Source organism: Myotis daubentonii, chromosome 1 (genome assembly GCF_963259705.1).
Source record: "Myotis daubentonii chromosome 1, mMyoDau2.1, whole genome shotgun sequence".
NCBI lineage: Eukaryota > Metazoa > Chordata > Mammalia > Chiroptera > Vespertilionidae > Myotis > Myotis daubentonii.
In genome coordinates, this window is record NC_081840.1 from 1,806,972 (window position 1) to 1,947,493 (window position 140,522).

A 140,522-nucleotide genomic window follows, 5' to 3' on the forward strand; every position below is an offset into this window, starting at 1 on the left:
GTGTGCGCACCCAGCTCGCATCTCGTTGGTTCTGCCCTGACCTCGAGGAAGGCCTGAGATCCTCCCCTTCACGCCCTCCTGCAGCCAGGCCAGCCCCTCCTACCTTTTGGTGGGGGCCCGCTGCGGGCGTCTCCCTTCTCCTCCCAGTATGAGCACGAGGGGGTGGCCTCCGGGGGCCCAGGAGGGCTGTCTGCGGGTGACTTGGCTTGTCCTCGTGAGCCGTCTCTCTGGCGTTGGAAGAATTTGAGGAAGGCTCTGGCTCAACTCCAGCGCTTTTTCCTATTAGGAGTAGAGGGTTAGGACACTGCCAACCCCCACTGCCCCTCCAGCCGGGGAAGCGGCCGTTCACTTGGGGTTCAGCACCAGGTTCCCCGCGAATCTGCATCGCCAGCACCAGGATCGTCGCATGCGGCCTCAGGGCGTGGAGCACCACTGGCAGTTCATTCGCACAGACCCAGGGACGGGAGAAGCGTTCCTGTGGCAGAAACCCGCACTAGCCTCTCGGGAAACAGAACCTCACGTGCAGCCTCCACTCTGCGTCACCGGGAGGCTCCGGGAGAGGTGCTGTGCTCCTCTAGGTGTGCTGGCCATTGTGCATCCCAGGGCCAGGTCAGGGACAGTCAGGGCCTCCTCATTACCCGCTGGAGCTCCCAATAGGTGAGACAGGCGGGCAGACTTAGCCCCTTCCGGGCACTGAGGAGTCTGGGTGAGGGGGGAACAGGGTGGGCCCAGTGGGCCATGTGGATGGAAAAGAGTGGACACTGGCTGGTGTGCCCAAGGGGTTAGAGCAGTGGCCCAAGCACTGAAGGATCAAGGGTTTGATTCTGGGTCAAGGGCTTGTACCTGGGTTGCAGTTTTATCCCTGGACCCACTGGGGGCGTGTGCTGGATGGCAACCAATCAATGTGTCTCTCATATTGATGTCTCTCTCTCTTCCCCCCAACCCTTTGTTCCCCTCTACTCTCTCCAAAAATCAATGAAAAAGAATCCTCAGGTGAGGATTAAGCAAAATTAAAATAGCCCTAGCCGGTTGGGCTCAGTGGGTAGAGCATCACTCTATGGACTGAAGGGTTCTGGGCCCCATTCTGGTCAAGGGCACAAACCCGGGTTACAGACTCAATTCCCGGTGGGGGGTGTGCAGGAAGCAGCCAATTAATGATTCTCTTTCATCACTGATGTTTCTCTCTCTCACCCTCAGCCTTCTTCTCTGAATTCAGTTAAAATATACTATATATTTATATATATAGTAAAATAAAAATTAATAAATGAAAACAGTGAACTTAAAGGGTAATACAGTGCAGTAACCGGGAATGGAGGCATTCTAATGTCACAAGAAGAACCGCAGCTGGTTCTAATCCTGGCTCTGCCACAGAGCGACACTGTGCTGACTCAACTCGAGTACTTTCCTCATCGAGGCCTCAATGTCCCGCCAACACAAGGGACAGGAGGAGGGTGGGAAAATGTGGTTTTGTGATGTCGACAGAGAGCCCTTGCAGGATTCATGGTGATTTGGCCTCAAGGCTGGGCTGGGGCAGGACAATCTGAAGGCCCAGCTCCTGGGGCTCAGGCCCGGACGCAGGGGAAGGCCTGCCTGACGGAAGCCCGCAGCCTCGGGGACCGAGCCGCCCACCACCGGAGCTGCTGCTCTGCAGAAGGGAACGTGTTGGAGAACCACCCTGGGGTCCAGAGACTCCAGAGGAATGGAGGGAAGACCAAGAGGTTCCTGTGACTGAAGACCATGGGTGCTGGCCCAGGTGTCCGGCCCACGCTTCCTTCCCAGAACAGAAACATGGCTTTCTAGGTCCTGAAACCTGGAGACACAGCCTGACAGTCCTGCTTCAGTGGCTCTAATCCAGACGCTCTGCCCCTTCAACAGGACATGGCAGCCGGCATTCGCCATCCCTCAGAGGATCACCCCGAGGAAGGCCGGAAAGAAACTCTCAATTCTTTCAGAGCTGGGAGGGAGGTGCGCACAGGGGACCTGGCATAGAGGGGAAGGTGCGGGCCCCACACACTGGTCACTGCTCCACATGGCTTTCCCCACTCGTGAAAGAGCAGCTTCCTGTTCTGTGTTGAAGTTCCTGCTGCTGAAATCAACTCACTTCCTAGGAGCAGGACCCTGAGCCTCCTTTGGGTCCCCAATTCGGTCCTCTTCCGCCTCTCCTGTAGGCATAGTCTTCCGGCCGTCGCTGTAAACAGAGGAGAAAGGAAGAACAGTCTGGTTTTATATAAAACATGTAAATGGACTCATCGGCCCCGGCTGGGACCTGGCCCAGAAGGGCCGGCATTTTCCTAGGATGCGGACATCACGGTGCTCGTGACCGTCAAGCTCGCCGAGTGGGGAAGATGGGGAGGGGAGCTTGTGGCGTGGGTCCGGGAAGCCTAACACGTGAGGAGCCCTGCTGCAGCACCAAGGAGCAGGCTGTACCTCATCGCAGGAGAGCAAGCCCCGAACCATGTGCAACTCAGGATGGCAAACCCGTGGGCCTGGACGGCAGAGACCCTGGTTTCCTTGCTTGAACGTGAGTCCCCTGGATCGAGGCAGCAGCTCAGGCTCCTTTGGCCCTGAGGCTGCCGAGGCCCCACCTAAGACTCGGGCTTTTCTGAGGGTTCACCGTGACGTGAGCAGCTGTGAAAAGCGATGACTCGCAAACCGCTGGGCCCAGGACCACCGACCCTGACCTGCTCCCAGCGGCCTTGGCTCGGCATCTGTTCTTCTCGTCTGTGTTCCTGTCTTCCCTCAGCCGTGCTGCTGGGCCTTATGCTAGAGCGTTTTCCCATCTGGCTCTGACCGACCTCCACCACTAGGCGCACAAATTCACAGAAGACAGGCGCCCAACCCGCCCCGGGCTGGGAAGACTCCACTCAGAGCAGCTCAGGAAGCCTGCCCACTCCCTGGCCTCCTGCACACACTGTTTAATGCAAAACCATCATCAGATCATCCCCCTGGGTACCAGGCCCCGATGCTTCTAGTTGGCACCTACCCAACCTCTGCTGGTCATTGGCACCCGCTGCGCTATAGAGAGCCAACTCAGGCCACGGTCATTTCCACCCCAAACGACAGTGTGGCTTTCCCTGGAAACCATCCTGGGTAGGTGGCGAGCCAGCTGTAGACGAGCAGAAGAATCCGGGAGAAAAGTGAAGCGGCACTGTGACCCCGGGGGGCTGGGTCAGTGCCCCTGTGGCCCTGTGACCATGTCCCTCTGCCCCTCATGGCCAGCCACTCCCCGTCACAAGGAAGGACAGGCCCGCAGCTCAGCACCGCGGGGTGAAGACCACCCTGGGCCCACCAGATGCATCTCGGGTCACTTGACTTCCAACCCCAAGGTTTCCAGCACCAAGCCTCTTCCTCCTGCCTCCTCTCTGGCAGCTCCCTCGGCCCTTAGACCAGCCTCCCGTAAACACTCACTCCCAGGGAATCTCACTCCTTAGCAAGGCATGGAGGCCTTCCCCATCTGAGTGCCCCCTGCTCCAGCCTTCCCTCCTGCCACTGCCTGCACCTTCCCTGCACCCCGACCACCCGTGCTCCACCTTCACGTCCCCCCAACTCCGCCCCCCCGGCTAGCCCTGTCCCCATCCGGGTCAGCTGCAGAACCCCAACTCCCACCACCACCACGCTTCCTTCTCCGCCTCCTTGGAGCTCCTCAACATCTGTCTGCTGGGCACACAGCTCTGCTCACATGCCATCACCCCTGCCGGTGCGTGGCCACCAGGTCACTGGTTCTGTGCACCTCACAGGGCCTCCGCCACAGCCAGGTCCGTGTCGTGTCAGCAGAGGGAGGACAACCGCGGCGCCCCCACAACCCTCTCTCCAGCCCCTCAAGGGGAAATCAGGCAGAGAACGGGCTCAACCCGCGACCTGGATGGCTTCCCTAGGTACCTCTCTTTACCTCTGTCATAATTTTTAAACTGAGCTTAATTCCAAAAGCAGATTAAGAAGCGGCTGGCAGTGGGCCATGTCCTTGAAGCCAGCAAAATCCAACCACCCCTCCTTGCAGAGTTCTAGAGCCATTCCGGGGAAAGGAGAGCAGGGTGCGCTGGGAAGATGGTCTGTTCCCTTGCCCGGGGGACACCAGTTCGCCGGCGGGCTCTGTGCCCAGAATGTGGAGGCCTGGGCGCGGAGCTGGAAGCCCGCAGCCCTGTGAGGACAGGTGTCGGTCACCCCTCCCCCTTACATGTTCTCAGTGCAGTGCTGGTCACTTGCGTCCGGGAGGCTCTGGTTCAGCTCTTTCAAGGTGTCTATCTCCCTCCTCAGGCGACGTTTCTCCTCTTGCCAGTCCTTCTTCGCACGGGTGAGCGACTGAAACACAGACCAACAATGTCCTCAACACCACGGGCCCCTGTGACTCCACTGCTGGGACACTGCTCCCAAAAGGAGAAAAGGGCCACGTGCATGAACATGGCCATTGCGGCATGAGCTTCACCAGTCGCAAGGGCCAACACAGCCAATGACATGGGGATGGCCGAGTGCACCGGCCAGTCACGCAGCCCTGCCCACGTGTGGCCACTGAGCACTGAAAACACAGCCAGTCTGAGCAGAGAGGCGCCATCAGTGCAAAATGTACAAGGGGCTCTGAGGACTTGACAGCCATTTTTCAAAAGAATGTAAAGTATCTCATTAGGAAGCAGCCCAAAGGGTGTGGCTCAGGGGGTGGAGCGGCCCCCCATGCACCAGGAGTTCACAAAAGAGATGCCTGGTCAAGGATGCCCCCCAGGATGAGGGGTCGATCCCCAGTAGGGGGCGTGCAGGAGGCAGCCCATCAGGGGTTCTCTCTCATCATTGAAGTTCCCATCCCTCTCTCCCTCTCCCTTCCTCTCTCTGACATCAGAGAAATAAATGCCGGGCTGGATAGGAATTCGGGGCTGAGGTTGGTCAACTCCTGACCCAGAACATCATCGGGCTGGAGTGGGGGGAAAGCCCAAGCTTTGGCTTCAAACAAACGGAGTTCAGACCCAACCTCAGAGGATGAGGATGGGCCCCAGCTCACAAAAGCACTGTGAGAATTCAGTGAGATGACACGGGGAGCACAGAGCAAAGAGCTCAGCCGCGAGGACAGAATGGAAACAGCACTTGGCTGCTTCCATGCACCGCCCCGGCCCTGCAAAAAGCAAAGGTCAGGCCCTAACCAGTTTAGCACAGTGGAGAGAGCATGCATTGAACTGCGAACTAAAGGTCCCAGGTTCGAATCCGGTCAAGGACACATGCCCAAGTTCTGGTCTGGAACCCCGCTGGGGTGGTGCAGGAGGCAGTCGAACCACGATTCTCTGTCCTCATTGATGTTTCTATCTCTCTCTCCCTCTCCCTTGTTCTCTCAAATCAAGAAAAATATATTTAAAAATTGCAAAAAGCAAAGGTTGGTGAGAGGTCTTTTCTAACACATCCCCACCAGCCAAGGTGCTTGTCCCCGTTAAATGCCTCTGGCCTCCTCTCGGCCTCTGGGTGACATTCCCACAGTCTTTGGGCACAGGTGCCAATGAGGACCCACTCGGACCTGGCTGAGCCCCAGGCTGTCAGCCCCGGGCTCAGGCCCGGTGTCCTGAGGCCCACCAGCCCCAGGCCTCACCTCGCACTGGATGCTCAGCTTGGTCAGCAAAATTTCCTTGGGCCGTTGCTCCGCCTTCAGGTCACGGTAAGCGGCCTGCCAGATCCGCATCTTCCGCTGCGCGTCCTGTAGGGAGGCCTGCAGCTCCTGGCTCTGGGTGCGCAGCTCCTCCTGCTCCCCCTGAAGCAGCTCAGTCCAGGAAGTGAGCCTGCGGGCGGAGAGCCACACGGCCCAGGGCTCAGGAGCACTCCCAGCCTCTGTCCCAGGTACACCTCAATCACACCCCCACCCTCTCTGGGCCTCAGGTTTTCCCCTGTGGAAATGAGGGCTGAGCACATTCAGAGGTTCTCAAACTGTGTCCGTTGGGGTTCTATGCGGCAACCCCGGCTGCCACACTCTGGGCTGAAACACAGGACAGACAGGCTCGGACACACTTCAACAGAGCAGCCTGTGAAAATCCTTCCCCTGTAAGGCTTTGCACGTCTGCCTCCTGGGAAAAAGGGTTCTTCGACTGCAACACTTTTGAAAAACATGGACTCAGAACATCTTTGCTCTGAAACTCTGCCTTTGCCCAGCTCTTCCCCCCAATTCCAAGTCCCTTTCTGATCCCAACTCCTGAGACAAATAAAATATGAGATTCTGGAGCATTATGTAAAGCCACTGACATCATCATCATCATCATCATTATCATCGGCATAATTACCCGACTGGCTTTCCAGGGGTAAGGGTTCTACCTGAAATCTCAACGACCAGAGGCTCATGGACTCCATGTGAACACAGATGGGCCCTGTGAGGCCCACACAGTCTCTGTGACTTAATTTAAATTAATTCGTTATTCAATATTTCTAAAAATGTTCCGTTTCACATCAACATTCAGCTATCGAGATTCTGGGAGGGTGGGGAGAAAGCATCAAGCAAAGGCCCTGGCAGGGGCGGCTCAGCAGTGACAGCATCAGCCTGTGTCCGGAAGGGTCGCGGTGGATTCCCAGTCAAGGGCATGTCCCTGGGCTGTGGGATTGCTCCCCGGTATAGAGAGGTGTGTGCTGCAGGCATCCAATAGATGTGTCTCTGGCATCACTGTTTCTCTCTCCCTCTCCCTCCCTCCGTCAGTCCCTCCCTCCCTCCCTTGCTCCCTCCCTCCCTCCCACTCTCTCAGAAGGGCAATGAAAAAAGTATCCTGGGATGAGGATTAAATAACAATAATAATAAAAAGTAGAAACAAAAGGATGGCCTGGCAGCCCGGGCCTGCCTCCCAGCTGACGGCCTTCAGAGGGTGTGTGTTCTCCAGGAGGGCCTGCCCTGCCGCCGACACTCCCTCCCCACCTGCCGGACCTGCCTGGCCCCGCAGGCACCTGGCTTTGTAGCCCCAAACACATTCAAACAAGGCTGTGCGAAGGAAGGCTTCCCATGGTCAGGCCTCTGGGCTGAGACAAGACCTGGATTTGAGTCCTGACTGGGCCACTACCCTCAGGACTGGCCCGAACAAGTTACTGACTCTCTCTGAGCCTCTTTCCTCATCTGTTTGAAAAGAAGGATAAAAACGCAGTCAATTCTCAGGATTCGCGGTATAATGTCCTGTGGAGCCCCCGCGAGCACTGAGCAGTGTGGACTGCAACTGTCCCCACCAGTTCCTGTGAGGCTCTGGCCACATTTCTGTCCACCAATCAAGACATAAGGACGCTTTGTGCCATATGCTCACTGGGACAGCACCAGACCTCGGGCCTGAACGACCCTCACGTGCCACTCGGATATTTTCCCTGAGGCCCAGCGCAGCATGCCCTTGGGGACACTAGACAGCACTGCAGCACTCCATCTGGGGGCCATTTCAAACAGCGAAATCGCCACCAAAAAGCAGGAGAAGAGGACTCCATGGCACTCAATGGACCGGGAAAGGGACGCTCGTGTGCAGTGTGAGAGCTGAAACAGGCAGGAGTCGGAGGCCTTGTTCAACCGCAGCTGCAAATGTGCACGTCAGGTGATTCCAGGATCTCGCCCTATGGACAGGCCCCTGACAGGCCATGGAGACCGATGGGGGGTGACAAGTGCATCTCAGCGAGGAGGTGAGTTCACCAACAGGGAACGCGGGAATGACGTGGAGCAAGCGTATGTCCTTCTGGAATGGCTGGTGAGAGAGGATGAAGATGCCCGTGCCCGCTCAGTCATCACCATCATCCATGTGGGAGGGGCGGTCACCCACACCTGGACGATGCTCCATCCCAGCCACCAGCTGGAGGCCTTTCCCTCCTGACCATCAGCTGTGACCGTGACAGGGCGGGTGAAAGGGCACCATGACCAGGGGACTCACCTGAGCTGAGCTCAGGGGGAGCTGAGGGCGTTGGTGTGACTGAAACGCGGTAGATGCCGCTGCAGGGGCAGGGCGGTCACCTTTGGAGCTCCTGCTGCAGCCTCTCCTTCTCTCCGCTGTTCTCTCCGGCGGCGGCGGCCAGGGCCTTGGCCTCCTGCTCCTGCGTCAGGGCCTCCTGGACTTCAGGCAGCTGCTTCTCCTGCTCCCCCAGCTCCCCCTCCTCGGCCCCCTGTTGGTTCTGGGGGCCCAGACTGGAAGGTTCCTCCTGCCCAGAGGGAAAAGGTGAGGATGCCTCATCGGGTAAAGGCCCCGGGGAGCCAACGACCCCACATCCCTGCACCCCCACACGCAGTGAGGGGCCAAGAGCAGGGCAAGTGCAGGCCCCAAAAGAGCAGGGACCCTCGGGCAGGCAGCACCAGCCGTGCTGAGTGCGGTTCTCCCAGCACCAAAGGAACTGCGCTGGCCGGGCCCACGGCATGAACGGACCAGCACATGGTGCTCCGGGAGCCCTGTGCCCTCTCCACACTCGGGACCTTTAGGGGCACAGGATGCCCGCTCTCTGCATCAGCTCCTTGGCTGCCCCCTGGGACCCATCGTAAAAGCCTGTTTTTTAAAAAGTCCATAGAGATCAACCAAAGGACTTCTATGCAAGCATATAGGCCTAACCAATGGACACGGGCAACAGGGGGCTGAGCGCATGAGTTCCCTCCCCCCACCCATAGGGGGTCATGTGGGGATAAGGACACATATGTAATAACTTAATCAATAAAAATATTTTAAAAAGAAAAGAAAAATAAAAAGTACATAGAACATCAGTCAGGATACAGAAGATCTGAACAACACTAGCAGCCAACTTCCCTGATATTTACGGAACAACCATCCCCCCGGCACAGCCAGCAGCACCGCCCTCCTCCTCCCCCAAGTCCTGTCAACCACCACCAAGATGGCCAGTGTCCCTGGGAGGCAACACCTGCCCCCGCGGCCGGCAGCGGCTGAGAACTGCTGGTCTGAGCTGCAGCTGAGCGAGGGAACTGGTCACCCAGGAGTCACTGATCCATGACCAGGACACGGCTGTGATCCCGGAGACCCCCTCGGGCAGGCGGGGGCGCCAGGGGGGCATGCGCTCTGGAGGGCCTACCTGTGTGGCCCTGGACGGCCTCACGGTGTTGGCGATGTTAGACTGGGGTTCTCCCTCCAGCTCTTCCTTTTGGCTGTTGGCCTTGTCCTGGGTGAGTTGGGCCCCCAACTCTGCCACCTGCAGAGCCAGAGACCCAGACCGTGCCACAGTCAGGTCACAGAGTGAACTTGGCTTGAAAGCAAACCCCAAACCTGTCACCCCACGGGACACCTGGCCACCGGCTTGCCCGTGTATTCCGGACACCACCCACTGTTACCTCCTTCCGGAGCTGCTGGCTCTCCTCCTGCAGCGTCTTTACTGTGCCCTGGAGGGTACGGGCATTCTCCTCCAAATCGGTGATCCGCGTGCAGGCTGAAGAGCAAAGTGAGTCAGAGCCCAGCTTCCAGGGCCTCCACTTCCCCTCTCTGACCCTGGCCCCGAGAGGACCATCCCCCCCGACGGCCACCCCCCCACCCCGAGGCCTAGGTGTGAGGGCCGGGGATGGTCAGCTGGGTGTCGTTCACAAGCGGCTGTCGCTGTTGGTTGTGGACCCTGTGCTGGCTCAGCTGGGGGCCGGTAGGGGAGCCACCCAGAGCTTAAGAAGGCAGGTGACCGTGGAGAGGCCAAAGCAGAAGTTCCAGACGGTGGAACTGCTGGAACCACCGTTTGCCAAGTTCTAACCTGACCGTCAAGTCAAGGATTTCAGAGACTCACAGAGTCGGCAAAGACATGGCATGGTCCGGGCCAGCCGTCAGAGTGCGGGGTTTGGGGGGCTCAGCTGGGGAGTGGGAGCCACGGTAATTGACCAGTACGTCTGCGGGGGGTAGAGGATCTGGGGCGCGTGTGTCGAGGACTTGCCACCCGTGGGTGAGGTCCTTTGGGAGGAGAGGTCACTGAGCAGCCCCTGCCCCGGGAGACAGAGAGCAGACGGCACCCATCTGCCCGGGGAGGACAGGAACGGAGGCAGTCAGCCCAGGCCTCTGTTATAATGCAGGTCAGTGAGCACTGGGGAAGCCCCTGCCATCCAGAGCTTTCAACCCCCCACGGACAGATCTAAGACCGCCTCTGGGGTCAGCGTGCTGTCATCTGGAAGCTCCCGGGACTGTCCGCACGGGCGCTGAGAAATCTGGCAACACTTACTTGTAGTTCATGTCCTGACTTCAAGGCTGCCAGGCCCCTCATGTTCCCCTTGGGGAGAATGGCAACGAAACGGTCCCCAATGGCCCCTGAATCACACCCTACTGACTGGGCTGAGGGTGGGCTGACCCAGGAGATTCAGAGCCAAGGCCTCAGCTCCCTGGGTGAGGGAGAAGCCACCGCCAGGCTGGCTCCCCGGCGCCAGGGGCTGCTGCCTACCTTCTATCAGCAGCTCCAGCTCCCAGCTCAGGTGGGCGGGCTGGTTCCTCCTCTGGACCTGTTCAGCCTCAAGGGCCATGATGTCCCCCAGCAGCTCCTCGAGGAACTGCTGGGGGATGTGTCCACGATCCTAGTGCAGGAAGAGGGGTGGGTGAGGATGCGCACCATGGAACCCGCTGGCCTGCCCCGCCCCAGTGCAGCTACCCTCGTTCCCCAGGATGAAGGGCCTCCATGCACCGGCTCACTTCCTAGAGCACAGCTGCACAGAAGGGGCTCCAACACAGGGTCCCGCTGGGAGACCGACAGCCACTAAAAGACGTGCTGACCCAGAGGTAGGTGATCAAGACCCATGAGGCCTCAGTGGTGTCTGAGCAAAGTGACGCCCAGCACAGGGCCGTAAAGCCGGTGACAGGAGGACGGGAGGCTCTCAGGCCCCTTCGCTGGGGTACCATGTCTTGGAAAGGCCGCAGGGACTCCCAAATCACAGCTCGGCCCACATCCTCGTTGCCAGCAGAGACCCTTATTGCCAGTCACCCACCTACATCCATCCTTACAGAAAGCAACACGGCAGTCAGGCCCTATCCGTTTGTTTGGGTTTTTTAACATCCTATAGAATAAAAGCCTAATATGCTAAGTATCCGGTCATCCATTCAACCAATGAAAGCATAATACACGAATGATATGCGAAGGCCACTCAACAGCTTGCTATGACGTGCACTGACCACTGGGGGGCAGACGCTGCAACTGGCAGGTTGGCTTGCTGCTGGGGTCTGGCTGACTGGGACTGAACTAGACAGGCCTGACATGCCCTGGGGCCCTCCCATGGTCCCTCCCCACTAGCCAACCTCCTGTGTCCCTTCCCGCCCTCATCATACACCAATGGAGTCCCACTGCCTCGCCTATGCCCTCTCGCAATCCGGGACTCCTCAGGGGCTGTCAGAGAGCCAGTTTCAGCTGAATTCCCGCAGGCCAGGCCAAGGGACCCCAATGGTGCACGAATTCATGCACTGGGCCGCTAGTATATATATATATTTATATTTCCTTTAAATATACTTTCATTGATCTCAGAGAGGAAAGGAGAGGGAGAGATAGACACATCAATGATGAGAGAGACTCATTGATCGCCTGCTTCCCACAAGCCACCCGTGGGCATGGAGCCCACGACCTGGGCATTGGCCCAGCCGGGCAGGCCCTGTCTCTTTTGAGGGCCTTCACTGCTGCCCACTTAAGCCACTGAGCTTAGCATATGACTCTTCGCCGGCAGCAGGTCACTGTGTCGGCAGCAGACCCCGCCCAGTAGCAGAAAATCAGAGAAGGGCACCACATAAACCTAAAGCGGCCTCCATCTGCTGTACACAGGATGCGAGAGTGTCTGACATGTACAGCCTCGTCTGGTTGGACGAGCGCACCTGCTGACAGGTGCGGGACTTCCCTGAGCCCGTTTCCCTAACGAGGAAGGGGTGGGGCTCAGATCTATCCCGGGTGTGAGGGCTGAGCCTCGGCCTCTCAATTCCACGGTCACTCCACTGATCTGGGAGCTGGAAATAAATGGCTGTTCCGGTGAGTTTTTGTTCAACACCCAGTTGCTATGTGAACAGGTCACACACAGCCTCTTGGAAAACCAACAGCTCTGGGCAGTTTCCCGGAAATGAGGGCTAAGGCACAGCAAACAGTACTATGGGCCCCTGGGTGTCAGGCACATGCTGGGTGTGGGACGCATGGCTGGTCCCTCGCAGGCCCCCTCAGGGGAGGAGTCCGCGGGGCCTATTCCGGTCCCAGGGCCCAGCACACACGGGGAGCCGGTCAGCTCTTTCCCCTCATCTCTGCTCCCGCCCAGGAGCCCTCCCAGAACCACAGGTGTCCTAGGGCTGAGTCTCCCCCCAGCGCCTTCACAGTTTGGGAACACGCATGCACCCGACGTGTCCTTGCTCTCGGTGGCAGTTTCCCAAGGCTGGCCCCACGCACGGTTCCAACAACTGGGAGTGGGCGGTAGCTCCTGCTTTTCCATCTCGTGTTCACTTTCCCGCACCGGCCAGAACCCAAGGGTCTTGGTAGAAGGGAAGCCGTGGACCTGCCGCCAGTGGACACGGTTCTGGTCAAAGCCTGGCAGCGGGAAGGGTTTGCTCACAGACTCGGGAGTCACCTGGGCACCGTCTCTCTGCCCATCCCCGGCCCTGCGCCAGGTGCCCTCTGTCCTTGCACATTCACTCCTCACAAGAGCCCTGAGGGGGAGGCAGGGACAGTCCCTTCTCACACAGGAAGAGGCTCTGCACTCACCGACTCTAAGTTCACCGACTCTTCTCACTCCAACTCTTCACACCGACTCTTCACACACTGACAATTCACACCGACTACACACCACCAACTCCGCACCACCAACTCCGCACCCACCAACTCCGCACCCACCAACTCCGCACCCACCAACTCCATGCCCACCGACTCTGCACCGAACATTCCACTGTCTCCATGGCCCCCCAACCAAACTGCTCAGGCCCCGCATTCTAACCGTCTCTGCCAGAGGCTCATGCCCCATGCTAACTGCTTTGGAATACACAAAAATTAGGACACCCTCCCCATGAAGCTTAAGATCTAGCTGGCACATAAAATGTAAAGAAACATAAAGGTTATATGTATTGACCCTATACCACTGTAAATGGAAATTAACCACTTCATTCTGATATGTCTATCCACGTTTCAAAAACTTATTTTTTCCCATCTGCCACATTACAGAAATTTGATCCGTTCCTTTCAGGGAACAACACATTCATTTTATTTTGTGAAGTCTTACCTAGACAGCCCAGGTTGGGAATTCTCCCCATCGACTGTCAATAGTTCATACATAAGAACCCCTGAAGTCCACCAGTCAATTGCCTAAAAAACAATTTGGCAGACCACTCACTAATGTGTAATTTATAAGAAAAATGAACAATGTAAAGCTGTATATTTGAAAAATACTTTATTTATTTTTAAAATATATCTTTATTGAGTTCAGAGGGGAAAGGAGAGGGAGGGAGAGAGAAAAACATCAACGATGAGAGAGAAGCATTCATCAACTGCCTCCAGCATGCCCCATAATGGGGATCGAGCCCCCAACCTGGGCATGTGCCCTGACTGGGTATTAAACAGTGACCTCCTGGTTCATAGTGATACACTCAATCACTGAGCCATGCCGGCCAGACTGGAAAATATTTTAACAAAAGGACTTTCTACATAGCTTTCTGTGCAAGGAATACTAAATTAGCACATGCAAGAAAGACATTTAGAGAACAAATATACAGGCACCCTCAAAACAGAATTTAAACATTTAGGCTGTCAATCAATTATTTCTAAACTAGTAATGGTTTTACTTGGGTTAATTAAAAAAACTCATTCTTAATTTAAGATAAATTTAAATTGTTTAAAGTAGATGAAATCTTTGGACTTAGATGGGGTGGGGGGGGGAGTACTGATTAGCATTTAGATGAATTATCCAGCTCCAATGTCTGTTATAAAATTACTGAAGCCCTAACCTGTTTGGTTCAGTGGACAGAGCATTGGCCTGCGGACTGAAGGGTCCCAGGTTCGATTTTGGTCAAGGGCATGTACCTTGGTTGCGGGCTCATCCCAAGTAGGGAGTGTGAAAGAGGCAGCTGATCGATGTTTCTCTCTCATTGATGTTTCTAACTCTCTATCCCTCTCCCTTCCTTTCTGTAAAAAATCAATAAAATGTATTAAAAAATAAAATTACTGAAAGTGAAACTGGACAAGCAATGGGTCCGGGCTGCTGGTCACTACTTGAGCCAATGAAGCAGAGACAGGGTTGACTCATATATGAGCGTTTATTCCATGAATGCAGCAGAAGGGGAGAGCAGCAGGTCACCCACAAACGTCTGCTCTACCCCCTGCCCCCCGGCGCACATAAGCCAGCTGCTTATCTTGGGTAGAAGGACAAAGATCCCATGGGAAAGTAGGAACTTCAGGCCCAGGAAAGTAGGAAGGTATAGTGGTCACAGGTTACAGGCAACTCGGGCTGGGGGTTGGCAGAGAGCTTTTGGCTCCTGGACCAGATTACAGGCAACGAGGTTGCTAATCTAGGTCGTTCCAGGAAAGAAGGGTGGCCTGCATTCCCTTGTTAGCTCCCATGTCCCAGGGCGGACAACATGCTTTCTCTAGTTAGAACAGAACAATCACGGTTAACAGAGCACCATTAATATTCCTTGTAATCATAGCGAGTCCCCAATAGTCTATTCCTGCCCCAAACAAAAGAACAAAAATGAAAAAAAAATTCCACCTAAAGGGGTTACTTTTTCATAACTACCTCAATCAATTCCTGGTACAGAATCTATTCCATAAATCTAACCGCCTTCATTTGTGGGATTTAAATTAATGTCCAACAAATGTGATCTAACCTGGAAACAAATTTATAGATGCAGTGACCTGAACTGAGAACACAGCAAATAACATATAATTTAAGGAGCCTTGATATATTGAAAATTATTGCGTTATCATTATGCAAATCAAGATTTCAAGAACAGTTGAATTGATGAATTTATGGCAATGAGATATGAACTGGATGATAAAATTTGAAACTCTCTGCTCCCAATTTTCAGGGCCAACATTTTAGAGAAACGATGCAAACTTTATGAGCCTAGAGCTCCTTTAAGGAAAATACATAAGAATGAGACAGAAAACAGGATGAGGCCGACTGAAACCACAAGAGTGAGCACAAGCCTGGCACAGTGATGAGCACATTGCACACATGGCATCTCATTCAATCAACTCAAAGTCATCAAGGTGTTCCATGAACTCCCATGGACTGAGCTGTATTTGGACCACGGATATGCACAAAGGTTAGGAGTCACAAAGTTTTCTTTCCTAAAAATTGGTTCCATGCTCTGACCTGTTTGGCTCAGTGGATGCAGCGTCGGCCTGTGGACTGAAGTGTCCCAGGTTCGATTCCGGTCAAGGGCATGCACCTTGGTTGTAGGCACATATCCAATAGGGGGTGTGCAGGAGGCAGCTGATCGATGTTGCTCTCTCATCGATGTTTCTAACTCTCTATCCCTCTCCCTTCCTGTCTGTAAAAAATCAATAAAAAATATATATGTATTTTAAATTGGTTCCATGACATGGCCTGTGTGGATCAGTTTGTTGGAGCATCATTCTCTACACGGAAAGGCTGTGGCTTCAATTCCCGGTCAGGGCACATACCTAGGTTGGGCGTTCAGTCTCCAGTGGGAGTGTGTATGAGAGGCAACCAATTGATGCTTTTCTCTCACATCAATGATTCTCTCTCTCAAATCAATAAGCACATCCTTGGCATCGGATTTAAAGAAAAAGTGGGTTCCATTAGGTCGTAGAAAGTCATTCTCAAATGTTCAGTTATCAATTCTTAGCAACTTCTCCAATAGTTTCAAAGAATACCTTGAAGCTAACTAAACCAGCAATACCATTCTTTTCTTTATACAAGCAGGTTTACCGGCACCCGAGCCTGGCCGGCCTGGTTCAGTGGCTGAGTGTCAACCTATGAACCAGAACCAGGCAGTTATGGTTGGCTTCCAGGTTGGGGCCCATGTCCCAGTTGTGGCCTCCATCCCCAATGCGGGGTGTCCAGGAGAGAGCCAATCAATGGTTCTCATCATTGGCGTTTCTCTTTCGCACTCCGTCTCCAGTTTTCTGTGAAATCAATAAAAGTATATATAAAATAAGAATTCTCCTCAAAAAAATGAATAAATAAATAAGGGTAGAGGACGCCCTGACTGGAGAGGGCGGTGGGTCTCTGCTGTGGCCCCACGTAACAATACCTGGGGAGGTTACATAGACAAGCCCCTCTCCTGCTGGGCTAACGCCTCCGGTCCTGGTGGGCCCTCTTCCAAAGTGGTCAGAAGGTCTATGGTGATTCTGCTGCACAGCCGCGTCCAGCACCACCGGCTAAGTGTGGGGGATGCTGATCTCACAGGGACTCACTGCACACGGGCCCCTCACAGGGTCTCACCGCAGAAACACAGCTGCCATTCGATCCCTCGCAACTCTTGCTAACCAGGCCGGGCACCCGACTCGCGGCTCCAACTACCTCCCACCCTTCCACGGTGGGTCCACGTCCACAGGGAACTCACTTCCGCTCTTAGCAATTTCCTCAGTTTCTCCACAGGCTCAGGCTCACAGCCCGGAATCCTCTGCATGTCACTGTTCTTCAGAACCAACATTGTTTCCAGCACACAGCGAACCTTAAAAACATAAAGAAAAGAAAGAGAGAGCCATCCATTTCAAATTGTCATCACTTCAACTTGGGAAGAAACAAACCAACTCTGCACGTGGCCACCACTGCTGATAAACTCAATGGTCGCAGGCAGACCATCCCCACTCCAGCCTCTGTAGCCTTTTAACATGACCCGGCCCGGCCCCCCGCCAGACCTCCACCGGGGCCTGGACCACTGCCCACAGAGCTCCCCTTCCCTCTCCTGCTCCCCTCCACCCTGCTCCTCCCACTGATTCTCCCCCCTCCCTGCAATCCTCCCTCCTGGCCCTGTGCTCTGAGCCACCCCTCCTCTCCACGGCATTGGCCATTCCTTCCCCACCCCTGGCCTGTACACTCTTTAACTTTTCAGCTGGAAAGAATGTCACACTGAGAGAAAAGTTGCAAGAACAATTCAGAGACCTCCCAGACACCCCTGTCTGAGATTTCTCCAAGTATTCACTTTTCAGTGAGAGCATTCACACAGCATCACACCCACCCATTCACAGTGTCCACCGCGTATGTTAAGGGCTGTGCGTCCTCAGAGAGCTCAGACCACAGCACCTCCCGTGAGCATTTCAGGTGTCAGGATGGTCCCGTCCTCCCTTTTCAGCCTGTGTCTCCTGCATGTACTGCTGTCCACTAAAGGCCCAGCTGAGAACATGGGCTGACCCCACCTTCCCTCCCACCCATTCCCCGCCTGGTCAGTTCCAACTCCCACACCCTCTCCCACACCCACATCCACTACCACAGAGCTAATCCTCCCACCACCGTCTCTGACCCCTGAAGGGGTCTTCCTGCCTGACCACCTCCATCTTCTACATTGTAGCCAAGGTGACCGTTAGCACGAACCCTTCCCAGGCCATTTTCCCACTCAGAACCCTCCAGGGGCCTCCAGGATCAAAGCCCAAGTCCTTGCACCGGCCTCTGCCCTGCTCCCCTGTGGGCCCCACACGCACCCTCTCCCTGCTCCTCACACATCCCTCGGGGCTCCCCCGCCCTCCCCTATCTCTGATCTGCACAAAAGGAAAAGAGGCAGGAGCTCTGCTCAGCCCTGTGTTCTACAAGGGGAAACTGAGGCTTGGAAGACTCAGGTCACATTGCTGCCCACTGCTGAGCCAGAGGTCCAGGTCGCTGACACCTGAGCCCCGAGCCAACGGCCTTCCTCAGGGAACATTTGGTGAACAGATGAGTGTGAATTAAATCGATTCTTAACTCACAAAATACCCGAGTTTTAGTAAAGGAATAAGGTTTGCTCACACACTCACGATAAAAACATCTTCATCCCAGGAGCAGACGATAACAGATGGCTAGGGCATGGCACACAGCCTTCATGCACTTATTTCACCTGCTGCTCAGCATCTGCGCACTTAGGCACTTAGGAGGCAGGTCGAGGGACCCACCATCCCTGGTCTGGTCCCGGAACGTGCTGCCTGCCCTGCTGGCTTTGCCCTGGTCTCTCTGATCATGGCCAGGGACATAGCATCGTGTTTTCTCAATGAAAATCCCCATTTCTCAGCCTGAACAGGATCAGTTCCTTATCTTTCTCTGTGAAAGTTCCAGTCCGTTTTCCAACAGGTAGGAGATGCGGAGAGACTGTACCAGGTGGCAGTCATACAAAAGGGCAAGGATGGTGAGCCGGCTGCCACCCTCTGTGCCTCTGCTTCCCTTTCTATAGACGTCATCGAACTTCCTCAGCGCGGCCTCCAGACAGGGAGCTCCGACCTGCATGAGTGAAACAGACCCAGTGTCATCGCACACACCTGACCATCGTGGCAGCGCACTCCTCTCGGGGACCCTTCTTTTCAGCCAGCTGAGGCGTTTATGCTGAAAGAGTCAGTCCTTTTAAAACCAGCGCATCGACACAGCCAGTTGGCCTGGAGGTCAAATCCCTGCCCCCAGTGGTGCCTACAACAATCAAGGCTTAACTACAACAAGACTGTGCACAAAGACAACTAGGGGGTGCACCAAAAAAGCATAAAAACTGCGGAGACAAAGACACAGGACACAAATGACAGAAATGGAGGAAAGCAAACTGCTGGATATAGAGTTCAAAACCACACTTTTAAGGTCTTTCAAGAACTGTCTAGAAGCCGCCAATAAATTAGTAAGACCCTCAAAAAGACTGCTGAGACCACCGATAAATGTAGTGAGATCCTCACCAAATCTAATGAGACCCTCGATGTTGTGATAAAGGACCAACTAGAAATTAGGCATACACTGACCGAAATAAAGAATATTATACAGACACCCAATAGCAGACCAGAGGAGCGCAAGAATCAAGTCAAAGATTTGAAATGCGAAGAAGCAAAAAACACCCAACCAGAAAAGCAAAATGAAAAAAGAATCCGAAAATACGAAGATAGTGTGAGGAGCCTCTGGGACAGCTTCAAGCGTACCAATATCCGAATTATAGGGGTGCCAGAAGATGAGAGAGAGCAAGATATTGAAAACCTATTTGAAGAAATAATGACAGAAAACTTCCCCTACCTGGTGAAAGAAATAGACTTACAGGTCCAGGAAGCACAGAGAACCCCAAACAAAAGGAATCCAAAGAAGACCACATCAAGACACATCATAATTAAAATGAGAAGAGCAAAAGACAAAGCGAGAATCCTAAAAGCAGCAAGAGAAAGAAAATCAGTTACCTACAAGGGAATACCCATACGACTGTCAGCTGATTTCTCAACAGAAACTATGCAGGCCAGAAGGGAGTGGCAAGAAACATTCAAAGTGATGAATACCAAGAACCTACAACCAAGATTACTTTATCCAGCAAAGCTATCATTCAGAATTGAAAGTCAGTTAAAGAGCTTCACAGATAAGGAGAAGCTAAAGGAGTTCATCACCACCAAACCAGTATTATATGAAATGCTGAAAGGTATCCTTTAAGAAGAGGAAGAAGAAGAAAAAGGTAAAGATACAAATTATGAACAACAAATACACATCTATAAACAAGTGAATCTAAAAATCAAGTGAATAAATAATCTGATGAACAGAATGAACTGGTGATTATATTAGAATATGGGACATAGAAAGGGAATGGACTGACTATTCTTGGGGGGGAAAGGGGTGTGGGGGATGCGGGAAGAGACTGGACAAAAATCGTGCACCTATGGATGAGGACAGTGGGTGGGGAGTGAGGGCGGAGGGTGGGGTGGGAACTGGGAGGAGGAGAGTTATGGGGGGAAAAAGAGGAACAAATGTAATAATCTGAACAATAAAGATTTAAAACAAAAACAAACAAAAAAAACAGCGCATCAACACACACCTGGTAGGATACTCACGGCCACGGGACATACCCTGTAAGACCCGGTCTGAGTGTGCAGGATTGGCACAGGGCCACGCGGACTGCTGGCTGCAGCCCAGAGCAACCCGCCACAGCACTGGAAGCTGCCTGTGAGCCACCCTCTCGCCTTCTCAGTCCAGGACGACCGCCTCGGCCAACAGCCGTCTAGCTCCTTGGAAACAGAGCACCGCACATCTGTCTGCAGCGCTGCACATCCCACAGCCCTCATTCTGCAGCGCAGCTGAGCCTGGAGGAGGGGGCAGGAGCAGCACCAGGTGGGGGCGTGGAGCCCTGTGGAAGGGGCAGTCGGGAAGGGAGGCCTGCCAGACGCAGTCCTGCGGGATCTGGGAAGGAAGACCCGGGGACCCAGCAGCTGTGACCGGCCACGCAGCCACTAGATGGAAAAGATCCAACTCTGAGGAACACGAGCTGGAAGAGGAAACCTGGGGGGGAAGAGCAGGTTATGGGGGGCGCCTTCAATTGTGGGTGCAGGTGAGCTCGGCCCGACAGGTCAGAGTGTCATAAACACGTGTCATTGCTGAAGGCAAACACTAAACGCTAGAAGCTTCCAGAGAAGGTGGATGGGCAGGAGGGAACCATGACTTCACAGAGGTCAGCGCCCATAGACAGGGGCTACTCCTAATTTAATAAATAATAAATTTAACCTGTAAACTCCCTATTGGAGCCTTTTCACTAAACATCAACCCAAAGAGCAAATCACGACCACGACATTATGTTCAAATAGAACTTAAAAAAGAGAAATTAGTCAAGTCGGCATGACTCAGGGGTGGAGCGCCGACCTAGGAAGCAGGAAGTCGCGGTTCAATTCCTGGTCAGGGCACATACCCAGTTTAATCCCCAATGTGGGGCATGAAGGAGGCAGATAGATGGTCAATGATTCTCTCTCATCATTGATGTTTCTATCTCTCCCTCTCCCTTCTCTCTTAAATCAATAGAAATAGATTCTAAAAAATAGAAATTAGAATTCTGCAGACATAAAAATTATGTATAAAATTGAATGTTTGAATGGTTAAATGTTTTCAACACACTAATGGAATTACTTAACTATGATACATTTTCTCAAAGTTTGAATTTATTTGAAGTCTTTAAAATAAAGTATAGCAATATCTTGACCCATACAGCTCCTAGGGCAATGGAAACTAAGGAGAAAAGAAACAAACGGGACTACATCAAAAGAAAAAGTATCAACCAAAAGAACAAGAAAGCCCACTGCATGGGAGAACACATTTGCCAATGTTATCTCCGATAAGGGTTGAATCTCCAAAATTTACAGAGAACTCCTACAACTTAAGAAAAGGAAGATAAAGAATCCCAATCAAAAAATGGGCAAAGGACCTAAATAGATACTTTTCGAAAGAGGACATACAGAAGGCCAAGAGACATGTGAAAACATAGTCAAAGTCACTAATCATCCAAGAGACGGCTTCACAGGGGAGTTTTACCAAACACTCAAAGAAGAACTAACACCTACTAGGATACTCCTCAGACTGTTTCAGAAAATCCACCAATGATGAACTCACACAGAGAGAAACTAATAAAACAATCCTATTTACCCCTGCACCAAAAAAATTAAGAGACCCAGGAATAAACTGAACTCACGAGGTAAAGCACCTGTACTCAGAAAACTACAGGATGTTGAAAAAAGAGATAGAAGAAGACATAAACAAATGGAAGGATATACCGTGTTCATGGATTGGTAGAATCAACATCATTAAAATGTCCACACCACCCAAAGCAATCTATAGGTTCAATGAAAACCCCATAAAGATAGGAATGGAATATTTCACAGACCTACAACAAACTCTCCAAAAATTCATATGGAAATCAAAAAAGACCCCGAATAGCCACAGCAATCCTAACACAGAACAACAAGTTGGAGGGCTCACAATACCAGATATCAAGCTATATTAAAAGCCTCAGTTCTCAAAACTGCCTGGTACTGGCACAAGAACAGACAGGTAGACTAATGAAATCAAACAGAGAGTCCACTAATCATCCCAAGCCATTAAGCTCAATTCATATTTGACAAAGGATGCAAGAGTATATAATGGAGTCAAGATAGTATCTTCAATAAATGGTGTTGGGAAAATTAGACAGATAGAGACAAAAAAAATGAAACTAGACCACCAACTTACACCAAACACAAAAATAAACTCAAAATGGATAAAGGATTTAAACATAAGACGGAAAACCATAAAAATCTTAGAAGAATCCATAGGCAGCAAAATATCAGACATATGTCATAGCAATAATCAACCGAGAGATGCAAATCAAAATGACAAGGACATACCAACTCACACCTGTCAGAATGGTTATCATCAACAAATCAACAAATACAAGTGCTGGCGAGGATGGGGAGAAAAAGGAACCCTCTTGCACTGCTGGTGGGAATGCAGACTGGTGCAACCACTGTGGAAGACAGTGTGGGGTTTCCTCAAAAAATTAAAAATGGAACTCCCATTAGACCCATTAAACCCACTTCTAGGACTATATCCCAAGAAATCAGAAACACCAATCAGAATGGACATATGCACCCCTCTGTTCATAGCAGCACAATGTACAAGAGCTAAGATTTGGAAACAGCCTATGTGCCCCACTTAGCAGATGAGTGGATTAGAAAACCATGGTACATCTATACAATGGAATACTATGCTGCCGTAAAAGAGAAGGAACTTTTACCATTTGCAACAGCATGGATGGCCCTGGGGAACATTATGCTAAGCAAAATAAGCCAGTCGGAGAAAGACATATATCACGTGAGCTCACTCATTTGTGGAATATAACGAACAATGTAAACTGATGAACAAACATAGAGCCAGAGCAAAAACTATTTTAGAATATAATAGACGTAATCCTGTTATTTGCAGATTTTTAAGATTTCCTACAACTTTTGTGATATACTATGTTAGTACAGTTTTTGTAATATTATTATATCTTATTTCTTTGAAATATTATTGTTTATTGCATGTAACATCCTATCTAATAAAAGAGAATCATGCAAATTGACCATAACCCTGACACCCTTCCCATTGGCTAATCAGCAGGATATGCAAATTAACTGCCAACCAAGATGGCAGCCGACAGCCATGCAGCTGAAGCGAACAGGAGGCTTGCTTGCTGCAGTGACGGAGGAAGCCAACCTTCCCCGCCTGCCGCTGCAAGCCTCTGAGCTGCACTCTAAGCAACTATGTTGTAATTATAGAAGCTAAACAAGCTCCAGAGACCTGCTTTCAGCCAGCTTCGGCCTCAGAGCTTAGAGCTGCTGTTATGGCAACAGAGTTTTAATTAAAGAAGCCAAACAGACCCAGAAACCTTCCTTCAGCCCTCAGAGCTGGAGCCGGCTCTCAGCTCCAGTGACAGCTATAGAAGGTAAATAAATCCTAGAATAGAAAAAAAGGAGAGGCTGGGAGCTTAGGTTGCCCTCCAGCCTGAAAACAGCTCTCAGGCCCTCTCCCAGACTGGCCAGGCACCCCAGTGGGGACCCCCACCATGAAGGGGGTGTGACCAGCTGCAAACAGCCATCAGCCTATCATCCAGGCTGGCCAGGCACCTAAGCGGGACCCCCACTCTGATCCGGGACACCCTTCCGGGCAAACCAGCCGGCCCCCACCTGTGCACCAGGCCTCTATCCAATATAGTAAAAGGGTAATATGCCTCCCAGCACCAGGATCAGCGGAGCCGCGAGGCCTCCTGAACCCAGGATCAGCAGAGCCGCAACGCCTCCTGGTACCGGGATCAGCGGAGCCGCGAGCCCTCCTGTCCCCTGGAGCAGCGTGACACGGTGCAGTGCCCAAACTCCCTGATCACCCTGCGGCTCTATCACACTCAGGGCAGGGCCGATGGGGAGGTTATGGCTCTACCCCATCACACACAGAGCAGGGCCCGTGGGGGTGGCGGGGTTGGGGCGCCGCCCTCTATCATCCACAGAGCAGGGCCAATCAAGGGGTTGGGGTCCCGCACCCTGTCACACACAGAGCCACAGGGCGATCAGGGGGTTGGGGAGCTCACCCCTATCAGGCACAGAGCAGGGCTGATCAGGGGGTTGGGGCGCATTCCCCTGTCGTGAACAGAGCAGGGTGGATAGAGAGGATGTGGCCCCACCCCCTGTCACACACAGAGCCACAGGTAGATCAGGGGGTTTGTCATGCTGATCCCGGTGCCGGGAGGCCTCGCGGATCTACTGATCCCCGTGCTGGGAGGCATATTACCCTTTTACTATATAGGATAGAGGCCTGGTGCATGGGTGGGGGCCGGCTGGTTTGCCCTGAAGGGTGTCCTGGATCAGGGTGGGGGTCCCCACTGGGGTGCCTGGCCAGCCTGGGTGAGGGGATGATGGCTGTTTGCAAGCTGGTCACACACCCTTCAGGGTGGGGGTCCCCACTGGGGTGCCTGGCCAGTCTGGGTGAGGGGCTGAGGGCTGTTTTCAGGCTGGCAGGTGACTGAAGCTCCCAACTGCTCCTTTTTTTCTTTTTTCTTTTTTTTTTTTTCTGGGCCAGCTTTAGCTCTGGCTCCAGCTCTGAGGCCTCTGCTGCTGAAATCAGGTATCTGGTTTGTTTGGGTTCTATAATTGAAACACTGTATCAACTCCAGCTCTGAGATCCAGGCTGGCTGAAAGCAGGTTTCTGTGGTTTTGTTTAGCTTCTATATTTGTAACAATGTTTCAAACTGCAAGTTCAGAGGCTGGCAAGGCAGGCGGGGAACGTCGGAGTCCTCCTTCACTGAAGCAAGCAAGCCTCATGTTAGCTTCGAGCTGTCTGGCTGCCGGCCGCCATCTTGGCTGGCAGTTAATTTGCATATCGCCCTGATTAGCCAATGGGAAGGGTAGTGGACATATGGCTAATTACCATGTTTCTCTTTTATTAGATAGGACTAGAGGCCCAGTGCACAAAAAATTGTGCACTGGCGGGGGGCAGGGGGTGTCCCTCAGCCCCACTGTGCCCTCTCACAGTCTGGGACCCCTCAGGAGATAACGGCCTGCTGGCTTAGGCCTGCTCCCGGGTGGCAGAGGGCAGGCCCAATCCCTAGGTGCAGCCCCTGGTCAGGCTCAGAGCAGGGCCGATTGGGGATTTGGGGCGCCGCCCCCTGTCATGCACAGAGCAGGGCGGATTGGGAGGTTGTGATGCCACCCCCAGTCACACTCAGGGTAGGGCCGATTGGGGGGTTGGGGTGCCACCCCCTGTCACACTCAAGGCAGGGTTGATGGGGAGGTTGTGGCGCCACCCCGTCACGCACAGAGCAGGGCCAATCAGGGGGTTGGGGTGCTACCCCTTTCGCGCACAGAGCAGGGCCAATCAGGAGGTTGGAGTGCTGCCCCCTGTCACGCACAGAGCAGGGCCCATCAGGGGGGATGGGGCTCCATACCCTGTCACACACAGAGCAGGGCCACTTAGGGGGTTGGGGAGCTACCCCTGTCACGCACAGAGCAGGGCCGATCATGGGGTTGGGGAGCTCCCCCGTGTCATGCACAGAGTAGGGCCAATAGGGGAGTTGGGGCACCGCCCCCTGTCACCCACAGAGCAGGGCCGATCAGGGGGTTGGGGCACTCCCCTGTCACACTCGGGGCAGGGCCGATGGGGAGGTTGTAGCTCCACCCTGCCACACACAGAGCAGGGCCCATGTGTGGGTTGGGGTGCCACACCCTGTCACACACAGCGCAGGGCCGATCAGGGGGTTGGGGAGCTCCCCCCTATCAGGCATAGAGCAGGGCCCATCAGGGGGTTGGGGTGCCTTCTCCTGTCACGAACAGAGCAGGGAGGATAGGGAGGTTGTGTCCCCGCCCAAACTCCCCGATCGGCCCTACTCTGTGAGTGACAGGGGGGAGCTCCTCAACTCCCTGATCAGCCCTGTTCTGTGCGTGACAGGGCACGGAGCCCCAACCCCCCTTATGGGCCCTGCTCTGTGCGTGACAGTGGGCAGTGCCCCAACCTCCTCATTGGCCCTGCTCTGTGCGTGACAGGGGGTGGCGCCGCAACCTCCCCATCGACCCTGCCTTGAGTGTGACAGGGGGCGCTGCCCCAACCCCCCAGTCGGCCCTAACCTGAGCGTCACTGAGGGTGGCATCGCAACCTCCCAATCCACCCTGCTCTGTGCATGACTGGGGGCGGCGCCCCAACTCCCCAATTGGCCCTGCTCTGAGCCTGACCAGAGGCTGCACCTAGGGAGCAGGCCTAAGCCAGCAGGTCGTTATCTCCTGAGGGGTCCTAGACTGCGAGAGGGCACAGACCGGGCTGAAGGACACCCTCCCTTCCCCCCCGAGTGCACAAATTTTTGTGCACCAGGCCTCTGGTCCTATATAATAAAAGAGAAAGATGCAAACTGACCATCACTCTGCCAAACCCACCAGCCAATCAGGAGTGAGTATGCAAATTAACCAAAGATGGTGGGTTAATTTGCATATGCAGGCTCAAAGTGGCCTGGGCTCTGGCAACATCCTCGGGACTCAGGCCACTCTGAGCCTGTAGGCCTGCGTGTAGTCCCTGAGTGGCCGGGGTTCCAGAATGCCCTGGCCAGGAGTGGCCTACAGGCACCAGCGCCAAGCGGCCCAGGTCCCAGGACAAGCAGCGGGGGCGCCAAGCACAAGCGGCCACGGGGTGGGGCGGGAACTTCTGCTGCAAGTTCCCACCCCATGGCTGCTTGAGAGTGCCTCTGCGCCAAGCGGCCCAGGTCATGGGACACAAAGCGGGCTGGGTCCCGGGACAAAAGGCCGGGGGCGCCAAGCAAAAGTGGCAGCGGGGTGGGGTGGGGCGGGAACTTCTGCCCTAAGTTCCCGCCCCACAGCCACTTGCACGTGCACCCGCGCCAAGTGGCCCGGGGCCCGGGACACCAAGTGGGCTGGGTCCCAGGATAAGCAGCTGGGGGCACCAAGCGGACTGCGTCCCAAGACAAGTGCCTGGGGGCACCAAGTGGGCTGGGTCCTGGGACAAGCGGCTGGGGTGCCAAGAGCAAGCAGTGTGCCAACAGGCCTGGGTCCAAGCCCCCCAGCCCAGTGGACACAGCGAACATGGGGCCACCGGGCTTGGGGGTGTGTCCCCAGCAGCTGCCAAGGTGCCGCGTCAGCGGGATCCACGTCCCCCAGCCCATGAACACAACGATAGGTTCCTGCCCCGTGGCCACTTGTGCATGCGGCCGCACCAAAAGGCCCGGGTCCACGCCCCCAGCCCGGTAGACAAAGCGAACGTGGGACCGCCGGGCTTGGGGTGAGCCCCGGTAGCCGCTGTGTGCTGTGTCCATGGGATCCATGTCCCCCATCCCGCAGACACAGTGAACGTGGGGCCGCCAGGGTTGGGGGGGGGGGGCAGGCACGCCCTTAGCCCAGTGGACACAATGCAAGGGATCCTCTGCAGCCCATGACACCTTTTCTTTTCTTTTTTTAAAAAAACATTTTATTGGTTTTTTACAAAGAAGAGGGGAGAGGGATAGACTGTCAGAAACATCGATGAGAGAGAAACAATGATTAGCTGCCTCCTGCACACTCCCCACTGAGGATGTGCCCCCAACCAAGGTACATGCCCTTAACAGGAATCAAACCTGGGCCGAAACCGGTTTGGCTCAGTGGATAGAGAGTCAGCCTGCGGACTGAGAGGTCCCAGGTTCGATTCCGGTCAGGGGCATGTGCCTGGGTTGCGGGCACATCCCCGGTGGGGGATGTGCAAGAGGCAGCTGATCGATGTTTCTCTCTCATCGATGTTTCGAACTCTCTCTATCTCTCTCCCTTCCTCTCTGTGAAAAATCAATAAAAAATATATTTTAAAAAAAACAACAACAAAAAAAACCTGGGACCCTTCAGTCTGCAGGCCGATGCTTTATCCACTGAGCCAAACCAGTTTGAGTGGAAACACCTTTTCTGACGGCGCACTGGCTAAGCTCCCTGTATGCCGCCACTTGCAGTGTTCTTGATAACCTGGATTATATGAATCCAAGAAGGTGATCTAGAGTGGAGGAAAAAACAAAGGTCTGCTGCTGGATTGGCTAAGAAATGTCATATCCTGCCCTAGCCGGTTTGTCTCAATTGATAGAGTCTTGGCCTGTTGACCGCAGGGTCCGGGTTCAATTCTGATCAAGGGCATGTACCTAGATTACAGGCTCCTCTCTGGCCAGGGCCCAGGTCAGGGCTTATGCAGGAGGCAACCAGTGTCCCTCTCACATTGATGTTTCTCTCTGTCTCTCCCTCTCTCTTCCACACTCTCTAAAAATCAATGGAAACACATCCTCAGGTGAGGATAAAAAAAAGAAAGAAATGTCATATCCTATGAAAGACACATCTTGAAATTGCCTAAAGAAAGTTGTCATTTTTTCATGGTGGACTGGAGTCTGTGTTGATGAAATCACCTTGGCAGCTGCAGTGGATGGCAGTGTCTGCAGCAGCGGTGTGATGGGTCTGGCACCTTCCCCTGATCAGCCGGGTCACCTCCCACAGAGGGAGGCCAGACTGTGGCTTAGGACATCAGTAGGACATCCCCTGAGGGCTCCCAGTCTGTAAGAGGTAGCAGGCTGCCCTAACCGGTTTGGCTCAGTGGATAGAGCGTCGGACTGCGGACTGAAGGGTCCCAGGTTCGATTCTGGTCAAGGGCATGTACCTTAGTTGTGGGTACATGCCCAGTGGGCAGTGTACAGGAGGCAGCTGATCGATGTTTCTAACTATCCCTCTCCCTTCCTCTCTATAAAACAATTAAAATATATATATTTAAAAAAAAAAAAAGAGGTGGCAGGCTGGGCTGAGGGAGCCCCCCCCGCCAGTGCACAAATTTTGTGCACTGGGCCCCTAGTCCAGAGGTGGGCAAACTGCCGCTAGCAAGACATATGCTGCTCTTTAGCCCCTTGTTTGTGGTCACGAAGTTTCAATCGCACTGTACGTGCACACCCGCACATGGTATTTTGTGGAAGAGCCACACTCAAGGGGCCGAAGTTTGCCGACCACTGTCCTAGTCTAAGTATATAAAAGCCTAAGCGACAGTTGGACCAGTGCTATGATGCACAGTGACCACCAGGGGGCAGATGTTCAATGCACAGGCATGGAAACATGGAACAGCCTGATGAATCTGGGGGGGGGGTGAGGGGGGTTGGGGGGGGAGGTGGAGATCGGGAAGAGATTCACCAAAGATCTTATATGCATACTAGAGGCGCCTGTGGGGTCCCTCCCCTGGACTGTGGGGCTCGGACATGCCCTGAGGGGTCCCAGATGGTGACAGGGTGCAGGCCAGGCCCAGGGACCCCACTGGTGCACAAATCCATGCACCCGGCCTCAAGTTATATTTAAAATAGTTTTTCTTGAACTATTAATGTTTTCTGCATGTAACATTATTATATTTTAAATCGTTTTTCTTGAAAAAAGAAAGATGCAAAAGAAATAAAAAATGAAAATAAATAAAATAGAGCTTAGTAGAGCCTTTAAAACGAGCAATAGCATTCACGTGGCTGGAGTTACTCTAGCACCTACAGTGACTCCGATGGGCGTGCACACAGGTCTGCAGGCCTGCTGTCTGATGGATCCAGGAGCCGAGAGCAGCTCGGGGGCGGCCCACGGGCTCGGGACACACTCCGGGCCCCACGAGGACGCCCCTGTCGCCACAGGCCTGGAGCTGAAGGGTCCCTGAGCGCGTCATGGCCGGTGTCCGTCCTGCCGCGGGGAAGGCTGCAGCGCCAAGGGCACAGTGACCTCCTGGGCAGCGGGAGGTCGGGGTCCGTGGCTCTCACTCCCCGTCGGGACTGTCTGTCTGAGCCGAACCCTGTGGCTGAGGAGGATGCGGGTCCGACACCGCAGGCCTTGGGCCCGGGAAGCCCTGGAGCGGCGCCCTGAGCGGGGCCACACAGGACAGGGCCGGCGCCGGGTCCAGCGCCCTCTGCAGGGAGGCGGGGGCCTGGCCGGTGAGGGGGCGTCTTCCTCAGACACAAACCCCGACTAGGAAGGCGCCTCCCGGAGCCGCTGGTGCGGGCAGAGCGGGGGTCCGCCGCCCGGAGGCCCCGGGGCCTGAGCGGGGCGGTCCTCAGCCCGCGCCCCAGGGCCCCGCGGCCGCCACTCGCCATCTTTCTCGCAGTTGAGTGACTCCCCGGAGTGAGCACTTATCCCCGCGGGGCTGCCCTCCGAGGCCGCCTGCGCGGGATCCTCCCCGCGGGCTCAGCCGCCCCCGTACCCACGTCCGCCTCGAGCCTCGCCCTGCCCCGCGATGCCAGCAGCCACTCAGGACAAGCAGTGCCCTGTGCCTGTAGATGCTGAGGTCTACACTCGCACCCGCTAACTTCCGGAAGGGGCGGGACTTCCTGGAGAGGCGGGACTTTCGTGCCGAGAGCACCGTGGTGCGAGCGGGGGCTGCGGCACAGAGAACTGCGCAGCCGCAATGTGTCTACTCTCCAAAGAGGTTGGAAATCGCTGTTCACCGGGATGGTCAAGGGGCGCCTCCCGCCCTCTGCAGCCGCGATCCTGGAACCCATGGGCGCCTGTCCGCGGAGAGGAAGTGGAGCCGTCCTCCTGTTTCTCTTTTCTTCACTGTCAGTCCCCAAGGAGGGACGCATTCCCGCGCTGCCCTCGCTGAGTGAGCTCTGCTGCTGAGGGACGAAGGGGCCCGGCTCCCGTGATCCCACCGGGAAAGGGGGCTGCCTGACTTAGGGCCGAGCCGCAGCAGCTGTGCCCGGCCCGGAAGGCAGGGCTGCTGGGAGCCCGAGAAAGAGGAGGCGCCAGGGGCCGGTGGGGCCATTTCTGTCTGTCTGTCTGTCATACTTGAATAAAGCGCGTATTGAAACAAAGCAGTCATGCCCAGGCCCACAGAGAAGAGGGGACACCTGTGACGTTGTGGGGCAGCGTCTGGATGCACGCGCGGACGTTTCGATCCGTCGCCTCTGCCCTCTGGGGCCCGGCCCGGTGTGGGAACATCGCCATTGAAGGGCGCCTTCCAGAGCGTGTGCTGGTGCCTCCCGTGGCAGGCACTGCTCACCCCGCCCAGCCCAGTGGGTGCTCAACCCGTTCACGTTTCCAATGCCACACTGCCCCCTGCTGGCTGCGGCCCCGTGTTTGCAGGTCGGGTGAGAGAGGGTGGCCTCCGGGGGCAATTTTTAGGAATGAATGAAAGGCGCTGGCGTGTTCTGGACCAGGCAGGGTTGTGAACCGCCTTCTAGACCGTGCGCATCAGTCTGTTCTCTGAATCCATGGCCCTCTGTGTTTTGTTTGTTCTTTTGTTGTAAGAACACTGAACATAAGGTCTACTCTCGGAGCAAATTTTTAGTATGCCATGCAGTGCTGTAATGGACACTCTATTTCTCATTATGTCACAAATATGGCATTATTTAATTATTTCTGTATTTGCCTCTTGTCTGTGTTTATCGTCGGAAGGTGGTGGATGCACTTTCTTTTGCTCACGAATATACCCCAGGCATCTGGAATCGCGCCCGGCACGCAGTCGGCGTTCGATCCGTAATTATGGGAGAGGAGTGTACCTGCACTTCAGTTTTCTTTTCTAAAAGCTGGAGACGTGGCCTCTAGCCTGGGCTGCCTGCCCGCTGGGGAGGCCTTCCTCAGGTTCCCACCGTCCACACTCACACCACATGGCCTCCAAGACAATGAGTAGGGCCCTGCCTGGCGCCCTGAGCGTCCCAGCGCCCCGCCCAGACAGGTGGTGGGAGCGGGGCAGGTGCTGCTGGGTTGATCCAGAGGATCAAAGCTGGGCTGGAAGGGCTTTGCGAGCCCAGAGCGCAGCACCCCCGCCGGTGCTGGTCGCCGTTACTGTGGTAGTTAATGTTATTTGTGTGGTTTGCAGAAAAGGCCCTGCAGCTGGGCTTCCATAAATATTAATCACCCGGCCATCTCTGCTCCTGCTCGGCCAGCTCCCTGCAGGAGCCGGAGTAGTTGGGGTCCGATGAGGCCCAATGGAAAATTCCCCTCTGGCCCGGCTCCAGATCGCTGGGGGCTGTCACTGTCCGGGAACTGCCCCTCCCCTGCTCTTCCTGAGCCCCTCCAGGCTCTGGCGGCTCCCAGAGGTGATGGGAGTGGCATTCCGCCAGGCCTGGCTGCCTGTGCCATCCCAGCTCCTCCTGCCTATAGATTCACCCACTGTGTGAAGGATGAGGCTGTGCCATGCCTGGGCTGGGCATCGTGGGCTCTGTGCCCACTTGTGGGACAGGCAGGCTTGTCCAGAAGAGGGGAGCACACCCGCCCCACCCCCTCAAGCGGCTCCTGGTCCAGAGGGAAGAGCCGGTTGTCTGACAGGTTATGTAGAAATTTACAGGCCCAGTGTTGCGTGCCGACAGTCTGCCCCGGGAAACCCACCTCACACCATTAACACACCCAGACTCACTGGCAGCGGCAGATAGAGTGACCCTCAGCCTCTGTAAAGCCACAGGTTTACTATGAATGCCAGCAGGGAGGGTGTCGGGGAGCAGGGGCTGCTTTTGGTATGGACTGGCCTCGCTGTTGCCTCTGAAAATGTAAACACAGCAGCACTGGACTGTGGCTGCCGCCTTATTCTCCGGCAGTTTTCCCTCTAGCTTTCTTCGTTCTTTCAAAACGATGTGCCTTCGTCTTGAGAAGATGGGCTGTGGGCTGTGGGTACCTCTGCTTTTCTGAGAGCTGCATGCTGGGCAGGGGGACCTGGGGCTGTGAGCTCAAGCAGGGGTGAGGAGGGATGGGTGGGGGGGGGGGGGGTGGAGAGGGAGGGGCAGGTGCCCAGCAGGTTTGAGAGGTGAAATCGGGAGTCACTGCTCAGCCTCCTGCTGCCTCCCTGCTCCAGGCACAGCGCATGGGCACATCTGATGGCAGCCCATCACACCACGGCTCCCCACAGGCCTTCGGGACCCTTCGGGCTGTTCTAATCACTGCCTTGGCCTCCAGGTGCCAGCCTGGCTTTCTGCCCCCTCCCCCCTGCCAGTCCAAGGCTGGGGGGTGGAGGGCACATCTGCAGCCCAAGGCTCCTTGGTCATAACACCTTTGACCCTTGGCCCATGAATCTTGGGACTGGCACACCCCTCCTGCCCTGCCCCAGAGGCAGCCCCCTCCTCCCATTTAGGATGTCTCTGAGCTGGGACCCAGAGCTTTGGGTCCAAGCTCCATTAGCTGCTCCTGCCTATGCCCCTGATCAGGCAACCCTTGGCCCCCTCGCTCCTGCTTCAGTGGGTCCTGGCCCCATGGCCGACCTCCTTTGGGGCCTGGTGTGGATTCTTCGGAAGGGACCCTGGGGCAGAACCCGCTACGTGCGTCCCTATCTGTTGCGCATGGAACACCTGACGATGACATTATTCGTGCCCCTCTCCACAGTGTGCTCCGGGGTAGGGGCTGCTCACTGGCCCGGTGTCCAGCTCCTGGAACGGGCCCCCGACAGTCCATGCCCCACAAATGCTGAGGGGGCATTTACAGCCACCGTAATGTGGGCACAGAGTCAATCCTGGATTCCAGTCCTGGTCTTGCCACTCACGGTCTTGGTGGGAACCCTCTCCGTGCCTCGGTTTCCTCATCTGTATGTGCGGGGTAACAGCACGCCTCCCTGACACAGCGCTGTGAGCAAGGGGGTCGCTGTGTGTGTGATGAGCGCGGGAGGGCACCGGCCACCCATGAGGGCTGCACTCACCGTCCCCTCCTGGGTGGACAGGTACTGGGCGGGTCTTACAGCTGCCATTCATTCATTCATTCATTCAGTCCTTCCCTGAATGCCCGCTAGGTGTTTGCTGTGAGCCAGGCACGGGGCTGGGCGCAGGGGCTGGCTCTCAGATGACTCAGAAGGGAGGGGGGATCAGGAGATGGGCAGGTGAGTAGCGCTCCTGGGATCTACTCCAGGCTGATGGGAAGGCTCAGGGTGCAGGGGACCGCCCGGGGGTGGGGCAGAGGAGGGCTGAGCCTGTAGAGAAGGGCAGGCGGGCGCCTCCTGGGGAAAAGCACAGGGCGCACTCAGACACGTCCCTTCCATTAATGATCACAACAGACAACCACGGGGACAGGACCAGCGCCGGCTGCCGGGGACACGGAGCCACTGCCCCAGCCTCACACCCAGGCGGCCAGACCTTGCCAACCCGAAGAGCACGTGGAAACCCTGCGCGGGAAAGAGCCTCTTCGCCGCAGTGAACGCTGGCGAGCTCCTCTGAGGCAGGGGCTGGGGAGCGAAGGGCCATGAGAATCATCGTTAAAATCCTCTCTTTATTCAGGAGGCGGCGTACATTTACAAGCTGGTTATGAAAACATTAACAACACACAGCAACATTTCTGGTTCTGGGGAGGAACTGGTGCTGGAGGGCGGCTAGTTATAAGAACACGTTTTCTGTAAAACCTCAGGGAGTAGAGACAAGGTGGTAAGCCTGTGATTGGGGAAGGAGGGCGGGGCGCGGGGAGAGGGTCAGAAACGAGAGGGAGGTGGGTTTGCCCAGAGGCGGCCAGGCACCCCCATTCCTCCCCTTCGAGGCTCTCCCACCCACCCTGCTTCGGGAGGCCTTGGTGGAGGCCAGGTCCCCCGGGTCGCTGTTAGGTGGAGGCGAGGGACGGGCTCAGCCCCACCCACCCCCTGGCGGGGCTCCCTGCACCCAGGCTGAGACCGGCTGAACTCGAGGCCGCGGTCCTGGCGGCTGCTTTACTCTGAAGAGCTCACACTCACTTAATGACTCACAAGAGGGCGAGAGGGGACCTTAGGGAAATACCAGTTTTGGGATCAGAGACAGGACGGCCTCCTGCGGGTTTCCCAGCCCTGGCACCAGGGGCGTTGGGGGCCAGAGAATTCCGTCGTGGGACTAGTCAGCTGTGTCGCCGGCGCCTGCCCACTGGATCCCAGCAGACCCGCCTCCTCGCCTGCAGGCTGGTCAAACCGGAATTCATGCAGACCTGGCCCCGGCGCCCCGGGGGACAGTGTCCCCGCCCGCCCGGCAGTTCAGAAACGTTGTGGCTGGATGCCCTGGGCTCAACACCCAGGTCTCCTGCTGGCCCGCCCGGCCGCCAACCTCCCAGTCCTCCCGGAGACCTCCCGTGTCCCCGAGAGCAGAAGGTGGGAGGCTCCGCGCCAGGTTCCCGGGCCCTGGTCAGGCCTCTGGGTCGTGGGGACAGCGCGTGACTCTCGTGTTGGGGGGAAGACGGCTAATGAGACAGACGCTGGTCCCGGGGTGCCGCTCAGGCACATGGAGGGGCTCGGTGAGGGAAGGGATGGCGGTCGGGGCAGGAGCAAGTTCAGGCTGGCGCCGGCACTCAGGGCCTCCCGGGCACCGCCACGGTGCAGCCTGCCCCAGGCTCCCTCTGCCTTTATTAGGTTTCCTGACAAAAATGCTAACGTTACAGGGACTCAGAACAAACAAGGCAACTCACAGTCCAAACGCATGTGGTGGGCTGTGTGTACCCGCGGCCACGCCACCACGCTCCTGGGAGCCAGGTTTCCTCACGCGGGGCAATCCATCCTCTCCTCGGTCTCTCAGGTCAGGAGGGGGTCCCCTGCACCCCACCCTCCCGAAGGGAAAGGGCGTGCAGAAGGTGGAACCTCAGGAGCGCCTCGCGGGGACCCCCTGGCCCTGCTTACCCTGCTCCCCGGCTCCTTTTCTGCTTGGAGATGAGCGACCCTGTCCCTAGGCTCTCAGGGCCCCGCTGACCCATCCCCTCCTCCGTCTGTCCCTCTCGCTGAACCACCGGGTCAGGGGCCCTGGAGCGGGCGGGGTGAGGGCTGGGCCCCTGGCTCTGGCTGCTCCGTCTGGCCCTGAGCGCTGCTCCTTGTCCGTCCCGTCCGGTCAGCCCAGCCCACCTGCTCTGGGGACAAAGGGCCTTTGCCAGGACTTAAGGTGGCAGAGAACAGGATGCCGGTCCCAGGGCTGGGCTGGTAACCCAGGGTCACCCCAGCATGCGAGGAGGGGGTGCCAGGGCCAGGTGTCCGCCCTGACAGCTCCCCACTAACCTACTGCGTGGCCCCAGCTGCCGTTCTGGAATTACAGGTCCCGGCAGGCGCTCGGAGACCTCCTGGCTGGGGGCTGGCGAACACGCCCACCGAGCCGCCTCCCCGGGCGGACACGAGGTGCCTCCTCCGGGGCGACGCGGCCCAGCCGGAGGCCGGCCTGGGACAGGCCATTCCGGGGCTCACTCAGGAGGGTGTGGACGCAGGGCGACGCCGGGGCCCCCAGCCTGTACCGCCCGCAGAGGGGGGCAAGCGCATCCTGAGCTGAGGGTTCCGGGCACAGAGGCCGGCCTCAGCCTCGCAGCAGGAAAGTGGACAGTCACGATGACCAGGCCTGTCTCCGCACCGCACGCCTGCCCCGGGCGAGGCTGGAGGAGTGGGTGAGCTGCACACGGGACGCAGCACAGGGAGATGCGGACAACAGCGGGGAGGGTCACTGTTAATAGCATCACCACTGCCGGTGGGGGAGGCCCTGCCGGCGGAGAACCACGGCCAGGCAGGAGCAGGAGGCGTCCGGAGGGCGGCGTGTGTCTCCAGGAGGGGAGGCTACCTACGCTGGCGGCCGGCGGGCGCCCAGGCCGTCCATTTAGAACTGGCTGCACGTGGCCTGTCGCCGCTCCCTCGGATCCCGACAGTGCTGATGCCCAAAGGGGGTGGGGAGGGTCAGGGGTCTCATTTGCCTCCTGACCGTGACCTCATGGACAGGGGGAGGGGCAGCGTGACAGAGCAGGAGCCGGCAGAGTGGTCACCGTGCCCAGGCCCCCACAGGGGTGGCATCCCCTTAGGACACGCCAGGCTAACGTGTCCTCCGGCCTCGCACAGCAGGCGCTGCTCTGCTCACCGGGGGGCCCCTCACACAAACATCGCCCCGGTGGGACACCTACAGCTCGCAAAAGGGACGCGGGGTTAAAATGTGCAGAGAACATTCCAGAAAACGCAGGGCCCTTTCTCCGAGGAGCAGCCGCTGCAGAGGCCGGCCCCTCCTTCTCAGCACTGGCTCCTCGAGTCCAGGGGGGCTCTGGGCCCCTCACCCAGAAGCCCAAAAGGGAGCCCCAGGCTGGGGTCTGGGAGAGCACCTGCCTCCTGCTCAGGGGACCCGGGAGGCAGCAGGAGGCCTGAGGCCTGGCCGGACCCAGCACGCCACCCGGACCGTCCCACACCCTTCACACGATTCTGGCTGCTTGAGTCTCACCCTTTGGGTCCCTCGGGGCTCCCCTCTGCATGCATCCTGGGAAAGTCGGACTTTGGCCACACAAAGAGGCTGTGCTCAACTCTGAAGGGGGGGCAGGCTCCCGATCTCCCCGTGCAGCCGGGCAGAGAGAGGGCCCTGGGCAGGGGCATGCGCGTGCCCCATTCCCAGGAGCCGGAAACTTCTACTTGTGGCAGCTAGAGCCGGTCCAGGCCACACCTTGGGAAACGACCTCTGCACACTCAGGGCTGGTGTAAGTGTGCCCTGGATGTGCCACCGGCCACTGAAGGTGGCACCACCTGGTCTCCCCATCCCAGGTCGGACCCCTGCCTCGGGCCCTCTAAGAAAGGCCTTCCTCATGGGCGGCCCTAGGGCTGGACAGTGGGCACACCGTGGCTGACAGCCAGCCCAGGCCCCAGGCTCAGGGCTCCAGGCCACCACCCCCCCTCCCCCGGTTCCAATCCCCAGTTCCCAGTCCCCAGCTCCAATCCCTAAGCCCCCAGGCACCAGCCCCCCCCGCCCCCCGTTCTAATCCCGTCCCCAGGCCCAGGCTCCAGGCTGGTGTTGCAGAGAGCAGGGCCCCGTCAGTGGCTCCAGACATCCCTTTCCAATATCACGCCAGCTCTCCCCACCCCTGACCTCCTCAGAGCTAAGCATTGAGGGTGGCTGTGTGGCCGCAGTGAGGGATGGGACCAATAAGGGCCGGCACCGTCTGGAGGTCGGGCTGGTCATCTCGTTGCCTCGGCAGCTCCATGCTCACCTCCCAGAGGTGAGTGGCTGTATCCCCTGCAGCACACCCGCCAGGGCGCCACTGACGTCTAAGGATGCAGGGAACCGACGTGGGCAGAGGACCCTCCCCGGCAGCAGAGCCCACGGCAGACGAACCAAACTGACAGCGCGGGTGTCTGAATGCCCTGCCCAGCTGGCGCGGCCCCCTGGACACTGTCGCCGAGGGCGGCTGAGAAGGCAGGAGCCAGCTGGAGGAGGGTCAGCGAGAGCCTGGAGCTGAGTCAGGACACGTCCCTGGGACCTGGCCCCTCCAGGACCTGCCGGGGGACCAGGCACACCGCCCCCGCGCCCGCCGCCCCCCACATGCTTGCGCGGACACAGCCCTGTTCACCCAACATCCTGCGGATTCTCGGAGGGCGACCCGCATCTTCACGTGGGGCCTGGAACCGACGGCAGGTCTCCGTCGGAAAGGCGCCGTCTCCTCTTTTCAAAAAGAGGAGGAAGCCCGCAGGCAGGCGGACACCACCGCCCGGACCCCACCTGTCCCCAGCGACCCCCCATCCTTGGGGTTCCTGCCACTTTGGGGTCTCCTAAGAGGCCGGGTGTCTGGTGACAGAGGGGTCAACTGCCAGTCACAGGAGGAATGTTCCAAGGCCCTTCACGTGGCCCCCACCCACATCCCCGGGGGCTGAGATGGGGGTGGGGACACTCGGGCTCTGAGGGGGCTCTTGCCCGGCACCCCACCCCCAGGCGTGACGCGTCGGCATGGAGACAGCTAGGCGGTTATTTGCTGCCGGGGAGCGACCGCCCGGCCATGTCTGCGTTTGGAGCCTAAGGGGCGGTCCCCTGGAGTCTCTTGTTCTTGGGAAGCAGTTACAAGCCGCCCCCCACCTGCTCCTCGGCGGCCTCGCCCCATCGTGTCCCCGGGGGCTGGGTGCTCACACTCCGGGCTTCTGGATCGGCTTGACCACAGCAGGGCTATTTGAAATGAGGGCCGCGGGCGGCAGTTCCAGACGCTCGGTCGCTGCCCCTGGAGGGGCCCTGCCCGGGGGGGACTCCTGCTTCTGGACCGTGGGCGCCCCGCCCCAGCCTCGCCCGGGTGAGCCGCGCGGGGTGCCGCTCAGAAGGTGAAGGCGTACACCACCCCCACCACCACGATGTTGCCCAGCGTCGCTATGATGGCGATCCACAGCAGGACGGCGTCGTTGGAGGAGCGCGCGGGCTCCTCGGGCGGGCCCTGGCCGCCAGAGGCCGCGTGGATGTTGGTGGAGGAGTTGAAGAGGGAGTACTCGGTGCTGAAGTCCTCGTTGGGCGAGTCCATGAAGGCTCCTCCCATCATGGGCAGCTGTGGGGAAGGAGAGAGAGTCAGTGGGGCCTCGGGGCTGGGGGGGGCACCCCGGGACACGGCCTGTCAGGCCGCCCGCGCAGTCCTCCCCCCGCACCCCCCAGCGGGGCTGTCAGCAGAAGGAGGGGCCTTTGGTCCCCATCTGTTCCTGCGGAGGAGACGAGGACACGGAGGTTACATAAACCTCCCCGAAGCTGGCGCCTCCTGAGAAAGGAACAGAAAGGCCTTTCAAAGGGAATCTTCAAAGCATGAAGCCAGGCCAGCCTTCAGAGGGCGAAGCGACAGAGAGTGGGCCCCGGAGGGCGCGGGCTCGGTGGGTGGTGGGCTTCGGGCCACACCCTGGGTCCACCTGCTCCCCGAGGAGCCACCCGCAGGCCCTGGCAGGGCGGCAGGGCGGCCACAACAGGACGGGCCCCGTGTGCTCCTGGGCTGTGGGTTATAAAGTTAAATTTGTACGGGAGTGAAAACAGGCGTCTTGTTCCTGGCCTCCTAGGAGCCAGGAGAGCAGGGCTCTGGCCCCACCGGAGCCTTGCCCGCCTCTCCGAGCCTCGCCCTCTAGGGGGTGACCCCAGGGTGAAGGCCAGTGCTCAGAAGTCCTGGCCAGGCCCTGAGACGGCAGCTGTCGGTCACAGATGGCCCAAAGCGGGGAGCCTGGAGGGCGAGGACCGTCAGATAAACCCTGAGATGAAACCTCAGAGAAAAAGCTGGACACGCAGTGAAATCTGAACTCAGATAAACAGCAAAATATTTTTTTAGCACAAATATATCCCAAATTTGGTAAAAATTGATACTTGCCCAGCCAGTGTGGCTCAGTGGTTGGGCGTCAGACCCATGAACCTGGAGGTCACTGGTTCCATTACAGAGCAGATCACACGCCTGGGCTGTGAGCTCGATCCCCATAAGGGGGTGCAGGAGGCAGCCGATCAAGGATTCTCTCTTATCATTGATGTTTCTATCTCTCCTCTCCCTTCCTCTCTGAAAGCAATAAAAAGATATTTTTAAAAATGTATACGTATCCTTAATCAATGCTCTGCCACTCAGGTGTAACGGGGTGTCCTGTGTTGTTATTTGCAACGAAAGCTGGCAGCCCCGGGTGGCCGACCTGAGAACCAGCTGCACCTTCAGAATCTGTGCAGGGACCATGCCCTCAGTTTGTCTGGTCAGAGCCCACCAGCCGGGGCCGGGCTCTCTGGTGACCTCATTCATCAGAAAACACCAGGGCTGCCTCGAGCCAGCCTACAGACGTGGTAAGGTAACTCCTGTATCGCTAAATTCTCGCGAGGTCTCCATGACCCACACATACAGGCGGAGAGACCCGAGCGCCATCCGCCCACTCAGCACTCATCCCACAGACACTAGGGATGCCAAGGGCGACCCCTCACCTCTGCCCTTGAAGGCCTCACCTTGAAAAGGAATGCAGACTTAAACACGTCATACAATGGCACCCCGTGCACTTTAAGAGATGAGGAGGAGGAAGCGGCCGCACGCACACGGCAGCGTGAGTCGGGGATAATTCCTTGGGCTGAAGAGCCAGGCAGGAGGCTGGGCTGTGCTGTCCGCTCGGGCTGTGTGACGTGGCCAAGGCACTGACCCTCTCTGGCCTCCATTTCCCTGTCTATAAAGAGGGTGATTGTGGGGACCACCCCGGAGGTGCTGCAGGGACGAAACATGCTCCCGAGTCTGAAACCTGGGCCGACGGCAATGCCCAGGGCTGAGCTGCAGCTCCAAGTACCGGCCTCACTGTCCTGGCGGGTGCCCAGGCACAGAGCCTGACTGCTGTCCAGTCGGGCCTCCTGACCTGCTGTCCACTCGGGGCTCCCGACCTGCTGTCCAGTCGGGCCTCCCGACCTGCTGTCCACTCGGGCCTCCCGACCTGCTGTCCACTCGGGCCTCCCGACCTGCTGTCCACTCGGGCCTCCCGACCTGCTGTCCAGTCGGGCCTCCCGACCTGCTGTCCACTCGGGCCTCCCGACCTGCTGTCCAGTCGGGCCTCCCGACCTGCTGTCCACTCGGGGCTCCCGACCTGCTGTCCACTCGGGCCTCCCGACCTGCTGTCCACTCGGGCCTCCCGACCGGCTGTCCACTCGGGCCTCCCGACCTGCTGTCCACTCGGGCCTCCCGACCTGCTGTCCAGTCGGGGCTCCCGACCTGCTGTCCAGTCGGGGCTCCCGACCTGCTGTCCAGTCGGGCCTCCCGACCTGCTGTCCAGTCGGGCCTCCCGACCTGCTGTCCAGTCGGGCCTCCCGACCTGCTGTCCACTCGGGCCTCCCGACCTGCTGTCCAGTCGGGCCTCCCGACCTGCTGTCCACTCGGGCCTCCCGACCTGCTGTCCAGTCGGGCCTCCCGACCTGCTGTCCACTCGGGCCTCCCGACCTGCTGTCCACTCGGGGCTCCCGACCTGCTGTCCACTCGGGCCTCCCGACCTGCTGTCCACTCGGGCCTCCCGACCTGCTGTCCACTCGGGCCTCCCGACCTGCTGTCCACTCGCCTGCTGTCCAGTCGGGGCTCCCGACCTGCTGTCCACTCGGGGCTCCCGACCTGCTGTCCACTCGGGCCTCCCGACCTGCTGTCCACTCGGGCCTCCCGACCTGCTGTCCAGACCTGCTGTCCACTCGGGGCTCCGACCTGCTGTCCACTCGGGCCTCCCGACCGGCTGTCCACTCAGGGCTCCCGACCTGCTGTCCACTCGGGGCTCCGACCTGCTGTCCACTCGGGGCTCCGACCTGCTGTCCACTCGGGCCTCCCGACCTGCTGTCCACTCGGGCCTCCTGACCTGCTGTCCAGTCGGGGCTCCCGAACTGCTGTCCACTCGGGGCCTTCCCCTTGTGGAGCTCTTTTGATTTTCTCCATTTCCCACTTTTGGACCTTGTTAATTTAATTCAATTTTTATTTTTAAAAATTTATTTTTATTGATTTCAGAGAAGAAGGGAGAGGGGGAGAGAGAGAGAAATATCAACGATGAGAGAATCATTGATCAGCTGTCTTCTGCACACACCACACTGGGGATTGAACCCACAACCTGGGCACATGCCCTGACCGGGGATTGAACCGTGACCTCCAGGTTCATAGGCTGACGCTCAACCACTGAGCCACGCAGGCCAGGCTGGATCTGGTTAATGTTAAATGAATTCCATTGGGAACAAGAGGAAAGAAGTGGACGTTCCCCAGAAGATAAAGGGCAATCCAGGGCGACCCCCTGACCGGGTCTGCAGGTGAGGGCGGAGCCTCAGGGGAGAGGCAGGCAGGGCTTCCATTGCTGCCTCACTGGTCAGCACAGGCTCCTGGAACAGGGGTGGGGGTGGGGGGGTAGGGAGGTAAGTTGGGGGGGTGTTGGACCACCCTGCAGCCTGCTGGCGCTGACATGGCCTCGGCCTGCGGATGCAGGAGGGAGGGACCACAGGGCTGGGAGGGGCAGATGCCCCCTAGGAGGACAGGCAGTCCTGGCTCCAGGCCCGGCTGTGCCTGCTGGATGGGCCACTGCTGGGTCCGCTTCCTGTCTAAACAGTGAGGATTTCAGCCCAGACCCAGGGGATCCGCAGGAAGAAGTGAAAACGCACTGAAAAGGCCTTTGGCGCCTGCCAGGGCGGGGGGAGCCCAGCAGAGAGCAGCTAGGACCCCTGCACAAGGCACCGGGGCTGGGTCTCTCCTGGGCAGCCAGCGGAGTGGGCTGGAGGGAGGAGAAACCCTGACGAGAGGCGGGCGGGCGGGCGGGCATCCTGGGCCTCCCTCCTTAACCCCCAGCTCCCACGGCCAAAGCCCTAGAGGACCCCCTCTTTCTCCACAGAGGACTGAGAGGACGGGCTCCTGGGGCCGAGAGTTTGGGGGGATTCTCCAATTTCTTTCCTTTTCTCTTTTCTCTCTGCAGCCCCTCCCCAAGGTTAGCCTCGGCTGCTGGGCTGCGCTTCTGTGGCAGCGACGGAGGCAGGTCCCGGGACCCTAAAATGCAAGAGAAAGCCTCGCGCTGGCCAGAGGAGCGGAGGAAAGGGCCCCATCACTGGAAGAGTGTGGAGTTCCCCTGCCTTTTCTCTTTTCTCTCCTGTTTGCCCCGTGGGCATGTGGCAGGACAGAGCCCTGAGACAGGCAGTGAGGGAGAATGGAGTTGACAGAAACACGGACTTTCTAGCCGGAGGGCCGGGACAAAAGGCCCCTGGGAGCAGTGCCCGGGAAGGGGGTGGGGCGGGGAAGCTGGCAAAGGGGACCCTGCTGGGTGTATGAACCTGCACAGGGTCTGGGCTCGCTCCAAGCCACGTGCGCAGGGGAGCCCCCAAAGACGGGCGTCGTGAAGGCTCTGAGAACGGAGCTAAGACACACCTGCCCAGGCCCAGACGCACCCACACACCCGAGCCAGAGCCCAGGCTGCTAGTCGGAACTGTCCCTGGGACCATGGTGGGCAGGACTGAGGCAAAAAAATCCTGAAAAAAGGAATCTCAAGTGGTTTCACTGGCAAATCCCACCAAAAATGTAAGGAAGGGTCATACCAATTCTGCACAGTCTCTTCCGGAAAGTAGAAGAGGACACTTTCCACCTCATTTTACGGAACACTTCCCACATCGCGCTGATGATGCCGGCATCGCCTGGCCCTGAAGTCCAAGACCAGCATCACCCGGCCCCCAAAGTCTAAGACCAGCATCACCCGGCCCCCGAAATCAAAGACCAGCATCACCCGGCCCCCGAAATCAAAGACCAGCATCACCCGGCCCCCGAAGTCTAAGGTATGACAGGAAACGGCAGATCACTGTCCCGATGACACACAGACGAAAAGTAGACACAGATATTGGCAAAGAGAATCCAATATTTTTAAAAATATATAAAAAGGATGCAGGCTGCCTCCACATACAACAATCAATTGCTGTGATTCACCCACCACACTAGCAGAAGTCAGAGGGAGCCATGCATGGTCACATCAATAGATGCAGAAAACGCACTTGACAGAACTAAACACACATTCCTGGTAAAAACTCTTAGCAAACTATTCCTGGAAGGGCGCTCCCCAAATCTGATGAAGAACATCTACAAAAACAACAAACAAACAAACAGCCCAGAGCTAACATCATACTTAAAATATATTAAAAATGAATGGTATTTCTATATGCAAGCAATAAACAATTGGAATTCATAAAAAGTCCTAATTACAAGAGCACCAACATATAAAACAGTAAGTATAAATCCAACAAAATATGTATGTGATCTATATCCTAAAAATAATAAAATATTGATGAAATAAACAAAAGAGCAGCTAAATAAATGCAGAGAAATACCGTGGTCATAAGCTGGAAGATTTGATGTTAAGATGTGAATGCTTCCCCCGTTGGTGTCTGGATTCAACACCACCCTAATGAAAATCCTAGCAGGAATTTTTATACATACAGACAAGATGGTTCCAACATATATATGCAAATCTAGCCAACATGGTTAGAAAAAGAACAGCCAAGTAGATGAACTCAGAGGGCTTTACTTCAAGACTTACTATAGAGCTACGTTACGCCAGCAGTAGAAGGTACACAGATCAGTGGAACGGAGGAAAGGGCCCAGAAATAGAGTCAGCTAAATATGGTCAATTGATTTTTTTTTATTTTTTATTTTTTGTTGTTGCTAATCCTCACTCAAGGATATATTTCTATTGATTTTTAGAGAGAGTGGAAGGGAGAGGGAGAGACAGAGAGAAACATCGATGTGAGAGAGACATGTCGATTGGTTGCCTTCTGCATGCACCCCAACCAGGGTCCGGGAACCTGCAACCAAGGTATGTGCCCTTGACCAGAATCGAACCAGAGGCCCTTCAGCCCATGGGCCAACGCTGTATCCATTGAGCAACACTGGCCAGGGCCAATTGATTTTTTTTAAATTGTGGTTGGAGGCCTGAGATACTGCTCTCCATCCCACAGAGCACAGGACAGCCCTGACAACACAGAATTACCCAGCCCCAAAGGTCAGTGTGAACGAGGGGAGAGGCCCTCGTCCCCACCTGCTGCTCCTGGCAGTGGGATCCAATCCGGCACCAGGCTCACTTAATTAGTGCTCCCCCTGCCATCTATCGGTCCATTGCACGAGGGGTCCACAGGTCCACATGACTATGGAGGAAACACGGGTGAATGCAAGGAAGCCACGAGCACGAGAGAGAGAAAGAGAGAAAGAGAGAGAGAGAGAGAGAGAGAGAGAGAGAGAGAGAGAGAGAGAGAGGAAGAGAGAGAGCGCTCCTTTGTTTAGGAGCTTATGCATTCCCAAATTTTCCTGAGTTTGTCATGGCCATGCCAAATCTGGCCAATGATCTTTGTTCCCAGGTGTGACTGACAGACGGTGCCTTCTTTCTGTCACCCCAACATTACTGGGCATGTGTCTGTCTCCCCTTTGTTGGATCCCAGTGTTCTGCGGGGCATAGGCTGTGGTTCTCTGGGGAGCGCAAAGTTGCAGCTTCCCAGTGAAGCTGCCCAAACGAGCCCATACTGCCTGGCTTCCCCCTCTGCTCCTTTCCCATAACCAGCTGGTTACCACGGTATCAGTGATGGTGTGCAGGCTGGGAAACCCTGATTTTTATGAGGCTCAAAAACAGGCAAAACCGGCATCAGATCAGGATACTAGTTGCCCCTGGGGGGATGGTGAAATCTGGGAAGAGGCAGGAGGGGGTTTCTGGGTGGGGGGCTGGAGGACTGGCTAGGTTCTGATCTGGGTCCTGGTTACACAGGGACTTGGAGGAACTGCACGAGCTGCACACGGTCCTGTGTTTATTATACGTCAGCAGTTTCCTTTAAGAAGATGCAGGGAGACTGGCCGGGTGAGGCTCAGTGGTTTGACCCAGGAACCAGGAGGTCACCGGTTCCATTCCCAATCAGGGCACATGCCTGGGTTGCGGGCTCGATCCCCAGTGAGGGGTGTACAGGAGGCAGCCGATCAACGATTCTCTCTCATCATTGATGTTTCTATCTCCCTTCTTCTCTGAAATCAATAATAAAAGTATATATATACTAGAGGCCTGGCGCAGAAATTCGTGCATGGGTACAGTCCCTAGGCCTGGCCTGCGATCAGGGCCATCTTCCCCAGCTGCCCACAGCTGGCCCCGTCCCCTGTCACCACCCACCCCTGGTTCCCTGTTTGCCATTGGGTGATCGGTGCCTGACGGCTGAGGGAAGGGACCAAGAGGTCGGTTGTTCCCACCTGCGCGCCAGCCCGATCCTCCCCCGCCCCCCCCGCAATGGGTGGCCATCAGGCAATTGGAGCCTGCCGGCGGAGAAAGGAACCAAGAGGTGGCAGTGCGACTCATAGTGACTGGTCTAGCAGTCGTTCTGCTGTTAGGGTCAATTTGCATATTACCCTTTTATTATATAGGATTTTTAAATCAAGTCTGCACTGTGCTCCACAGGAAGCCTGCCTGTTGGAGAGAAATCATCTCAGAAGCAAAGAGATGCGAGGGCCTGGAGGCAAACCGGCCCAGGGCACCACGGGGTCGTGCTGACAGCCCAACAGCGGAGAGGAGAGCGCACTGCAATCCTCTGTGGAAACCCTGGTCCGTTCCAGCCTGGAAAAGGGATCTGGGCCTGTCCCCGGGGGACCTGGCAAGGGGGCTCCCGCGGAGCGGGCCCTGAGAGGCCCCCAACGCTCCCCAGCGCTGGAGGGAGCCGGGAGCGGGAGTTCCTAAGAGGAGGTTGAAAGGCCTCCTCTCCCATCGGAAAGGACAGCCCATGGCGGCTGGGGTCGTGCTGCCAGCTTTTGCAGCAGCAGAGGAGAAAGAAGAGAAGACAGACAAAAGACCAAGATCCACTGGTCTTTTGGGCTGTTTTTCTTTCCTGATTCACTGGGAACAATCAGAGACTGTGATGCTCGTCACAGGGTGGGAGGGGACAGGAGGGGGCTGGGGTTCAGCCAGGTGCGAAGGCAGGGTCGGTCGGTCCCCACGGATGGATGGGCAGCCACAGACATGCTAGCTCACCCACGCCCAGGTCCTCCCCTGACCTGGGCCAGCACCCCGCCTGCCCTGCAGTGGGCAGGAGGTCAGAGATGATGTGGGCACAGTGGGCAGTGGGTGACTTGCTGGAGAGAGCGGGGAGCAGATGAAAGCTGCCTGAGAGGGCTTTTGACTTCACACCACACTGAAGGCCCAGGGCAGCTGGGTAGAGGATTCACCTCCAGGGAGCGAAGAGGGATGTGCTTCCGAGATAGAAATGAAGTATTAGAATAATTGTCCCGCGGAGGGTTAGTGAGAACGCGTGGCATTATGCTGAGGCGTTTCTTTGTACGCACCCTGCTCACCCACCATCTGTTATGTACCGGTTACATGGTGGCTAATGAGTTCTACTTCAGAGAAAACACAGTGTCTCATACACACACACACACTCATATCTATCACTGAGCCCAGATGTCTGTGACGCCCGGCCCTACCAATTTGCTATTTGTCAAAGACTTAAAGCAAACAGCTCCTCAAGTGATCTTATGGCCTGAAATATGGGGCAACCGCACACATGCTCAATGGTGACAAATAAAACCAAACCCCATGAATCCAGCAGAGAGGAAGTGCAGGGCAAGTGACTGGGCCGTCTGTGTTCCACGTGTGATCTGGCTCCCAAGGAGCTGTGTGACTGTGGACCAATCAATCCATCACCCTCTCTGAGCCTTGCTTTTCTCATCTGTAAAATGGGCTGATATCGCCCTAAACGGTTTGGCTGAGCGGATAGAGCGTCGGCCAACCGACTGAAGGGTCCCAGGTTCGATTCCGGTCAAGGGCATGCACCTGGGTTGCGGGCACATCCCCAGTAGGGGGCGTGCAAGAGGCAGCTGAATCGATGTTTCTCTCATCGATGTTTCTAACTCTGTATCCCTCTCCCTCTTCCTTCCTCTCTGTAAAAAAATCAATAAAAATATATTTTAAAAAAATGGGCTGATATCACCTCCCGCATCGGGATGCTATGAGGACTCAGGAGCCGACAGATGTAAACACCTGAGCTCAAGGCTTGCACGGGGCCCTGCACCCGGTGGATAAGAACTGAACAAGCTGCCACAGTTCCCAGTGTTGCCACGATCGGCAGAGGTAGCAGCCGCCGGTGGCGGTGTCTGTACTGTCACTCCTTCCCGACGTGCCGCTCTGGGAGAAACAGGCTCACACTGTGGGCTCATGAGCTCGCTATTCTCCTTCCAGCTCCAGTGTGGCAGCGACTGAATGAAGTAAGTGGAGCAAAGAATGAAGACGGAGTGTGGCACAAAGGCCCTTGTGGACCAGCCTGGTCATTCTGTGGTCTGGGCACCTTCGCTCCCCAGCCCTGGAGGGGTTCGTCCCCAGAGGGCCCGGCATCCATCTCACTGTCGTCAGGACAGTCCCTCCCCCAGCCCCCAGCAGGCTGCTTCCCACACCCTGACCGCCGCGCTCACTTCAACTAGCCATGACCCATCCGCTGCTGCCCAGCTCTGGCACCTGGGCCCTGGGCGCAGCCCCAGCCTGGTCTCATTGCTCCCACCTGGGGGACCTTGGGCCAGACCCTCAGTTTCCTCCTCTGTGAAACGGATGTGATAGACAGCACCGCCCTCGCAGGGTGGTGGCGGCACGGAGCCTTGCAATGTGTCAATATGTCATTATGTTGAATACCTTAAACTTATACAACACTATATGTCAACTATAGCTCCATAAACCAGGGGAGGGGGCGGGGGAGAAAGACAGGAAAACTTCCAAAGTACAGGAAGCTCCTAAACCCTAAGCACAAGAAACACGGAGAAAAGGATCGGAAGGCACATGTAGTCAGCAGGCTCCAGGTCCCTAAAGAGAATGCTGTAAGAGCAGACAAAGGAAAAAAAGACACATTGTGTCCAGAAGAATAAAATAAGAACGACAGCAGATTTCTCACGGGCAACAATGCAAGCGGGAAGATGGTGGAGTAATGTATTCAAAGTATCGAAAAACAACCCATCAACCTAGAATGTGATGCCCAGTAAAAACAAAAAACAAAAAATACCAACCCCTCCCCCGAAAAAAACTTTCAAAAATGAAAGCCAAAAAAGGTTTTCCCCCAGATATATAAAAGCCAAAAGAATCCATCACCAGCACTTCTGCATTACTAGAAATGTTAAAGTCTGTTGGGCAGGAAAAACATACTACTGTGTGGAGATATGAATCTATACAATGGAGTAAAGAACATTGGAAATAATAACCACAGGAGAAAATATATAAGATTTCTTTCTTACTATTTAAATCTCATTAAAAGATAATTGACTTCTAATAAGCGTAATAATGTAGTGTAAGGTTAATAACATATGTAGAAGTGAAACTTGTAACAATACGAGCACAAAAGCTGGGAGAGGAGAAACAGACATATCTATAATAATAAAAGCGTAATATGCTAATTAGACCGGACGTCCTTCCGGACGAAGCCAGGGCTGCAGCCATGGGATGGAGGCAGCTGCCAGGGCTGTGAGGGAGGGATCCAGGCAGCCACTGCAGCTGCGAAGGCCTACTCTTGCACGAATTTCGTGCATCGGGCCTCTAGTATAAGGTCCTTGCACTATATGTGTGAAGAGAAACAACATCATTTGTGATAGGTTATGATAAAGTAAAGACATAAACTCTGAATCCTAAAGCATCCACTAAAATAACAAAACAAAGAGCTACAGGTAGTAAGTCAAGAGGATAGAGCATGAAATAAAAATTTCTCAACCCAAAAGAAGGCAGAGAAAGAGAAAAACAGAAAACAAAGAACAAACGGGACCAATAAAGCAAACAAACAATGGGATAGTAGATTGAAACCCAATTACAGAAACACATCACATTAAATGTAAATGGGTTAAATATTCCAATCAGGAGGTGGAGATGGTCAGATTAGAGTTTAAAAATAAGCTGAAGTGGCACAGAGATCTGGGTGTGAATTTTAGTTGTATGCCCTGGGCAAGTGCCTCTGCCTCTCGAAGCCTCAGTTTCCTCATCTGTAAAACGGGTCTTAAAATGGTCGATTCCATGGAGCTCTCAAGGATTTAGTGAGATTCGGTGTCCTGTTCAACAGAGAGCCTGCCTCATCCCCCTGAGTATTTGACACACGGCAGCTATGATAAGAAGGCACACCTTGAGGGGATAGAAAGGAGCGAGAGCGAACAGGGGTGGGTTTCCATCATCTCAGAGTAGGAGGAGGGGGGTGGGTTCAGACCCCTCCCCCCGCAGAGCAGGGCTGAGCACACAGTGGGCGCTCTAAAACAGCGGTCGCCAACCTTTCAGACCTCATGGACCACCAGCGGTCCCCGGACCCCCGGTTGGCGATAGCTGCTCTAAAACACACTCAAGTTTTTAATTGGAGACTGGCAATCCGCCTCCAGACGCCCCACTTTTCGTAGCTCCGTGGGATACAATTATTGCAAGTCAGACGCAAAGCCTTGGCTCTTAAAATCCCATCTGAAAATCTGGTCCAAAAAGGCACTACAGCAGCGGTTCTCAACCTTCCTCATGCCGCGGCCCTTTAATACAGTTCCTCATGTGGTGGTGACCCCCGACCATAAAATTATTTTCGTTGCTACTTCATAACTGTAATGTTGCTACTGTTATGAATCGTAATGCAAATATCTGATATGCAGGATGTATTTTCATTGTTATAAATTGAACATAATGAAAGCATAGTGATTCATCACAAAAACAATATGTAATTATATATGTGTTTTCCGATGGTCTTAGGCGACCCCTGTGAAAGGGTCGTTCGACCCCCAAAGGGGTCGCGACCCACGGGTTGAGAACCGCTGCAGTACAGCGTTGTACTTTTTCCTTAACTGCTCATCGCAGCCCTGCAAACACGTAGCCCTCTATTCTCTCCCGAGGCCGGGCTAATTAGAACGATAAAATGTTTAAATATCTTCAACGGCTAAAAACATTTGAGAGGACAGACAATTAGTATTGTAGCGATAACGCCTGCTCTGAGAGAAAGGCGCAGTCCCGGCTGGGGAGACATTCTCTGAGCAGGGATTGCTGGGCTCCTTAGATCTGCTCTCTGGGCAGTGCCGGTCCCTCTGGGAGGAGACGCCGCCTGCTGCTTTCTCGCAGAAATCCTGGAAGGATCCCACAGCCCCGCGAGGAGGCAGGACCACTCTCAGAGACAGCACAATCCCTTCTTCAGCACAGGTAGATGTCCCCTGTGTTTTCCTTCCCTCCGTGAAGATGATTAAAATGCAAATGCGCTGTGAGCCTCCAAAGAGCCAGAGGGAGGGAGGGAGGGAGGGAGGGAGGGAGAAAGGGGGGCTGAGTGGGGAGGAGGGGTCAGCTACGCTGAGACACACATGTTGTCTTTCAGAAAGGCCCACCCAGTGTCCACATAACGCTCCCGGGCTGACCATGTCCTCCCGGGTTCTAAGAGGGGGGCCGAGGGGAGGGGTGGGGAGAGGCGGGGAGGGGTGCCCACTCTGCAAACCCAGGAGGCCTCCTCCGATGTCTCCTGCAGGTTGTGATCCCGCCACTCCCACCTGCCTCCTCCTCCCTTCCGCCCGCCTGCCCACTCCTCCACCTCCTCCGCTCCTCCACCTCCTCCACCGTGTCCCACAGCGTCCTCCTCCATAGGCAGGGAACGGCCTCACCAGGGGCGCACAGCAGGCTGTCCACATGGACCTGCCACTGTGGAGGTCAAAACGGTCAGCGAGCAGCAGCTTCCCCCGTGCGGCCTAACAAAGGTGCGGCCACCTCCTTCGCGGCCATTTCCTTCTCTCCAGACCTGGCTGTTCGCGACAGGTTCTGTCCGGCTCCGTCCACCGCTGTCCAGTGTCTAGAGATGACACTGCAGCCCCAGCCCACTCACCTGCTCGGCTGGGGCCACGGAGCAGCCAGGCCCCACAGCCGCTGCCACCATTCCACTATTCCCGCCCTCCTGGACCCACGCCGCGCCCACATCAAGGGTGAGATCTGATCTGCCCCCTCCCCTCACCCCCAACCCCCCCACCCCAAGCCTCAGCGCTCCCTTGACCAAAAGGAAGCGAAGTCAGGGACACTCGGGGGACTCCCAAGGCGGGTCCTAAGGGGTTTGGCAGCGTCCACCTGGGAATGCTTTAGGGAGGGGGCAGGGCCACAGGAGTGCAGAGACCCCGCGGCCGCCTCTGGGACACTCGCAGGACGAAACCAAGTGGCGAGCACGGTGTCCCCCCCAGTCCGGGTCCCACAAAATACAGATTATTGCTGTGAGCCGCTAAGTCACCCAACTGATACAGTAACTGAAACAGCTCACCTCACGGCTGGCTGGTTTGTTAAAGGAAATTAATTGGTTGCCAGGATGTGAAAATCCAGACTGTGCGCACAAATCCAACTTTCCGTTTTCTGGAAATCCCGGAAGAAGCCGTGGCTGGCCTGTGTGTCTGCAGGGCGGAGCGGAGCTGGGCTCAGGGCTGTGCGGCCCCTCCAGGCCAGGCCCTGCTCTGCGAGTCCCCCAGCCCCTCACCCCTTGCTCCAGCCCATGGAGTCGCCTGCCTGCGCGCCCCCATCCCCCTCTCCCGCACCCTGGTTTCATCTCCGCCCCTTCCCCACCCTTGGCCCAACCACATGGGTACCTCCAACCCCCACCCCCAACAGGAGACACTATTCCCAGCCCGGGCGCACTTCGAGCCTCTGCCCATGCGTTCCCTCCACATGGAACGCCTCCCTTTGTGTATTTAATGGCTGTGCCTCCTGTAAACTCAGTCCAGGAGCCTTCCCTGACCCGGGAGCTGGGCTGGTGCCTCCTCTGGGCACCCTGGGCACCTGGGTTGACCTCCACCTTGCCATTAATCTGGTGCACAGCAGAGCCTGTGACCCCCTGGTCCCCAGCGCTCCAAGTGGGGAGGGCCTGGCTCAGTAGGGAGACATTTTCTGAATTTTGTCCCCATTTCACAGGTGATGAAACTGAGGCTGAGACAAGTGGTCTGTCTACTGCTTCTCTAAGACCAGTGGCCAGACCCTGTTATGGGTTGAACTGTGTCTCCCAGAAAGACAGGCGACGTCCCAACTCCTGGGACCTGGGAACGCTGGAAATGGGATCGCTCAGATAGCACCCAGCTGAGATGAGTCACGAGGGCGGCTCTCACCCAGCAGGGCTGGTGCCCACACAGGAAGAGCGCAGAGTGATGATGGAGGCAGAGGGTGGGGGGATGTGTCTATGAGCAGGAAGGCTGAGGGCTGCCGGCAGCGCTATGGAGCTAGGAGAGAGGCATGGAGTGCGCGCCCTCTGCAGCCCACAGAGGCCTTGGCCGTGGTGGACCTGGATTCCGCCTTCTAGCCGGCAGAACTGGGAGAGATTAAACGTCTGTCGTTTTAAGCCACTCAGCTGTGTCCCCTGCTTCAGCAGACCTCTTTAACAACCTGTTTAAAATGCACACAAGCCCAACGCTGTGTGTACCTAGCAGGATCCGTAAGTCCTGAAGCTGACCCGTGGGGGTCCCTGGTTACCTCACTGCTCCCCGCCCCTCATCTGGACTGCTCCTCGAGGTGGTAGGTGACACGGAAGGATGGCCCAGTGGTTAGCAGATGGGGCTCCCCTCCTGGCCCCTCTGCCTTATGGCCGAGCCCCCCCTAGCTCTCCATCAGTAATGGTACCCACCCCCACACAGGTTTCCCACCTGCGGCAGGTGTGGAGGGAGGGAGGGAGAACCTTCATTCTGGAGCGAGTTCCCAGGTTCTGTTATCCTGGCCCTGAAGTAGCTGGATCGATGCTGGGGTGGCTTCCAGGCGCCATATGACTTTCATGACCTAAAGGCACCAAAGGGCCACGGATGTGCCCCATCCCGCGAGGGGAGGGGCAGGGCAGCCCTGCAGGAGGGTTTAAGCTCTGGTCTCCACCTACAGGGAACACTGGCATCACCTGGGGAGTGGGAAGGCATACTGACGCTCACTCCCAGGCCCGGCTCCCAGGGAGTGTCTGGGGTGGGCCGGGCAGCAGGACTCTTAGACGCTCCCAGGGGGTTCCAGGGGCCGCAGCAGCTGGGCACTCCTGGGCCCAGGCGAGCTTGTTCCACAGGGGGCCGCACAGGAAAATGTGAGCGGCACTCCTGGCCTGGGGTCCGTCCCCCGCGCCGGCCCAGCACACAGTAGGCTCCTTACGTGTTCATCCCCTTCCTGCAGCGTGGAGGTCGCATTCCTTGCGTGATGGTGGACTCCCTCAGAGCGAGCGTCCCCAGAGTCCCCGGAGGGAGCTGCAGGCTTCCTACCAGCTACCCCCGGGGGTCCCCCGCCACTCCCACGGCCTTCTCCTGGCCAAGGAAGCCACTGAGGCCAGCCCGGATTTAGGGGGAAAGGATGAGATCACCGCCCCCCCTGATGTGGGGGCAGCATGCACTTCCAGGAGGGAGGGAAGGGATGAAGGGGGCCGTCTGTGGAGAGGGGCTACCCCCCAATGACAGGGATTTGGGGCTCAGTCCTCAGAGTCTGTGGTTCTCTAGCCCCCTGGGGCCTGGCTAGCTGCCCTCGACCACCGCTGGCCACACAGACATAGACACTCCTGTTTATTGCCCAACCCTCCGGAGTCTCCAGGGCCCCGGGGACTGTGTGGGGTGGGTGGGTGTGTCCAGCCTGGAGGAGGTGGCTGAGCACCTCCAGGGCTCAGGGTGAGTGGGGTCCATGAGCCGAGTGTTCACAGCTCCAGTGCCACGGCTGCCTCTCAGCCGGACACAGCTGGACCTGTACCCCTAGTGCCTGCCGCACGGAGGACGCACGGCCTAAGAGGATTAGCCGGATAACGGATGTGCGCCCTGCACATCCAAGAGGGGTGTCTCTGTAATCCTGGCTTTTGAGAGGGAAATCTTTCTGAAATAGCTTATATCCCCTGGGCCTTTAAAAAACCACATGTAATTTTTACTAACTTCAGAGAGTAAGGGAGATGGAGAGAGAGATAGAAACATCAGTGATGAGAGAGAATCATTCATTGGCTGCCTCCGGCACACCCCCGACTGGGGATCGAGCCCGCAATCCAGGCATGTGCCCTGACCGGGAATCGAACCGTGACCTCCCGGTTCATAGGTCAATGCTCAACCACTGAGCCATGCCAGCCAGGCCCCTGGGCCTTTTAAAGGATACAGACAGGAATCACACTCACAACATTCTGAAGGGGAGGAGGCTTGGTTGGGGTTCACTCGGGTCTGGGTTCTTTGGCTCAATCAGTCAATCAAACTGGTGTGCGCTCCTGACTCCACCCGCCCTTCCGCTTGGTCCTCTATGGCAGCGGTCACCAACCTTTTGGACCACCGGTTGGCGACCGCTGCTCTAAGGGACTAAGGTTTTCTCCAACCGCTGCCTCAGCCTCCACCAGTCCCTGCTCCGCGACCTGCAGTGGCTCCCACTGCCCACTGATTCCAGTGGACGTCTCACCCCACCTGTCGACGCCTCGGTGACCCGGCCCTGGCCCTCTCTTCCAGCTCCTGCGCCCCTACCCTGAGTGCCTGCTGGGCCTCCCTCCTGCCGGCCTCTGCCTAGGACGCCCTCTTTCCCGGGCCCACGGGGGAACCTTACCTGCTCTCCTCCATCAGAGCCTGCACCCTCACAGTCCCAAGGAGGCAGGTGTGTGGGAGGAGAGCCTTCAGCACCTCAAGTTCACTGTCTTTTCCTGAGAATGGCTTTTCATGCTCGTGCATCTTGTCTGGCCCTCATCCAAGCATCTAACAGATACCTGTGGAGGGCCTACTATGTGCCAGCCACCCTGGTCACCCCTGCGGGGGACGGCCTGGGAGTACCCAGAATGCAACTCTGCCCCCAGCATCCCGTCCCCGTGCCTGACACAGAGCTTGGCCCAAGGCAGGTACTCAACACCTGCTGAGCACGTGGATGGAGGCACGACCACCCCTCTGCCAAACGGCTCGCTGCCGATGTGTGGGGACAGGCCTCAGTCACCCACACCTGGTGGTCACTGCGCACCCAGAGCACGCTGGCCAAGCGCTGTTAATGCCACAGGAGTGAGAGTCCCTGCCCCGTAGGACAGGGCAGCACCAGAACGCCACCCCGAAGACTGCACGGCACTGTGGTCAGACCACTTCCGGGGGGAAGACGAGACGAGCCATCCTTAAGCATGTCTGCCCTGTGCCCGACACTGTCCTCAGGGAGAAGCCACGCGGTGGAAACCTGGGTGAGCAGCAGCCCAGCTCCCAGGCCCCGGTTGGAAACCCAGCTCTTCCCTTCCCGGCGGAAAACCATCGGGTGGTGTTGAAGTTTGATCTCCTGACCTGCAAAAGGGCGGCCGCGCCTGGGCCAGACTCCTAAGGGTTCACCGTGAGGAAGCGCGCGGGCGGGCGCGGGTCTGTCACGCAGCAGCTGCTCAGCAAACCCCAGGGTCTCCCCGGGCCCCCGCTGGGGTGGCACTGCTCCTTGCCCCACACGCAGGGCTGAGCATGGAATAAATGCGCCACATGAAACCGGGAGCGTAAACAAAAAAGAACCCAACCTCTGTGCAGGCTCAGCCTGTGGGAGCTCAACAGCCCTCTGTTTATTTTGTCCCGTTACCATAGCAACTCATGATGCTCCGGCCAGCCCCAGGGTTTGCAGAGATCGATTTATTTTTTTATCAGAGAAGTGCCAGCTGTGCAGGGGGACCCAGAGGGGAACTCCTGGTCCCTCTGGAAATAAATCCACGATGCCACCTGTCACCAGGTAGCCAAAGTCACCACTGTAAGACGGTGTCCACACGACAATCTTTTAAACGTGGGTTTAGAAATAGGAGACAGAGAGTCAGCGGGAAAAGGCCAGCGTCGCTCGTGGAGCAATCAGCATCGGGGAAAACTTGTCCAGAGGCTGCCGGGAACTGGCTCTGGGTTCTCTGGAGCCAATTTGGGGGTTCTGCCTCCTTTCGTGCCTGCATCTGGGAACTCTCTGTCCCTTCAGCCTGGATTTTACTGTTACTTCTAAAAATATATACCTTTATGGATTTCAGAGGGGAGGGAGAAGGAGAGATAGAAGCATCAATGATGAGAGAGAACCACGGATCGCCTGCCTCCTGCACGCCCCACACTGGGGATCGAGCCCACAACCCAGGCACGTGCCCTGACGGGGAATCAAACCGTGACCTCCAGGTTCATAGGTGGACGCTCAACCCCTGAGCCACGCCGGCCGGGCTTTACCGTTACTTTTTAAACAGGCTTCCACCACAGCCAAGTTTGGGGGGAAAGAAAAGTGTCCCCTCAAGCTCCCTCCCTGCAAAATGAAACAGCAGCAAGTGGGGCCCGCCACACGCCCAGGGCACAGAGGGGGGCCTCGGTGGCCTCCTGCCTCTGAGCTCCCAGCCTAACCAACCTTACCACGGTGCAGGGTCTGAATTTGGTACCTCGGGACCCATTTTCCCAGGCCAAGCGAGGCCCTTCCCTGGAGCCAGACCGGCCCTGGGCTCAGAACGTCACTCAGCTAGAGAAGTGTGTGTGGGGGGAGTGTGGGGAGGGGAGGGGGTTGTTCTGGGTGGAGCCGGAAGGCACAGACAGAAGATCCCTGACCTCAGGGCTCCAGGGGTTCTCAGGGAGCAGAGAGCAAGCCATGGGAAGTCGCCTGCGTTCCCTGCCGCAACCTGTTCTGCATCAGGGGAGAGTTATGGTCTCCTGGGCTCTGCTGGCTACAGACTCGGCACAAAACCAACAGGATAAAACCATCGCTGTGCATGGCGCCTGGCGGGTCACAGAGCAGTTTCCGGGCTCGCTCTGGTCTCGGCTTAAAGAGGAGAAAAGGAGGTGGGGGTGGTGGCAACGGACAGACTGCCTGGCGCCTCCGGAAGACACACAATGGGGAAGCGCGAGGTTGCTCGCCCCCCAGAGGCACACACTGGGCTGCTCGGCCTTGAAGGGCTCCAGGGTCACTCCCCCGCCAGAGGAACAGCAGGTGGTGGCTGGGGGGGTGGACAGGGAGGGGGCCACGCGCACTGCCCGGGCCCTTCGCAGCCTGGGCACAGGGAACCCAGCGAGGTCTGGGCACCCGGCCCGCCCACCCCGGGGACCCGAGCTCGCCATCTGGGACGCGCGCACCAGGTGGGGATGCCGGGCGCTGGACAAAGGACCGGGACGTGGACCCCGCGCTGGCGACTGGCGCCACCGCCGGGCCCGGCCCCTCCCGGCGCTCAGCACCATGAGGAGGGCGAGGCCACAGCCCAGACTTGGTGGCCTGGGCGCGAGAAGGCGTTACCTGCGCCGCCATGAAGGAGAGATCCATGGTGTCGGCTGCCGGGGCCGCCCTGCCGCCCGCGCCCGAGTCTTCGCTGTTGCTGCGGGTCCGGCCGGCGCACAGCTGCCGGGAGCGGCCGAGCAGCGCACAGGGGTCCCGGGTCCGCAGCTACGGTGGGCGCGGCCCGAGCAGTGTCCCCGCGGCGGCGCGTCCCCCGCCCGATCGCCCCGGGGCTGCTCTGCGCTCTGGGCTCCGGACGGCAACTGTGCGGCGGGCGCGGGGATACAGCGCGGCGCGGGGCGGCGCGGGGCGGGGCTGGTGGTGGACCGGGTGCCCCTGCACGTGACCACGTCCAGACCCACCCCCGAGGGCGGGGCGGCGGAACCCCTGAGCATTCACAATCTTTTCTCCGCGTGGGCCCGAAGGAGAAACTGAGGCCTGAGGTTACCGAGCTGGTTGGTGCTGGAACCGGCCTTGAACCCCAGTCCAGGGCTCTTAGTGCCCCCCAACCCCGGCCCGGGCCGTTGAGCCCAGCCCATCACGGTGGCGGGAGCAGGGCTTTCCTGGGCCTGGCAGGCCTTCCCAGACTGGAAGACCACGGTCTGGGTGACCCATCTTGGGCTGCCAACTCCGCCACAGGGTCCAGCGCGCTGGCCTGGAACTGGGCAGAAGGAAGTTCGGGTCCCAGCCCCGCTCTTTTGTGCGTTCCGGCCAAGATACTGTCTTTCTGAGCCTGGGCCTCCTCGTGTGCAGAGTGAAGACAACAGAACCTGAGGATTAAAGGACAGAATGTACCTGACACGTAGTGTCTTCAAGAAATGTGAGCTCTGCCCGGCCAGCGCGGCTCAGTGGTTGAGCTTCGGCCTATGAACCAGGAGGTCACTGTTCCATTCCCAGCCAGGGCACATGCCTGGGTTGTGGGCTCGATCCCCAGTAGGAGGCGTGCAGTAGGCAGCGGATCAATGATTCCCTCATCATGTATATTGTTCTCTCTCTCTCCCTCTCCCTTCCTCTCTGAAATCAATAAAAATATATATTTTTAAAAAGTTGCCAACAAAAGCTTGAGTGGAAGTACTTTCACTGGTAAACCACTCTATTGATATATGCTTTTCATGCGTGTACCCATTTTACAGATACGGGTTAAAGAGTCCGGTACACACCTGTGGACAGCGGCTACAGCGTTTGGGCAGGTTCAAGCCTGGGACTAATGAGAGGGCACGATCCTCTTGTGGCAAAGCCACGGGCACGTCCCAGCACAATTACAGCCAAAGGCTATGGTTGTGAGCTTGACCTTATAGTCCGAACCTGTGGTTCCCACGTGGCTGAGTGATATGGGCTGTGGGAGGTGCAGCAAGGAAACAAAGCTTGACCAGGTGCATGTAATTGAGTGGATTCGAAACCCAGGAGAATGTTGTAACCACACCCTTGCTTTGCCTCTGGAATCTGGCTATAAAATAAAGACACGGCTTGCAGGCCGTGGCGCTATCTCTCCATCAGAGAGGGCAGCGTCCCACCCAGACCCAGCTTTTATTCTCTTGTCTGTCTTTTCTTAATCCTTCACCGCCCCCTCTCAGGCTCACCGATCCTGGCTGTCCTGGTGCAGCACATATGGTGCCCAATGTGGGGCTGAGAACAGGTTCACCCGTGGCCTGGGCCGGCCAGGCACGCACACGCATGTAACCAGAACTACAATCAAGTGAGGGGACCTTCCACTCACCCCCACAAGCTCCCTCTGTCCCTCTGCAGCGCCGCACCGCCCCGCCCGCCCGCTCCAGCCCCAGGTTTCTGTTCTCCAGGTGATCCGAACACTGAGCGGCAGGCGCCCCTCACTCCAGATCAGCTTTGTCGATCCGGGGTTATGGAGTCAGGGGGAACCGGCTCCTCCCTTTGTCTGGCTTCTTCCGCGCAGCCGGACGGGGTTGGGACTCACCCACGTTGGCGCATATATCGGTGGCTCCGCGTTACTCCCGAATAGCGCGCTGATGGGCGCAGGGTCCGCGTTGCCCGTTCTCCTGCCCATGGACGTGTGGACTGCGTCCAAGTTTGTGGCTGTGGTGAGTAAAGCGCCGGTGAACATCTATGTGCACGTCGTTGCATAGGCATGTTGTGCTCATTGTCTTGGATGGTAACGTAGGAGTGGAATCGCTGGGTTTTCCATTGGTAAGAAATTGCCAAACTGTTTACCAAGCGCTTGGACTCTTCATTCTCACCAACAGGGTATGAGAACCCCATTCCTCCTCCTTCTCGCCAGCACGGGGTGTGCTCATTGTTTCTAGCTTAGCTGTTCTGGGGGGTGTGACGCGGCGCTTTCCCTGATTGGGGGGTAGGGCTCGGGGGAGGGGGTGCGGAGCGTGTCTCCCACGTGCTCATTATCGGCCATTCGTGTGCTCTCTGTTGTGAGAGCCTGTTGCAATCTCTCGCCCATTTTTACTAATTGGATCACTGGTCACTGAATCATTGAGATGTAAGCGTTCTTCGTGCTTTGGATACAAAGTCTCTGTCAAGTGTACACACTGCAAATGTTTTCTCTCCGTCTGGGGCTTTGTCCATGGTCTTCATGGTGTTTTCCACAGAAAAGTTCTCACTTTTGATAAAATCCAGTGGTTCTCTTTTTTCTTTTAGGAGTGAGTTTTGTGACCTAAGAAATCTTTGCCCACCTCAGTGTCGGGAGATTTTCTCCCTCTCCCTCGCCCCCAGAAGTTCTACAGTTACAGCGTTTATGTTTGCGCCTGTGACCTATTTTTGGTTTTATATGTGATGGGAGCTAAAGCTTGAGGTGCCGTTTTTTTTTTGTTTTTTTTTTTTTTTTTTTTTTTTGGTCTTTCCCAAAAGGATGTCCAGTTGTGCCAGCACCATTTACTGTAATGACTTCTCCTTTCTCCATGGAAGTAGCCAGGACTAAGACCAGATTTAAGGAGACACAACATTTAAGGTGGCAACCCTGCACTTGTGCAACCCTGAGCGTGCCTGTTTCCTTAACATTTGATGCCTAGGCACCTTGCTGGCCCCGCCCACTGACGGGTCAGCACCAGCAGATCTGTGCATTAGAAACATCACTCTCTCCGCTATAACGGTGCCTGGGTGGCCTCATCCAGGCGGGTCATGATCCAGTGAGGGACGGGCAGGGGTGCATCTTTGCATAATACACTTGGAGGGTACGGTTCCAGGGACAGACTCCGAGCTGCTGGGAGGCCAAGTCCTGGATACATAATTCATGTGCGCAGAGAGCTCTGGGTCCTGTGAGAACATTCCATTCCTTCAAAGGTTCTCGCAGGAAGGTCACAGCAGGGGGCCTGGCCCTGTCCTTTGAGCCTCACGTGGGAGGCGGATGGGGAGGGCAGGGGGCCACGGAGACCCAGCGGGCGGAGGCCTTAGAAAGGGCTTAAGAATTCCGGAGGTCCCCCGAGGGACTGGGTGCATTACTCAGGGCCCATCGCTGGGGTGCAGACGGCCCAGGACCCCTCCTCGTTTTATCGGGCAGACAACACTGAGGGACAGCAAAAGGCACCCGAAATCCTGCTGCCCTCTGAGGCCTGGCCCCGACACCCCCTTCCCGGTCACTCTCTCGGTAAGACACGTGTTTTCCTGTCTGTTTCAGCACACGGTCTCCCCAGGGTTTTTCAAAAAGCGACCCCTCGGTCAGCATCCCTTCCCCAGGGACCCTGCTAAAGGCAGCTAGAGCCCCCCGAGTCAGGTTTTCTGGACGCAGACTGTGCACGCAGGACGGTACATGCTCCCAGGAAATTCCGAAGCAGCCCCGCTCCTCCCAGCCCACACTAACCCCCTCTCCAGGCTCCCTGGGACTCCGGTGAGATTCTGACCCATTTCCACTCCACTTAAGAGGTCGTTACTGAGCACCGGGGCGACACCACACACAGATGTAGCATCTCGCACGCGTTGCCTCCAGACCTCAGAAAACACAGGTTCCAAGAGGTTCAGAAACCCATTCAGGTCACTCAGCAAATAAGGGCCAAGCCAGGATTTCAACCCAGATCCGATGACCACAGAGTCCACATGTCTTCTACCCTAGGGTCCCTGCCCATGAGGAACCTATACGTTAGTCAAATCAATGCAAAAACAAATCATTATAAATTGAGGAAGAATTCATTCATTCTTCTTTCATTCAGCAGGCATTCCATCCATCCATTCACAACGTATTTCCAGAGCACCTACTGGTTTCTGAGCACTGTGCCTGGAAGGGTGGAGAACTGTGCGAAACTTCAACAGCGATGAGCCCTAATATATGGCCCACAGCTCCCCGCTGCGGGAGGCTGAGGAATAGCAGGTGCATGTTGGCTCTGCCACCTGCTGGCTGGGTGACATCAGGCAAGTTACTTAACCTTTCTGCGCCAGAGTGTTTTCATCTCTAGAAGTGGGGGTTGAATGAGATGATGAAAAGCATGCCTACCTCTGTACCTGGCACATAGTGGGAATACAGCCAAAGGAAGGGGAGGAGGTAGGGAAGTCCAAGTCCGTGGGGGAAGGAAGGTGTTAGTTTTACATGGCAATGGCTCATGGGCTGTGCTTATTCTGGTCTGATGGGGGGCTTATAATCTGATAGATCACCTGAATTCATCAGAAAAACAATCATATAGAGTATTATTTTAAATCTTAGAACACATGCACTTATGTGAATAGGGGGTTAAGTTTCTTATATGTGAACTAGAGGCCTGGTGCACGAATTTTTGCATGGGTGGGATCCCTCGCCTGGCCGGAGATCAGGGCCAATGGGGAGGGGGGGCAGCTGGCAGGAGGGAGGGACTGCAGGAGGTTGGCCAGCCGCTGGAGGTTGGCTGTGGGAACGCACTGACCACTAGGGGGCAGCTCCTGCATTGAGCATCTTCCCCCAGGTGGTCAGTGTGCTTCATAGCAACCGGTTGACTGGTCGTTCGAGCAACTGGTTGTAATGGTCACTTAGGCTTTTATATATATATACATAGGGGGTTATGTTTTTTTAAAGTTTTCTTTTCAAGGCTGTGCGATGCAATTGAGAAGGTGACTCAGCTGTGAATCCAGCAAGCAGAACCGATAAGCAGGGTCAGGCCGACCCACCAGGAGTCAAAACACCATCTCATCGAAGGACAATAGCTGACATCTGTGGACCTTCAGGGCTGCATGTAGCTGCATTCTGTTCCCAGCCTCACCCTAGCCCAGTGATGGTGAACCTTTTGAGCTCAGCATGTAGCATTTTGAAAAACCCTAACTTAACTCTGGTGCCGTGTCACATATAGAAATTTTTTGATGTTTGCAACCATAGTAAAACAAAGACATATTTTTGATATTTATTTTATATATTTAAATGCCATTTAACAAAGAAAAATCAACCAAAAGAATGAGTTCGCGTGTCACCTTTGACACGCATGTCATAGGTTTGCCATCACTGCCCTAGCCCCTTCCCTTTTATAATCCTGTCCCCTGCACCTGCTGGAAGGCAGGATTTGAATGCTGGTAAGTGCCCTGCCTTCTTGGTTGGCTGGCCTCCTCAATAAACGCCTGATTGGACACAGCGACAGGCAGCCTGAGCCCACCCTGGGGTTTCCTGGTAACATAGCAATGTCCTTCTAGAGCAATGGTTCTCAACCTTCCTAATGCCGTGACCCTTTAATACAGTTCCTCATGTTGTGGTGACCCCCCAACCATAAAATTATTTTCGTTGCTACTTCATAACTGTAATTTTGCTACTGTTATGAATCGTAAATATCTGATATGCAGGATGCATTTTCATTGTTACAAATTGAACATAATTAAAGCATAGTGATTAATCACAAAAACAATATGTAATTATATATGTGTTTTCCGATGGTCTTAGGCGACCCCTGTGAAAGGGTCGTTCGACTCCCAAAGGGGTTGCGACCCACAGGTTGGCGACCCACAGGTTGAGAACCGCTGTTCTAGAGTCAGTGCCCAGAGGGCTACAGAGCGGGCGCAGGATGGTTCTCATTTGCCCATGAAGTGCACCAGCACCCAGCAAAGGCCGGACTTGAATGACGTGCTCTGAGGGCGTTTCCCAGTGAACAAACCGCCGAGCTAATCAGCAGCTACGGTTGGATGCATGGGTGGATGGAATGAAGTAGGCGGATAGAGGAAGTAACACGTCTCCCTCCGTCCCCTCCATGGCCTGCCCCGCTTTCCTGTCCCGCACACACAGCAGGGCCGATGCTGCAGGTGAGTGAGCTAGAGCTCCCGTGATCCCAGCGTCCCTCCTCGTGCGGCGGGGGAGGAAGGGGCGCTTGCAGCTGGACTCCGGGGCTCTGCCCCACCCAGAGGGTTAGAGACCCACATCTCTGAGCCCCGTTTCTTCACAGGAGGGCAAAGGGCCCCTGAGAAATCACTCATTCCCTCCACAACAACCACTAAGCTCCTACCAAGAGCCAGGCATGGTGCCAGGCTCCTGGGGGGGGGGTGAGTACACCTCACTGGGCTGGGCCATGGTCCACAGGAGGGAGATGTACCAGGTGAGAGGTGGCGACGAGGCCACCACCCCACGTTCACGCGGTACAGGCCTGCGTGGTTTGCTCGGGTAGCCGCGGGCCCCCTGTGCCACTGGGCACGCGAAAGACGGCCAGCCTGAAAGATGTGTAGAATGCACACAGGATTCTAGAGACTTGATGTAGAAAAGTAATGCTTTTTCATGTTGATGCCATGTGGACATGGCGATATTTGGGATGTATGGGACTGAATAGAGTACATTCTGAAAGTCAATCTCGCCTGTCCCTTTCTGCCTTTTTCAATGTGGCTGCTGGAAAACTTCATGCTGCAGATGCAGAGCAGTGGCCGAATGGTCCGGAGCGCACAGCTCCTCTGTGGGGTGGGGGGGGACGCAGGAGGCTGGGGCGGGTCTCCGGCTCACGCTGTGGCCTTGAGGGATGCCTGGGTTTGGGGCAGGTGAGCAAAGAGGGCGACAGACGAGCTGCCTCCTGCCAGGGAGCCATTTTAACCCAAACCAGCCCTCAGTTTCCCACCTAGAGTCTCGCCACACTCATTCCCTCTCGGTGGTAGATAACAGCCCCTCAGCCTGGCACCCCAGGCCCAGGCCAGGGACCTGACGGCGGCGGGCAGCCCCCCTCGGAAATGCGGACACAGAGAGGGAGGTGGCCCCCTCCCCAAACCCCGGGCTGGGCCCTTCCCTGCCTCCCACACGGGCTCCTCTCCTAGGAAACTTCCAGAGCCCAGGCCCCGCCTGCCCGAAGGTAATTGCTGCTTTGGCTTCCTTTGTTCCCTGCGCCTCCAGAGCCTCCAGACACGGATGAGCTCATTTTAATTAGAGCGCTGATTGCCTGGGTGGAAATGGGGTGGGGGCGGGGGTGCCAGGTCTGCAGGAGGATGCTCTTCCTCCGCACCCCCTCCCTCCCAGGCCACAGGCCAGCTTTTCCCAGTAACAGCAGCAAGGGGGGCGGGGCTCGCAGCCATGGGGTCACCAGGCTGCTGGGGGTTCCCACATGCCCATGGCCAAGCCTCTGGGCGCCACCACTGGTTCCTCCTCATCACAGCCCGCAGGGCGAGAAACAGCCCCCCCTCACCTCTAATGAGCCAAAGGGCAGGATTGAGCTCAGCATCTGACGGGAGATCTGCCCACAGCGCCGCCTCACATCCCAAGTCCCTGGAGGAACATGTGGCTGGGGACTCCCAGGTCAGAGCCCGGCAACACCAGCTGACAGGGGCTCTGGGGCTGGTACCACTGAGGAGGTTTGGTTAACATTGGCCCCCCATCCCCACCCCCCTGCCCCTTGTGTGTCCAGGACCGAGTGAGAGCTCTGGGCACGGCCCCCACCCTCCCAGCACAGCCCCTGCAGCCCCCTAGCCTCCTGGTCCCTCTTCCGCGTCCCGTCTTTAACTTCTCTGCTCTGGGCCTGCTGCCCTGTTCCCTGCGTCTAAGGAGCTGTGTTCCCTCTGCCTCAGGCTCCCACCGTTTCCCTGCCACCAGAAGCCCCTCCCGCCTGCAGCTGCTCACCCCTGGGGCTCCATGCAGGCGCCCCTCCTCCTGGAGGGCCCGGGGCTGGGGGAGCACCCCGCTTTTGTGCCCACCCTCAGCAGAGCGCTCACTGCTTCCCACACGGAACGCGTCTCCCTAACTGGGACAGCAATGCCACCGCCTTCTCACCAATGTCACCCGCCTGGCGTCTCCCCGCCCTGAGGCTGAAGGTGAGCAGCACTAGGGAGCCAGGCCTGGCGGGATGCTGTGTGGGCTGAATCGTGTCCCCTAAAGGCCATGCCGAGATCCCATCCTGGGAATGTGAGCTTCCTTGAAAGGACAGTCTGTAGTCCCTTAAACTAAGATCCTCAGGGTGGGCCCTGGCCCAGGACGAGGTGTCCTCCTAAGGAGAGGACATGGAAGGAGCGGTGGTCAGGGATGATGGGGGCAGAGCCTGGAGTGGTACACCTGCCGGGCCAGGCGCTCTGAGGCTGGAGGATGGCCACACCCACCATGGGAGAGACAAGGAGGGCGCTGCCCAGCATCTTAGGGGGAGCGCGGCCCCGCCGACACCTCAACTTCAGACGTCCAGCCTCCACGCCAAGAGAGAACGAATCTCTGTTGTTTAAACCCCGGGTCACAGGTCTCGGTTACAGTGGCCCCACGGACTCAGGCGGTACCCAGCTCCCCAGCTGATGAACCGCCTGCTTGCGCTTCAGTTTCTTGTAAAATAGGCATCAAAACTGGTAATGACCTTCTAGGGTTGTGAGGACTGAATGAGTTAACAGTGTGAAGCTTAATAAACAATACATACTATATAAGGATGTGTTGTTATTTATAACTAGAAGCCCAGTACACAAAAATTTGTGCACTCGGGGGGGGGGTATCCCTCAGCCTGGCCTGTGCCCTCTCACAGTCTGGGACCCCTCAGGGGATGTCCACCTGCTGGCTTAGGCCCTCTCCCTGGGGGATTGGGCCTAAGCTGGCAGTCAGACATCCCTCTGGCAGCCCGGGAGCCCTCAGGGGATGTCCACTTGCCAGCGGGGAGCAGGCCTAAGCTGCAGTCGGACATCCTTAGCGCTGCTGAGGAGGCGGGAGAGGCTCCCACCACCACTGCGGTACTGGCAGCCATCAGCCTGGCTTGTGGCTGAGCAGAGCTCCCCCTGTAAGAGCACACTGACCACCAGAGGGCAGCTCCTGCATTGAGCGCCTGCCCCCTGGTGGTCAGTGTGTGTCATAGTGACCAGTCATCCCCAGTTGTTCTGCTGTTGAGGTCAATTTGCATATTACCCTTTTATTATATAGGATAATTGATGCTCAAAAATTTGTATTAAAATGTAAACAGATGAAAGGCGTTCCAGAACCAGCTGCTCCCCCTTCCTTTGTCTTCAGCAGCTGCGTCGGAGTCTGGAAACCGAGTGGATGGGTGTTGTTTGTGCCTTCCCAGCATCCATCCTCCCTCTTCTGGTGACAGCACCCCACTTTTCCTCGGGTAACCCCCATCCTCAGTTCTCTGATCATGTGGCTCAGCCATGGATGGCCCCACCTCCCATTACGAGAGAAGGAATCTATTGTTTAAGCCACCGGTTCGAGGTTCGGGAACTTGGTTCAGGGAGAACACGGAAACCCAGCTGGTGCAGTGAGCGTCAGCCCTGGCGTTCCCACTGGGAAGAGAAGCTGTCTTTCTGGGAGGCTGCTAAGCTGCCGGATGTGAATCTGAAGCTGCTAGCAGCCGTCTTCCCACCAGAGCCAGCCCCCAGGGAGGCAGGGCTGAGAGAGGAGGAGGGCTCTCCAGGCCATCATTTGAACGCCTGGATCCTATCGTGCCTGAAGGTGCATCTACCTCTGGACTTGTCAGTTACTGGAGAGAATAAATGTGAGTTTTGTCTCCTGAAACGCAAAGATCTGATTCAATGTTGAAACTGGTAGCAGAAGTGGGGTGTTGCAAATGACAGGACCTCAAATGAGGACTCAGCCGAGTGGCGAACGGGGGGCAGGGGGGAGCAATGAGAAGCTCCCCCTCTGCAGCGGGGAAGTGGGCCGGCCCAGTTCTGGGGGCAGAGAGTCACTCGCTGGTGCTGGGCTTTAAGAGACGCAGGAGAAAGGACCACCGGACGTGCCCCGTGGGCTTGGTGCGTTCTTGCAGGAAGGGGGAAGGAGATGAGCGTTGAGGGAAGCCGCCCCGCGGATGAGGGTAAACGCTGGCTCTCCTAACAGAGCCTTTCCCGCCTGTGCTGAGGGTTGGACGGGAGGACAAAGGAAGCCCTGTGTCTAATCTGTGGAATTTCCCAAACCCTGTCTGCCAGTGAGCCACCCCGCAGGGCAGGTGAGCATTTGTTGTTGTTAATCCTCACCCGGGGATATTTCCCATTGAGTTTTTGAGAGAGTGGGAGGGGAGGGGAGACACACACACACACACACACACACACACACACACACAGAAACATTGATGTGAGAGTGACACTTAGATTGGTTGCCTCCTGCACTTGCCCTGACCAGGACCAGGGATTGGGCCTGAGGCCTGGAATCGAACCTGGGACCCTTCAGTTCGCAGGCGGATGCTCTGTTCACTGAGCCAGGCCAGCCGGGGCCCGGTAGCAGCACTTTGAAGGCCCGGGGAGCCCGCTTTGTCTTGTTGGCAGTGGAAGTGCAGGATGTAGTGGACATCCGGGGTTTCTACCCGACACCCCTTCTAGCCTCGCCTGCTCTCAGCACCCTTCTTTCCTGGGGAACAGACCTTCCCAACCGCTCCACGTGCAGTGGCTGACCCGGTGGGTGGGCCCCTCCACCTCCCAACTCCTCAGCCTGGGGCTCCCGCAGGACCCAAACCTGGCCCATCAGTGCCCGCGTCCCTCAGTCCAGCAGCAGGGACGTGCGATTCCAACAGGAGTCGAGCAAATGCTTCCTCTGGCGCCACCAGGAGGGGAGAGGCTCCTGCCCCTGAGGCCATGGCGCTGGGAGGGCAGCTTTTTCTTTAATAAAAATATATTTTATTGATTTCTTTTACAGAGAGGGAGGGAGAGGGATAGAGAGTTAGAAACACAGATGAGAGAGAAACATCAATCAGCTGCCTCCTGCACACCCCTACTGGGGATGTGCCCGCAACCAAGGTACATGCCCTTGACCAGATTCGAACCTGGGACCTTTCAGTCCGCAGGCCGACGCTCTATCCACTGAGCCACAGCGGCTAGGGCGCTGCTGGGAGCATCTTGCTCCGGTGAAGCGGGAAGCTGCCTGAAAGCCAGGGCAGAATGGGAAGGTAGAGGGAGAGCCCCTGGAGCTTGGAGCCCCGGGCTTGCCGCCCAGTAGGCCCATCCCCCCTCTCTCTGCGAAGCCGAATCCAGTGAGAATGGAGCATCTGCCACCTGCAGGGGAAAGAGGCTGACGTGTAAGAAGTCCCCTCGGAGCACAAGGACACGGGAATTTTGGGAGAAGTAGCTCTTCCCCGACGGTGTGCAAAGGTCTTAGAAAGCTCCTCGTCGCCCATGGCTGTGTCTCCGCAGCTGTGCGCACCCAACGGAACGCGGACCTGGTTAGCCACCGAGGTGCGGGGATCTTCGCCCTTTGACGAAAGGTAGCTTTTCCCCCTCCACTGGGGTGTGTGGGGTGGATAGAATCATCGGTGAACTTTATTAGCTAATTATTTTTGACATAATCTCAAACCCCCCAAAATCGCAAGAACCCCTGTACATCCTTCACCCAGGTTCATAGTTATTACTATTTTGCTCTTTTGCTTCACCATCCTCTCTCCAAATGATCAATTTTTCTGAACTATTGAGAGTAAAGTTGCACATATCACGATTCTCTACCCAGACATAATTATTATGGATTTTTCAGAACAAGAATATTCATCTGAGAATACAGTCACCAAAATCAGACTACTTAACATCGAGATAATACTACTTAATCCATAGAACTTACTCAGATTTCACGCCTTTCCTTCCATTCCGCACCCGGTGTGGAGCTCTGACAGCGCAGATTCACGGGGAATATTAAACCCTCGTTGGAACGGGCTTCGTCTGCCCCTGTGCGGCGAGCTCCAGCCACTGCGGGCTTTTCTGAATCGCAGAAAACCAGGCGGATGTTCTCTCCTCCCCCTTGAGTGGGAATCCATCTAGCGACCTCCTGGTCTCTGAGACGGGCCTGCAGGTCTCATTTAGTCCCTGCTCCGGTCAAGTCCCACCAGCTCGCAGACCCCTCCAGGACAGGAACGCATTTAACTCTCCCTCTCTCCTCCTGTATTTCCAACAACAACAAAATGGGGTGAAAAAGCATCAAGTCTGCAGAACTGCTGTGAGGCCCAAATCGCCCCCGGTCTCTGACAACACTTCGCAATGCGCTGCTTTCGGGACCTGCGTCCGCTCACTCACAGACACGGGCAAGCCACCAGCACACGTCACACCCATGGAGGACACAGCTCATGCCCTTAGAGGGCGTGTGACCTCGATTGTGGCGGGGAAAAAGGACCGTCGGACCCACAGAAAGAACAGGTGGGTGATGCACAAAGCGCTGTGGGATCGGGAGAAGGAAGGGGGCCTCGGGGGACAGGGCAGTCAACAGCCTACCCAGGCCGACTGCGGTCTCGGCGGCGGCTCCCCCTATAGAGAAAGACGACGGGAGGGGGTGGCATCACCCACAGGGGCGGGAGGCCGGGAGGCAGGGAGGCAGGTTCTGGGACCATCCTGGGGCCCAAAGGGCAGCACTGAAGGGGCCTGGGGGGAAGGCGGGAGAAGGGTCTAGGGAGGCAGGCTGAGCAGGCGCACGAAGGACGTTGAAGGCTGTGTTGAAGAGCAGGGGCGTGAGCCACCCCAGCCTGGGAGTTCATATTCATGACAGGGCACGTCTCATGTCTTGACAGTGTGATGATTTTCTTTTTTTTAGACGATGATCCTTAAAAGTACGTCTTCTTTTAGAGGTTAGCACACGTGGACACTTTTTTGGGATACAAAAGATTCAATAATCAAATGTGGATTTCAGAAACCCGAAAATGGAGCTAGTGTCTTTTTAAAAAATTCTTTATTATTTAAAGTATTACATATGTCTCCTTTTCCCCCATTGACCTCTCCCCAGCCACTCCCCCCCCTACTGTCTGTGTCCATTCGTTATGCTCATATGCATAACGAATTTGGTTGATCTCTCACCTCCCCCCCCCCCCCCCCCCCCGCCTTCCCTCTGAGGTTGGACGGTCTGTTTGATGTTTCCCTGGCTCTGGCTCTATTTTTGTGCATCAGTTTATGTTGTTCATTATATTCCACAAATGAGTGAGCTCACGTGATATTTGTCTTTCTCCGACTGGCTTATTTTGCTTAGCATAATGCTCCCCAGGTCCATCCGTGCTGCTGCAAACGGTAAGAGTTCCTTCTCTTTTACGGCAGCGTAGTATCCCATTGTATAGATGTACCACGGTTTTCTAATTCACTCATCTGCTAAGTGGGGCCCTTAGGCTGTTTCCAAATCTTAGCTCTTGAACATTGTGCTGCTCTGGACATGCTAAGTGCGTTTTTGCCAGAATATAAATTTCTCTCAAAAGAACTTGATGATCATTTTAGTGGTTGACACACAGCCAGTGTTCATCAAAGCCGTTGCCTTTGGGCTCGGAAGAAAAAGGAAGGGAAATGGGATCTGCATGGAGTAGAGCTGGATGGACTGGAGGGTAGGAGTAAATTAGGGGGTAAAGTTATCAAGTTCTTAAGAATACATTTAAATCTTTATAATGATGGTTGTGGATGACGACAAGCTTTCAACTCATAATTCGCTCTCAAGGCACCTTTGTAAATTGGTTTTTATCTGAACTCCTACTTTACAGAGAAGCCAAGTTTAGCAGAAAAGGGAGCAAGGAATTGACAGGTGTGTCACAAAATACCGTATGTGAAAATTGGTGAACAAAAGATGCCTGAACGAATTAAAACAGCAGTCAATTATTTACCCACATCACTGGTGTGGATCAGCAGTTGAGCATCAATCCAGGAATCAAAAGGTCACTGGTTCGATTCCTGCTCAGGGCACATGCCTGGATTTTGGGCTTGATCCTCAGTAGGGGGTGTGCAGGAGGCAGCTGACCAATGATGTTTCTCTCTCATTCATGTTTCTATCTCTCCATACCTCTCCCTTCCTTTCTCTCTAAAAATCAATACAAAAAAACATATGGCTGGTTCAGGACAGCGGGAGGGGCTGCTCTAGTCCCAGAATTCCCTGGGCGGCGAGCGCTGTGGCAGTTCAAGGACGCCCTCGCCGGTCTTGCCCCTCTGACCCCCTCCCCGACAGGCGTCACCATGAGAACTCTTCCCAGCCAATATTTCTGCCTGCGTCGGCTTCAACCCTAGGCGACTGCCGTGAGGCAGTGACCACGTTTCCTCTCATCAAGTCTACCGACCTTCTCCTTTACGAGATCTTGCTCTGGTTCTGCATTTACCACGTATCCGCCACCACGCATCAGAATCACGCACACCCATGCTTTCTCCTAGTTCTTTTAGGAACCCATATTCTATGTGTAACTCTAACCCATCTGGGGGTCACACCGGGGCAATGTGTGCAGTGGAGTCTAATTAAAGCTCCCTCCAGACAGCTGCCCCCCAGCACTCCTGGGTGAGCCACCTGCTTCTCCATGGAATTTGAATGGCGTGTGATTTTATTTCACAAGTAATAAAGTCTGAACGTCTTGACAGTATTAGCTGAGAGAAAGAACCCAGTCAGAGAAAGACAAGTATCACATGATCTCACTCATATGTGGAGTCTGATGAACAAAAGAAACTGATGAATAAAATATGTCCAGAGGCCTGGATGCCTGGAACAGATGACAGATCTCAGGGAGGAGGGAGGGGAGGGGGGCACGAAGGGTGAGGTTAGGAGGGGATGGGAAGAGTTTAACCAAAGACACAGACAATAGTGTGGGGAAGGCCTGGGGTGGCGCGGGAGCTGGGTGGAGGGGGGCAAAGGGTGGGGGAGGAGGGAGGCATCTGTAATACTGTCAACAGCAACAAAAATGTCAGAACATCTTAGTTTGGGATTTTTCCAATTTAGGTCCAAAGGAGGCTACAGAACCATCATGTAGCCAGCAGGGGGCTCTGGTGCATAAGAAATGGGCTAAGTTCCTCCACTCAATGGTTGGCTTTCTCCTGAAGCCCCCAGCTCCCCAGGCCTTGCCCCCATGCTCCTCAGGCTCCCTGGCTGGGCTGGGCGTGGTTAAATACTGGCTGGGTGATTGGGTGATTGAGTAATTATGCTGAGGAGCCTCTGGTGGCCCCCAGGTGCCTGCCCTCAGGGTGTTCGCAGAACCAGCTGGGCCAGAGCCTTCGCACCTGCCCAGGGATGAAGCTGGCAGCCTGGGCTCCTAGCAGGCCCCTCATGGCCGGCCCCCACACACCCCTCCCCCTCCTCCGCCAGGCTGCTTGGCTGCCAATACACCGGCAGGGCGCCAGCCCTGCCTCACCTGAGCTCAATCTCTGATGGGGTGACGCCGCCCTTGCCCCATTTTGCTTCCATTAAAAATGTCTGTGTATTTCCAACCCTCAGCAACCGGCTTCCGCCAGTGGAGGCAGCCTGCGCCCTCGGCGAGGTCACCCCAAGGAGCCCAGGGGCCTGTGATTGCAACAAAGGTGGTTGTGAGCACAGGGGCGGGGGTTGGGGCCACATGCAGGCTTCAGGGTCTTCACGGCCTGGCAGGCTGCCCACGGGACCCCACTGAGAGGAGAGGGATGCAGCCTGGCGGGGAGGGGCCCGGGTGCTGAGACAACGCCGCTATGATCGCCCTGGCTCAGCCTGACCAGCTCACGCTGGCATGGGCAAAGCCCCCTGGGCCACTGCATCAGCCAGCAAACAGGAGCAGATGAGCCGGCCCTCAGTGGGTCTCCCCGTGCTGTGTGCTTCCTCCTCAGCCAGAGGGAGCCACGGAGGCGGAAGGGGGGGAGCGGTGCCGGATGCGGTCTCAGTAGGCACCTCCCAAAGCCGGTGCTGGGTGTTCCGGTGGATGTTGGACGAGAGGTCCGGATCGTTCTTCCAAGAACACACAGTCCAGTGGCTCTTCGTCGTTCCCAACAACAGGAAGGCAACTGAGACGAACACTCCATTTCTCCCCCCGCAGATGGGCACACCCACCAGAGGCCAGGGGCACTGGGCTGGCCTGGGAGCAGGTGCTGCACCCGGAGGTGGGTGTGGAAGCGGCAGGAGCAGGTGCTGCACCCCAGGTGGGTGTGGAAGCGGCAGCATCGGGAGGGATCTGTCCCCACAGGTGGGGAGACACAGGGACTCGCAGCCCCAGCTCGGTAACTCGGTCACACCGGCCACCAGCACAGCGACCTACATATACCCTGGCTCCCGGGGCAGAGCCCGCAGGGCAGAGGGTGGGAGGGCCTGGGTTACTGCGTCCGGGCTGCTGGGACACCAGGCAGCTCTGAGTGAGAGCGAGGGCGAGCTGTGTGCTGCTGTGAAGGTCTTCAGAGCATGAGGCCAAGTGAGAAGCAAAATACAGACCTGCAGGGGTGGGGGGAGGAGTGTGTCAGCATGCGCTTTTATTTACATAAACAAACAAAAAGTGACACAGCTGATGAGGGAACTGGGTGTGGCAGACATCTTTAAGATCATGCTGGGCTTTGAACTTCAAGCTATCACCCGGCCGGCTGGTGTGGCTCAGTGGATTGAGCATCGATCTGTGAACCAAGAGGTCCCGGGTTTGATTCCCAGTCAGAGCACATGCCTGGGTTGTGGGCTCGATCCCCAGTAGGGGGCTTGCAGGAGGCAGCCAATCAATGAGTCTCATCATTGCTGTTTCTCTCTCTCCCTCTCCCTTCCTCTCTGAAATGAATAAAATATATATCTATAAAAAGCTAAAAAAATAGGATAAGTAGAAAAGGAGATGTGACTAAGACTTTTTACCTTGTAATGGTTTATCTTTTTAATACATTAGTGAACATATTACCTATTCAAAGGTAAAATTCGAAGTTATTCAGTTTAAATTTGTTAGCTCTATTATTTTATTGCTCAGAGGGCAGTGGAATAAGCATCCTAAAGATCCTCTGTCCTCTGCCTGCTTGTTCATTCATTTGTTTGGAGGAACTGGGGTATATTGTAAGCAAATGAAACAATGGATCTCACTGAAGGCTTCACGGACGCCAGGTGTCTGGATGCAAAGGAGACCGAGTGATTCATAGGTCTTCACTCTAACACAGTGCCTAGGTTTTCAGGTGGCCATGTTTCCAAATGTACGTTCTTTCCTCGTGAGCAGATAGAAAAGAGCACTAGTTACATGGACTTAAATACACATGGAGATGTGCTGGGTTATCCACACTCACAACAGTTCCACTCTCCTCTGTGCCCCTGCTTCTTGGGAGAAAATGGGACTTGCTGGAAAGCGCATCAGGCAAGTCTTATCTCAAATCCAGGCTTTACCATCTACTATCTACGTGATTCTTTTAAGCCTCAATTTTCTTACTTAAAATAAAAATAATGAGGTAGAAGAGGGAAAGGGGGGACAAATGGTGATGGAAGGAGACTCGGCGTTGGGCGGTGAACACACAGTACAACATACAGATGATGTGTTATGGACGGGCCTCTCTCTGCTGTGCATGGTGCAGGGACTTGGGCCTCCGGGGGCTGGCGGAGAGAGGGTGCTCTGCTCTGAGCACCCCACACAGAGCAGTCTGTCTCCGAAGCCAGTGGTCGGCAAACTGCGGCTCGCGAGCCACATGCGGCTGTTTGGCCCCTTGACTGTGGCTCTTCCACAAAATACCAACTTCTGGTATGGGTCACGAAGTTTCAATTGCACTGTACGTGCGCGCCCGCACGTGGTATTTTGTTGAAGAGCCACACTCAAGGGGCCAAAGAGCCGCATGTGGCTCGCGAGCTGCAGTTTGCCAACCACTGTCCTAAGCAATGCGTTTCCTGCTGCAGAAAGGGCTTAGACAGAGGCTCCAGAAATGTCCCCAGCGGCCTCCCAGTGCCGCCCCGGGCTCTGTGGGCGGCTGCACTGGCAGGGAGCCCTGTGGAGCCAGAGGACGGGTCAGGGAAGGCTGCCAAGGAGAGTGGGGAACTGAAGGGGGAAGGGGACTTGGCCCTCTGGGCCTTTGTCTCACATTTGACTGAGATCTGCCTTGGCAGTGTGCACGGTGCACGTTTCAGGAAGCTGGCCTTGCTGTTTGTCGCAGGTTTAGTGACTGGCCCAAGGTCCATGTCAAAGAGCAGAGCTGGGATTTGAACCTGGGTTTGTTGGATTTCAAAGCTTATGCTCTTTCTACCTCTAGTTCAGCTTTGCACCTGCTACTTTGTTCCTTCCCTGTTAAAGTCAACTCTGGCTGCTCCAGTTTCCCTACTCACCAACATTGCCTACCATGTACCAGGCACTACTGTGCTAGCCATTGAGAGTCTGGGATGGGAACCTCAGTAATCAGAGGGAAGCTACTGAGAATGGAACAACGGCAGCCAGGCTGGGCTCTGCGGTAGAGACACATCAACCCAGTTTCTCCATGACTTAATGCAATAGGGGTTTATTTCTTTTCTGTGTAAAGTTCAATGCACTCCTCTGCCTCATAGCTATGTGGTGCATGCTGCCTCTGCAAGACAGAGAGACACATCAGCTCATTCACAGGCCATTGCCCCACCCTAGCTGCAAGGGAGGCTGGGCAGTGTAAGGAAGCACACGGAGTACTTGTGAGCACCATCTCTACCAAGAATGCTTTCTGGGCTCAATCATCTCTTTGGTCCAGCTCAGTAAACCTTCTTCCAAAGTCTCTTCCAGTTGATACATCCAGTTTCAAACCCAGGGTTTCCAGGTGATATTCAATCATTTTCCCATCGGGAAGGGATCTGTGAGCTGAAAAATCAAGCCAGCTGCCAACTCCACCCCCAACATATAACGATGGAATTGGGATAATGCGACCTCAATTAGCAGTCCCACTGGAGAGGGGGAGGGTGGGAGAGACACCACAGTCTCTGTCCAAGCTTAGGCTCTCGCTGTGCCTCTGGGAGACACTTCCTGTTCTGTGTTCTCCTGGGCCCACCCTCCTTGGTGGCATGGGAAGTGGTCATTGAGGAATAGCCCTCCCTGGGGACTGCTTGGCTCCTTGGCCCACCCGGTGTCCTGGAAGTTCTGGGGCAAGGATTGCCTGAAACAGTAAGAGCCTTGCGCAGGCTGGCTGTGGGGTTCCTTTGGTGACATGCCCTTCACAACCAGTACATTCTGACATATTTGCTTCCAGCTGGGTCCATGCATCAGTATCTGCAGCTCAAGTTCTTACTGAGACCAGTTCCAATCTGCATTAGTTCTCTGCTCCCCTGCCCCAGGCCCCGCCCAGGGAGGGTATCTAGAGCAGCAGGTGGGCAACCTACACCTCACTCTGATCTTCGCTGCTGGATTTGGTCTTTCCTGGGAAGTTTGTACCTTAAAGCCTCTTTTGATCCTGTTTCTTCCTGTTCTGGATCTAGAAGCAGTTGGCTTTTTCATCCTTGAAATACCTCACATTTCTGGACCATTCCTTCTCCCCCGCCTTTTGGTCTGTGCTCATGTCTTCTTATATTTTATCAAATCCAGCCACTAGCAACCAACACACACCAGGAATGACATTTTTCCAGCACCTGCCCTAGCACTGCCAGTTCAGTAAGCCCATGGCCCAAGCCCCTGCAGACCACAGTTCCACCACATGCTGTGCTATTTCATAATAAGATGAATTGACATATTTCCCTCCTAAGGTACAATTTTCCCCAGTGCCCCTCACCCACCACTAAGGAAGGGTCACAATTTTTTGCTCTGTTGCTATGGCAGAACTCCATTTCCACTCTCAATTTGTTATCTTTATGGTAATATACATATTTAATATCTAGAGAAATAGATAGAGATAGAAATAAAAATCTTTTCCACTCTCAATTTCTGTTGTACTTACAACCATATATATACTTAATATAAATAGAGATCCATCTATCATCTATCTATCTATCTATCTATCTACCTATCATCTATCTATTTATCTATCTATCTATCTATCTATCTATCTATCTATCTATCATCTACCTCTCATCTACCTATCTTATTGGTTTGTTTCTCCTGAGCCCCCTGACTGATATCTTTGGTCTAATGCCTGCATTCGAGCCATGAGGAGGCCTGAGAGCCAGCGAGGGGAAGTGACACAGCCAAGGTCACGCTCTGAGTTGGCGGCTCGATCCGGAATCCTGGCCCACAGTGGGGTTCCTCGCCGTCCTCCCCAGGCGGCCCTTCCTGGGCGCGGTGGGAGGCACACGGACCCGCGTTGCTGCCTTTCATCGCCTGTCGGTGCGGCCCTTTCTTCACGAGCACAGAGCGCGGGAGTTCCTGTGGAAGCGATGGGTTCTCCTGTCTCAGAACTGCGGCCCGGAGGGAAGGGTGGTGCGGAGCGAGGGACATTTTCTTTGGCTCCGTTTCCTGGAGCTTTGGCATCATTTCGGTCATTAACTCGAGGACGCTGTCAGACCGCTCGGCCCCCTGGGGCGCAGCAGTGGTGTCCCCGGTGCGTGAAATGCTGCTCCAGGTAGAAAACCGCCGGCCAGGAGGCCGATCAGCGTATGGCGTTGAGCGGTTTCCCAAGGGGCCCGAGAGAATGTGCTGTGCCTGCACCCTCATGTCCATCGCCCCTTGTCAGGGAAATGTCCCCTCCTTTGGCTTCCGCTGTCCTTGTCCAGGAGCCCCCACTCTCCCCCTCCACCCCGCCCCGAGGCATACGAGCCAGGGCCCCTCTTGTGCTCAGAGGCAGGAGCCCTGGCCTGGGAGTCGAGGGAGCTGAGGTCCAGCTCCAGCTCTCTGCTGTGCAACGTTCCTGGAGTCACTGACCCTCGCTGGGCTGCCCCACCGCGCCCCTGCTCTGCGAGGCTCTCACTGCCATGGTTGATACGGTATCGTTGTTACACAGTTCGCCCCACGTTCCCGCGAAGAGATGCAGGACTGCATGGAGGGAGCGTTCACACTCTGGGCGGAGATTCGGTGAGTCCAGCATGGCACGTGCTGGCCGCGTGACCTTTGACTAGGCCTCAGTCTCCTCGTTTGTAAAATGGGGTATCCAGGCCATCCCGGAGGCGCTTGTGAGGATTACATGAGATGATCCACGGTGAGCTTTCCCCATCACCGTCAGTACTGGGGCGTCTCTCTCCCAGTGAATGGTGGGCCCTGTAAAGCAGGCTCCTGCTGTTTGTAGTTTTACCTTTGATGTCTAGCCTGGCACATAGTGGGGCTTCAAGAAGGGCGGAGTAAAGGCTGAAATCGATGCAAACATGGATTACTAGACGGAGGTAAATCTGCGGGGACTACGCTGAGGACCAATGTTGGCCTCTGATTTTCAGACACGCACGTGGCAGTGGCCTCCTCATTGAAAAACATTGTTGGCAGAGGCTGACCTGTCAGAGGTGAAGGAAAGGCTCTGTCTAAAGTGCAGGTGGGTGTGCCTGGACCCCCCCCAGCTCAGCCCACCGCGGGCCTCTCGCTTGCCTGTGAGCCAGAGCGCGTCTCTGGGTTTCCCCTGTGCGCCCCACGGAGACGGGGCTTATAAGACACAGCGCTAGCCCTCCCGCTCCCGTCCACCCCCCAGCCGTGCCATCCACCCTTAGAGACGCAGAAACGGTAGAACCCCTTCATGAACCGCTCTGCGCTGTGGTTTATGGCGGCAGAAAGATGCAAGCAACTAGAAAGATGCCGCAGCCGGGAAATTTACACACCCCGTAAATTAGAAAATTCTACTTGATGAAAATAACGCCGGCTGAGAACACAGCAGCACCTCAGAGTGCAGGCTGCCGCTCCGGGAGACCAGGGGACGGAGCTCTGAAACACGTCTCCATCGGGCAAGGAGCCGGGGGTACGGGTCGGGGGGACCAGGGCCACGTGGTAGCTGGCGAGAGGGGTGCAGCCGCACGCGCCCCGCCTTCCTCTCTTCCTCATTGCTAACAGAGCTCTGCCTGTGCAATGTGAAGTCAGGCGTTAAAAAAAGACTAGTATTTTTTTTAAGGCAAAGGCGTAACTGTGCAGTTTTTCTGCTTTATTCCCGCGTTCAAGCTGTTTTATAAAAGAGCCCAGCATACATTCAAGTTGGAGGAAGTATGAAACTGTGCATTGTGTATGTGTGTGCATGTGCATGTGTGTGAGTGCATATCTGTGCACACATGTGCATGTGTGTGCACACGTATATGTGTGTGCCTGCCCAACATGTCTGAGAGGCAAGTCCGGGTGACCCCCAGCCCTGCCTCGGCATAGAGGCTGCAGGCCCCTCTCTGCCGCCCTTCTCCAGCCTCATCCCATTAGCCAAGGGGCTGCTTCCGCAGGCCGGCCGCCTCTCCGCCTTCGAGTGTTACTAAGCGCGCAGGTCGGCCCGGCCCGTTGTTAGTGCGGCGGATCCTGGAGGAGAAAAATGAATCCCACTCCTGCTCAAGGACAGCGAGCTCACGCGGCGCAGTGTGCCGTGGGAGAAGCACGTGCTGCAGGGCCCTGTAAGACAACCAGGCCTCCCGCAGAGGGCGTGGGTTTTAAGAAAAAATTTAAGAAGGATGTCTGTGCTCAACAGGGGGCGGCACAAAGATGGTGACCTTGGGAGCAAGGGGGACCTAGTTTCCGTAGCGTCTCTGCCACGCTCCCTGTTGGACCTTGAGCAAAGTAGTCGCTCTACTTGACTGTCTCAACTGTACGTGTTTTCTCATCTGTAATTGGTGTTAGGGACCGAATGTTTTATCCCCCAAAACCCACATGTTGAGGCCCTAACCCTAAACGTGATGGCCGTTGGAAGCAGGGCCGTGGGAGGTGATTAGGTTTAGAATAGCCCATGAGGGTGGGGCCCCATGATGGGATTAGTGCCCTGGGACAAGAGGAAGAGCCAGGAGCTTTCTCCCTCCACTGCGTGAGAACACAGCCGGAAGACTTCCCTGAGCAAGCCAGGAGGAGAGCCCGCCCCGGGAAGTGGCTCGGCCGGCCACTTGGTTTTGGACTTCCCAGCATCCAGAACTGTGAGAAATGGGTGTGTTGTTTAAGCCGCTCAGTCTGTGGCATTTGATTACAGCAGCCTGAGTGGACTAAGACGAGTGGAGATAAATGCATCTAATTATAAGCCTGATGGGCTAAAATGAGATCATGTACAAAAGCACCCGTGTCCGCCTGCAGGCACATAGCAGATGCTCAGTGAATACTAGTCCCAAGTTTCTTCACCTCTCCGTGACGTGCAAAGTGCTTCTCCCTTTTGCTCTGCTCCCTGTACTCTCTCATCCTATATAATAAAAGGCTAATATGCAAATCAATAGAAGGACCAGTCGCTATGATGCGCACTGACCACCAGGAGGCAGACGCTGAACACTGTAGTTGCCCCCTGGTGGTCAGTGCACTCCCAAAAGGGGAGCACCGCTCAGCCAGAAGCCGGGCTCACAGCTGGCGAGCATAGTGGTGGTGGCGGGAGCCTCTCTCACCTCCGAGAAAGCACTAAGGATGTCCGACTGCTGGACATCCCCCAAGGGCTCCCAGACTGTGAGAGGGTGCAGGCCAGATTAAAGGACCCTCCCACCCCAGAGTGCACGAATTTCGTGCACTGGGCCCCTAGTATTTAATAGGAATCGTAATAAAGAGGGAGAATCTGGAAATATGTGGCCTGACCGGGTCCTCCTCTCCTTTCTCCATTTCGTTTGCCTCACCAAGTTCCAGAGTGGACTAGGAAAAGAACACAGACTTCAGTGTATCCTGCGGACACCCTTAAACGCTAAGGATAAAGAGAAGCTCTCACAAACTTCCTGGCAGAAATGCCTACAAAGGAGAAAGAACTTGACTGACATTGGATTTCTTCAAAGACACCCTTTCCCAGAAGTACAGGCCCACGTGGTCCATCTGAAAGATGATTCGCAATGATGCTCATCAAATAATAAGTAAAGGCAAAGAGAGCCGGCAAAATGGGGGAGAAAGGGGGGAGCGATGGTGGGCAGTGATGTGTAGTAAATGTGTGCGTATGTGTATGTGATAAATAAATATGAAGAGTAAGGACAGGCTGTCTGCGGTGTGATATGCTAGTTCAGGCAGGACTCTTGACTAGAAAGAACAGATGATCCCACACAGTTCACAACTGAGAGTATAGTAAACCATCTCAGCAAAACCTAGGGCTGGGAGTGCGGGGCGGGAGGAAAAAGTAAGCGCGCCCTCACAGTCTTCTCTCGGGCGCCAGAGGAGGGCAAGGAGAAGGGAAAGTGAAAATGCCCCAGAACCCACCGTGCGGGGTGAGGAGGAAGAAAGGGCGACATGGAGCATCCTGGGCGGGACACAGGGCCTCTTTGACGGGAGCGGGAGTAGCTAACCTGGCGAGGAGCGTGGGAAGGGAGGCCGCATGAATGGCATGGAGAGCTTCCACGTGAGCAAAGGGAGGAGATAGAATGAGTGGCAGCTTCTTGATCATGTGACTTAAAGTTAGGAAACAGAAGATGAAGCAGGTGAGACAAACGACAAACATGAACTAAATCTAAGGAGTGGGAGACAGCCTCTAAGCAGTCACGCTGAACGCGAATGGCTGGGTTTTGCCACTCAAAGGCAGAGACTTTCATGGCACGTCAGACAAATAAAGTCCAACCGTATGCTGTGTCCAAAGAGCAATGCTTAAGGCAGCAACCGATGCTTAGCGAGAATGGCGATGGTGAATGGTTACAAGCTGAAAATACAGGAATCAATACGCTTCGTCTCTTCCACAAATAAGCATCTAAAAATGGAAACAGGATAAAATATTTCACCTACAGGAGTGATAAAAACTCTAAAATATTTAGAAGTAAGTAGAGTCACTGCCCTGACTGGTTTGGCTCAGTGGATAGAGCGTCGGCCTGCGGACTGAAGGGTCCAGGGTTCAATTCCAGTCAAGGGCATGTACCTTGATTGTGGGCACATCCCCAGTGGGGGGTGTGCAGGAGGTGGCTGATCGATGTTTCTCTCTCATTGATGTCTCTAACTCTCTATCTCTCTCCCTTTCTCTCTGTAATAAGTCAATAAAAATATATTAAAAATAAAAAGAAGTCAGTAGAGTCAGGAAGGACAGGATCCCTGTGAAAAACATCAGAAAATCTCACCGAGGGGTGTGAAGACATGATCGGAACAAAAGAACACAGTGAGGGAGAAACAGGTACGTCACCATGAAGAGGGGATTCCACCTGTCAGACGTGTGCATGGAGCTACGTTCCAACTAGAATCCCAAAGTCTGTGCTGTTTCTGGGGGTTGCTATTGAATAATATCATATATAAACGTATGTGGAAAACTAAATGCCCGATGACTGTCCCCACACACACACCAAACAGGTGTGAGCCCCGGGAGAGACCGCCTGCCGGACTCATCAAAGTTGTGGATGAAGAATGAGTGGCTCAGCTGGCCTGGTATCAGAACACCTTCCAAAGCCGTTGTAACCAAATCCGTTTGGTATGGGGTCAGGACTAGGTAAATAGACCAGGGGCACAGGTTTGAATGTATATTTTTATTGATTTCAGGGAGGAAGGGAGAGGGAGAGAGAGATAGAAACATAAACGATGAGAGAGAATCCTTGATCAGCTGCCTCCTGCACGCCCCACACTGGGGATTGAACTGAAACCGGGACATGGGCCCTAACTGGGAATCCTGGTTCATAGGTCAACACTCAACCACTGAGCCACGCTTGCTGGGCTAATACGAGACTTTAATATATAACACCATGGTGGTCCCGCGTGATGGGGAAATGGGTCACTCAGCAAGTGGCGCTGGGACAATGGGCTGTCCATGTATAAGAAAACAAAACAAATCTCTGTTTTTAGATCATATAAAAATTTAGACAAATTATAGACTTAAAAAAAAAAAGATACAATTAAAATTTGCAAGATTAACTATAGGCTTGATCTAGGGCATGGGAGGAATATCTTTCTGAACCAAGACCAGAAACCTGGATGTTATACGAGAAAAGGTGGACATACTTGGGTGTGTAAAACTTTTTTTTTATATGTTTTATTGATTTTTTACAGAGAGGAAGGGAGAGAGATAGAGAGTTAGAAACATCGATGAGAGAGAAACATCAACCAGCTGCCTCCTGCACACCTCCCACTGGGGATGTGCCTGCAACCCAGGTACATGCCCTTGACCGGAATCGAACCCGGGACCCTTCAGTCCGCAGGCCGACGCTCTATCCACTGAGCCAAACCGGTTTCGGCAAAACTTTTAAACATACAGGCCAGCAATGAAAAATCAAAGAATTGCATGAAAATGAAATGAAATTCATGAAAAAAGCAAACACACAAATGGTAGATTTGGAAAAAATACTTGTGGCACAGGCTACCGCCCACGTATATGCAATACATACACAGTGTACATTGGACGAGAGCAGCCGCCACGGAACAGGGGCCCTCGGGAGGCGCAGCGCACACAAGGACAAGCCCAGATGGCAGAGACGCCCTGGAAAGGCACCTCAGTCAAGAACATGCAAATTAAAGTCTCCACGATGCATCCCTTTCTCCTCCGATTCCTGGCAAAACGTACAAGCGTGGTAATTGTTGCCAGAGGGCATGTGTGGAAAGGGCCCTCTTGTGCTCCCTTCAGGAAAACAACCTGCCAACATCTGTTAAAATAAAAAATTCATACGAGCCTTCACCTGGCGCCCGTGGTCCTGGGAATGCAGCCTCCCCCAGAGAAATGAAGCCCCCAGCACGGCCGCTCATGGGGGCGGACAGAGCGTCACCCCGAGGGCCAACCCCGCTGGAGGCAAGCCGATGCCTTCCTGGCCCTCCCCCCCCCCCCCCCAATTCTTAAATCCTCACCTGAAGATATTTTTCCCATTTATTGTAGAGAGAGTGGAAGAGAGAGAGAAAGACAGCGAGAAATATTGATGTGAGAGAAATGCATTGATTGGTTGCTTCCTGCACCAGGGCCTGGGCCCGGGAGGAGCCTGCAACCGACGTACGTGCCCTTGGCCAGAATCAGACCCGAGCCCCTTTGGGCCACAGGCCATGCTCTATCCACTGAGCCAAACTGGCTCGGGCGGCACTTGCCCTTTTAACTGGGTCCCAGGGGCGCGGTGGGTGCTGCCTGGAGCCTCAGGTCAGGAGGGCCTTGCCCACCAGGCTGAGGGCTGGACTCCGTCTGCGCCGGGTCCTCACGGCCACATGCTGAAAGGGACCCGGCTGCCCCCTGGCTTCTCTCTGCCCGAGGCCGTCTTAACCAGAGGTGCCCAGAGCAGCAATGGGCCCCGGAAGGCCCCATTCACCAGTTCCAGGTGGACAATCCTTTGAAGGAGGGGTCACCATTCACCCCACTGCAACCCCCATCCCCCTTCGGGCCTCAGGTCCCACCAGGTCGGGGCTGGAGCAGGCGCTGCCCAAGCTGGCACCACGCTTCGGTGCGGGGGGTCAGGGCTGGGCGTTGCCTCCTGGGAACAGAGGACAAACTGCACCTGAAAACAGTGCTCCTCGTCGTGTTAGGGGCTCCTGGCATCTCACCTTCCCCTCAGGCTCTCCCCACACCGGGCCTCGGGGAGAAGACAAATGCGGAAATGTGCTGTTCCTCGCCGTTCCTCGCCGTTCCTAAATGCCAGGTCGGTCTTTGAGTGTCTGTTAAACGCCCCCAGTGCAGGCAGAAGTACAGAGCTAAGCTGGGGCGGCACCCAGGCACTGCCAGCCGATTGGGAGACGCGTCCTGCCCCGGAGGACGGAGGGCGGCCCGAGAGCCAGGCGAGGCCACTCCTGCTCCTGGTCTGCCCCGTGGGCCCCGCCGTGTCCCCACCTGCCCAGGCGACTCTCAGGTTCCAGGGTGAGTCCTGGTTTATTTTACTGCAGATCATTCCATCTCAATTTTTCTTCCCCCCACGCCCTCTCTTCCCAGCCCACTGTCCTCTCCTTTATACACATGCATTCTCGTGTATCAGGCGTCCTTCCACATGTTTACTTGATGTCGCATGGGCGTGTTTTGAGACTCTATGTGCCATTTAGAAAATGGATAATAAATTACGTCCTGTTTTCTTCACGGTTCCCACTCCACATGCCGGTTTGGGAATCGAACTGACCGCCCTGACGTTACAGTGTATTTCCGTCCCCCCGGATGGGAGCCGGGCTACTTGCAGTCTTTGCCGCGGGAAACGGGTGCAACGGCCATCTCCGCCCGCCCGGAGTAGCTGCGGCGTTTCTCGGGGTCCGAGGGTGAAGGCGGAACTGCTGGTCATGAGTGTAGACACACCCAGGCGAGCACCCCAGGCTGCTGCTCCTCAGAAAGGCTCCTCCCCTTCCCACACGGGTCAGCACGGCGGGCGTGCTCCACGCTGCTCTCGCCCACACCTGCTCTCACATCGCCCGGATCCCTCATGTCCCAATTTGATAAACGGGAAGCAACACCTCATTTTGATTGGTGTTTCTTTCGCTGCTGGACATCAGCTGTCTGGTCCATGTAAAGAGCGTATACTGTGCTTGGCATGTGTTAAATGCTCGATTCGTATCAGCCAAGCCCGGTCAGTTGCTGCTTTTAAGCTTGAATAGGCCCAGTGACAGGGAGCTCACTACCGAGGCAGGACTCACCTGAGGTCAGGGAGCGACGGGGGGAGGGCGAGGTGCCCACTTGGGAGTCTGCCTCTGAGGGCAACTGCCCTGCCTGTGGTCCTGGTGGAAGGCAGCGGTCGGTGGGCAGGTTTATAACACGTGACGGATCCTGGACCCGAAGAGCAGTGTCGCTTGGGGACCTGGTGGTCATGTGGGCTTGTTGAGAGAGACAGAGAGAGAGACTCAGATGAGACCGAGAGACAGAGAGAAACAGAGACAGAGAGACACACAGCGAGAGAAAAGAGTGGAGACAGAGATAGAGAGAAACCGATAGATACAGACAGAAATAGAGAGAGGAAGACAGATAAGAAAGGAAGGGGGAGGAGGAAGGAGAGAGAGAGAGAGAGAGAGAGAGAGAGAGAGAGAGAGAGAACAGAAATAATGTATAGAAGGATCCTGCCAGCTGCCCTGAGCTGGACTCTCCCTTGGCTCCCAGCTGTCCGCTCTGTCCCTGCACTAAACCGCCCGCCTTTCCCGTACCTCTGAGGCTTGCGTGAGTCCCACAAACAAAGCCCCTGATCGAAACGAATGGGCGGCAGCGGGTGCCAGCATCCCTCCTTCTCCTCTGCCCTCCTCAGTCGTTAAAGACAAGCACTGGCCAGCTAGCACCTTGAGGGCAGGCGCTGCCCTATCCACGCAGCTGGGTTAGTTCCCGGAGACCAGAGACACAGCACGTGCCCAGCCGCCGGAGGCTGCAAGCCAAGCGGCTCCCAGGGACACGGGCTTTGAAAGTGGGGAATCCGGTGATGATGCGGGCGAGGCGAGCCGGCCTGTCTGAGGAGGAGTGAGGGCCGTGGGAAGCGCGCAGAGGCACTGACTACAAGCACTGTTGACACAACCATCGTGACTAGCAGAGCCCTGGACGTGGGCCTGGTTGCTTTGCTAAGATAATGGAGTTCATATTTGTATGTAATGCGGCCGCACGAGGAAGTAACCACTGAGCCACGCCGCCGGCTCTGCGCCACTGTCCGTCCCAATCCGCTGACCGCCGTGGCCAGCAGGGGCGGGATGGGTGAGTGGCCGAGCGACTCCCTCGCCAGGATTGGTTCTCCTCTTGGTGCAAGGAAGCCGGGTCCAGCACCTCCCTGCCTCAGGGAGGTCCATGGTGGCTCCGTGGACTGTCTCAGCTTCCGCCGCCGCTGCCAGGGACCGGGGGGCAGCACCTGGTTTAGGCCTCCTGGTGGCGCTGTCACTCGCGCAGGCTCAGGCCACGTGTTGACATCTCTGCTTCCGAGCTCCCGGGCGGCCGCTGTCCAGGGCAGCCTGCAGGCCGGGAGCCCGGACGGGCAGGCCGCACACGCAATGCCTCCTGGAGTTTCCACGCTGCCTGCGCTTTAGGAATTTCAGTTTTGCTTCCACGTTACTCGAGGATTGCCTGGGGGAATATGAAGAGGTTGCCTGTCATTTTGGTGAATCATTTAGCGAACAATTAGGGGACCGAGAACAAGCCAGTCCCTGTTTCAAAACCCCTCCACTAATGTCGCGTCACTCTGCAGGCCCTCAGCACCTGGAGCAGATGCTGAGCTAACGGATTCCTGCCGGCCTGTCAGTCACAAAGGCAGCGCTCCCAGGGAACCGCAGTGTCCGCGCTCCGTCCGGGAGGGGGCTGAGGTCTTGCTCAAGGTCGCGGGGAACGTCAGATCCCGTCTGTGGACAGAGCTCCAAGTCAGTCCTGAGCTCCCCGCAGGGTGATGCGTCCTGGGCTCGGCTGTCATCGACCACGAATCCCACACACTCTCCTTCATTCATCCAAGCATCACCATGTGACCCTGAGTGACCTTCCTGGCTGGGGGAGGAGGGAGGGACTTTGCAGGAACCTGGCTGTGGTGCTTCTGTTCCCTGCAGGCTTCGGAGAATCAGAGGCGTCCGGGAGGTTCAGTGTTTGGAAGCAGAGAGAGGTGACGGCTGGGCCCAGAGCTGGTGGCTCCTGGCTGGTGGCCTAGGAGAGCCGAGAGCCCAAGGGGCCGTGGCGTGCTGGGGACCACCGGGCATGCACACGGTGGGGGCTGCTAGCTGTTAGTTTGGATGGATGATCAATAATTAAACCTAAATTTGATGCCTTCGTCCTTGGCACAGACCAGGTACTAGTATAAGAACCAAAGTCTGACTCCTCCTTCACCATTCAGTTCACGTGTGACCTCTTGGGGGGCCTTCGACGACCCCCTTGGCTGCCTTAGGGGCCCTCCCTGAACCCTCACAGGCCCCTGTTACCTCCACCCCGTTGGTGGCTTACCTGCCTGTCTCCCGAGACTGTCAGCTCCTGGGGGCCGAGGGTGTCTCACTCACCTGGATTGGCTTCGAATCCCACCCTCACCGCTTACTGCCATGTGAACGCAAGCCTCATCTCTCACAGTAGTTTCAGTTAAATAATGCATATCCAAGGCTTGTTAAGGATGGCAGCTCTGCTCCCTTCCGAAATCCCATCAGCACAGCAGTGAAGGGATTTTGAAGAAGTGTTAGGCCCTCTAGACCAAAGACAGAAGGAGACGAGAGAGCAGCGAGCTTGGCGTCTGGAACTGGAAGCGGGAGCGCAAATGGTGGAGACGTGAATGACTAAGCAGATTGGAGGCTCCGAGTCCGGAGCAAGGGGGCCTGTGAGGCAGGGCGAGCGCGGCAGAGCCGGGCACTCTGGGAGTGTGGGCCGTGCGCAGGGAAGTCGGGGTGACGGGCTGGGATCAGGAGGGTTGGTGAAACGCTCAGAAGCAGACTTTCCGCTTGCTTCTGCCGCTCACATCACTGGGCGTGCCCCTCCCCCTCCCGCAGGAGACGGGAGCCTTGTTTCCTGGGAGAGTGAAGAGAGGCGGCCTGGCAGCCGGCGTGGCTCAGTGGTTGAGCATCCACCTGTGAACCAGGAGGTCAGGGTTCAAGTCTTAGTCAGGGCACATGTCCAGGTTGCAGGCTCAATCCCCAGTGTGGGAGGTGCAAGAGGCAGCCGATCAATGGTTCTCCCTCTCCCTTCCTCTCTGAAATCAATACAAATATATTGAAGAGAGAGAGAGAGAGAGAGAGAGAGAGAGAGAGAGAGAGAGAGAAATAGAGAGAGAGAGAGGTGTCCTGGACTTGGGACGGCAAAGCTCCTGCTGGAAGGGAGACCGAGCGAGCCTTGCAGTCGGAGGCCCCCCAAACCCCGAGGGAAAGCAGCAGAAGGGTCTGCCTTGGGCAGCGCCAAGTGCACACGTCTGTACAGAACGTCACAGACATGATAAACCTGATTGAACACTGGTTTGCTGCCCGGCTGGTGTGGCTCAGTGACTGAGGGTCGACCCATAAACCGAGGTCACTGGTTTGATTCCTGGTCAGGACACATGCCTGGGTTGTGGACTTGATCCCCAATAGGGGGCATGCAGGTGGCAGCCGATCAATGTTTCTCTCTCTCATCAATGTTTCTATCTCTCCCTCCCTCTCCCTCCTTCTCCCAAATTAATACAAATATATTCTTAAAATTTTAGTTTGCTGCCTGACACATTAGAACAAGGATTGTTTTTTAAATGAAGTATCTTTTTGATTTGCTTCTAAGTAAACTGATTACTGTTGAATTGGGATAATACAGATGTAAGCCTGAGTCCGGCACGTTTCTATTGTCCGCCTTTTACTCTCATTCTCCGCGGAAGTTGATTAGAAGGACGCCCCGCGCCTGCCGACTCAGCGGTGCTGGTCTGGGAGGGTGAGTTGCTCGCATTTCCGATCTCCAGCCCCCGGGTGGGCGAGGCGTCTCGGGCGCGTCTCTTGAAGAGGAGTCGGAATCAGCCCCGAGAGCATCGTGCTTGTCAAGGCAGAGACTCGGGCCTTGGCACGTCGCCTCCGTGGTCTGTGTGGCCCTTGGGGTCTGATTACTGCTTCACCTTCCAGTCGGGAGGTCGGAGAACAGCGGGAGTCCAGACGCTTGCTCGGCAAGGGCGGGTTTTAGTTCAGACTAAAATATTTTACTGAATTTGCATAACACCATTGAAATAGAAATGCATTCTTCTCTTTAACCATGATCAGCTTGCTTTCAAACCAAAGAAGAAATTGAAAATGATTAGTACTGATCCTCCCATGATCCTAACGGAAGATGGTTTTTTTCTTCTGGAGAAAGGGCTGTCAATCTGGTCTCTTCCGGAAGGCCTCCAGGCGAGGCTCTGCTAAAAGCCCAGAAAGAAAGGAGCGGTCTTCCTGGGACATGTAATCCGCTCAGGAGATAGGAGCTAAAAACACTAAGGTCTGGGACTTCGCCCGGCCGGCGTGGCTCAGTCGCTGAGGGTGGACTTAGGAACCAGGAGGTCAGGGTTAGATTCCAGGTCAGGGCACAGGCCCGGGTTGCAGGCTCCATTCCCAGTGGGGGGCATACAGGAGGCAGCTGATCAAAGATTCTCTCTCATCACTGAAGTTTCCATCCCTCTCCTTTCCTTTCTGAAATCAATAAAAAATATACTTTTTTAAAAAAAATGCTGGGATTTCCCTAGGAAACTGCCCCATGCGAGCACACTGCCAACAAGCTCCCCGCCACTGACTTGCACCAGCTCTGAACGAGGACTTGTACCTGCTACCGATCAGCCAAGTGGTGAGGGGGGACCCACTGCAGCGGCAAGCTGTTAAACAGACCAACGAAGAGGCCAGCGGAAGAAAGGAAGGCCAGGCAGCGAGGAGGGAACTCCCAAGCAATGCGCCTTGCCGGTCGTGGCAATGAGCACCCTCGCCACCTTCTGTTGTGAGGAAGAGCTCTTTAAGACGAGGGAAAGGCTGCAACCAGGACCTTCCCGGGACCCCAAGAGGACGGTGGGAAACGGGAAGATGTGACAGCAGGAAGAAAGAGCCCACAGGGGTAGCAGGATGAAGAGGAAAGGCCTCCTGGAAACTAGAGTGAAGACGGGGATTGGAAGATGGGAGTTAAATCAGCAAATTCCAGGACGAGTTGATGAGGTCCCATAGCAACTCCAAATGCCAGCAGCCGCGAGAAAAGGAAAGAGAGAAAGCGGAGGGCTGGAGGATGTTGTCCAAAAGAGAGGGTGAACGGGGGCGGGGGGTGAGGGAGGGGGGGGAGGGGGGGGCGAGGCCTGCCAGCCAGGAGTGTGGGTGCAGCGGAAGGAAGCGGCGAGCGAAATCTCCACATGCTGGTGAAGGCCGTCCGAGAGGTCAGCTGGGTGGCAGGTGGAGGGAGGTCAGTGCAGATGGGCAGGGCAGAAGGCCGGCGGGGGTGGCGGGAGGGCTTTTTAAGGTGATAGATCACCTGGTGTGTTCCGATCCACGGGAGAAGATTTACATTCCCGGAGAGTCCAGGGTGGAATGAGTGACAAGCACATAAAAAACAACAAACAAAGGGTGTGGGGGAGGACCGATGGCTGACGGTTCAAGTTGAATAAGGACACCAAGATGGGACCAGGTGCTTAAGAGATTGATGGGGCGGCGGGCAGACTGTGCGTGACGGAGGGGAGGGTCAGAGAATCGGGGAGCCTCAGCCACATGCAGCGTGGGCCCGGGGGGAGGAGAGAAGGGGGCAGCTAGCATCTGGGTGCAGGCATCCAGGACCGTGGGGAGGGCCGCCCGCCCGCCAGAGCTGCCATCGGGGAGCGCCAGCTCTGCAGGAAGGACCTGCGCTCAGGCCTCGGCTGCAGGAACGTGGTCTTGGCGCGTGCGAGCGAGCGAGCGAGGAGCTGGACCCGGAGGGGCCGCCGCTGGGGCTGTCAGTTCCGTTTCTGCAGCAGGAGATCTGAGGGGTGCGTCTTCGCGGCCACCGCACCAAGGAAAACAAAACAGTCACATCGTCTGGCTGCTGATGGAAATGGAATGACAAAATCACCCGTCGGGAGGTGAAGGCAGGAAGTGTGCGTGTGGGTGCGAGAGGTGGTGGCAGAGGCCCAGATCCACCGTGGAAGCGACGAGGTGACGCCCCCAAGGCAGCAGCTTAAACCTATGGCCTCTCGGGGTGCACGTGGGTAGGAGGAGAATCAGCGGGAAGAGTGGGAAGCGGTGGTCCCTGAGGGGCAGGGCCGTGAGGGAGGGAAGAAGAGGCCGAGGTGGGCATGAACACATAAAAGCTGGAATTAGAAGCTGGGCCAAGACCCGGGCCCAGAGGAAGTGCTCAGCACGCAGCCGCCGTGACGATGAGGATGGATTCCGAGCACCCGCGCCTGGTCCATAGTAGGTCTTCACCTGGGACCGGTCTCATTCCCTCCCTGAAAGGGCAAAGAGGGCTCCTTGTTAAGGATTCTTCAGAAAGCGACCAGAGCCTCTGAGTGTCCTCCTGCCTCTCAAACCTGCCCCCTCCTGGGCCCGGGCTGGTGTTTCCTTCCACATTAGCTTTCCCGCGTGGGCGGCCTCCCCCGCCCTCCCTTCCCGCGTGGCTGAGTCTGTGCTGCAGAGCAAACCCCTTAACGGTGCAGGAGAGGAGGAGGCCTGTGTGTTTAATAAGCAGAGGTGCCGGGGGAGTAGCTGCGGTTCGGTGACGTCAGCCCACAGATGGCTGGCAGGTAAGTGGAGCAGGCCCCCTGCAGCAGCGCCCGCCTTGCGTGTGAGGAGCCGCAGGGGGAGAGGGAGGTCCAAGCACGCCTGGGAGTCTGCTGGCGTCAAAAGGGAGGGCCTGTCTCAGCCCTGCCACAGGGGTGCACCTGAGGAGGCCTGGGCCCGCCTCCCCGCTGCAGCCTGGCACGGGGCACCTGGGCCAGCCCCGCCCGCTCCCATGGCCCCGAGTTCCGCTGCCTCTGCAGAGGGAAAGCTTGGGCTGCGTGCAGCGGGCGGTTGGCAAAGGCGAGTGGCAGCAGAAGCACAGGGCTCACCTGGCACCTGGGCACCAGTTTCCGAGACAGGCTCCGTGCTCTGCAGGACCTGGGCAGTCTCCTCCCACTTCTGGGCCTCGGTTCCCCCATCTGTAAAATGAGGGGTTGTCTTCATCCGTGCGGCGCCTGCAGATTCCTCTTGGGCTCAGCACCCACAGGCAGCAGGCCAGCCATAGACATCTGTGGGGCGAAGGAATCCAGGCTGTCACCCCCTTTGGGGCCGGCTGTTTGGGACGGTCCTCTCTCTACCCCTTGAGAGTAAGAGAGAGAGAAAGCAGGAGGGGTGGAGGGCTGGCTGCGGAACTTATGGACAAACAGGGGAACCCTAGATGTGTCTTTCTGGGGCGTCCTAGGGCGGGGGAAAGACTCACAACGCCCAGGGGAGGAGGCCGCGCTGAAAGAGGCAGGCCGATGCCTGCGGGTTACCATGGCAACAGCAGCTGGTGGGGAAGCAGCCAGAGGAGGCCGAGAGCGGCCTTTTCCTTCTTGTTCTAAAGGACCAGCTTTCTTACTGCATGGGAGAGGGAGAGGGAGGAGGTAGTGGGGAAGAGAGACTAAACAAAGGGGGCCCCAGGGTGAGGGCAAAACTCCCCTTTAAAACTGTAAAAAAATCACCCAGCTACCACGTGAGCCTGTTTCATGATTTGAGGGCGCAGTACATTTCCACAACTGCAGTGACGACCCAGCAGCTCCGGCGGCAGGATTCCTGGAATGTGGGCGCTAGAAGGAGCCTCCGGGCTCCAGGGTCAGGTCAGGAGGGAGGGCTACCGAGGAGGAGTGGGGCCCTTGGGAGCCTCCGGCAGGGAGAGGGGAGTCAGGTAACAAGTGTGGCTCAGTGGATAGAGCATCGGCCTGAGGACGAAAGGGTCCCGGGCTTGATTCCGGTCAAGGAAACATGCCCAGGTTACGGGCTCAATCCCCACTGTGGGGCGTGCAGGAGGCAGCCGATCAATGGTTCTCTCTCATCACTGATGTTTCTATCTCTCTCTCCCTTCCTCTCTGAAATCATATTTTTAAAAAAAAGAAAAAAAAAGAGAATGTACTGTATTTAAAAATACAGTGGCTTAAAAAAAAGGGAAGTTCTCCTCCCTGAGGACCTACTAAGTGCTGGCACTGGCTAGGAGTTTCTGTACATATTCACTTGCTAATTCTTTGTGGCTAACTCTTTTTAATGCTCGTTTTGCAGGATCGGGAAACTGAGGCTGGGAAAGAGTGCCGAAAGCTCGTCCACCGTCAAACGCACATGTCGGTGCAAACTCCTCTGCTCCACCATGGGCTGGGCCTGGCGGGGCCTGGGAAGGCTGCGCCCTCGTCCCGAAAGTGGGAATGGAGGAGTGAGTCTTCATGATCTCTCCCTCAAAGACTGGGCGTGGGTTTCCCAGGGCGAGAGATAAAAGGTCACGCCTTTCACTGGAGCCAGTGTGGACCTGGTGGAGGTGGGCAGAGTGTGGTGTTGTACAGGGGCTGGCAGGGGCCAGGACTGACAGAGCTGGCATCCCTGGCACCCTGGGAAGACAGGAGATGAGTCCGCTGGGCAGCTGCCTTCCACTGGTCCATGGCACGTCTCTGGGGGAGAGATGGTTGCATTAGAAGGTGTTGTTGCCGTTGCTGGTTTGTCTCAGTGGATAGAGTGTCGGCCCATGAACTGAAGGGTCCCGGGTTTGATTCTGGCCAAGGGCACTTACCTCTGCTGTAGGCTCAATCCCTGGCCCTGGTCGGGGTGCATGTGGGAGGCAACCAATTGATGTTTCTCTCTCTCTCTGTCTCTCCCCGTCCCTTCCATTCTCTCTAAAAATCAACAGAAAAATATCCCCAGGTGAGGATTAACAACCACAAAACAGCAAAAGAAGAAGGTGTTGTGCCATGGTACTCTGTTTGCAAACAGGTGTCAGTCACTCTGAACTTGGGATGTACTTAGTGCATGTTCACTAGTGCCGAGCGTGAGGCGTCCTGAGGACAACACTGAACAGGGACTTACTGCGACAGAACAGAGATGCTCTGGAGAGTTATGATGTGACAATATTTTTTTAAAGGGTGTGGAGCTCGGCTGGTGTGGCTCAGTGGTTGAGTGTCAGCCCATGAACCAAGATGTCCCTGGTTCGATTCCAGGTCAGGGCACATGCCCGTGTTTTGGGCTTGATCCCCAGGAGTGGGCATGCAGGAGGCGGTTGATCTATGGTTCTCTCTCATCAATGTTTCTATCTCTCTCTCGCTCTCCATTCCTCTCTCTCTAAAATCAATAAACACATATTTTCTAAAAGGATGTGGACACTGAGACCCAAGAAGGTTCTGTGACATTCTCAAGGTCATCCAGACAATTGGTGGCCAAGCCTAGACTGAACCCCAGCTCCCCGACTCTGAGCCGGGTCCGGAAGCAGGAGGGCCTGGGGGTCCCGAGGAAGAAGGCTGACTCCTGTGAGTCTCAGGGGAGCTCTCTGGGTCACCGTTAATGGTCCAGAAGTTACTTGGTCCCAGCTGCGTAGTGATGGAGCCAGAATATCGACCTGGGTCTTCAGATTTCCAGTCAGGGGACCCAACCACTTACTATCCCCGAAATTGGCATATAAGCCCCCTCCGCCCCGACTGTCAGCTCATCCAGAGGGAGTATTCCAGTTAAATCAAAGTTCTGAGTAGATGGGATAGGGGTCCTTGGTCCTATAAGCCAACATGTCAGAGCACTTTTCCTGTATTTGCAGTACTAATTGCCATATTTTGAGTCTATTCCCCAAGTAGAAGCCAGACGTCAATTTCCTAGCTCTTATTATTTTTTTTAAATAATGATGACTAGCACTTGCTTTTATTTATTTATTTATTTATTTATTTATTTATTTATTTATTTATTCATCCTTACCCAAGGATATTTTTTCCATTGATTTTTAGAGAAAGTGGGAGAGAGGGGGAAAGACAGAGAAATATCGATGTGAGAGAAACACACCGATTGGTAGCCTCCTGCACGTGCCCCGACCAGGGCCCAGGCAGGGGAGGAGCCTGCAACCAAGGTACGTGCCCTTGACTGGAATCGAACTGGGACCCTTTGGTGTGCAGGCCGATGCTCTGTCCACTGAGCCAAACTGGCCAGGGCCCCGCCTATTCTTGAAGCTGAGAATGTTGCCTGGACTGGGACCACCAGAGGCATCCCTGCGAGGTTTTGATTCGGAAGGAAGAAGCCTAGGAAACAGACCCCACACGAATCCTTTCCTGGCGAGGACGGCGAAGGGCAGGGCAGAGGGAGCAGCCGGATCTCAGAGCCAGCAGAGCCCAAGGACACAGCAGCTGCGTCCTGCTCGCGGCATCTGTGAGGCCTGGCCCAGCGGCCATGCGGCCTCAGTGCAGGGGCGGATGTGGATTCTGTTGCTGGACACGTGGCCTCCAGACCCCAGGCTCTGGCTCTCTGGGCGCTCCTAGGAGCTCCTAACGGCCTCTGAGCTCCACTCCCACTTAAACTGGACAGAGCGGGCCCTCTGGTCTGCAACTCAGGGTCCTAACCAGCTCAAATATCCTCATCATCATGGTTGTATTTTGTGTTTTGGATTTAAAATAACTTGAGAAGAAAAATGTCCTGGTATCTTTTTAAAAATATATTTATATGACATTGTTGACCCCGAGACAGCTAGCTATGCAGGCCTAGGAGGTGTTCATAAGCGATTTGCTGGCTGCTGGCTCGTGGGTAGAGAGAGGGATGAGATTCCCATGATAAATTATGGCACGAGCCTGCTCTCCCATTCTTGGTGGGTGTTCTCATTAAGAAATTTCAGCTGCCTATGATAGATGACCCCATCAAGAGCGGCGCACACAACAAAGGTCATGAGTCATTTCACATAACCAGACGTTAGAGTGGAGCCAGAACTCGGGAGGAGTCAGCATTGCTGGAGTCAGAGGCTCATGACATCTCCAGGTCCTTTCCCTCCTTCTCCTCCGGCATCTACTCCATCATCTCCGCTGATCTTGTTCTCGAGCATAGCCCTCATGTCACAAGATGGCTGAGCACCCCCAGACATCGCAGGAGGACACCAACACTCAGTAATAGGAACACCTCTACATTCACACACTCCCTCTGCGGTGTCCATTTGGCCTTTTGGCAACCTGATGGGTTGACCTTGCTTGGGGTCCTTTGAGCTGAAGGTATTTAAATGTTCCTATCCCTCCCAAGATTTGAGAAGTTTACAGCCATTATTTTTTTTTTAACCTTTTTTTTTTTTTTAAATCCTCGCCTGAGGATATTTTTCCATTGATTTTTAGGGAGAGTAGAAGAGAGAGAGAAAGACAGAGAATAGCAATGTGAGGGAAACATAGTGATTGGTTGCCTCCTGACCAGGGCCTGGGCCAGGGAGGAGCCTGCAACTGAAGTACGTGCCCTTGACCGGAACTGAACCCGGGACCCTTCGGTCCTCAGGCTGACGCTCTATCCACTGAGCCAAACCAGCCAGGGCCATGATCTCATTAAATAAGCTCTCTGCCCCTTTCTCCCATCTCCTCTGGGATTCCCGGAATGTGTATTCATTGGCTCATTTGATGGTGTCCCGCAGGTTCCATACGCTTTCTTCTCTCTCACTCACTGTCGAGAGTTCAGCTGTCTCAGCATCCACTTTGGCCAAAAGGCCTGTGGGCCTTTAAACTGACGCTGGCCCCTCGCATGAGCGCTCGTCCTAAAAATCAGCCTGCAGAGTCACATGCAAATGACGTGACTTCCCAACAGCCCTGTGGTCAGCAGTCCCCCCTGCTCCCCAGCACCTTCCCCCTGCGTGCCCCTTAGGTAGCACCCCTATGGAGTTGACCCAAACCTGCTCTTTTTGTTTGAATTGACTGATCTGAACGTAGCATAGGACCCTCCTCCCACACACACACACCACTGCCACCGAGAAAAAACAAACAAAAAACTCCACCCACAGACCCTAATGAAGGCTGGGCCCAGGTCCTGTTGCTCTCTCTCTGGCTGAACCCTGCCTTGGCCTTGACCTTTCTGTGCGGCCCTGTGAGGGGTGCCATGCATTTCCCCAGGGTCTGTGAGTAATGCGCTTCTTTACCTCAGTTCCCCTTGTGGTCTCTGGTTGAACTGTGGCTCCCCTTCTGGCACCCTGGGCTCCACTTAACAAATGTCACTTTAACGAAGTCATAACCATTACTCTAGCGGCTGGTTTCAGATGGCTTGTCTTTGAGTTCTCTGATTCTTTCTTCTGCCTGTTTAATCTGTTGTTGAAGCTCTCTGTTGAATGTAGCTCCGTCATTGTGTTTCAGCACCGGGATCTCTCCTCCCCTCCCCTCCCCTCCCCTCCCCTCCTTTCTGTCTCTCTCTCTCTCCCCACCTCTCCATGTGTGTGTGTGTGGTTTCTATTTCTTTGTTAAACTTCTCCTTTTGTTCATGCATTGTTTTCTTGATTTCACTTCATTGTCTATTTATGGTCTCTTGCGTCTCATTGGGCTTCTTTAAGATGGTTATTTTGAATTCTTTGTCAGGCTGTCTGTAGATCTCCATTTCTTTGGGGTTGGCCACCGCAGCTCTGTCAGTCCCCTTTGCTGTGTTATGCTTGCCTGATTCTTCACCATCCATGTAGGCTTGTGTCGGTGTTCATGCATTTGAGGATCAATGATCTCTTCCAGTCTTTATAGACTGAGTTTGGCAGGTAAAGCCCTGTCCTGTCAGACCCCCAGCTGATGGATTGTCTCCAGGATTGCAGTCGTGAGGCTGGAGCCAGGTCACAGGGCTGTTCCAGGTTCCGCAGTGCAGTCCTGGTTGGTGGGTGTGTCTCCTGCCTGGTCACTGAGTGGAAGGGACTGGTGCATTACAGGGCATGGAGCCAGGTCATGGCCACTTTAGGGGCCACAGTGGGAACTGAGGTCAGCAGACCCGTTACACGGGGCACAGGTGGGCGTGACTCCTGTAGGAGCCGTTGTGGGAGGATGTTAATCGCAGAACCAGGGCCCATTGGGGCTGTTGTTGAGTCCACAAGGGGATGAGGTTGTTTTTAGGTCTGTAGTCAGGACCATGGTCAACAATTCTGCTACCCAGGCCTTGGTCCTGGGCCCACCAGGATAGCACAGTCTCCTGCTGGACCCCAAGCTCCTGCAGGGGCACTTCTGTCATGGATGGCTGTCAAATGACTGTGGCTGAGGAGGCACACAGGTGGGGGACCCCCTTACACCATCTTGCTGATGTCACCCCTGAGGTGTCCCTTTTGGAGGTGAGCTTGTCTTCCCCAGAGCCCCTCCACCCCACCCCAGGCTGTTTCCCTCATGTCTCGTTGGCCAATGCTCTTTCCTGAACCAGTCACGAAAGGGGAATGGGGTGACCAGGATGGTGTGTACCAATCAGGAGTCGTGTCTGGGCTGGGAAGACCGGGCCTTCTTTTATCTACGGCCATCCAGAGCCTGGGAGCGGGCTGCGGAGAGGAAGTGGGGGACGACTTTGGGGGGCCTTCAGCGTGGCAGCCCTGGAGCTGGCTACTTCCTTGTTCTTTCAGTCACCAAAGCCTCTCCTCCTTTTCTTGAACTTGAAGTCCAGAGAGTGGAACAGTGATTTGCCTAAGGCCACACGGCTGGTTGCCGGGAGAGCGGGGATTTGACTCTGATTCCAAGTCGAGAACCTCCCAGGTCCCTGTGGGGGGAAAGCACTCTGCCCCGGGGTCACGATTTATGCAGAGGCTTTGCTAAAGCGAGAAAAATCCCTCCGCGTTGACATGGCTCATTGCAGGAGGCAGGGGGGTGGGGGTGGGGGGGAGGGGGGCGGGGAGGAAGCCGACCCCACTGGAGTTGACCGCGTATTGTAATCACCAGTTTAAGGGAAAGAGAAGCGGCTCCCGTGGGCTGTGGAGAAGCCTGGCTCTGGGCTCTGAAATATCTCCTCTCCCGTCATTGCTGGCCACCCCGCAGGCTGGGCCCACGGCTGTGCGGAGGGAGGAATTCAGCGGGACTCTCACGGGCAGGAACCCCCATCGGTGGTTCGCTAACGGGCTCCCTGGAGTGCTCATTGGTGATTTATTGCTGGCAGAATTAATTTGTTTAGAGGAAAGATTCTCAGCTGCCTGTTGTGGAGGGAGTCGGGTGGATCCTGCGAACCTTGTTTGTGTGCGGCTGGCAGAGGTCCCCCCGGCCCTGGGCTGGGCTGGCAAGTAGCTTTGGATTTTAAGGCCGTTTTGTTTCTGATTCAGGTAAGCTCTGTTATTTTAGCTCCCACACACGGCGAGCATCCTGGGCCGGTGCTCTCGGAGAGGGCCTGTCTATCCCAAGGGCTCCCCTGTTAGCCGAGGGAAGATGCTGAGAGCCCAGACACATGTGGTCCAGTACAGTATGGCGGTGGGGCTGTGGGTGTCCTCAGAGGTCACCACTCCTACCTCGGGGGTCTAGGGGCATGAAAGGCAGGCTTCCTAGACGAGATGATACCCCGCATCAAAGGAAGTGTAGGGAAGGGTAGTGTCTGGGGCCAGGGCTCCCTGGGACTCCATGTCGCCCTTGACTTCCCTCATCTCTGCAGTTCTTAGTACTCCACAACGCAATGTTCAGCATCCTTGCCTGCATCCCGCCCAAGAGATGGGGGTGGGGAGGACGAGGGTCCCTGACAGGCCCTCTGTTGTATTCCCATGGTGCCTGGCAGCCACAGAGCAGGCGCTCGCTGGCTACTGAATTGAACAGCTAACATGGAACGTATGAATGGACTTTCTAAGCCACAGAGAAGGACATGCACATACGTCGTTTCCATTCTCCTGGAGGACTGCAGAGGCTCGCATCTTCCTGCTCAGAGACTTGGCCCTCAAGTCCCGAGTCCATTCTCCGGACTCTTCTGTATCACGTGAGCGGTAGCCCTGTCCCCCATGTCTGCGGGGCCCATGGTACTTGTCAGGTACCTTTTTGGCACCTTGTCCACATGAGCTTATTACATCCCTAGAACAATCCTCTGAGGTGGGAACCATCACTAGCATCATCCTCATCTTCTAGGGAAGGAGAGGGAGGCACAGGAAGGGAAGGAGCCAGGGCAAGGTCATCCACCTTCTGTATCAGTCAAGGTTGTGGTAGGAGGTAACATACACAAACTGGCAAATACAGTCATAGTTTGTTAGGTTCAAACACGTGAGGTTGCCGATGTTTGGTCATTGTTGACCCTCACAACGGCCGATGAAACCGAATACAAATGTAAGGGCAGAGGTCAGGGAAAGCAACTGGTGAGGACGCATTAAGTGCCCTGGGGCGAGGAGCTGAGGGGGCTGTGGCCACCACTAGGGCAGAGGAGGGAGTAGGTACCCAAGCCCAGAGGGACCGCTGGGCATCTGAGAGATGTGGCCTTCGGGTGAGCCCGTCGTGGTCCATCAGGGAGGGGTCTGGGGTCTGGGTAAACTCCTCAGCCTGCCGCTTGTCCACTCCTTCCATCTCTCCCGGGGCTCCCCGTTAGCTGAGCCCAGCTGGAAATGAGAGGTCAGGGTGCCTGTGGCTGTGGCCCACAGCCGAGTGGGGAAGGATGGTGACCTGGAGAGACAGCCAGAGCCATTCAGCGCAGCTAGTGAGTGACGGAGCTGGCGGGCAGCTCCCGACAGCCTGGCTCCAGGGCCCATGCTGGGAGCCAGCACCTCCTGCTGTGGCCCTGGTGGAAGAGCAGGGTCTACAGAGCGCCTGGTGCACCGAGAGCGCCTCTCAGGGGGGCCACTGAGCTTCTCGGGCACTCGGCCTCATCAGCGAATTTTTCGCCGCTCCTATTCGTATTTGATTTTTTACGAAAGGGCTGGTTTTAAGAGTGCCCCGGGGCTGCAGCCCGCTCTTCGCAGGTCTGGCTCACCTTTGGAAGTTAAATATTTCAGAGGGCATACGAGGGCCCATGCCACGTGTCATAAACATTGTAGAAGCTGAGGCTGGCTGTCAGGATGATGCTACATGTATGAACGTCGATGGCATCCAAACAGTTGAAGGGAGTTCACTCAGACCACAAAACGTTGACCCTGCAAAGAATCATGGAGCCAAGAATTGAAAAGTCCTCGCTTTGAGGAAATTTTGAGATAAAAAACACCGGGTTCTGGGCCAGCCCAGTGTCATTTGACAGTGGCAGAGAGAGATGAGTGTGTGTGACGGCGCTGTGTCTCCTGACTGCCTGTCCTCACAGCCGGAGACCCTGTCACAACTCTCTCGGGAGCCTCTGACCTCCCACCTGGCCTGGGACACAGGAGGCACTCCGCACGCGCTGAATGAATGAATAACCGAGTTCATAGATCCTGCCGTTCAAAGGAAGGGCTCACTGGAGGTCTGGAAGCTTCCACTGAACACTGATGTGTCCATTCTGTGGGTGCAGTGGGGGGTGCCAGCTGGAATTCTGAGGGCCCGACGAAGGCAAGCAGTAATGGGAGAGATTTGTGCTCTGGGACCCCAGCTTCTTGCCTGGGAGGCGTGTGTGATTCTAGTCTCATGGGGTCAGTTGACCCCTCTTTTCCGTCCTGGGGAACAGCTGGTGGGATTCCTTAGCAACATGACGCCAACATCCAAAGCCTTTGGTGTCGGACAATCCTGCTTCAAGTTCCAGCTTCGTCGCTCACTTGGCAAATGACGTACCCTCAATGTGCCTCAGTGTCTTTGTCTATAGCGGGAAGCGATCACCCCTAGACCCCTGAGCAACTGAGCGTTTTCAGAGCTAATACGTGCACTTGCCGGGCACATCTTCCATGAGGATGAGTGTTGCCTCTCTCCCTCTTTAGGCTGTTTGACCTAAAATCAGCCTCATCAAGTGCAGAACTGTGTGTGGCATTGTCGTTCAGACAAGAACTTGGGTTTTGTCTGTTACCGCGGGCAGCATCACTTACCCTAACAGACCAGAGGTGGGGAAGAGAGCAGAGCTTGGATTCTGGCTCTGCCGCTGCCCAGTGACATGACTGGTCAGGGTGCGTAGCCTCTCCTTTCTCCCTCTGTGGGGCCGGGGAGGGGGACGGGGAGATGGAGGCACCCGCCTTCCAGGGAGCTTGCGTTTTGAACGAGGGCCCTCCAGGTGCCTCTGGAGGCCGAGCTGCCCAGGGCGTGCTCGTGGGCTCCGCTCGCGAGAAGGGAAATAAGAGGCGAGCTCGAGCTGCGGACAGAGGCAGCTTTGTTACCAGCCCGTGGGCGCGGACAATCAGAACCACCGGGAGGCCGTTCAGGCCACTGCGCGCAGTCTTCCCCTCAGTATTTCAAATGAGCACCCTGGCAAAGTCACGGGGCCCCTCCGTCTAATCAGAGTCTCCAGGCGCACGAGGGGTTTCTTTAATAAAGGAAGAAGCGTATGGCCACGCGAAGGAACGCGACGGAGTGTGAAAACACCGCGAGGCTGAAGGAAAAGGGCGTGAGGCTTTTCCCATGGCACCTTTATTGTTCACTGTCACTGTTCAGCATTTCCATACAGTCTTTCCAGAACCACAGACCGGCACAGCGCGCCCGCCCCGGCACCCCATCCCATCGCCAACCAGCAGCCTCTCTTCCCGCGTCCTCACCGGGGTGCTCTTCTGCCCGTGCCCACCGAGTTCCCGGGGCTGTTTATTCTCGTGGTGGGGGGGGGGGAGCTGGCCCTCAGCAAAGCCATCCTGACCCCAAGGCCCTGTCCTGAGACGGCTCCTCCCCCTCTCCCCCAGCAGCCTCCGGCCCCTCGGCTAAGGCATCAGGCCAACAGAGGTCTGCGTCCGGACCCACTGCTGGGAGCACGTGCTCTCAGGGACGCTTCCTGGCCTCTGGGCCTCCCTGCTCCAGGGGGAGGGAGACCCCGCTCTCAGGGTCACTGCGGGATCCCAGCGACTTAAGGACTGTGAGGTGCTGGTGGGCGGGTGGCGTGCCCTGCCTGGGCCTCAGCCCCCTTCCTTCCGCGGGGACACCTCCTGAGTCGCCAGCAGGGCCGGGGGCACGGGGGCCTTTGCTTTATAAAGGAGTCTGGTCCCTTAGGAGAGCCCAGGAAATGACTAAGAGTGGCATTCCAGACCGCACACACGGTAGGGACACATCTGGCAGCAGAGACCTCTGGGCATCCCTTAAACCAACGGGGCAGGCGGCTGCTGCTTTCGCCCACGGGCAAGGCTGGCGCTGGCTGACCCTCCTGCCAGGCCACGCGGCTGCAGCGGCCGGGCCAGGCTGCCTCGGGGAGAACCGGGCCCCTTCACTTTACTCAGCCGCCCTGCCAGGGAGGAAGCAGCTTGGTGTGGGTGGCAACCAGGGTGCCCAGCGGCGGTCGCTACGTCCCTCCTAGTGCCCTTGGAAAGCCCCTGTCCCGGGGGTGTCCTCACAGCCTGAGCGAGCTCTCACAGGGGAGTCAGGGCCGTTTATCCCCCACCTACTCTGAAAAGGACCCCAGGCGGCTCGCTAAGGAAGGGGCCACCCGCCTACCGCTGAGCGCCCCCGCCCCCCTGCTCCGTCCACCTCTCACGCACACGGCCGTTAAAACCACCATCTCATCCAGAAGGCCCGAGAGTGGACCCAGACGCTGCCAGCGAGCCGCCCTGCGAACCAGCAGCGCTTCCTCAGCGGAGTCCTCCGCAGGGTGCGGGCGGGCCCGTCCCTCAGCCTCTGTTCATGCATCAATCCCGGGAAGGACACGGAGCGCCCACGTCCGCATGCCCATGGTCAGTTATATCCAAGCAAACAGAGCCGCTCCACAGACGCTCTTAGACATGCACCAGCCAAGGCGTGGCCGGTATTACGGGAAAATGTCCTCCAGACCAAAGAGAGAGAGAGAGAGAGAGAGAGAAGGTAAAAGACTCAAGGTCAGAGGAATAGGATGAGAATGACTACACAACAGGACGTCCGCGCTCTAGGGGGCGAAGCGGACAAAACCGAAGGAAGCGCGGCGAATCCGGGAGCGCCTCTCCACGTGTTTGGTTCATGCTAAAAACAGAGCACATTTATTAAAAATAGATATTTATAAACCTCGATATGAACAGACACACACGTCAGGCCAACGACAAGGAGAAACGTAAGTTATCTCCCGTATCCAAGGGACACTGTGACGAACGGGATGCCTGCCACGGCCCCCGTGGCTCCGTTCTCACAGCTCCTGGGGCGAAGATGAAACGCGGGCCCCGGGAGACCCACCATGGGCTGCGGCCACGCCCTGTTCCTCTTTCTGAGGACGTGGTGCCGGTCGGCGATCTGGGGCGATGAATTCCGGCGCCCATCCGCTCACCGACGGGGTCAAAGGCTGGTCTTCCGTCCCTCCGGGCCCCCTGCCAAAGACACGGAGTTCCTGGCTGTGTGAAGGAGTTGTTTTGGATTCATTGTGCTTTAGTGGCCACTCCTGGCAGCAGGACCGGTTCAGTTTGGCGACCTTCTATGAAGTTCGCAGGTGCATTGACCGAGTGGCGTGGGTCGGCCAAGCCTGCTTATCTGTGCTACGTCCGCTCGCCGGTCGGCCCACACCGGGCCGCCGTGCCCTGGCCGCCCCGAGGCCCGCTCACAGAGTGGTGTATATGTACACGAAGATGATCACGATCAGGTTCAGGATGGTCCCGACGATCCCCAGCATGGCCAGGACGCTCTCCTCCTTGCTCTCTTTCTCTTGGCCGCCTCTGTCTTCATCATTGCCGCTCGTGATGACCATCTTGGTGGCCAACGTCTTTATCTTCCTCCCCAGGCTAACCTGCGATTGGAAAGAGGCAGCAGAGAGATTACGGTTGATGGACACCCTCCCCACAGCCGGGCCCATCTGCTGGGGGGGGGGGGGTTTCATGGCCGGGGTCTCGATCACGGGTGGGAGGAACAATCACCTATGGGTCCCATCTTGGGACTCGCTGCTCTTGGCCGTGGAGAAAGAGCGGAGTGTGGCTTAGCCGTGTCAAGGATGAACATCCGGGCACGGGCAGAGAGAGATGAGCCCCGGAGTCTGGCCTGGGCACCTCCCACACTATTGAGAGCTGGCTCATCCCTTTTCCTTGAAGCCGAAATGGAGTCACATGACAGTCACACTAACACATGGCACACACCACACACTGGATCACACCTGCATGTGCACCAAGTGTGTGAGGGCATCACTGTTGTGCCCCCTTCTGAGCGCTGGCCGCCATGTGGGCAGGGGTGGACGGGACCTGCAGAAGGCAACTTACTGAGACCAGATAGGTCAGGGTAGAGGAGCATAAGTTGGCACAATCATTCTGGAAAGTTCCTTGGCATTACCTGGAAAAGTGAAGGGCATATTCTACAACAGGGCTGGGCACCTGTTCTCCTAGGTGTACACCCTAGCGCCGTGGTCGGCAAACTGGCTCGAGAGCCACATGCGGCTCTTTGGCCCCTTGAGTGTGGCTCTTCCTAAGCCTTAGGAGTACCCTAATTAAGTTAATAACAATGTACCTACCTATATAGTTTAAGTTTAAAAAATTTGGCTCTCAAAAGAAATTTCAATCGTTGTCCTGTTGATATTTGGCTCTGCTGACTAATGAGTTTGCCGACCACTGGCCTAGAGGAATCCTGCACCTGCGCCCCTGGAGACAGGGACAGGGGTGCTCCTAGGACAGTGTTCTCAACCTTCTGGCCCTTTAAATAGTTCATGTTGTGACCCAACCATAAAATTATTTTCGTTGCTACTTCATAACTGTCATGTTGCTACTGTTATGAATCGTCATGTAAATGTCTGATATGCAGGGTGGTCTTAGGCGACCCCTGTGAAAGGGTCGTTCAAATGCCAAAGGGGTCGCGACCCACAGGTTGAGAACCGCTGCCCTAGGAGCTCTGTGATAGCGGAGGACTGGAAGCCACCCACACGAGCACCAAGCGTGAGACAGATGGACACACGGTGGTCCGGACAATGGCCATGTCCACGTGATGGAACAGTGTTCTGCAGGGAGAGGAGGGGCTATCTTACTGCTGTGGGGAGTTGCGTTGCTTCTGGTTTGAGGCCATTATTCTGCTATGACCATTCTTGTCCACATGCCTTTCCTCCCACTTTCTATAGGACTTTTTTTTTTTTACAGCAAAGTTGAAAAGATTTTACAGGGAGCACCCACACACTCACCACCTAATTTCCACAATGAACACGCCCACTATACTTGCTTTATCGGGTCCTGCCCATGCGTCTGCCTGTCCACCTTCCGTTCTGGGTGTATTTCAAGGGAAACTGCAAGTGTTATTGCTTCCCCTTACATACGGAGCAGGCACATGAGCTGGAGCTCTACATCTGCTTGCAATGTTTTCCTTTTGAAGTAAAATGTATTTGGGTGCAATGTCCCATGGCTGCATGCCCCAGGAGAGGGACGGCCCGGGTGCGGGGGCCACATGCAGTCACGTGTTGGGTGCTAGTGGGTTCTGTACGTGGCTTTTCCAAGTGGCTGCATCTGCTTCCTTGTTTGTGAGCCTTAGATCTGCTCCCTTTCCCTTGGGTGACGCCATGGCCCAGGGTTTGCACAAAGGCACCAGGAGGAGAAAGTACAAAAGCAAGCCACTCCCTTCTCTGCTCTGCACAGAGTCTCCCTCCAGGCACCCCCCCCCTCTTTTTTTAAAATCCTCACCCGAAAATATGTTTCCATTGATTTTTAGAGAGAGTGGATGGGAGAGGGAGAGACAGAGAGAAACACTGATCTGAGAGAAACACATGGATTGGGTGCCTCCTGCAGGAGCCCTGGCCAGAGTCCAGGCCAGGGAGGTTCCTGCAACAAAGGCATGTGCCCCTGACTGGAATCGAACCCGGGACCCTTGGGTCGGCAGACAGACGCTCTATCCTCAACCAAACTGGCCAGTGCCGCTTATCTCTTTAACGGGTGTCTTGTTTCTTGTCCTCTTTCCGAGGGGGACAAGCTTCTGGTACCTTCCAGCAGGATACCCGGCACGGACCAGGCACTCAGGGAAGGTGGGGTGAGGAGTGATGTGGCATCGCCCGGGGCGGCAGGGCCAGGAATAGATCTCCCAGGTTGGTGTGAAGAGATGCAATGAGTGCTGCCCTTAAAGCAGAAGACCGTCATTGCGGGCACTCAGGCAAAACAGAGCGCCCGCCCGCCTGGAGGCTGCCAGCTTCCAGGCTTAATTAGCCTCTTCCCTGGTTAACGCGAGGCAGCGCCCACTGGGGAGGAACTGCGGGGGGAAGAGGGGGAGAACAAGAACGAGCAGGTCAGCCCTGTGTGCTGTCCGGGGACTCTGCGCGAACTGCGGGCCCAGAAGAGGACTTCGCCTACGCACAGACCACAGACGAGCTGCCTTCCAGAAGCGCGTTTCTAAGGGGCCTGAGGCCACTGGAGCTTCTCCACAGAAACCCTGTGGGCCGCTGAACTGCGAGGGTCTCCCACACCTAGCGGTGCCTAGGAGAGCGGGGGGCACATGGTTGTCTTTGGGAACAGGGTCTGGCCAGGGTGTGGAGGATGAAGAGCAGGAGGAGGAGGAAGGAGGCTGGGATGCTGGCATGAAAAACAGTAATAGAAACAGGAGGGGAGAACAGACCCAACGTAAGTCAGAAAAGCAGAGGCGGGGCGGGCAATGCCAGACATAAAGCCTGCTGCACAGGTGCGCGCCTTCACTCCCCGCTCACCCCCTCCCTCCTCCCTTCCTGCCAGGGGGTGGAGAGTGACCGCTGATGGCCACGGGGTTTCTCTGGGGGTGAGCAAGTGGCCTAAAGTCAGGTTTTGGTGATGGTTGCACAACTCTGTGAATATATAATACCGTTGAACACTTTAAAATAAGTGAATCGTGTGGTCTGTAGGTTGTATCTCAATAAAGATATTTACTTCACAAGATAGCCTTTGCAATCGCTTCTGAAATATAAAATGCAATACAGCTAACAAAAGTGTGTAAAAGCTTTATGAAGACTATTAGAAAACTTGACTAACAGAGATAAGAGTAGGCCTACGTAAAGAGGGAGATATACCATCTTCATGGAGTGCAAGATTCAACACCCTAAAAACCACCAGTTCTTCCTGAAGTGGTCTGCTGAGTCACTGCAGTTCCTGTCACGGTTTCCACAGGCTGATTTTAACATGTACATCTGGGAGTCAAATTTATGGTGACAGAGGGGACTGGACTTTGGGTGGTGAGCAATATGCAGGTTATAAAACCAAACACCTGAAGCTTGGTAATGTCATTAACCCATGTCACCCCTTTAACCTTAATAAAAAAATAAAGGTAAAAGTAAAATGTATGTCAAAGTGCAAAGGGATAAATCATAGCCGAGATATTTACTGAAGAAGAACAAGGTAGGGGACTTGCCTTACAAGACGTCAAGAATTATTATGCAGCTTTAGTAGTCAAACCTCAGACAATGATGCCAAAAGAACAGACACAGAGCTACACGTGCATGGCCCCTGATGGTCAATGGGGGGAAATGGGTCTTTGGATAAATGGTGCTGGAATAACTGGGTCCATAGGGAAACAAAAGTGAAATCCGACCAGTGTCCCATCAATTCCAGATGGACTGGAGACAGCTGTGAAAGGGAGAACTTAAGAACTGTTAGATGAAAGGAGAACTTAAGAACTGTTAGAAGACACTAAAAGTGAATCCTATAAAATAAAAACCTAATCTGCTAAGTGTCCGGTTGTCCGGTTGTCCATTCAATAAAAGTGTAATGTGTTAATGATATGCTAAGGCTGCTCAACCGCTTGCTATGACATGCACTGACCACCAGGGAACCAGGGGGCAGATGCTCCAACCAGAAGGTTAACTTGCTGCTGGGGTCTGGCTGATTGGAACTGAGCGAGACAGGCCGGACATGCCCTGGGGCCCTCCCATGGCCCCTCCCCAGCTGGCCAACCTCCTGCATCCCTCCCCAGTCCCAATAGTGCACCGGTGCGGTCCCTCGGCCTGGCCTGCGCCCTCTTGTAATCCCGGCTGAGGCGTCCCACCCCCAGTGCACAAATTTCATGCACCAGGCCTCTAGTATCTTTATAAGATTGGGGCAGAGGCTATCTTAATTAGACATAATAGCTCACTCAACTACAAGGAAAATATTAATAACGTTAATAACATTAAATTTATACTTCTTTTATAAAAAATATTTTAAAAGTAAATGAAGAGTTAGGCCAGAAACTGGGACACACACACACACACACACACACACACACACACACACACTCTCACACTCTATGTATCATACAATCATGTTAGTATCAAGTCAATAAGAAAATAAACTTCCAGTACAAAACTGGGCAAAACCTATGCCCATGAACTTCTCAAAAGAGTAAACAACCACAGAGAAGGTAAGCCTCAGTAATCACAGAAAAACACAACGTCTGTCGGATTGGCAAAAGCTAAAAAATTCCACAAGCCCGAACACTGGCAAAGGTGGTGAAGCAACAGGGACTCAGACACGCGCTGAGGGCCTACAGCGTCGTTCCTGTCGCTTTGGCGAACAGGGTGACATCACTTGTAAAGGTGAGCGTGCTCAGACCCCGGTGACCCGCCACCCACTTCTAGGGACAATCCCTAAGTACACCTGCCCCCGTGAACCGAGGCGCACAGCCAGGAGTGTTCCCAGGCCGCAGGATCACCTCAGCGCCAGGCGGGAAACGGCACTCCTGTCCCTCCACGCGGCCGGGACCCACGGCCTGTACACAGACACCGGGACTGCAGACGGCGGCGGGAAGGCGGACGTCTACAGCCGGCACGATACATCGCTAACTGGATGTCAAGTGGCAAAGCAGGCAGAATGGGGTGAGGGCGATTCCATCTACATGGACTTCGGAAACACAAAAAGCTCACATTGTTCAGCGATAGAAACGTGATGAAGTTACACAGAAAAGCAAGCGAATAAGAAACCCAGAAGCCAGGGGAGCGACTACTACTGAGTGGGGCGGGAGAGTGGATGAGATCGGGGGGAGGGGCGCTCAGGGGACCCCAGAAGCACTGATGGTATTTCTTAGGCTGGAGGGTGGGTACATGGGGGCTTGTTATTTAGGCGTTCCGTTTTCTAAACAGGCTTCTGTTATCTGTCCAGTAACGATGCAGGGAAGGAATGAATCATCTTACAACGTGTGGATTCCTTTGCTGGGCAAGAGCTTTTGGTGACCCAGCGCCCATGCCCTCCTTTGGGGATCAGTGTGGCGACTTCCTCCGAAGATTACCCTGTGCAATGGACACTGCCAATCAAGGTGCTAAGGGACAAGTCTGGGTCCTGGGCTAAGCCCATCAGATGCCTGGGGCCAGCCTGGCTTCTGTGCTTTTAAAAATTCAACCCCTCTGTCAGCGGAGCCTTGACATTCGTGGGAAGAAATGGCAACGCCGGCCTCTACTCCATCTGGGACCCAATCTGGGCTCCGTGGTTGGCCAGCTGTGCGACTTGGGCAAGCAGCCTTATCTCTCTGAGACTCAGTTTCCCCATCTGTGAAGGGGGAGTAATAGTTAGCGTGTAGGATTAAAAGTAACGGTTGTAAATTGTCTACCGGAACGGCTGACAGCTACTGTGATATGATGATGATGACGACGATGACAATGATGATGACTGAGGCTCATTCCCAAGGCCCCATGAGCCCAGCTAAGCACCCCCTCTTCCTTACTTGTCCATAGAGCCCCTCCTAACCATGGCCCCACAACTGAAAGGACCCCTCTAAAATCAGAGTAAGCATAAGGAAAACCTGGCTCTGAGAAAGCCTCCCCCAGCCCCCGTGGGCAGGCTGCCCCCCCCCCCATGCAGCACCCCCATTAATGCTGCCGAGAACCACCCGGCGTGGCGGCCACCCCCTGCGCTGCGGCTTCATGCTGCGGCCAAGCCCCCTGCTCCCTGCCTGCTGGGGGATGGAGTGTTCTGAGAACAGCAACGTGTATATTTGGGTTGAATCGGCCGGCTGACTTCTGCTCACTCCCAGCTTCAGATAATCCACGACCTGAGTGTGCGCACCCTCCACACTGTTGTCTAGGTGACCCACTCCCCGATTCTGACCAGCTTTCCAGGTCACCACCACGGGCCAATCGGCACCCTTCCGGCGCCATCGTCCCGTTGCCCGCCTTCTCCTCGGCCCCCACCTCTCTCTTTTCTACAAGGACCGCCGAGGCCCTGCGGAGAGACGTCTGGTCTGAGGGACCCACGCCGGGTCCTGGGGCCCTCTGCCCCCTGCTGGCTTGCTGAGGGCCCTCTTTGTTACTCCCCAACCCTCATTTCTCAGAGCCGCTTACTGAGCCAGAGACCTTCCTTCAACAAGCCAGCGGGGGTTGGTAACACACAGGGACGGGAAATTCACGGGCCTGCGGCCACCTAAACGCTGCACAGCCATTAGGTGACGGTGACAAAGTGAAAACGCAGGCTATTCACACCCAGGTCCGTGAGGGTTGCAGATAAGACCTTTTAAAGCCTCGCTTGCTCAGGAGAAAATGCCTGGGGGAGCCTCGGAGGTTTCCTGTAATGTAGGTGGTTGTTATTTCACGTTTATCACGTGTGGGGAGCGAGATGAGGCCTCCAGGGCAGGGGTTCTCAACCTTCCTAACGCCGGGACCCTTTCATACAGCTCCTCATGCTGTGGTGACCCCCAGTTTCATTGTTACAAATGGAACATAATTCAAGCATAGTGATTCATCACAAAAACAATATGTAATTATATGTGTTTTCCGATGGTCTTAGGCGAACCCTGTGAAAGGGTCGTTCGACTCCCAAAGGGGTCGCGACCCACAGGTTGAGAACCGCTGCTCCAGGGTGTGTTTCCCTAAAATCAAGGAGAAGCCCCCCGCCTGCCCTCCCCCCCCCCACACACACACCGAGTGATGAGAACAAAGCCTCCGATGCCAGGTGTGCACGGAGATGGGCCGTGGCGGCATCACCGTGGCGGCCTCTCCGAGGGCGAGGCTGAGGCAGGGGTGGGAAGGGGCCAGGTCGTGCCACGTGCGAATGACAATGACGGAGGCTCCGAGCCTCTCTGTGCACAGCAGAGGGGTCCAGGCCAACAGACGATGACTTCGGTGTCATTTAATTTTAGGAGAAACTTGTTTTCCAAAGTAATGTCAGTTCTGGAACAGAGCCTGGGCTCCTGCGTGTGCTGAAGGTACCACATGGTCAAGGCCAGGGGGCGGGGCGACTCCCCCCAATGCTCTCCACCACTCGCTGACTCTGGAGTGGCTTAGGCTCAAGTGTAATTCCAGGGCTCTGGCGAGGAAGGTTCATTCCCATCTTATGTGCAAGGATGAGCTCCTGCCTGGAAATTCAGAAACGCCGGGAGCCACCTGCGTGGATGATGCCGGCGCATCAAGGTAGCACCACCTGCTCCCTGGAGAAGAGACCTCAGTGGTCGCCTGAAACACAGCGTCCGCGGGGAACAAGGGAGGCCCGGGTTCCAGTGAACACCCCCAGGCACCCTGAGCCGAGCCCCACTGCACACTGAGCAGACCAGGCCTCAGTCCTCACGGACCTCGGGGCCCAGCAAAGGGAAAAGGCAGACAGGGCACTCTGGTGATGTGAGCCCAGGGCACTGTGGGAGTCCGGACCTCCTGGGAGGCCACGCAGGGACCTGTCCCTGGAGGAGGGGGGAGGGGACGATGTCAGCTGAGACCTTAGGCTAGCAGGACTCGTGCGGCCAGTGGTGACAGAGGAAGGGCACCCTGACTGGGTGACAGGTGCAGAGACAGTGCGTGTGCAGAAGGCAGTCTGGGCCAGGAAGCAGTGCTGAGTGTGGGAAGTGCTGAGGCTGCAGGCGGTGGAGGAGACCAGAGCAGGGGCTCATGGAAACCAGGCAAGGGATTCTGGGATTTATTCACATTTATTCAGAAGAGGCAACGGCGATGCAGGTGTTTGTTTCATATTTATTTCCCCACTGTGCACACTCACTATTTATACTCTCTTATATGCGTGAGATTCTTCATCAGCCTTTTAAAAACCCACTTCACTCCTCAAATCAGACCACAGCGAGTAAATGCTGGTCACCTTCTCTCCAAGGTGAGTGCGTGGACAGGGTGTCCCCCGGCTCTGCCAGCGTCCCACAGCAAGGCCTCAGGAAGCCTGCCGGGGCCTCTCCCCCAGGGACAGGCACCTGGCACCCAGGGGCTCCTCGGCAGGGGCTGGGCAAGAGGTCCCCAGGGGACACACTCCTCCACGTGTGCCCATGCCCCACCTGGTGGCCACAGTATGGCCTGGCCGTCACTAGATGGCGACTCAAGGGAGATGGCAGCCAGGGCAGCGCTGGGCCTGGAATTTCCTCCCGGAGCCTCTAGGAGAGAACACCAGTGAACAGCCTGCTAGACAGAGGCTCGCAGTTACTGTCCTACATAATAAAAGCCTAATATGCAAACAGACCGAACGGCGGAATGACCCGTCGTTATGATGCACACTGATCACCAGGGGGCAGATGCACAACACAGGAGCTGCCCCCAGGCCGCAGGCCCCAGGCCAACAAAGGCATGGGCCAGTGGGGGGCTGGGCCAGCAAGCGGGTGGCGCCAGGCCGAACAAAGCTGGTGCCAGCCGGGCCCCCCCCCCCCCGATTGCTCTGCCAGTCGCCCCACAGATTGGCCCTGATCACTGACCAGGCCTAGGGACCCTACCCGTGCATGAATTTTGTGCACCAGGTCTCTAGTTATTAATAACAAACAGCTGTCTCTCATCAACCGCTGCCATGTGCTGGATGTGGCTCCGCACACGCCTGTTGCCATGTGACCAGGAGCTACTTTCCCAGCTACGCCTGCTGGGAACCATCCAGCAGCTCATGAGCAAGTGCAGGGTGTGGCCCAGCACTGCATCGCCAGCCAGCCAGCCCCTCAGGTCACATTCACTGAGCACCTACTGTGCGACAGGCTCTATTCTAGAACACTGGGACACACCAGCAGCAGCACAGACAGAAGTAAGTGCTATTTCCATTTCAGAGACCAGGAATTGAGACTCAAGATAATTTCCGCACACCCACACGTACCAGGCACCCACACGAACACCCACAGGTACCAGGGATAGAGCAGTGACTAGAACCAAGGACTCATCACAAATTGGGTCAGGATTGAACACCGTAGCCGATTCTGCTCGCTGACATTGCTGGTCTCCTGGCCATTGCCTGCTCATGCCCATGCCACCCCCCACTATATCCTATGTGCACCCCGCCTCCATGCTCCCTAACCACACTGCATTTGCTCACTCTCTCTTCCTGGCTTGGACGCCTACTGCTCCTCCTTCCAGCCTCTGCCTGGTTGGCAGCACCTCCAGGCGCCCCGGTTTCCGGATGTCAGAGGCCTGCTGCAGACCACCTCCGAGCATCTCCTGCCCTGGCCCGTCACCACCCATCACCTGGGCCTTTCCCACAAAGCCGCGAGCTCCTGAGGAGGGACGGGCCTGGTCTGATTCATGGGCATGTCCCCCAGGCCCTGTGTCAGGCGTGGGGCACTGGGTGAGTGAATGAATGAAGGTGCCTGCCGCTGAGATTGCTTAGCGCCCGGTCTTGGGGAGCCAACAGCTGGGCCCGCGAGCTGTGGATGCACAGCCCGTGCTTCATAATATTCTCCTCTGGAGGCGGTACCCGCCAATATGTCACGTGGGAGCACTCGCATTTGAACATGCCTTCTGCACCCGGACCAGACAGCTGGGTGGGTGCGACCATCTACCGAGACGCAAAAACCTCATCGCCGCGTGCGGGTCTGTCCCGGGCGCCTGTGGCCGGGCTGGAAGCAGCATCTGTCTGAGGATGGCTCTTTTGGAGAATCTGCTACTGACAACGCAGCGAAAAGCCAGCGTGACAATCTTGATCTCACACTTGTCCAGAACGAACGGGGACATTTTAAAATGGATGTTGCTGTAAGGCATCGCCCCTAAGAAACAGAGAGGACGCAGCCCCCGCTGAGCTGCCCCAGTCCCCTCTTCTCTCCCTCTCAGTCACTCCTGCGCCAACGATGCCGACGCGTTTTTTTGAAAATACCACCTCAGAGCCTTTGCACTTCCTGTCCCCTCTCACGGGACACACTTTGCCCAGGTTTTTGTGCCGATCTGCTCTCGCACAGTGTTCAGGCTCTGCTCAGCTCCCGTATCATCAGAGAAGTCTGTGGGGCGCAGCTACAGTGTTTGGGCAGGTTCAAGCCTTGGACTGAGGAGAGGGCACAGTCCTCTCATGGCCACGTGCAAGTCCCAGCTGGAGGGCAGAGCCTCCCCAGCACAATTACAGCCAACAGCTCTAGCTGTGAGCTCAAGCCTGTGGTCCGAACACGTGGCCCCACGTGCCTGAGTGCTAGAGCTCAGGTGCATGTAGTTGAGTGGGACTGAAACCCACGAGAATGTTATAAACATCTTGATCACGGCCTGACTTTGCCTCGTGGCATCTGCTATAAAATAAAGATACGGCTGGTGGGCGCTGGCGCTGTCCATCAGAGAAGCAGCATCCCACCGAGACCCAGCTCTCATTCTCTTGTCTGTCTTTTCTAAGCCTTTCATGGGCCCCACTCAGGGTCACTGAACCAGGCTGAGCTGGCATGAGTAAGCCATGGCCGTGCCGGCTCCCCACAGAAGTCTTCCAGGACCCCCCGTCCAGCAGGTCCCCTCTTGTCCGCGTGCCCCCCTTTATTTTCCTCAAAGTACCGATTATTACTTGAAAGCACATTGTTTTTTCATTCTTCCTCCCCACCTTGGCGAGAAGCCACGTGATGGGATCTTGTCCTCGCCGCAGCCCCCGTGCCAAGAGCAACGCCGTGGGTGCTGCAGACACGGGAAGTCCCTTTGGAATGGGTGCCCGTTTTCCAAAGAGGAAGTCAGGGCTCACTGGGGGCGATCAGTGAGGAGCCAGGGGCACCCATCCTCCGGTTGTCAGGAGTCCAAGTCCATCAGATGAAGGCCTCCGTGCTACATTTGCTCGATTTACAGCCACAGACGCAACCCCAGCACGCGGGCTCCCCTGACACCATCCACACCTACGCTGGGCCAACGCTGCGGGAGGAGGGCCGAATGCCGGAGCCACGCCCTGCCCGCCTCAGCGGGGACGGAGCCTGGAGGCTCTCCCACCTGACCTCTTACTCAGGGAACATGCGATCCCTCTGCCAACTTCACTGCGTGGCTGCCAGATCCCGGTGGGAGCACCCAGGGCTGCAGGGACCCCCACCTCCCACCAGTGACTGCTCTGGTCAGCGCCCACGGCTGAAAAGTTCTCATGCAAAGCCAGACACAGACGGGCTTACTTCTCTGCTAAGCACATGCCTCCCAGAGCTATTTCTTAGGTCACCGCCTGCCCGTCTCAAACATCATGTTAAAACATTAAGGACAGAATCAATCAATGGTCTCTGAGGATAAAAAGCAAAGAAAAATATGATCTTAAAACACGGGTAGAGAAGGCCCCCAAAGAAGGAATCGAAAAGCACTTTAAAAACAAACGTCCTTAGGCTCGTCTCACGGCACGTAAAGGCCAGACGATCCCTCCACAAGCCTGTTTGCCTGTCCGTACAACGGGAACTCGGGCCGGTGGGGTCTCCCCTTTTAAGGGCATAGCGGTCCCCGTTTCTCTTACTATCTCTGAACGTCAACAGTACTCAGTATGCCAACACCACTCACCCGCCCAATGCTGGCTGCCTGGAACCCTCAGCCACCACGGCCCACGTGGATTAGCGCTGTGTACCGGGCACTGGGCCCGCCATCTGCGCAGGCTGCCTCCGTCACTCCCCAGCGCAGCTCTGGCACGGGGTGGGTACGGTGTGGCGAGCTGGCACGGCCATGGCAGACTCAGCCCCACGTTGGGCACCATACGTGCTGAGCCGGCTCAGCCAGGTTCGGTGAGCCTGAGAGGGGGCGGTGAAGGATGGAGAAAAGACAGACAAGAGAAAAAAGCTGGGGCTGAGTGGGACGCTGTCCTCTCTGATGGAGAGATAGCACCACGGCTAGGCCGTGTCTTTATTTTATAGCCGATTCCACGAGGCACAGTAGGGGCGTGGTTACAACGCTCTCGCGGGTTTCGAATCTACTCAATTACATGCACCTGATCAAGCTGTGTTTCCTTGCTGCACCTCCCGCAGCCCACATCACTCAGCCACGGGGGCCCACAGGTTCCGACCATAGGTTCAAGCTTACAACTAGAGGTAATGGGGTGAACTGTGCTCCCCTGTAATTGTGCTGGGAGGGCTCCGCCCCCAAGCTGGGACTTGCACGTGGCCATGAGCGGACTGTGCCCTCTCATTCGTCCGAGGCTTGAACCTGTCCAAACCCTGTAGCCGCCCCACAGCGCGGTGCCCTCCTCGGACAAGAACCAAACCTGGGAGGCGCCCTCTGCGGCCGGGGCTCCTGCCCGCCCTGCCGCAGCCCGTGGCCCCGGACGTCTGTGCCTCTGGGCCCTGCCCGGCCCAGCCCGGTGCCGCTCACAGGCTCCCGGGGACATTGAAGGCCGGCCGCCTGCAGAGACCGCGCCGCGCTGAGGTCAGAGACGTCTCCGCTGGCCCCGCGCCCCTGGGAGGTGGCGTTTCACGCTCACAGAGAGATCCCGTCCACATTCACGGAAGCAACAGAAACACAGGAGTCAACGCAAGCTCCCAGAGGCCTCCGTCCCGGCCAGCGTATCCGCAGGTGCTCCCCACGGCCCGGGAGGCACCGGCTTCCTCCCACCCATTACTGTTCCCTCCGCGGGTCAGAACCGTCAGAGGGGGAGTTCTCAGGAGGGGAGGAGAGGGCGAGGGCGAGGGCCTGACGTACCTGTGGCTGGCGTTCACGCCACCTTGTCCTGATGGCGCACCCCATCTGAGTGGAAGCCGCTGGAATGCTTCCCTACACAGGTGGGAGCCGCAGGGCCCGGAGTCCCTGCAGGGGGCGCTGTCCCCAGGCACCAGGTGTGCACACAGCACCTGCCCCCACCCCCGCCCCCACCCCCACCATGTGACCTCCCCCTTGGAAGGCCTCTTTCCTGAGAGGGAGGGGCCCCTGTTGGGGGGGAGGGCTGCGAGGAGCCCGGCAATGGATTCTGGGGGCCTCACCCTTGGCCAGGGAGAAGCAGCCACCCAGGATGGGGCTGCACACCCAGCAGCCACAGAGCTCAGAGGAACCCAGCGCACCCCTCCTGGGGCAGCAGACCCGGCGTAGGAAATGGGACAGCCAGGAGGAAACTGCGAGAAATGGAGAAAAAACAAGGGTCGGCCGCTGCCCGGCTGTGGGAGGAAGGCTGGTCCCTGGGCAGCGGTGCGGCGTCAGGCAGGCCCCGCCCCTCTGCGGGCTCACTGCCCCCCCTTTACATGGACTTGGGGTGGACAAGATACCAGATGGTCTCGGGGGCTGCATCCCGTTAATCCACAGCCTCAGCTGAGAACTGCGTGTGAGCGGAAGGGTCTGGAGACAGGCGCCCATGGCAGCGCCCAGGCCCTGCCTGCGGACTCCGTTCTCCCCGCTCTGCAGAGATGCCAGGCCGTGTTCACCCGGTGCTGCACGGAGCCCTGGCACACACCACTCAGCTCACATCCTTCGGCAAGACCTCGGCCCCGTGCCGCACTCACGGGGAAGCAACTGGGCCACGCAGCCTGGCCGTGTGCTGGGGAGAAGTAGCGCCCGGATTCAGGGTGACAGTTAGCAGCTCCCACCCGAGAGAGTGTTGGCAGACATCTGCCAGAGTCCCCCACCCATCGGCAGGCGTCTGCCACGGTGTGCCCACTGTGCCAACCCCGTGCGAGGGGCTGGGCACACAGAGAGGAGCAGAGTGTGGCAGGCAGGGCCCAGGGTGGGCAGAGAGTGCCACCGAGATGCTGAGGAGCTGCCCAGAGTCCTTCCCTGCGCCTCGGTGCTGTCTGCACCCTGCACTCACCCGGCTGCAGCTCCCTGCGTCTGCTCCAACCACAGCGAGGTCAGGGCCCCCTGACCACCCCCACAGCCCCCCACGGCCGCAGAGAGGGGCTTGGCAGGGGCATCCGCGTGAACGGCCCCCGGAACGGGGACTCCACACAGCACGCCACGCCACGGGAACCCTATGAACGAGGCTGCTTCAGGCCGGGCGCTGCTGCCGCCGTCCACACCCTCCCGGCAGCCAGACCTTCGCAGCACAGGTTGCCCGTCCCACCTGAGGCGCCCGGGCAGCAGGCTGCTCTCAGACGCCTGAGCTCCGGGGCGGGGCGAGGACAGGCAGCTCACGCTGGACAGGGCCCCGCTGCTTCAGGTGGGCCTCGGGGGTTCATCACAAATGCAGAGACCCAGCCGTGGAGAGACCCCCACACGGCTCAGCCCTGCAGGGTCTCGGCTCCATTCCACGGGGGCCACCCGGGTGACTGGGGACAGTTTCACCAGCGATTCCCAGCCGTGCGCCACGAGGACTGTTACAACGTGCAGCACCTGACCGTCCAGCGGCGGCCTGACCTCTACTCCCGTAGGTCGTCAAACAAAAACCAACGACAGCCGACACCACGGCAGCCGTCCAGTGTGACTGTATGTTTGTCAGATCAGCAAAAATACATTTTTTGGTGTGCTGCAGGATTTTAGTCATTAGTTGGCATGTACATGAGATGCAAAAGGTTAAAAAAAATCGCTGATTTAGCCCACCCAGGGTGGTTGGATGTTGACCTACGAACCAGGAGGTCACGGTTCGATTCCCGGTCAGGGCACATGCCCAGGTTGTGGGCTCGATCCCCAGTGGGGGGCGTGCAGGAGGTAGCGGATCAATGATTCTCTCTCACCATTGATGTTTCTATCTCTCTATCTCCCTTTCTGAAATAAAATAAAAAAATATATATTTTTTTTAAATTGCTGGTTTGCACACACACAAACAGGACATTTTGATGAGCATGACCGCGGCCGGTGGCCCTCGGGTGCACACCCTGTCCCTGTGCATGTGCCGCCTCCTGGACCTTCAGGGGCCGGGACGCTCTCCCTCCCTGCTTCCCGCTGCCCGGGGCCCACGCACGCTGGGCTCCCGCGGGGCGCCCCTCTGTCTCATTTGTCGGACAGACGCGAGGTAGGGTGTGCTCAACGTGAGCTCATTAGCAAGAACCGCACTGCCTCGTCCCCAAGGAGAGGACGTGCGACAAAATGGCATTTGTTTCACCAAAAGGAGATTTAGTGCAAGGAGGTGAGCTTTCCCCTCAAATCCTCAACCTCCACTGGCCCTTTCACCAGCAATCACAGCCACTGACCCGCTCGGGCTCCGCACCTGGCGCCGCCCTTCCCGTTCCTGAACCCACCCTTGCCCTGAGCTCAGAAGGCCGAACACCCATCGTGGCAAAACCGTTTCCTACTTGGAACTGAGAGCCCGAGGCCGTCTGCGTGCCAGGCGCCGTGCTAGACCACCACACGCATCACGTCCGCAGGCCGCCCCTCGGGCCACTAGCCCAGCCAGGCGTGGCCCGGGCCCAGGAGGGGAGCCCCAGGCCAGCCCTGGATGCAGTGCCAGTGGGGAGCTTTTCAAAGTACGGGTGCCCGGGCCCCCTCAGACCAGCTGCATCAGAAGGCAAGGCGAGGGCCGGCGTCGGCATTCCCTACCCGCTGCTGCCCGGGGAGCGTTCTCATCTCAGCCGGGTGAGAGCTCCGGCACACAGCACAGCCCGGGCACAGCTGCAAGTCGCGTCCTGCTTTCTTAACTGTGCACCTACTGTGCGCCTGGCACTCTGCCGGCTGCTGGAGGAGCCTGGGGTCGTTCAGCCCCTCTCCTCGGGGAACACGCAGCAGCTTCGGGAACCAGGGCCACACACAGGGCTGAGGGCAGGTGGAACCCTCGGAGCTGTAAGGCGTCAGCCCAGGATGGCCCCTTCCCTGCTGGCCTGGGCCACTGCCCATTCTTCTTTGCAGGAATCTTTTCTTAAAGGGCCACAGAACTAATATTTTCTGATGTGCCAGCCCCCACAGCCGCCCAGTTTGCCCCAGGTCTGTCTCCTAAGACCCTGACTCCCATCCTTCCCAGGACGCCTTCTGTGCTAGAACAGGACAGACTGCCCCGTCCAAGCCCTCGCTGCCTCCTGCCCCTTCTTCTGTCCCTGGACCTCCTGGGTCTCCTCTAGCCCCTGGCAGAAGGCCATAACAGAACTCTCTAGAGCAGCGGTTCTCAACCTGTGGGTCGCGACCCCTTTGGCAGTCCAACGACCCTTTCACAGGCGTCGCCTAAGACCATCCTGCATATCAGATATTTACATGGTGATTCATAACAGTAGCAACATGACAGTTAGGAAGTAGCAATGAAAATAATTTTATGGTTGGGGGTCACCGCAACATGAGGAACTATAATTAAAGGGCCAGAAGGTTGAGAACCACTGCTCTAGAGGGCCCCCACTCCACCCTCTGGTCCTACTGCACGGGCCACAGTCCGCAGACCCAGCAATCACAGCCACTGACCCGCTCGGGCTCCGCACCTGGCGCCACCCTTCCCGTTCCTAAACCCGCCCTTGCCCTGAGCTCAGAAGGCCCAACACCCATCATGGCAAAACCGTTTCCTACTTGGAACTGAGAGCCCGAGGCCGTCTGCGTGCCAGGCGCCGTGCTAGACCACCACACGCATCACATCCGCAGGCTGCCCCTCGGGCCACTAGCCCAGCCAGGTGTGGCCCGGGCCCAGGAGGGGAGCCCCAGGCCAGCCCTGGATGCAGTGCCAGTGGGGAGCTTTTCAAAGTACGGGTGCCCGGGCCCCCTCAGACCAGCTGCATCAGAATGCAAGGCGAGGGCCGGCGTCGGCTAGCAGAGCTAGCACAGAACGCATCTTCCTGCTGTCACACGTTTTCCCAGGCGGCGCCTTCCTGGCCCACACCCACCGCCCTTTCCGATGAGCTGCTCTCACTGGGGCCGCATCACCTCCAACCCGGCGGCCCGAGAGTGAGGCACCATCTTCCACTATGGTCTGTTCTGGAACCAAGTCCGCTGCCTCCTCCGGAGCCACCTCCCAGATTACAACAGGGCTGGCATTTCTCGAGTGCATGGATTAATTCAGCCACATGACCTCATCCTCCCTCAGCAGCCCGGCAGGATGCTTAGAAAGGGAGGAGACTCGCCCGGGGCACCCCGGGGTCGCCACGCACCAGCCACAAGGCGGCCGCGTCTCCATGCACCTGAGACAGTGCTGGCTGGAGGCAAGACAGAGGTGGCCAGAGGCCCCTGCCCCGGACATGTCCGCGATCTGGACGGGACAAGAACAAGATCAGCTCGCGTGTCTGAGCTCTGTGCCACCTCCCTCAACACAGCTGCCCAGGGTGGCCCTGGGGTCAGAGCGATGTCCCGACCGAGTGAGGCCCCAGGTGCTGCCTGGAGCCCCGAGAAAGGATGTCACGGCCGCCAGCGGCAGCCTGCTCCCCAGAACACGTGATGTGCTCAAGCCGCCACCCACTCGCTGCACCTGGGCATTGGCAGGAGCCCAAACAGATGCCACGGCGAGCGGCACAGCCTGTCCCCACAGCTCCGAGCTGCAGCAGCTGACATCCTGGCAGAGGAGTGGAGGACACAGGGCCACTGGGGGCAGGTGTAGGGACAGGTGAGACTCCATGGCCGACAGCACTGAGGACCCATAAGCCTCTGACTGAGGGACTGGCCACGACGGAGCCGCCCCTGCCGCAAATCTCTTGTGTAATGGGGTGAACTGTGTTCCCCTAAAAGATATGTTCTAGTCCTCACCACTGGTACCTGCAACTTTCTCTGAGTCTGTATAGATGTCATCGAGTTAAGACGGGGTCATACTGGATTAGGGTGGCCCCAAATCCAAGGACTGGTGTCCGTATAAGAGAACAGAGCAGGGGGGTTGGGGACAGAGACACAGAGGCGGCACGCAGGGAGAAGGCCACGTAACGACAGGCAGAGACGGGGGTGATGCAGCCACAAGCCGAGGAGCACCGAGGGTTGCCAGCTGTGCCGCGCCAGCACGGCCATGGGTGAGCCTGCGGGAGGCGGGGGGGGGGGGCAGTGAAGGATTAGAAAAGACAGACCAGAGAAGAAAGCTGGGACTGGACGGGACGCTGCTTCTCTGATGGAGAGACAGCGCCACAGCCCACAAGCCGAGTCTTTATTTTACAGCCCGAGTCCAGGAGGCAAAGTAAGGGCTGGTCACGATGGTTACAACGTTCCCTCGGGTTTCGAATCCACACAATTGCATGCACCTGATCAAGCTTTGTTTCCTTGCTGCACCCCCTGCAGCCGTATCACTCAGCCACAGCCATGTGGGACCACAGGTTCGGACCATAAGGTCAAGCTTACAAGTGTAGCTCATTAGTTCGAGGCTTGAACTTGTCCAAACACTGTAGTCGCTCTCCACAGCCAGCCAGCCACCCTCAGAAACTGGAAGGGGCGAGGCAGGATCCCACCCCAGAACCTCCCGAGGGAGCAGGGCCCTGCCGACTTGATTTTGGCCTCCTGGCCTCCAGAGTACGTCTTTGCTGTGGCCTCATGGCGCTAAGCAAGGACACACGACGACAGCCAAGACCAGCATCCCCCTCACCTGTGTGGGTTGTGCCAAATGGGGCTGGGAGCTTGGCACGAACTCCTTGGGGTGAGAATTTGGCAGCAGAGGGACTCACATTCCCATCCACCTACATGACCCGGGCGGGGCTCCCCAGGCAGCCTGAGCCTCTTCCTCGCCTGTCATTTGAGCCATGAAGCCCCGCCCCCCTCCCCAGAGGGTGGCCCCCCTGGCTGGGCAGCGGAAGGGCTTTCTGAAGGAAACGCCACATGTGCATCAGTCTGAGAGTCATTCTAAAAGCCTGGGGTTTTCTCCGAGGCCGGAATCAGCATTCCAAGTCGCGGTCACTCTCGCGGCCGCCCCGGGCGGTGGGGCCTTGGTGCGGCGAGCTCCCTGACCGAGATGCGTGCTCAGACACCAGCCAGTGTGGGTGCATCTGCACAGGCCAGACATTCGCTCTGCTGAAAAGTGTCTGCCGGCGCAGATGTCTAATTTGCAAATGTTGGTCCACCCTTCACGTTGGCAGGAGGGCTGTCTTTCTAAGTCACGGGCTGGGCCCCGCTGCTTCCTTGCACCCCAACCTTGCCTGGCTCCCCCTGCTCCCAGACTCCGTCTCGGCCTCTGGCCGATGCCCGCCGCCCTCTGCTTCCAGGCCTGGCTGAGCCAACGCCCCTCCCTCACAGACGGAACACTTGTTCATTCCGCAGTCAGCGCGCCCCTATCACGGGCTTGCCTCTGCAAGAGATGGAACGCCCACGTCCCTCACCAGAAAGAACCCTTTTTTAGGGCTCAACAACCTGGAATGAACCCCACCCTTGCCCTGGCTCTCTGTGCCACCTTGGACAGGGCCCAGTGCCTCCCTGCGCCTCCTGTCCTCTTCACAAGGTAGGGCTGTGACGGGGCCCCTAGGAAACTGGGGACTGGACTGTGCCAGGCAGGGCGGCTCTCCTGCAGCCAGCCTGTGGCCACTGAGCCACTGGTGCCCACACACCCTGCGTCCCCAGTGTGGGCCCGCACACCAGGTCAGGGCACCGACCAAAGCCCTAGTTGTCTTTGGCAAAATGAAAAGTCCAAGAATAATACCCGTGATTGTATATACATGTCAATTAATTAAACTTAATTAAATGGGACTTAAAGATAATTTATTTTTGAAAATCCTGGTCGTAAGGGCTTCCTACTTTTCTTAGTACGTATCCTATGGTGATGGTGATGGAGGGCAGGTTAAAATTTGACTCTCCCTCTCCCTCAGGAAGCCCCTGGCTCTGCTCTGGCCTTCACGGGACGCAGATTCGGGGTCAGACACTGCTCGTTCCTGTGCATGATTCCTGTCTTTCTGCCTCTGAGCCCCACGAGGACAGAGGCAGTGCCTCCTGTTGGCACAGAGCAATTGCGGAATGATAAGTTTCTGGACGGATGAGAGTTTGAGCATAAGCCGGTCGGAGGGTGTGTGTGGGATTCTTGCCGCCCCACATGCCAATCAGGGCGCACGCACGGCCTCCTCCAGCAGCAGCCGGGAGGAGAGAGAAGCCGGCCTCTGAGCCGCCGCTGCCGAAGGCTCCGGGAAATGAGCAGAGGACCTTCCAGGGCTCTGTGTTCTGAGACGAGTGGAAACCAGATGGGCCAGTCTGGGCTCAGGTCCGTCAGCCAAGCTCGGCCCTTCCCTGCAGGCCCAGGGGAGAGAGGAGGCCCAGGACACGGGGACATGCTGTTCCAGTTCCTGGACTGGCCCAGGGGACAGAGACAAGACCGGGTTCTGTGCAGGAGAGGAGGGTGGCCTGCGAAGGATGCAGAGTGAAGCAGTGTGGGCAGGGAGAGGGGAGAGGGAGGGAAGATGGGGAGGAGGCGGGGGGGGGGGGAGGAGGAAGGACAGGGAGGGGAGGGGAGAGGAAGGCAGGCCCCATGTCTCCATTAGCTGGCAGCAGGCACAGTGCCCAGGGCCCATGAAAATGTTTCCATTTCTTTTAAAATCAGAAGGAAAAAATATGAACTTTTACTTAGAAGAGACTTTTGATGCGTTTTCATGGAGGAAGTGGTCCCTGGGGGCCGAGTGCCCAAGGCCCCAGAAAGTGAGGCCCCGGCCCCAGTGAAGGGAAGGGAGGCCCGGGGAGGAAGCGGGGTGCGGAGGGGCGGCTGCCCTGCGGCTGCATCAAAGTCCCCTTGAACAAAACACACAGACCCTGGGCTCACACAGCTGTGCTTGCTTCTTGGGGGGACCTCTGCCAGGTGAGGGGGAGCCCTGCACGGTGAGGGGAAGGGGTGCACGGTGAGGGGGAGCCCTGCACGGTGAGGCGGAGGGGTGTACAGTGAGGGGGAGGGGTGCACGGTGAGGGGGAGCCCTGCACGGTGAGGCGGAGGGGTGCACAGTGAGGGGGAGGGGTACATGGTGAGGGGGAGGGGTGCACGGTGAGGGGGAGGGTGCAGGAGTTGACAGAGCTCGGGTTCCTGCAGCCAAGGTGCTCAGGACCTGACCGTCTGAGTCACACTCCCCTCCGCTCCTGCTAACGGCCCCCTCGTCTCTGTCGTGCGATGCCCTACGCTCTGTGGTGGCGGCAAACATGCGCACATTGTTCACGCTCCTCTCCCCAACGCGGGCTCCCGGCGGTGGCCTCAGTGACTTGCTTCCGTGGAACAGACATGCCGGGAGCGGGCCTTCCTGTTTTCTGAGGCTCGGCCACAAAAGGAGACACCGACACCTGCTCCCTGCTCTCCTTTCCTGAGGACACAGACACGGAGCCACAGCCTGGCCCCCTGCCGGAGGGACCGCAAGGAGATCCCGGGAGCCCTGGATCTCAGCACCATGGACAGATCCTGTGGCTGGAGGCAAGGATCTGTGTGCACGTTCCCAGCTGGGTGCCAGGGGTGTGAGTGAGGAAGCCTTCCAGATACTTCCAGCCCCGGCCACGTCTGACTGCGACCTCACGGGAGGCCTCAACTAGAACAACCTCGCTGAGCCCAGCGGCCCCCGGACTCGGGAGCAAAACGAAGGACGGCTAGTGTGGGAAGCCACCATATGGAGGTGTTTCATATGCACAATCAATAGTCTCTGTGCCTTAGTTTCCTCATCTGTAAAATGGGAACAAGTGACTTTTTTATCAAGCTGTTGCTCAGATTAAATGAAAAAGTCGATGGCAAGGACTTCTGCCCAGAGTAAGCACCAAGTCGATAAAAGCTGTGGTTACCATCAATTGTTCTTATGGCCAAAGCAGGGCTTGGAAACACGAGAGCAAACTGTCCAAGAATCACACAGTGAATTAGATGCGCCACGGTTTGACCCCGAGAACAGCTTCGAATAAAACACGCAGCCCCCCCCCCCACGCGGCTGTGACAGCCACCCAAATCCCATGGAGTAAACGGCCTCTCCACCTGGGGGGCGCTGGGTCCCTCCCAGGGAAGCCAGAGGGACCGGGGTCAGGCGCTCACCATGTCTTCCCAGCAATCCCCACCGGCACCCACACGTTTTCCAAGCCGTTAGCATCCCACCCACCGAGGGTCGTTTTCATCGTCTGCTCTCCTCTTTCCCGCAGACACGAGTAAACGGGGGGTGGGGCGGGGGGCGGGGGGGAGGCTCTGTGACATTTTCCGGCAGGGAGATTGCGCCTGTTCTGAACTGCAACAACGCAGGAGCCCCTCCGGACGGCTTATCAAACACACAGGCTCCCCAGGTTGGGATGTCATAACCTGGGGAAGTTCGTCCAATCCCCACACGCGGCGCAGGGCTGTGACGGCGCGTTTTATGAACGGGACGGTAGGTGTATACCTGCCTGATAGAGCCTTGACGGTTTTACTGCTTTGAAGTGAGCCAGCAGGGCTGCCGGCAGCTTCTCACGCATTAAAGAGAACCCACTTACGGAGGCAAACATACAGCCAGGAGAGCCAGGTCCCTCCAGAGCAGCGGTTCTCAACCTTCCTAACGCCGCAACCCTTTAATACAGTTCCTCATGTTGTGGTGACCCCCGACCATGAAATTATTTTCGTTGCGACTTCATAACTGTAATTTTGCTACTGTTATGAATCGTCATGTAAATATCTGATATGCAGGATGTATTTTCATTGTTACAAATTGAACATAATTAAAGCATAGTGATTAATCACAAAAACAATATGTAATTATATATGTGTTTTCCGATGGTCTTAGGCGACCCCTGTGAAAGGGTCGTTCGAACCCCAGAGGGGTCGCGACCCACAAGTTGAGAACCGCTGCTCCAGAGGCTGGGCCAGGTTACCTTGCACCCTGCACCTTCAGGGACCTGAGAGCCTGGGCGCCATGGGCTCCGCGAGCTCTGTCCATGGTGCTGAGATCCAGGGACACGGCAGTTCACAGGAGAGGCACCGATGGGGACGCCGCAGGGAGGTTTGGGCTAAACTCCGGGCACTACAGGGAGCTCTGGAAGCCAGGGTGACAGGCTTTCCGGGGACAATTTATGGGGCTTTATGCTACCCAGGCCTCCAAGCAGGGCCCTCAGCCCGACCTCTCTCCATGTCTAGATCCTGAGAACACATTTGCGCCGACACTGCTCCTTCCTGGCATTAAGCAGCCACGAGAGCTTCAGCAATCAAACCAACGGCAAAGGGCCAGAGAGCGCATCCCAGGGGGTCAAGCCCAGCCCCCTCAGCTCCCGTGTCCCAGGACCCTGGCTCTGGGCTGGTTTCCGAGAGGAAAGGCAGCGGGACAAGGAGAAAGCCACAGCCCCGTGCGTGGCTGGTGGCAAGGCGGTGCGTACGCCCTGTCCATCTCCACGGGGATGCCTGCCAGCACGGCCGCGGCCAGCTTCAGGGACCAGAACCGCCTCCGGAGGATGTGATGCCCAGTTCCCAGCCCCCCGGGTGACCTTGGCCAGTCGCTTCACCTCTCGGGGCCTCCTCCGTGTGTTGACCTAGAAAAGGGGCTGGCGAGAGAGGGGAGCTGCATGCCTTTCTCTGGCCCACATTCTGGGGCGGGAACTCTCGGGAACTCTCCCGCAGGCACCGCTCTTCAAACCGCCCCGGCAGCCTTGCTCTGGGCACGACTTGGCCGTCAGCCTGGCCTGGGAAGGCTCATCGCCAGGACAAACGCCCCAGAAGTGGCTCAGGATTTGCCCAATGGCCTGTGGAACAGGTCGGTCTCTCTCTCTCTCTCTCTCTCTCTCTCTCTCTCTCTCTCTCTCTCTCCCTGAGCAATGGAAGGGTGGAGGTCAAGGACGGAGGTGGCCTAACCACTAGTGACCCCGGGAGCACTCTTCCCCGTGTCCCACGTGCCCCCCAGCTCTGCATGAGTCACCCCCCGCCCCCAGCTTGTTGATTTCCAAGCAAATGGCCACACGCTCTGGTTCCCGACAGATACTGACCCCCTTTCCTGCCCATTAAGCCGGCGCTGGGGGCCGCGCAGGGAAGCCAGCGGGCGGGCGCGTGCCCTGGATTCTCCGCTGTGGATGTAGGTCTGGGAGCACCGCTCTGAGGCCAGGAGCAGCCCGCATGCGCTTGCAGAGGTGCAGGAGCCCCGCTCGGTGCATCAAGCTGGGGCACTGCCCGCTCCATTTCCTACTGGCCGGAGTCCACGGCGGCCCGGCAACAGGTGCCAGAGCCACGCTGCCTCGCTCCCCCGCCCGGCCCCGGCGGGTCGGTGGAGCGGGGGTCTGGGCAGCAGCGCCCGGAGGAACACTCAGTAGGCACAGACCAGTGGAGCCAGTGCGACCAGCGAAACAGGGCAGGAGTCACACCCAGACAGGCAAGCTCATCCCTCACAGGGCACCGTCTTCGACCTTTTACACATCTTCCCTGCCGTACAGAGGCTGCAGGGGAACACAGACAGGACCGTCTTTCTAGAACCCACACTCACTCCAACACCTCCCATGGCTCCCCATCACCTGTAAGACCCCTTACCTGGCACTCACGACCCCTCCCGTGGGGGCAGGACGGACGCACCTGCGCTTCCCCAGCTGGATGCCGCAGCCAGGCACCACCTGCTCCCCCGGCCCCAGCGGTCCAGACGCTGCATCTCTGCTTGACAAACTCCTTCCTCATCTCTCAAGGCTCATGTCAGATGCCTCCACCTCCCCCTTCCACGCCCATCCTTCCCTCCTCTGCCTTCTTAGCTTCCACCCTAATTAGCTACAGGTAGTTACATAACACGCTCCCCCCGCCGCCGGGTCCGCTGCAGACCGGGAACATCTTGTTTACCGCCGTCACCCACACCACCCGGCCTGGCCTCTGGGTAGAGGCTGGGTCGCGTCCACTGCAGCACCTGCAGGAAGGCTGATGCTCAGAGCGAAGACCGCCCTCCCTAAGGTTCGGGGAGGGGCATCCCCCACGGGCGGGACCCAGAGGGTGAGAAGTCCTCACGGCCTCTCTCAGGCCGATGCACTGCGGGGCGGGCTGGCTGTGAACTACGCCATGTCCTGACCTCGTATCCCGTCTACCACCTCCTTGTCATAGAGCTGCACCCATATGCCCTCGGCTGGCCTCAGCGGTGAAGCCTACCAGACGGTCCCTCTCTCCCTCCTACTCACCAGGAGGCCGACAGTCCTAAGTGCCCTCTGCTGGCCCAGGCCGCAGGAGGAACTGGCCAGAGCCCCTCTCCCTCATGGGGCCGGGAGAGGCCAGAGGACCACTGTCCAGGCGCCACGGCTCCACCTGCATGGGAGCAAGAGCTGGAGCCAGAGACGAGGCCACCAACTCCCCAGAGGGGCACGTCTCCCGTGTCCTGAGGGGCCCGGGACGGTGCCTGGGCGTGGCTGGCGCTCTGCGGACGTTTGTGGAGGAAGAGAGAGGAGGGAGGGCAGGGCCCCTGGATTAACAGCGGCCGAAGGAACTGCGAAAGCAGTGGGGGTGGGGTGGGGGGAAGTTCAGCCTACTTCTAGAAACTTCCTCTAAGAGATTTCTAGGATGACGGGGACAATCTGGTCCAGAGGGGAGTCACCCTATAAAATGGCCCGGAGTTAAAGGGCTGCCTGAAACCACCTATACTAGGTGCAGGGGCTGAAGCTCGCGCCCGTGAGCTAGAGAGCACCGGCCGCCTGTCTGCGAGGGTGGTCCAGGCGGCAAGGGACAGAACGCAGCTCCTCGCCACCCCGCCCCCCACCCCCAGCACCTGCCTGGTCAGTGCCTGGGTCCCACGGAGCTCACGGATGGACGCCTGGCAGCCGTGTGGGATTAGAACCAGCACGAGGCCAGTGTGGCTCGCAGGGGGACGCAAGAGGCAGGTAGCAAAAAGGTGGCCAGAGCCAGGCCGGGTGGTGCAGGCCCCGGGGCTTCCGAGAGGCCCTGCCCCTGCTCTTGGGGTTCAGGGAACTCGGGGAGCTCTGAGCAGAGGGGTGGCCTTTTGGAAGGGCCCCTTCTCACTCCCACCTGAAAGCAAACGGCAGAGGGGAGCGAGAGTGGGTGGGGAGATGCGGGTGGCCTGGCTGGGAGTGGGGGTGCAGTGCCCGCCTGGAGGGGCCGCCTTCTCGGTGTTTTGGGGCAGGAGGGGCATCTGCAGCCTCCTGTGGGGACCGTGGTTCTCGGGTTTCAGGGATGAGAATGACCCGGAGGGTGTGAGCAGCACAGGTGCTCGTCCCCGCCTGAGGTTCCGAGTCTATGGGTCTGCACCAGGAGCCGGGAGCCTGTGTCAGTAAGCTCCCCGCGCTCTCACGGACTCACCCTAGGTCACCCTTGTCAAACGCTGCAGGGGCCCCGTCCCTGCACCTGACAGCCAGGGAGCCAGCGGAGGGGGGGGGGGGGGCGCAGCTTGTCCCCTGGCACCCAGGTGAGAGGAGGGAGAAGGCCCGGTGCCGAGCAGGGCGCCTGGCTCTCCCTGCTCCCCCGCAGCAGCCAAGTCTGCGGGACCAGGAGCCGCAGCCGCCTTCTGTCCACACGAGGCCCAGTGCCCGGCGCCCAGAGCAGAGCTGGCGGCCCGCACATCCTTGTGAGTCTGTGACAACCAACCCCTGTGATGGGAGGCCGGTGGGAGGGGATCCCAGCGATGAGGCGGGACCAGGGGAGGCCCAGCCGAGGGCGGAGGCGGCGCCTGCACAGGGAGACAGCCGCTCCCCGGCTGCTGTGTGTCCCGGAGCCGGTCGGAGGCAGCCAGCCCTCGCGTGGACGCGGTGTCGGCATCCACAGGTTTCCCGGAGGCAACGGCGATCTTGTCGGTTGAACCGACGGAGGAAAGTCTCCACGTTCCCCCTTAGAAACCGGGTGCATCTTTCTGCTCCCACGTTCTGCACGGAGAACACGGTGCGGGCTCCCACGCCCACCTTGGGCCCGAGCCTTGCACAGCTGGGCTTGCTTTTCCAGAAGTCCACACACTGCTCTCTCAGCGGCCGGCAGGCACTGGTGCATCCGTTCGTCACAGAGCACTGGGCTCCTAAGGCGCTTTCACTTTCTCTAAAAACGTAAGACTTGCCGCTGCTCATTAAAGGGTGATTGTCAGCCTGGCCGGTTTGCTCGGTGGTGAGAGCGTCGGCCCACAAACCAAAAGGTCGGGGGTTCAGTTCCTAGTCCAGGGCACACACCTCCATTGCAGGCTGGACCCCTGGACCGGCGCGTGTGGGAGGCAACCAATCAGTGTCTTTCTCACACTGATGTTTCTCTCTCCTACCACCTCCCTTCCACTCTATCTAAAAGCAATGGAAAAAATGTCCTCTGGTGAGGATAAAAAAAGAGGTGCTTGTCAATATCACCCATTTTCTGTATCAAAGGCATAAAAAAATCTCTGGGTGGGGGGGTGGTCACGTTCAAGGCCAATATGGACGGGAACGGTTTATCTGGCCAGATGGGAGGCGTGTGGTCAGGACCGCAGACCAGACGAGCATTTAGACTGGAAACCCGGGTCACGGAAAGCGAGAGGCGTCGGGACGCTCTGCCTGCCGCCGCGGGTGTCACACGAGGCGCACTTCACAGTAGCGGCCGATGATCCCGAAACTGAGCGGCCTGGGAGCACTCCACCCACCTGACCCCCACCAGCCACCCGAGGCGTCAGTGTGCCCCCGCGGCAGCACTTCGCTTCGTCAAGTCCGAGACCCGCTGCCGGTCCACCGTGAGGGCTCGCAAGGCGTGGGCGTCCGACGCGGGGTCCACCGTCATTACACGTGTCAGACGCCACACAGGAGGGCAGCACGGAGGCATCGAAAACCCTGCGATTCCCCACGCAGGAAACGGACATCCGTCACTTCTCCTCACCGTGTCCAGTAACTGCTCGTCGCCCTCGCAAGCCAGAGGCGGGGGCCTCACTGCCTTCCTGCCGCCCCACCCCACCCCGGGCCTCTGCGTGGCCCCCTGCACGTTGTCTGCCATCCAGTCGCACACGTACTAGAAATCGGGCCCAGGGCTGAAGCGACTGCGCATCTGCTCTCTGTAGATCCGGGGCAAGAGGTGCAGACACTCTGGGCTTCACTGGGACCCGCGGAGTTATTTCCGAGTCACCACATCAGAACACTGAGCTGGCTGCTGGGACACTGGGGTATTTTCAGAGATGACAGCTCACTCGTAATTGAGTTTTCCAACTCATTCTGTCTGCTTTTCCTCATTAATCACCCATCACAGAGCGTGATGCTCCTGGCACATGAGGGCTTAGTAACCCGAGCCAGGTGGAGGGAGGGTCGTGTTGGTTAAGGCATCACTCGCAGGTCAGGTCGTGAGCAAGGCTGGCCTCGGGGCTGAAAGGTGCAGGTTTGGTCCCTGACCCCGGTTGGGGCGCATGTGGGAGGCAACCAATGGATGTGTCTCTCTCACATCGATGTTTCTCTCTCCCTCGGCCTCCCCCTGCCTCCCTCCCCCCCTTTCACTCTCTCTAAAAAAATCAATGGAAAAAATATCCTGGGGTGAGGATTAACAAAAAACACACATACACACGCACACAATCCAATGTCCTAACGGAAATCCCTGGGGATTCGGAAGTCTCTCGGTAGCCAAACCACCCCCATATGTTACCCAAAAGCATCGCCCATTTCCTCTTGGTGCCGAGGTATTACCCGGAAACTCGGGATGAAGGGCCCTCCCTGGTTGCCAGCAGCAGTGGAAACGAGGTGCCGGGGTGCCTGGAACCCCAGCAGAGTGCAGCCAAGATCGTGCGTGGTCCTGCCACTCGGAGATCACAGGAGTCTGGGCAGCCCACTCCCGCCCTCGGAGCTGGGCTCCTCCCGGAGAGAGGGGCTGGTACTCTGTGCTTGGCTGGTGGTGAGGGCAGAGTTTAAGGACCGAGGCTCCGTTCTCCCACTCTGTCCTCTCCGCCGCCTCACCTGACAGCGGCCGCACCCCAGACCACAGACCTCAGGGCTCCAGCAGCTGCACAGAGAACCCAGCAAAACACCAGCGCCAAACGGGAGAACTTCTCCCGGGTCCCCGCTGCTGCTTAGCGCAGGCTCTCACGAAAGGGCTTTCCATTTCCCAAAAAACCGCAACCAGTCATCACAGGCTTCCCCTCCTTACCTTCCAGGAACAGCCTGAGACAGAGGCGGAAACTCCGGGTCCCCTGGACCGCCAGCCCGCCAGCCCACGGACCCACATTACATAACGGCTCTGGCGGCTCCTGCCTCACCGACCCTCGCGGGTCCCGGCTCATCCCGGCCCTCTCAGACGCGGGCCGCGACTCCCCGTGCGAGGACTTCCTGATGGGGACGCTGGGATGACCGCCTCTAAGGTGGAAGTTTCACTGTCACACCCCAGAGTCCCCACTTAGGGTGAGGCGTAGCCTCTCTAATCGTGACCTGCTCCTCCCTGTTTGTGTGGCTGTCTAATTGAAACGGTTACGTAACCTTACAGTACGGAGCATCCTGGCGCTATTAATAACCAGCTGCACCCACACTCCGAGGCCTCGTCCAGCTCTCGGTTGGAGGGGATCGGCTGGGGCTAACTTAAACACGTGCACGGAGACACAGAGACGCACACAAACCTACACGCACAGTGCATATGTGTACACTGAGACCCACGGAAGGGGAAAAACGTGTCCTCGGTCGCAAAGCCCGTGAACAGCAGTCAGAAACACATGCGGGCTTTCTGGCCCTGGAGGCTGCTATCTTCCCCGACACCCCCCACCGGTCCCCAGGCAGATGGCTAACACAGGACACAGGTCGCAGCACCGGCCTGGGCGCTCACGGGCGGGCTCGCCAGCTCCGGCAAAGGAGTTTGCGACCTGGACTCCGAGTTAGAACTGAGCTGCTAACGGGGCGGCACCTTGCTGTTTCTCTTCGTTTGCGATACAGACCCTGCCTGTCCTCCCCCGAGCCATCGAAGGCGCCTACAACTGGTTTCCACACAAGGCCTCTGTGTGGTGGGAGAGCTCGGCGCGTGAGCCCTGCAGACAAAGCCGTATTGAAAAGGAGGACGGGTTCTCGCCTGCACATCTTTATGCCGGAGCGGAGTGGAGAATACATGGGAGAGCGCGGATTAATTATAAATGAAATTACAGGGCGGGAGGGACACTCTCCTGCGCAATCCGGTTTGGGGTGTGAGTCGTAGTATACGTGACACAGAAACCATCCTTTCTTAAGTACATTCTCCTTCTCAAAAGTAACTACAGGGACACTGTTTCTCTGCAATCATTTCTATTCACAACCTCACCCGCTGGTCAGGAGGGGCTGAGAGGTGAACGCGGCCACACAGGATGCATCCCTCGCCATGCTCACACCCTCCGCGCTTGTCCAAAAGGAAAGCTTTGCTCTGCTTTTGTGAATTCCAGTCACAAAACCCACCGAGAGCTTAGTTTCTGGGGGAAAAGATGAGACGTGTTCCTTTCATGTGGGATTCGGTAACAGTGAAAAGCTTCCTTAATCCACGTTTTTAAAAGACCTACCACAGCCCCACGCAGGGCCCATAGGTCAAGTTGGTGTATTTAATTGTCACCAACAGGCACAGACTGAACACGCTGTGCCCACCACCCTCCTGGCCCCAGTCCCTCTGCCCCCGCCGAGGCCGGCTTCCCCTCTCACTAATGTCACCAGCGAACGACAGAGGGGAGAGTCTGAAGCTCACGTTCTCCACCTGCCCTAACTGCTGACGCCCAGAAGGTCTGTTCGGCTGTGACGGGTTCTTTCTGGGAGGGACAGGCCGGCTGGACAACTAGCTGATGCGTTGTACGGCCTCAGTTCTTAGAGGCCAGTGTCCTCTCTCCAAATGAAACGCCGGACCTACTCCACAACCCAACGAGGCACCCGGGGACCTTTCACAGCCACCGCGCTTCAGCCCGATAAACACCCACCGAGCACCGTCCAGGCGGCACCTCCTCTGGGTGGAACCCGAACCTCGCAGCTCCCTCCCCACCACAGCCTCCTCCGGGAAATCAGCAACCCACTCGGTGCGGAGCCATTAGTCCACGGACGTGTCCGACCAGCGCCCACCCCAGCGCGGGCCGGCAGCCCAGCGTGGCCCACCCTGAGAGTCGCCCAGTTGGAGGCATCTGAGAGGTCATCGGGTCCGACTCTGCTCCTTGTCCCAACCAGACAACCGAGGCCCCGCGCGGCTAAGCGGCTTTCCCTGCAACACCGACACTGCACACGTGTGCAGGCAGCCCAGCCCGATGCGTGGAGACTCAACTGATGAGGCCGGCGCTCAGCCCGGGACCAAGGGGTTCTGCATGGCTTCCCCCGGCAGGATCCACCTGAAGGCACTCAGCAACCCCTCCAAAGCTGCAGAACGGGGGGGCGGGGGGGGGCACGCAGGAGGTCTCCCATCTCTATGAACAGCCCTGCCCTTTCCCTCTGGGCGATGGGAGGTCCTGCTGACCAGGAGAGTTGTCAAATGCGGAGCCAGATGAAATTCCCGACAGGGTGGACTCCTGCCGGTGGCCATGGTGGCCATCCAGTCACATCTCCACGGCTCACACGGCCAGAGCAGACAGCCTCGGTCAGCCCTCACTCGCAGAGGGTTCAGGACACAGGTCTAAGGCAGCATGTGCTGGGCACGCACCAGGCCAGGGGCCCACGGGAGGAAGCGAACACTGCCCTCCCACCCTATAGGTGGCCGGGGAGAAGCAGGGTCCCAGGAGACAGGACGCAGGGAGCATGCTATCCTCCATCGCAAGGGACGCTGCCTCACACTCAGTCCACAGAAGGGGGGTCGGCAGATGTGAGGGAGGGGTGGACGGAGACCGGGGCTCCCAGCCATTCCCTTCCTCTCAGCAGACGCTCCTCACACAAGTGTCTCCACACATGCAGTGCCTCCGGGAGGAAGCGGTGGGGAGGAGAAGTGGGGCGGCGTGTTTGTGACAGAGGGGTCAGGTTGGGGAGCAGTAGAAAGAGAACCCCGGATCCGAGCCTGGTCTCCACTTCATGGCCTTGTGACCTTGATTAAGCCATTCAACCAATCCCCCTGGGCCTCAGTTTCCAAACCTGAGCCATGGAAGAAGGGAGCCTACTTCCTGGGGTGGTTTTGAGGCGCAGGGCCCAGCACAGCCCGGACCCCCATGACGGGGTCACTAGATCTGAGGTGTCTCCCACCCACCTCAGTGCGCGCGCGCGCACACACACACACACACACACACACACACACACACAGGAGTCTGAACCCGGGAGGCATGCACACAGCCTCATCCAGACCAAACAGGTCTCCGCCTGCGCGGCCAGCCTGCCTCTGCTCCGATGGCGGAGGAAGCGCTGGGTCTAGGAGCCCCAGCCGCTCAGCGCCGGGCGGGGTTTGGAGAAGGAAACCGAGGGGGTCCATCGGAAGCCCCGCCAGGGTTTCAGGCTCCGGTGGGAGCCGGGCAGGGGGCTCCGGGGCGGCCTCTGGCGGGGGAAGGGGCTTTGTTCCCGAGACGCGGGGCCTGGCTTACCGAGCAGCGCATCCGGAGGCGGGCGGGGGGTGCGCGGGGCACGCAGGAGCCACAGCCCGGCGCTGGCCCGGGGCGCGGGAGCCGGGGGAAGGCGAGGGCGACGAGGAGGCGCGCGAGGAGGCTGCCGGCTCCCGCCTCATTCTCCCGGGCAGCGCCGGCCCGCTGGCTGCCGCCGGCTGGGGCTGGCCTCGGGGCGCGGGACCCGGAACGCGCGGCTCATGTCGCTGCGCGCGGACGGCGAGCTGGGCGCGAAGCCGGGTGGTCTCCGGGCGGCGCCCCCGGGCTCCTCATGCCCCGCGCGGGGGCTCGGCGGGAGGACCTCGTGGAGGCAGCGCGAAGGCAGAGAGAGAGAGGGAGAGAGAGACCGTGAGAGCGCGCCGCGCGGCGACCCGCGGGGCCGGGGAGGCCAGGCACCCGGCGGGACCGCGCCGCCCCACCCACCGCGCCGGGCGCGCCCAGGAGGCGCTGAGCCCAGAAACTTTAGCGCGTGTCCGGTCTCGCGGCCGCAGCCCTGGCCTCAGAGCGCAGCTTACCGGCCGCCAGAGCCGTGCGCACCGCGGGGAGGAGGGCGGGTGGCGGCGTCCCGTCCCTGCGAGGGAGGGGCTCCCGGCGGCGCGGCGGCGGTCGCGGTGGGGGGGGGGGGAAGGGGGAGCGGGGGGGCACCCGGGCAGGGGCTGCGCGCCGCGAGGTCTGCAGTCCGGGGGGGAGGGGGTCCGCGTCCCCCGCGCCCGCCCCGCGGCGCCGCAGCTGCTGACGCTGCGCGGGCTTCCCCAGCGCCGGGTCTGCGGAGCCAGCCCGTTACCTAGCGACCCGCGCCGGGAGCCACGCTGACGCGCGAGGAATGGGGCTGCGGCAGCCGAGGGCGGGGAGGGGAGCTCGCGGGCGGAGGGGCGGCGACTGCGCTGAGCTCCTCCCTCCGCCGCCTCCGCCGCGCTGGGGAGCACCCCCGCCCCCCCAAAGACATGGCCCCAGTCTGGCCCGGGAGGATGGGGTCCCGCGCTGGGCGGGGGCGGGTGTGGGGAGGCACGAAGATGCTTCTGCCCCTGACGGGGGTGCAGCAGCAGGTGGCGGCGGCGTGGCCCGCGGAGGGCCTGCGCCCACAGGCAGGGGAGCAGGGGATGGGCCCGGCCTCGGCGGGGGCGCAAGGAAGGTGGCTGTGTGCGTGTGTGTGTGTGTGTGTGTGTGTGTGTGTGTGTGTGTGTGTGTGTGTGAGAGAGAGAGAGAGAGAGAGAGAGAGAGAGAGAGAGAGAGATGCTCCCACCCGCGTGGTGCACAGGGGGACCAGAGGACGCAGGTGAGGGAGGGCCGCCTCCTCTGGTTCTCCCTCCCTCCTTCCCAGCATGTTGCTCCCGCGCTGAGTGTCTCTTCATCAGGGAGCACGGGTCGCTCAGCCCCGGCTCCGGCTCGGAGCTTCTCTACCTCCCTGGCGACTAGGGCAGCGGTGTGGTGATCACCTCCCCCCACCACAGCCCCGTGGCGGCTCCTACCCACCCCCGCGTCCAGGTGCCCACCCGGGGGGCCTATAACCTGCTTCCAGGAGCCATCCTGCTCCTGGATTTGGGGCCTCCTAGACCAGAATTCCAATCCGCTCCCTTCCAGTTGCCTGCAGTGCATAGAATGTTCCCAAGTTACCTAATAGCCTCGGTAAAATGGACTGTTTGTCCCCAAAGCTCATAGCTAAGTACCGGCACACCAGACGCTCCAAGGATGTGTGCAGGTACCTGCTGCAGGGCCGGAAGCTGTCTCCTCATGGGCTGGGACCTCCCCAAGCACAGACCTCACAGGCCAGGGGAGGCTGCCCATGTACAGCTCTTACCCATGAGCAAGGTACCTGCCCAGGTCCACCGGGGCCTCAAGAAGAACCGGGTCCAGAGCCAGGCCTCCTGGTTTTCAGGCGCCCACACCCCACCGTTGCCCTTTGAGGCAGCGGGGGTGAGGGTCTCCCTTCCCCGCTCCTCTGAGGCCCCCCACTCCTGCTGTGCAATCAGAACCACCTGTCTCCTCTTCCTCAGGACTAAGCCCACACCCTCCCCACCCGCTCCTCTCGCTCCCCCTCTGGTGGGACTGTGGGGAGAAGGCGGCGGGAGACGGACCCGCAGGAGAAGGGCCCCATGCCTTCCCCAGATACACGCGTTCTTGGTGGGTCTCCACGGGGCAGGGCCCTCCCCGGGGGCTTTGGGAGACATCAGGGCCTGCGGCGGTTGGTGTCCTAGTGAGAGGACACATTCTCCAACTCTGATCACATTTCTGAGATGCCAGTAGCTCCTATTGAAAAATCCTGCGAACTCATTCAAACAGAAGCCTGTCCCTAAGCAGCCGAGGCCCAAAGACAGCACTCTCCTGGGGAAGATACATTGCGCCCCAGCCCAGGTGCGGGATTCGAGGCCCCACATCTCCCCGCGAAACTGGGAGCGAAACCTCTGAGTTTCCCGCCCCGTGTCTGTGGGTCCTGGCGGCCAGGCAGCTGGTCCGAGCACCTCCGGGAGGCCCGCGTCCGGGTGCCAGGCGGACCCTCCACTCCTGCATTCCATGCCCAACCGGGATCTGGGCCCCGAT

General features: G+C 57.0%; 3 protein-coding genes and 1 long non-coding RNA gene across 5 annotated transcripts; all 4 read right to left on the bottom strand.

Annotated features, from left to right (window-relative positions):
• Window positions 1-345: 345 nt before the first annotated feature.
• Window positions 346-5,858, bottom strand: LOC132213718 (protein Daple-like). The gene is made up of 4 exons (XM_059660693.1): window positions 5,564-5,858; window positions 4,175-4,299; window positions 2,102-2,188; window positions 346-379 (listed from the first exon to the last, which is right to left on the bottom strand). The coding sequence occupies exons 1-4, from the start codon at window positions 5,651-5,653 to the stop codon at window positions 346-348; spliced, it is 336 nt and encodes a 111-aa protein (XP_059516676.1). The 5' UTR covers window positions 5,654-5,858.
• Window positions 5,859-13,107: 7,249 nt separating this feature from the next.
• Window positions 13,108-18,369, bottom strand: LOC132214258 (uncharacterized). The gene is made up of 3 exons (XR_009448248.1): window positions 18,137-18,369; window positions 16,416-16,526; window positions 13,108-13,191 (listed from the first exon to the last, which is right to left on the bottom strand). It is a non-coding gene; the product is annotated as an uncharacterized LOC132214258 (long non-coding RNA).
• A 19,039-nt stretch (window positions 18,370-37,408) lies between these two features.
• Window positions 37,409-58,274, bottom strand: C1H14orf132 (chromosome 1 C14orf132 homolog). The gene is made up of 2 exons (XM_059685872.1): window positions 58,001-58,274; window positions 37,409-38,943 (listed from the first exon to the last, which is right to left on the bottom strand). The coding sequence occupies exons 1-2, from the start codon at window positions 58,025-58,027 to the stop codon at window positions 38,719-38,721; spliced, it is 252 nt and encodes an 83-aa protein (XP_059541855.1). The 5' UTR covers window positions 58,028-58,274; the 3' UTR covers window positions 37,409-38,718.
• A 46,845-nt stretch (window positions 58,275-105,119) lies between these two features.
• Window positions 105,120-138,557, bottom strand: TUNAR (TCL1 upstream neural differentiation-associated RNA). 2 transcript variants are annotated; one of them, XM_059661393.1, is made up of 2 exons: window positions 137,967-138,557; window positions 105,120-105,702 (listed from the first exon to the last, which is right to left on the bottom strand). In XM_059661393.1, the coding sequence occupies exons 1-2, from the start codon at window positions 137,976-137,978 to the stop codon at window positions 105,517-105,519; spliced, it is 198 nt and encodes a 65-aa protein (XP_059517376.1). In that variant the 5' UTR covers window positions 137,979-138,557; the 3' UTR covers window positions 105,120-105,516. The 2 variants fall into 2 exon arrangements, with proteins under 2 accessions (XP_059517376.1, XP_059517289.1); XM_059661306.1 differs by lacking the exon at window positions 137,967-138,557 and adding an exon at window positions 134,630-134,841.
• Between the last annotated feature and the right edge of the window lie 1,965 nt (window positions 138,558-140,522).

Coding starts and splice junctions, on each gene's coding strand:
- LOC132213718 (XM_059660693.1), bottom strand. CDS start 5,653: ATGCGGATCTGGCAGGCCGCTTACCGTGACCTGAAGGCGGAGCAACGG. Junction 4,300..5,563: donor AGCTGAGCATCCAGTGCGAG/GTGAGGCCTGGG, acceptor TCTGTGTTTCAG/TCGCTCACCCGTGCGAAGAA. Junction 2,189..4,174: donor CAGCACTGCACTGAGAACAT/GTAAGGGGGAGG, acceptor CTCTGTTTACAG/CGACGGCCGGAAGACTATGC.
- TUNAR (XM_059661306.1), bottom strand. CDS start 134,707: ATGTGGGTCCGTGGGCTGGCGGGCTGGCGGTCCAGGGGACCCGGAGTT. Junction 105,703..134,629: donor TCTCAGGCTGTTCCTGGAAG/GTAAGGAGGGGA, acceptor TTCCAATCGCAG/GTTAGCCTGGGGAGGAAGAT.
- C1H14orf132 (XM_059685872.1), bottom strand. CDS start 58,027: ATGGATCTCTCCTTCATGGCGGCGCAG. Junction 38,944..58,000: donor TCTCCTTCATGGCGGCGCAG/GTAACGCCTTCT, acceptor CCTTCCCCACAG/CTGCCCATGATGGGAGGAGC.